Source organism: Halichoerus grypus, chromosome 4 (assembly GCF_964656455.1).
Source record: "Halichoerus grypus chromosome 4, mHalGry1.hap1.1, whole genome shotgun sequence".
Taxonomy (NCBI): domain Eukaryota; kingdom Metazoa; phylum Chordata; class Mammalia; order Carnivora; family Phocidae; genus Halichoerus; species Halichoerus grypus.
In genome coordinates this window covers 124099610-124243788 of record NC_135715.1, presented here as the reverse complement: position 1 = coordinate 124243788, position 144179 = coordinate 124099610, and the positions used below count along the sequence as shown (strand labels likewise).

Genomic DNA, 144179 nt, shown 5'->3' with positions numbered 1-144179 from the left:
TCCAGAGCATCTCACTCTGGATCTTGGTAGGGCCGGAGCTTTTAGCTTGGGCTGCTAGAGGGAGGGTTACGTTGCCCTTCACCTTGAGCGGCGAGCTCTCGGGGCGGAGACGCGGCCTGCACGGGCACAGCGTAGGGCCTTGGAGGGCGACTGCGGCTGCAGGCACGTGCCTGGAGGTCAAGGGGTCCCGAGTTGGGGGGTGATTGTAAGAACGGATGCGGAACCACCGTTGCCCGATGCTGGCAGCCCCTCCTTCCTCATCAAGGGCGTTGCTGCTCAGACTCGGGAAGTAACAAGTGGGACTTTTAAGGCTCAAGGAAGCTGGGGGCAGGGGACGAGGCCAGCAGCCTCGCCAGACCTCCTGACTGGGAGCGGCAAGAAAGCGATGGCAGGTCTCCGGGCTGCTCGGAATTGAAAACAGGTGGCACTGGAGTCCATGCAAACGTTAATGCTGTTATTCATTTAATGTTAAATGTGACTCTGCGAGGCTGAGATTTGATCTAAGTTCTGCCACTGCTCATTTGCACAAGATACAGATCATAAACGAGACTGCAGGTATCTCCCACCATCTAGTATCCCTGAATCCACTTTCTCTGCTTGAATACCTCCAGTGACGAGGCACTTTCCACCTCACCTGGCATCCCATATCTTTTTGGAACAGCTCTCAAACTGGCTTGAAGAAGTCAAATTGCATCTCTCTGATTTCTACCTGTCAGCCTCAGTTCTGCCCACCGAGATGCTGCAGAATAAGTCGGTCATTCCCATTCTTGAAAACACAGAAGTATATTGACAGAACGTAAGAGCGATTACCAGGAATTAAAGAGAACAGGAGGATGTGATTATAAAGGGACAGCACAGGGGAGTTTTTTGAGGGTGATGAAGCTATTCTATATCCTGATTGTGGTGGTTACACAAACACATGTGCTAAAATTCATAGACCTGTACACCCCCCAAAAATATCTTTTGATGTTTATCCACTTGTAAAATAAAATAGTTTTTTAAAAAAATGAGAAGTCGATCATTCTTCAAATGTGGAAAACCGCTGGCTCCATGATTCTGTGGGTTGAACATTCCTTGTAGCTTTAACATTCTGCTCTGGCTCCACACAGCACCATCAGCTCACCCTCTCGATGCATGACAGGTGACTCGGGTCAAAGCCTAGAACCCCAGGAGTAGCCCCGGCCTCACCTAACTCCCCTGCTCAGCCCTATCCTTCTATTACAGGTGAGATGGTTTCCATTTTGACTTCTCAGACACACCATAGTTCTTAAAGTTTGTAGCAAATTGAAATCCTTATGTTGTTTACTTTTTGGTCACAATAATTATAATAAAGATATGGAATGGAATGGAATATTATTTAGTCATTTTTAAAAGAAGACATTTTAATGGCATGAAAAACATAATATAAATGATAAGTGCTAGGTACAGAACTGTAGATATAGTGTGTTCATAATTAGGAAGCAATATTTAAGTATAAAAGATGAGAAGGTGTTCCAAAATGCTTAGCTGTGGGTGGAAGGATATTGGGAAGTTTGTATTTGCTCCTTTATAGTTTTCCAAATTTTTCCAGTTTTATACCATGAAAACATTTTATAATCAGGGGGAAAAAAAGCTTTAACAGAGAATGTTGTCAGATCATCCTGAAGTCTCCATGTTTATTATATTCCAATTCAGCATGTTTAATTTTTTGCAAAATAAAAGATACTGCAGCAGACATCAGAAGACACAAAAATGACATGAGTGGTCCCGGTCCTCAAGGGACATTCTTATGGGAGGCACAAGTATCTGAATGACAATATAGCAAGGAGAAGTAACAAAAGCATGACCTAAATAAAGAGCTTTGGGGGTTCGATGAGGGGCCAAGACGTCCTCAACAGTCTCTCCTGATATTCTTGTCATTTCCACATTACTAACCGGTTTGTTCCGTTTTTACTGATCAGAATTCACTCCGAAGCAGCCATTTCCCTCACCAGTTCCTGTGCCTTCTGAAAGATGGAATTGGCAGGCAGACAAATGAAGTCTTTGGTAGCTCTGCTGTTGCCAGAATGAGACTTGGAACAGATGTCCAAAGACTTGATGTTCCTTTGTCACTCCTGCTCTGAAAATACTGGAATGTGTACAAAGTATTGTTTTGGTTCGGTTTGGTTTAATCCAGCCAGGTGTAGGATACTTTTTAAATGGCGTCATTTTGACTTTGTTTACCCTCTGTCAGATGTTCTACACCTGCCAGATTGCGGATTTGCAAACACCTGTGTTGTTTTCTGACCCCCTCCAACCCCCACGAGATCTTGAAAACTCTTGTATTTATTACTAAGTCTAGGCAGGAATCCCATTATATCTGTTTTGTTACACACTGTGGTTTGACATATGACTGAGACCATGAATATTGTTTCTGGCCCTCTGGCCTCTTATTTTCTTACTTGAGAAATACTGAAGGAACTTCTTTCATTCTTGCTATATAATTTTTTCCCCCAATGTTTAGTTCTTAGAACATTTTCTGTTTCCCTCAACTTTTACTCTTCCAGTGGTCCTTTGGTCTCTTTATTTGGTTTATAAACTTTTAATTTACAAAAGTTCGAAGCAATTTATAGGAAACACAATAAAACACATTTAAAAATCAGTGCTTGGGAGGTTTAACAGTGAAGAGAGAAGCGAGCCCAGAATGTAACTCTGCAAGCCAAAAGGCCTCCACCATCCCTGTAGTCGAAGCTCAATAATTTTGAGTTTCCTAGAAGCCAAGGTGAAAAAGGAGAAAGGTACACATATCTATAACTCTTGTTATTGGGAACAAAGCCTACCAGATCCTCTGGAAGAAGATAGTATCTATTAGCTTTGTATAGAGACTCCTGCAGAAGGCACTGGGCAGTGTCCACCATATTCCTCTGCCAATACAGCGACATTTTCCCCAGGCTGTTTCAGGTAGGGCCTCTCCATGAAAGCCAAGGATAGCATATCGAAGCACCATTCCGTGAAAGTGACTCTGGAAGGCCATAGACTTGTAATAAACGTTCTCAGTTAAGTCTCTTCGCAAATGTTCTTAGGTACTTCATTCCTCCCACCAAGCCCACTGCTCTGATTGAGAAGTTCAGAATATCTTGTAACAGCACAAACATTCCAGATGCTCCTTTCACTTCCACATTCAGCCCCTCAACTGGGAAAAGAAATGCAAGCCACAGGTTGTCCTACCGCTTACTGAGCGCTTCTAGTGATCCCCACCACACTGTCGGGTTTCTTCCCTTTCACCTGAAGCAGCCGCAAGGGGTCCGAGTCGTTGGGCTGTACTCAGTCCTCTGGCAAGTCCTGTGACTTGGGAAGGAGAATCATGGCACTTTCCATTACCTAATACTGCAGCTTTCGGAGGACTCTCAAAAATAATAATGCTTCTCTACTTTTCTGTCAGAAGACCCCTGAGAGCTGAGGAGAGAACATAGGGAACTCCAGGGATGTTGAGGCACAGCCCTGCATGACCCACCATAAACACAAATTTTTTTGTATTTTCTCCTCAATTAGTGGGAATTTTGTGTTCCCCTTATATCATTCCCATTTTCCCCAAAATGGTTGTGCCATCTTACTCATTTATTAATTTTTTTTTTATTTGAAACACAAAAGTTGCAAGTACACTACAAAGAAGCTTTAGCCTGATTTGCATTTAGAGGTCCTGTCTTTAGTTTCGTTCAGTCTGAAGTAGCTCCTCAGTCTCTGTTTGACTTTCATGACTTTGACACAATTGAAGGTTCTAGGCCAGTCATTTTGCAGAGTGTCCTCAGCTTGTAAACCTGTTTGAGGACAATTCCAGGTGGTTGTGCACCTTTGGCAGGAACATCACCAAAGTAGAAGCTGTGTGCTCCTCACTGCATCCCTTTGGGAGGTGCAGGATTTCCATTTGTCTCATTATCAGTGATGTTCCCTTTGATCACTTAATTAAGGTGGTTTCTGCCTGGCATCTCGGCTGTAGAGTTACTCTTTCCCACTTGGCAGTTAATAAGTATTCAGTGGGGAGATGGTTTGGAACCACGTAAATATCCTGGACTTCCTCAAACTTTGAATTTATTCATTTACTTATTTATATGAGTATGGACTCAGGGTTTCCTACTGTGTCCAATGGGTTCTATCAGTTACAATCATTGTTTTGATGCTCAAATTGTCCCTCACTTGGTCAGTGGGAGCCCCTGCATGCCAGCTTCTGTGTTTAAGACATGTCCCCATTATTTTTTAAGCATTTCCTTGCTTTCTGGTACCACGAGATGTCCCATGCTCATCTTGTACCTTCCTTGTCCCAGTTCTGGTTTCAACCAGTTCTCCAAAGAGTCCTGGTTCCTTTTAGTGGAGAATGGTAATTAGAAGGTAAGATCTGGGGACTAGGTGCACTCTGTTATTGATATGCTGCTATTTCCAAGCCCTGTCAGTGAACGGGGTTAGGGAATGTGTACGTGGGTGCAGATGCGCACGTGCATACATTTACATCCGTGTTTTCCACATTATCCATAAATAGTGAAAAACATGTTTATACGTCCATTTCCAATCTGACACCTCTGGGTTTATTTTCCCTTCCCATATTTGTAATTCTCTTCTCTGACAGCAGGAAAGCTGGTTCCTGGTATCCTTGATATGTTTACTCATTTCGTCAATCCCCCTGTGTATAACGAGCCCCCCTCTCTGACCTCATCCTCTTGGTTGTACCAATGTGTCAGCCTTGCTCCCCCATCTCAGGCTCCGTGTGGGAGTCTGGGGGTGGTGAGGAAGTTGGTTCTCCAACTCTGCCCGGAAGAAGACAGGAAATGCATGTCAAGGGTCAGGAGTCACCCTGCCATAATGGGGCAGGTGCTCCCCCAACAGAAGGGGACCTTTTGTGATGCCATAAATTTGCCCCGTGAAGTCTGCTTACCTTTCACTGTTGGGATGGAAAGTGGTTTGAAACAGGGATCTGAAGTGCAGGAATGGTGTGGAAATGGAAATTCCAGAAAGAAGATATAAAGGAAAGACATGAGAGGATGTCAGGAAGAAGAGAAAAAAAGGGAGTAGGAAAGAGAGGCTTAGAAAGGGAGACCGGTAGAAAAACACAGGTATGATAGTTGGAGTGCGGGAGAGAAAAGACGATAATAGAAGCCATTGCCTGATGACACCCTTCCAGAGCCGTCCCCCGAGGGTCTGGTAAACAGACTGGTCTCTCAGCCACCAGCTCTGGTGTGCATTGAATTAAGGGAACAGAGATGTTTCTCCGATGTCAACAGTGAATTGCCATCTCTGAGGCCACAACTCCAACATCCTGCAGAAACTCCCGTGCGGTAGCCTCCTGATACTCGCAGGAATTTTTCCAGCCCTCCCAAGGGAATCTAGTCCAACCTCACAGAGCAGGGCAATACTTCCTTACCATTGACCCATCTCACTACCCATGAGTGAATCCTGAAGTCCGAAATAAGTGCCTTTGTGTCCTGGGGACCAAAAAGAACTACAACCTTTTATGGTCATGGAGAAATAGTGAGTTCGTGGATCCAGACCTCCTCATCTCTTTTTCCTCCCATTGGCTCCACTCTGCAGCATCAGTCAGGGCTGCCAAATGCGTCTGTCTCCTTTCCCTTACCTCCCCTTACACCTCCTCCTGCTGCAATCTGGTGCCCATGGCCAGCTCCCCACTGCACGGTTCCTACCCCCGGGAGCTAGGGACTGCCTTTCCCAAGTCAGACACCCCTCAATCTTTATCCGAATGACTTCTTCGTTGCCTGTGTCCCTGTTGCCAGCCCTGCTCTTCTTGAAATTTCATCCCCTGCTTAAAATCCCTGCACCAGCCTGCCACGTCTGAATGCCTATCTCCCTAAGACCTCATTTCCACCTCCAGCCACACCCTATCTTGATCTTTAAAATCTCAGAAAAGTTCTGTACTCTGCACCTTTGCCCCTTCTTGTCTGACTTCTAGAATATCCTCCTCCACGTGGATAACTCCTATTTATCCTCCAAGATTCAACCCAGGCTCTAATCTTCCTGAGAATAATTAGGCAATAAAGAACAACTTTCTTTTTCACTTTTTCTAAATTATGAAAGAAGCTTTAAAAAGTGCATAAAACACAAACGTACAGCTCAAAGTTTCATTGCAAAATGGGTCCCTGTGACTTCCACCCAAGTTGAGAAATAAAACATGGCCCCCCTCCCTCCACGGTGCTTCTTCACAATCACGAACCCCTCCTTCCACTCAACAAGTAACACTACACACGCAGTAGAGGACTTCCTGCCTTGCTTTTCTTTACAATTCTGTTACCCAAATATGCATCCCCAAAACCCACAGTTGATTTTTTGCCTGTATTTGAACTTTATGTAAATGGCATCGGACATTAAATATTTTGTTGTGTCTTGCTTCTTTCGCTCAATATTATATCTTTCAGATTTCATCCTGTGTTTTTGCATAGCTGTAATATGTCGGTATGGTATGGTTTTCCATTGCATCAACATATCAAAGTGTGTCCATTTTATTTCTAATAGACATGGGAGCTCTTTCCAATTCTTGGCTAGTGCGAATGCGCTATGATGGAAATGCTCATACCCATCACTTGGCACACCTGTGCATGTATTTCTGCAGGGTCTGCGCTCAGGAGGGGAACTGCTGGATCGTGGGGTATGCCTAGCTTCGGTTTTACGAGAGAATGCCAAAATATTTTCAAAGTGGTAATCACAGACCCTAGGATTAGATGAAATAACAAAGAATACCTCTACTTCAGATTTCAAAAAAAGAGACAAAAACAAACAAAAACCAATGTGAAAACCAGTAGTAAGAGCCCCGAGGGTCAAAGGGTGAGTATTGGCAAAGATCAGAAGTCAGGGTGAGGAGCCACAGCTGCGGGGGCCCAGTCTTCACAGGCAGGGGAAGGTGCTGGGGCAAGGGTGTAACTAGTATAAATGGCTTCCCACCGGGAACACTGAGAAGAGCTCCCCTTGTTTCTACTGAGAAGGAACTGGGCTTTGCCAAGCAAGCTACAGTTTGTTGTTAGTGCTCTGTGCCTTGGGTGTTGTTCTAGTGGACACCCACTGCTGTTGTGGGACCCACCAGGCTGCTCCTGGCCGACATCTGCACCCCCCATCTACCCAGTCCCACCAGCTCCCACCCCTCAGCCCCAGTAGTAACCTCCACTCCTGGCCTGACCACAGGGATCATGGGTCTCTCACAGGCTCGGCACCTTGAGCCCACAGAATCCCTGCTAATGTCTAATGTTGCCACCACCTGGGAGGGATGTGGGAGTTCTTCTTCGGACCTTCTACTCCTCATTCACTGACAGAACTTGAGAGGGCAGGGCAGATGATGTGGCACATTAGGACATTATTCTGATGCTGAAGCTGAAGGGGTCCCCGTATGTCCTCCTCTTCGCTGTATGGAGAAGTTGGGACCGTGTCTTCATCTTCTTTGGGTCCTTCCCTTTCCCCAGCCCACTCCCGAGCCTAGTGGAGCCCCTCAATACACAGGGTACCCAACCGGCCACTTACCCAAGCAGCAACTCTATAGCCACTGGGGACAGAGGAGGTACCCTGTCTTAGAACTCTGTATGTACCGTTCTTAGGACTCTGTACTGCCACCTGCCAGAAAATTGTCAGAACAACCATACAGATCGGCAACGTCTGCGGGAATGTGATCCTCCAGAGTTGTTCTCACCGTAACCACCAGTCTGTCTGTCTGATGGATAAGTAAAATTCAATACTTCTACTCAAATCTCATGTTGGCCAATAATCCCAAACTCTTAAAATGGGGTTACCAAGAGGTGCTAACAAGGAACAATTGTCTACAAGAACATTAATTACTCCCTTTGGGTGGGAGATCCACCAAATAGTTCAGATCAGCCAGAAACTGCCCGCAAAAGGGGCTTAATGGATTTTCATGAAACGGCCTGTGATAAATGTGAATTTTGCCATAGCTTAATGATTTTTTCCATGTGGAACTCGAGGGGCTGCCAGTTTGAAGACTAGAGCAGACACAAATCAACGTGTATCCTTCCAGTTGTCCGTGGTGAGGGTCTGGGAGAAGGGGACTGAGGGCGTGTTAACCATGACCCTGAGCCTGTGATAAGGGTCACCGCACAGGGTCAGGCAGGGTGTGTTTGGCTGAGGAGGGTGAACAGGGAGCCCCCCAAAACTATGCATTGGAAGGACTGCTCAGTCCATGGAATCCACCTTTCTCTCATCTGACCGCCCACAGGAGATGTCTTTTTCTAATTCTCACAAGGACAAGTGCTGTGCAAGACATTCAAACTGTTGCCACAAAGCCAAGCCTAGTATCAGTAGTTCTCTGAAACTAGCATCTCGGTGCTACCCCCAAAGCTGAACACGCTGGCTCATCCGACCGTGACTTCTTTCCTTCTATGTTAAATTATTTATAACCCTATAGGTCAATGACATTTCTGTTTTCTAAGCTCAGCACAATGACTTCTTCGTGACCTGGATATTCTCCGTTTGTTCCTCCAACTTGCTCTTTTTAACTCTCTGTGTCCTAGGAGACTGACCTTTGGGGGCAGCATTAAGCAGGCTCCCTGGCTTCCATCTTTGTTTGACCAGTGCCAAGTCCCTGCAGAGAGCTGGTGGGCCGGAGGGAAGATCCTGCGAGGTTTATTGTCCCGGCTTCCTCCCCGTGGGCCACGGGTTGGCACAGTCCCTGTCATGGGTTGAATTGTGTCTCCCCTCCGCCCCCCTCCCCATAATTCATATGTTGAATTATATGTCCCCAGTACCTCAGCATGTGGCTGTATTTGGAGACAGGGCTTTTAAAGAGGTAATTAAGTTAAAATGAGGTCATTGGGTGCGCCCTAATCCCATGCGACTGGTGTCGTCCTAAGAAGAGGAAATTTGAACACAGATATATGCATAAAGGGAAAGCTATGCAAAGACACAGGAAGAAGATGGTCATTTACAAACCAAGAGAGCAGCTTCAGAAGAAACCAACCCTGCCAGCACCTTGAGCTTGGACTTTTAGCCTCTACAACTGTGAGAAAATACATTTCTGTTGTTTCAGCCACCCAGGCCCGCTACTTTGTTAGGGCATTCTGAGCAAACTTATTACAGTCCCTCTGCCAGAATCACAGGTGCAGACCACGCTCCCTCTCCTAGAAAACACTGTTGTCTCCCTAGGCTTGGGTCACTGCTCTGTCCTGGAGCCCAGGCTGCGGGGAAGGAAGTAAGGGCTCCCTGTTCTTGCTGCCCCATCCTGGCTGGTTTCCCTTTGCTACCCACCTTCATTAAACTCCCTTCAATTACCCCATTAGCGTACACCAGGACTTACTCGCAGGAACTTCGACCCATCCACTTGTCTCCCTCACAGTTTGCCTGAGTTGTTGCTAACGTGTAATCCTACCTCGCTGAAACACAGCAGAGCAGTTCACAGGGTCACTGGGTGAGGGTGAGACGGCCCCTCTGCCACCGTACTTGTAAAAAAAAAAAAAAAATCGAAATCGCCTATGGTGACAAGAAGCTGTTGGAATATGCAACCCAGCGGTGAGCCTTGCAAAAAAGAAAGACACCGAGTCTGTGTGCAACCGAGGTAAAGCTGACACTGTACCGGTGAGTAAGAAAGTGGCTGCTTTGAAATATTCATGCTGCGGAGAGAATACTTGGCAAATGGACATTTAGAATTGTTTCCACCATTGTATAAGTTTGTTTCTGAAATCAATGTTTCCTCTGTGAAAACATTCTGGTATGTACACATTTTTAAAACTGGGAAGTGGGATTTTTCTAAATGATTTAAAAATCTTTCAGATGTATCATTTCAGAGAGCTTCAAGCATATCTGTCTATCTAACCTATCATGTATCCATCTATAAAAATGTGCATCAACTAGGTAGGCTCACTTGCCTTCTGACTTTCTCTGGGTCTGGTCAATAAGAAGCACTTTTGATTAGAGTATAAGAGCAGTTGATTGATGCTAAGGAAGATGGAAATTTATTAGTAAACTTTCAACAGAACCTTTGCATTAGCTGGTGTATGTGGCTGAAAACATGAGTCACGATGCAGTAATTGCAGACAACAGGGTGCTTCTTGCATTATCTTTGGAGCACTGTTTTGAGCCATGGAAGTCAGAGCCATGGAAGTCACTAAAACCAAGTATTAAAATAAACTGCACTTAGAATCAGACTCCTGAATCCTTATCGCCAAGCTTTTCAAGTGAGCATATTCAGCTCAGTCACATGTAAATATAAAATGAGCATATGAAACTAATGGCGTAGTAAAAGCAAAAAGTTTTTTTTTTTTATACTGGGGAGAAAATAAAGAACTTAATATTGTTTCATCTTTTAAAATTCTCTCCCTGTGTGTTTTAAACTAACGTATTAGTTCAATAGTACCTGTATATTTGTGAATAAATAATAAATATTGGGAATATCTGCTTGAAATCTTTTACTAATTCCGGTGAACCATCCAAAAAGCTTGGAGACCACTGCGCATTAAAGCATAAGGGGCTGGAAAAAACAAAAACAAAAAAACACACCACCAGACCCAGAATCTTAGAACTTCAGATTCACAATTCTATCTTGTTCGAGCCATTTTAAAGAAAAGGAAGGGGGAAAACAGGAAAAATGTGTGACAGGATAGCCAGCGCCTACAGCTTTCCACATGAGCTAGGACAGTCCGCTCATTTGGTTGAACAGCTACCTCTCAGAGAGTTTTGGAAATATTTGGAATGTGGTGGGAGGCCCAAGGGACCACCCAGCAGTAAAAACCTAAATGAAAGCCTTCCAAAAACAACAGGCAAAATGAGGGTCGGCTCCTCCCCAGCTCCACCTCCTGGCCAGGGCTGGGCGGGAGGGGTTCAGCCATCTTGTCCAACTCTGCTGGCAACTTGTGTGGATTGCTGAGGTCACAGAGGGTATGGGCCTTGGAAATCAAGGTTGTCACAGTGTGTAATGTTTGGAGGTGACAGAAGACACTCTGGTCACGTCAGAGAGAATAGCTGTTTGACTAGACAGGGGAAAATGCCCCTGGTAATCAGCTCAGCATGTCTTCCCTTGAATGCCTTCCAGCAAAACAAGAACCCAGCTCCAGGCAGAGCGCTGGATGATACGCATATTTATCGCCTGGCCTTTCAGGCAGAAGGCAATGAAAACACTTTGGTGGAGTGGAGACATCACTGTGAAATTTTGAAATCAAAGCTGCTTCCAAGCTGTTTTCTGTTATTGTTTTTCAGGATTCCTCACTGATTAAAATTAAAATCTAGTTACAAAATGAGCGACCTGGAGAGACATTCACTTGTCTACATCTCTACAAATCCATCCTGCTGCTTCCAGCTTTTCTCCTTAAAGCAGAGTGAATCCAAATCAACTTCTCAGCACTGAAGGGTGCACCAAAGCAGTTTCATCTCCCTATAGAAGCCTCTAGAGGAAATTATCTGAATGCTTGAAAAATCCAGGCTTCTTTGCAATTATCTAAACGGAGTTGTTGGGTGAGGTTAACAAGACATCCTTTCTGCTATCCACGTTCAGAGTCGTATCCGCGTGAAATAAGTATTGGGGATTTGTTGTTTTGTTCCTAATGTCCATTAAATGGTAGTCCGGTCAGCAATTAACGGGATTTGTAATCTAGGTAAGGTGAGCCTATCTCTGAGTTTTGTTAAACTCCATTATCCAGCCTCCTGCTCAGTTTACAGGGGACCTTCTAAATCTCAAGAATCTCTAGCTGAATGGAAGGACGAACTGCTCTGCCCAAGCCACACTCAGTGGGGCCGACACTGGCAGGCATTGCTGTCATACGGGACGGGGACCTCCAAACTAGGTTTTCCTTCTTTCCGCCCCTGCAAAGAATAAGAAGGCCACATGGTTCCATGTCATTTTTCCATGACAACCTTCCAAACGGATACCTGGGGCATCCAAACCCCCTCCAACTGGGAGGCATTTGCCATTTACTCCATATAGTGCACTCCGGCAAAACCTGAGTTTTCACTGTAAGGAATGAAGCACCCACTTTGATCCATTTGGCTTTTCAAAAAATGAAGGTGACGCCTTGGTTTACCGAGGCTTGCCTACTCTTTAATGCCAACAGATTATTGGGCCGCGTGGCAGGCTTGTCTGTCATGTTTTGTGGCCAGGGCAATTCCCATCTTGGCTGGAGAGCTGAGAGTGGAATTTTAACTATGAATTTCCTTGTGTTGAATAGGCTAAAGTCAAAAGTCCACATTCTGCTTCAGATATGCATGAACAACTTCCAGTGAAGTTACTCATGTATATCTGAGTTTACTTAAAACCCTCCGACACTCAGTCGCTACTAAATAGCATTCCTCTTTAAAAAGAAAAAATCTTTGTAATGTGCATGTGAAAGGGTGCAACAGCATGTGTCAATTAACCAAAAACTCACTCAGTTTGAGGAAATGTTTGACTTTTAGAGGAACAAAGCCATTTGGACAGTCCTGCTCACGTCCATCTCTATACGTACCACCATGGAGCCTCCCTGGGCTTACCCTGGAGGCTCATTTGCCTAGACCCTCCTGGTTTTTAGGGTTAGCTGTGGGAGAGTGCAGCGCATGGGCCTGGATTCAAGAAGCAAGATCAAGTCCCAGCTCTGATAGTAGTTGCACAGACTTGGGCAAGTCAGTCTTTCCCAGTACCTATTCGTCTGTAAACTGTTGACTTTGCAAGGTTATTGTGTGAATTCAATAGATAATGGGTGTTAAATTTGTTTTTTGATTCAAAAGTATTTTGCCTGTTTTATAAGGAAAAAATGTAAACAAACAATCAAAAGCCCAATAATGATCAAGACAGTAGGGAGAAACTTACAGTCAAACAATGGTAGTACAAAGATATGTTGGTATAATTCCTATGGAAGGCAACTGTAATGCATATTGCATCGAGTATTTAAATGCAATATTTAAATGGGTACATAAAATTGTCTTCTTTGATCCAGTAATTCCACATGTGAGAGTTTGTTGTAGGAAATACAAAATTTAATAATAAAGATGATGATCATGAAGGACAACCTCTTTGTGTAAAGATTTTCTTTACAGCATTTCCTGTCATGGAAAATGTGTGGAAACAACCTAAATTTTAAGCAAATAAAGGAATGTTTAAGTACACCATTACAGGCTTTAGATGATGCTTAGATTAAATTCTTACAATTTTAAATGAATAAAAAAATGGATTCAATGGGTAATGGGTATAAGAAAGCCAGAAGTTGCTTTGGACAGAAGGACTATATGAACTTTTGACCCTCTTTGCATTCCTAATACCTTATACATAGATGAAACTCAGGTTATATTAAGTGGATTTTTTTAAGTGCTATACCTTAGCTCCTAATTAACTAATTAACACTCTGCTCAACTAACTTTCCAATTAATCAAAGCTTTACCTTAATTAACCTTGTAAAATAATTTTGAAATATTTTTCCCAGTGGTTACTTCTTATTTTTCCATTCAGTTATCTGTAAGATCATAGATATTCAGGAACTAGTACATTTGGCATTTGGTCAAATAGCAAGAGCTTGGATTTAGCCATTGAGTATCACAAGGCGCAACATCAAAGGAATTTTCCAAAGTTGCTCCCCACATACAGCCCAGCCCATGTCATTTGATCCTCAAGAATGCTGAGCCAAGCAGCCGAGCAGCAGGAGATGAATGTCCATGGCAGGGAAGCCAAAGTATACATTTTCACCAACAGGAGAATGGGTACAAGCCAAACAAGGAACGGATGGCACACTTTAATGGTAGATGGCAGTTTTCAGAGAAAACCTGTCAGTGTATCATAGTGAATTATACATAAGGAGGGGGAAACAATCCATAAAACCTCCTTAATTTACAGAAATAGAATAAAGCATCCAAAATAGGCAACTACGTGGGTATTTGGTTCTCTAACTCACTGGAAGTAACATTTATTGCCAACTTCAGTGGTATTCTTTGTGATAATATTATGAAATACCATTTTGTATTTCTAGCATGTCCTACAGGTCTCTCTGTGGCTCACTGTGAGCAGAGCACCATGCTCAGCACAGAGTGGGGTCGGTCCCCCCAGGAAACAGAAGATAGTCAGTGTTGGGGCAACCCACAGAGGAAATGAATTTTGCAGAGAAGGAATAATTTAGTCCGTTCTTGAATTCCAAATCGAAGTGTTTCCTCACATATGAGTTTACTTAATGAGCAAAAGGAATTAAAAGCCCCTTGAAAGTTCCTTGGTATCATAGAGGTTCAAAATGAAAGGTTGTTTATAAATTTTATAATAATCCACCATACACAAGACACACATTCTTTATAGACAAGGAGATAGCTCAGAGACGTTAGGAATTGTTCTGAGATCAAATATACAGTAAACAGTAGAGTCAGGATTCAGACCCGGTCTCCTGGCTCTCTGTTGCTCTTGCTTCCATACCACTCAAATGCCACATGGCTTGAAAGCTGCCAGATCTCCACATACTACTCATCAGCCATTCAAGAATGATGTGGCACAATGGAAGGTGCTCTGGAGTCAGACTGAGGTTTAAATCCTAACTCTGTCACTTACTAGCGTGTGACCTTGGACAAGTCAACGAATCTCTAAAGCGAGGCCATCAACCCATCGCACAGCGTGGGGGTAAGAATTAAGTGAGATAATGCATCTCCAGTGCTGAGCGGGGGGCCTGGCACACCCCGCAGCTCAGTGAGCAGCATCTATCATTACAAACATATGACCTCCTTGAAGGCGGACCCAAAGCCCTGCACTTTCGGTCTCAGCCTCAGAAGAAGAGTGTGGTCCAAACACTTCATCCTTCTTCACAAAAGCGGTATGGATATCTCTTCTCAGCTGTGCCCAACTGGAACAAATCAAATCCAATCTGGACCGTTTAGTGTTTGGCACCATCATTAATACTAATCTCATCAGTTTTTATTTTCATTTTCTAGTTTATCCAAACAAGCCATTTTTAGAGGCTAGTGACTTTAAGCCAGAGCTGCCAATAAAATAGACTTATCTTGAAAACACCAGGATCCTTTTGAAGGAATGTAAATATAAACAACACACACGATACAGGAAAATTTGATAGGCGTTTGGTCATTGGTTTGGATGCCAGCTCAACTCTAAACTTGCCCGGTACTATTTTGGGGTATTAAAATCTATATGTGCTTCATGTCCCAGCCACCCTGCCATCCATTAGGTTTGAATGTCCTTTATGGAATGAACTTGATCCCCCCCAACCCCCCCACCCCCGCCTTACTTTTTGGTCTCTCTCCAGAGCAGCTAATGCGCTGGCATAGTTCTGCCATTTGTCAGCCAGAAGTCTGGTTACACATTTGCTCGTCAATCTAAACCTAACCTATTCTCATACGAGCACTTGGGGTTTCATGTAAATCAACCAGACATTCTGTCGTTCACCAGCAATATCTCTCCATAGTAGACTACACCAATGTGCCTTCATGAAATATTTCACTATGTTTGTGGAAGAAATATTCAAATGAACGTGCTTTTTCAGGAATGGTGACACCAGAATGTTATAAATCTGTTCATTACCACAACAAGGATAAATGGTATTTCTGCCAAAGACTTGATAACGGGTGCAGTAATGCATCTCAGCACTTTCTGAAATTAAAGGTCTGCCCTGAGAGGTAAGTAGTATAATGCATGACTAACAAATGCAAACCCAAACTTCGGAACTAAAGTTTTCCTTGTCCGTGTAATTGATCGTTTCCGACAGATGCTGCCTTAGGAAGCTCATAACGTTACTTCTATTCTCTGGATATTAACGTCCAGGTGAGGCAGACCCCACGGTTTGTAAAAGGGCGGTTCCTCATTAATTTAGCATGCTTTCTTGTGATTTTTCTTACATTTGAATTCACACACGCTTTTAACAGCTGTACTTCAAAAATCTGCTATGGTTTAAGGGCAGTATTTCATGGAATTATTAGTTCATCATTCAGGAAAATATTTTAACCTTCAGTTGAATAGTGTCTGAAGATACTTCTTTTTAAGTATCTTAAAAAGATACCCTTTTTAAGATACTTGTTTCTGGTTGTAGTGATTAATTGTTAATTCTTTTTAAAAATAGGCAATTTGACTCTGGCCTTCACTAGGTTTTTTGGCATTTTCAAGGGGTCACAAAGGAACTAAAGAACTGGGAATTTAAACAAGAAGAAGAATTATCAGTTCTCATTGACAAGTGCATGACATTGGGCCAGTTAACTTCAGTGTTACTAGATTGTAAAATGATGTTTTAATGTAGACCTGATTCATGAGAACTATGGGAAAAACGAAGAGGGGAAGGCTGCCAGTCTAGGATATTTACAAAAAGCTCATTTTATTCCTACAAGTATCTGAAAATGCCTGGTATCATTACCATTCACTTTGAGCATTGGAAGTATGACTACCAGTGCTGTATAAAAAAAAAAATTCAATATCCGTGAAAAGTTATTCATCCAAAGAATGTGTCCTCTAAAATTAAAGACTCCAGAGTTCTATTGCATTGGCTCTCAACATGCCTAAAATGGACAGAATACAGATTCTGGTCAGAGAGTAATGGTTTCCCTTTACTGTTTTGGATTCTGAACAGGCTCAGCAGATCACAGATAAAGTCTTTTAGCCCTGGGTTTCAAACATAAAGTCACTTGGTCACAATATAAAGATTAGTGTGTACCTAAGTAAAATTCTGTGCCTTGGGGAAATGCAGAAATGCCTTCCTCGTCAGTCTCTTCATTCTTGTACATTCAGAGATAGCTTTTTCCTCTATCTGACTTACTCCCTCTAGTGTTTTCTGGATGAAGTACAGGAACTAAAGCTCCATTTACACACAAAAAACGTTACTGTAATCTCTCAATATTTTCCCCAGTTATCATACACTAAAGCACACTTACCACCAGATGTTGTGATGTGAACACTGAGTGACTGCAAGGATTTTTTATCGGAGAGTCTCAAACTTAGATTCCTGTATTCCAACGTCAGATGCCCAAAGTAGGCATTGACTTCTAATCTGTTAGGGTTACATTCCTTCTCTGCTTTTGAACCCTTATATTCTAATTCACTTTTATTGATATGCAGAAGAGGAAAAGATTCTCTAATGAACTAAGGCACGCAAGCAGGCATTTCTTTGATATATGTTCCAAGAATAGAACGTAACGCTTTAATTCTTCTAAGTTACCCAAGAGGTTCAAGGTGTTTTGCCTCAAGAGAAAAGTGATTAAATTTTTAAATAGCCTTATGGAAACACTGCATATTTTCTGCCACAGAAGCCCTTAGTCAAACCAGGAAGAGTAGCTTCTTGGGAAATGTACTGCTTATGGGCACTTTTTCTTTACAGAGAAGAAAATATACTTCCAAAGCTGTCAGCTGCCGTTGCTGCTACTTTGGAAACCAGCCACAGCTGATGTGAGAGCTAACTATAGGCCAAGGTCATCTGGGGATCTCCCCAGCCTGCTTACAGAGATGGCACCCATGCTTCGTTGGAGCGCACGGGCTTGCCAGTCCAGCCCAGGGAGCTATTTTCAGTTGAAGTTCCCACAAGAAGGCCCTTGATCGTCCTTCATGCTGCTGACAGTCACTTTTATACTTAACCATTCTCAACCACAATCTGCTTGATACACTGGCCTCTTCTCCCCTTTGTAACATCCTACCTGTTTCCAGACCCCCCAGAGGGGGGTCACAGGTGTGACCAATGATAATACTAAAACTGACCTTTACTGATCTTGGTTGAACAACACAAAGCTCACTGATGCACACAGCTCTACTACATCAATCCACCAGCCTCTAATCCCTGCCAGGCCTTGTCCATTCAGATCCTTAGAGATCTCTCCTCTTCCATGTCCACTGTCATTACATTTCATCCACTTTTGCCTAGATTGCTGGAGTAACTTTCCAACCAATCTCCCGCCTCCAATTCACCAACATTCCACCATTGGTTATATTTCAAAATTACAAATCAGAATGCATAACTCTTCTTTTTTTATATAAGATTTTATTTATTTATTTGAGAGAGAGCACATGTGAGAGTGTGCAAGCACGAGCAGGAGGGAAGGAGGGAGAGGGAGAAGCAGACTCCTGCTGAGCAGGAAGCCCGATGATGCGGATCCTGGGACCCTGGGATCAGGACCTGAGCCTAAGGCAGACGATTAACTAACTGAGCCACCCAGCCTCCCCCGGAATGCATAACTCTTCTGTTTAAAACTGTTCCTTGGTTCCCCATCACCTATCAGATAAATCTCATACTTTCTAGACTGGCATTCTGCCTACTTTTCCAGGTTCATCTCTTATCATTCCCTTCATGCCATCTTTCCATCACTCCCTTCATCACATAGATATACCCCCTCCCTCAAATCCGTCGTGCTCTCCCATGTCTTTAGATCTGTCTAGTGATCTTATCTCTTGAGTGATCTTTTATACTTATTCCATCAAGATTCAGTTTGAGCATTATCTTTTTGATGGAGCTTTCCCTGACATTCTTCCAAAGCTCCCCATCCAGCTCACACACATACGTGTGTGCAGTTAGTCCCTCCCTCTATGATGCTCCATAGGCCACTATTGACTCTTAGTTCTTGTGTCACTACACACGCCACACACACACACACACACACACACACACCATAGAAGCACAGATTTTGGACTCTCCCTTACTAGGCTGTGAGGTTCTTAATGTAAGAATCTTATATTATTGATTTTTGTGTGTGTTCCCAAAACTACAGCCATACTTAGATTAAAGCAGTATATACATTTTGTTGTATTAATAAAAATATGAATCTCACAAACAAATCAGCCACATCCAGGAAAGTGTATTTTAATTTAAGTCCTGTCTTTTCCTGTGCCCTTGCTAAACAGAACTTGATTTACCAGGTTGCCAGCTAAGTTGTGGTCTAAGGACCTGTATTTGAACTTCAGGAAAGCTGATGCTTTTGCCAAGAGATGAACTACAAAAATATTGGGGACTAGGAAATTAGGTCAGAGGAAAAGAGTCAGGAGCAAGGATGTGCTGGGGCTGGGGTGTGCTGCCCAATGAGCACAGTCCAATTCTGGAAGACCTTGGAAACAAAGGAGCTGTTAAAATTGAGACAGACACCACGCATGGTTCATACATATTGTATGCCTCTAGGCTGTCGCTTCTCTGACTCACATCCCTCTATACTCTGGTCATCCATGCAAATTCTCAGCTTCGATCTAGGCTTAATCTGGTAACCTTGACTCCAAGATCAATTACCAGCATGGCTCTTGCCTTTCTAGGTGAGTCATTCTGCCCCCACCCCCCACAGAGTTTTCCCCAAGAAAAATACTTCTTCAAGAGACTGCTGAGGTTGAACTAATCTCTGCCTACTTTAAGTGGCATTTGGGAGTCACAGTTTATGACACACAGTCTTCTCTGTACCTCCTGTCACACCAAGTATCAACCCTGCTTAAGCTCTGCTCAAAGCTCAAGCAGATGTTGATCCTCTCTAACTGAAAAATTGACTCCTAGAAAAAAGTATTTTGACCATGAAGCTCTTCTGGCTAGCGTCCATATCGAAACTTCTCTTACTCTTCGTCTTTCAAACTCTCTATTTTTTCATTATCTTATCATTAAAAAAAAAAGTTTACTGAGCCTTTCTTTATGTGCCAGACCTGAGGCATGGGCAGTAAACAAGACAAGAATAGTCCTTCTCCTCAAGAGCTTGAGGTCCGGCTATCTCTCTGTTGTGCCTTGAATCTGACCTATATATAGGAATCTGTCTGTGTGCACTGAATATGCTCACACCTGCCATCTCTCTGGGCCCGTCTGAATTCTTATAATTCATCAAAGTTCCAGTCAAGTCTTCCCACCAATGTCTGGTGTTGTCTCCCTCTTATAGCAGGGTGTATTAAGAACTGGCCAAAGCACCATATCTAAGGATGCTGTGTAGAGAACCAGTGATGATCTTAAGGAAGCCTCTAGTAGCATCTCCAAGGGCTCTGTCATACCTATAATTTGTATCAATTGTAGGTTTTGATATACAAAGAAAGGGCACGCTTACTCCTTGTGTGAATAGCATGGGTGGGTAAGAAAGATCTCCAACCACAGAATCAAGAGGTATTCGTTATCTTTTGCTACATAGCAAACCGCACCAAAACTGAGTGGCTTAAACAACAAGTATTTATTATCTTGTCACAAATGCAGCAGCAGCTTAGCTGGGTGTTTCTGGCTCAGGGTTTCTCATGTAGCTTCAGTCAGGATGTGGGTCAGGGCTGCAGTCATCTGAAGCCTTGACTAGGGTAGAGGATCTGCTTCGAATCTGGCTCAATCACATGGCTGTGGGCAGGAGACTTCGGTTTCTCACCATGTAAGCCTGTCCATAGGCTGCATGAGCATCCTCAAGATGTGGCACAAACTTACCCCAGAAAGAGCAAGCCAAGAAAGGAAGAAAGTTACAGTTTCTTTTAGGACCTAATCTTTAAAGTCACACACCATCACATCCACTATTCTATTTATTAAAAACAAGTCACTAGGTCCACCTCTATTCAAGGAGGGGAATTAGGCTTTACCCCTTGAAGGGAGGAGTATTCAAAAATTTTGTGAATGTATTTTAAAATCATAGAAGCTGCTAAAGAATTTTGAAGATTGGCGCTATGGCCTAAATCTAATTCTCGGGTGTGAAAGACATAATTTTACAACAGTCTGAATGAAAATTCTTATGAGTTTTAGTCAATAAAGGGCCTGCTCCAAAAGTCAATGTGATCCTAGGCCACATGAAAAAACCAGGTGCCATCTGGGGTGAGGAAGTGAGTCATGCCTATTTTACTGTGTTGGAGTCAGACCACAGCAGAGAGCTGTACTCAGTTTGGGGCACCACGTGGAGACACATCCTGGGGCCAAGTGAATGATGCAAGTAGGATGGTCAAGAAATTTGGAATCATGTCCTATAAAAGGTTGTTGAAGGAACAAGAGAAGTTTAAGCCAGAGAATCCTTAGGCATGCTGTGTGTGATCATTATGTTCAAGAATGTGAAGAACTTCCATGTACAGAGATACACTTGTTCTGCTCACCTTGTGCTGTAGCCAGAACCATTGGGTTGAAGTCATAGGAGAGACACTTTGGATCGATGTAAAGAAGGCATTTCTAAGAGTCAAAACTGACCTAAGATGGAAGCGGCTACCTTCAAGGGCTACTGGTATTATCGGAGGCATTAAAACAGTCAGAGGGCTGACTTGGCACATAGGAGGAGTGAACCAGTATGGTGTCCTTGCATAGAGATTCTATGATCTCACAGGCACTTTCCTCATGTCTCTGTGGAGTTACCCTCAGCATGGAGTAAATTGATGGCAATGGGCAGACTCTGTTCTTCAATTGGATTGGAGAGCAAGGCATGATTTTGGTTTTTCAAACAAGGATCACTTATTAGCTCACATTTCTGTGAGTGGGAAATTTGGGCTGGGCTCAGCTGGTTGGTTCTTCTGCCAGTCTCATCTAGGCCAGATGGTTGGTCTAGGATGAGCCTCACTCACATGACTGGTGGTTAACAAGCTGTCGCTGGGGCGTTGAGCTTATTTTTATGGTGCTCTCATGGATCCAGTGAAGCAGGAGCTGGTACTCCGCAATGCACCAATGCTTTTCAAGTCTCTACTTGTATTACGTTTGCTAATATTCAATGATCAAAGCGAGTTACAAGTCAAGCCCAGAGTCAAATAGATTTCTTGATGGAAGGAGTGGCAAAGAGGCCAGCACACAGGCCAGAAAGGTATTTATGACCATTTTGCAATCTACTACAGAGACCTTTTCAGATTTACCTGAATGAAGCCCACATGTCACTTTGGAGATCGCTCTAGCTTTCCTTGAGAATCAAAACTCACCCACTGGTGCATCACTCTGCATAATCCAGACCATGTGAAGGGTGTTCTCTCTGTCATGATGAGCCCAATGACAATATGGAGTAACCATTGCCCAGCAGCCATGTACAAAGAGCTCAGACTATCCCTGTGAGTGGACAAAATGGTGGAAACCTCAGCCTTCAGGGGGAGCCTCCCATGCACTTGGGGGAAACAGAAGGACAAGACAAACTTAAAGAAATCTAAGGGACCAAAATAGCAACATACTCCATGACCTGTGTAGGGAAGAATGGTGTTTTAGAGGAATTTGAAGATATATTCTGGGCCCCCATTTTCACTCAGGAATAAGGCAACATGGCACTTAGTAAGCAGCTGCTCCCTGGTGATAGGCCCCAAGCTCTGCGACTGGACACAGCCCCACCACTTCCGTGTAACATTTCCAGTTGTTTCTTAACTCTGCAGTTGGTTGCCATTTGAATTGGCAACTAACCCTACTGTTGTCTTACAGGAGAGTTGAAGAAGATACCTTTGTCTCTATAAAAAAAATATAAAAACTGAAGATAGACCAACAAGCCTGTGATTTTGTGGAGAAAATAATATTCCTGTTTATTAAATATACAAATAAAACGTATCTGTGTCCAAAAAAATACCTTAAGAAGCTGTCATGAAAACAGCTTCATGCCCTCATTCATTCATGTTGCCCACCTGGCCCCTGTCATCATTTGAATTTTCCACTCTTGATGAACGAATTTTCACCATATTTTCCAAGCTAAGTCTTTAATAACTTGTAAGGTTTTGCTTCTTGCTGCACCCTTGGCTTTGTGTAAGATGAGGTAGGGGGAGTTTTCAACAGATATTTGATTGACCAATTGATAGCATGGAGTCAAGTTTCTGGGAGAAAATAAAGATGAGGGAAAAGGACCTCCTTCTTCATTTAGATAATGTTTTGTCAAACCCAAATGGCCGATTCACATCTAATCATTGTATTTTAAGCAGGGACAGCTGGAGCTTACTGCGTGCCTCCTGCCCAGTCTTTATTCTCTCTATAAAGGCAGGAAACAGAAGGGCTCTGCATACAGCAGTCTCAGACGCTCATCAGAGACAGACCACTGACATGGAATGTCGCAAGGAAAGGCTTGCTGGCCCAGTGTTGGCGTTTGGGACCACAAGCAGGCACACGCTAAGGAGCGTGGTCAGCAGCCCTCTCCCTTCATCTTTTGGGGATGGAGGCTGAGGAACAAGGCTCCCTCAGTTTCCTAACAAATGATCTATTTTGGCAAACTAAGAAAGGGAGGGCTGTCCCACAGTCGGCCAGTGAGTCGTATGCCAAGCTGACGCGATGTTAGTATTTCATGCCACTCATTCTGTCTAACAGAAACTCGCCCTGGCTTTTTTCCATTCCTTTTAGCGAGATTGCGGTTGTAAATCAGCAAGAGTGTCCTGGAGGCTCCTGCTTCAGGTTGGTTGTCGGGAACAGTCTAAGAGGAAGAATCTTCAGAATAATTTAGAATCTGAGTCTAAGAGGGAAGGTCAATTTTGCTATTTAGAACCAGAGCACTGTACCAAACTTGGCTTTGAAGGGATGCTCTAAATGTCAGCCTTGGAATTTGAATTTAGAATATTGAAAAAACACAGTAGTTCATACTTTTACTGCCATGAGACTTAGTTCGAGTTCTCAGCTCTGACCGCCGAACATTCTCTAAATTGGGGAGGCCTCTTTAATAATGATCCCCTTTGGATTGGTAAAATGCTTTTTTACTCATAAGAAGAGTTCCATTTATAGCTCCAAGAGGAACATAGGGTGGGTGTTCTTTTTCCTTTCTTTTTTTTCCCTACTTCTCCCTATTTCCCACACCCTCCAGCCACCGGCAACTACTTTTCTATCCTCTGTTTCTATGAGTTTGACATTTTTTGTTTTTTAAAATGCCACATATGATGGAACTAGAGGGTATATTATGCTAAATGAAATAAGTTAATCAGAGAAAGCCAATTATCATATGATCTCACTCATATGTGGAACTTAAGACACAAAACAGAGGATCATGGGAGAAGAGAGGAGAAAACAAAACAAGACAAAATCAGAGAGGGAGACAAACCATAAGAGACTCTTAATCATAGGAAACAGAGGGTTGCTGGAGGGGAGGGTGATGGACATTGAGGAGGGCACGTGATGCAATGAGCACCAGGTATTATACAAAACTGATGAATCATCACTGATGAATCAGACCTCTACCTCTGAAACGAATAATACATATATGTTAATTAATTGAATTTAAATTAAATAAATAAAATAAAATTCCACATATGAATAATAACCATGCAGTACTTGCCTTTCTCTGTCTGACTTATCTCACTTAGCATAATGCCCATCTGTGTTTTCACCAATAGCAGGATTTTCCTCTTTCTTGTGGCTGAATAGTATTCTTGTGTGTGTTTGTGTGTGTGTGTATACATATATATATCACATCTTCTTTATCCATTCATCTTTCGATAGGTTGTTTCCACATCTCAGCTATTGCGAATAGTGCTGCAATGAACATGAGAGTGCAGATAGCTCTTCAATATCCTATTTTCATATCCTTTGGATAAATACCCAGAAGTGGGAGTGCTGGATCATATGGTAGTTCTAATTTTTATTTTTTCTAGTCCTACCTCTTAATAACAGTGCCAAAGTACTTTGGAAAGTACCTTGAACTTTCTGGACCTTTTTTCTTCATCTCTAAAGTAAGAGACAGGGTTATTCAGAGGAATAAATGAGAAAGAATTTTGTAAAGTATTAAGAAGGCCCAGTTGGAAACCATGGTACAGGATGCTGAATGGCCAAAGTCACTCACCCAGCAGCTGCAGAATCAGGGCGACAGTCTACGCTTCATGACTCAGCACCTAGCCTAGCACCAGGTGACTTGTTAACTGAACTTACATATATTTTCCTCTGACATCAGCCCCTCTGAACGAAGGACTGGATTGATATGAGGCACAAATTAAGTAGAGCATGGAAGGTTGGATCTATCCACTTCCTATTGCCCTGATTGGTCTACCCTGCAACTCCTCCAGATTTATCTAATCCCCAGTAAGTCCCAGACACAAGCAAGACTCAGTAGGCATTCTTTAATGGAAAGAATCTAGAGCAGGACTCTATTATGGCCCCATTATTGGGAAGCGTGAGTGGGAAGGGTGCAAGAGGATTTGGACACAATCCATAGATAGGGCAACAATCCACAGATGTAAAATTCACTGTAACTCCCTGCCTGAAACTCTCTGCTCTGGCCCTGGCCCCATACCCTCAGCAAATCTGCCTCTTCTCTGGGTGCCTATGAATGCTTCCCCCTCAGTAGGGTCACTGTTAAATTTCACCAGGGGCCTGGGGCGCCTGGGTGGCTCAGATGGTTAAGCGTCTGCCTTCGGCTCAGGTCATGATCCCAGGGTCCTGGGATCGAGTCCCGCATTGGGCTCCCTGCTAGGCGGGGAGCCTGCTTCTCCCTCTGCCTCTGCCTCTCTCTCTCTCTCTCTCTCTCTCTCTGACTCTCATGAATAAATAAATAAAACATTTAAAAAAAAAATTTTTGAGGGCGCCTGGGTGGCTCAGTTGGTTAAGCAACTGCCTTCGGCTCAGGTCATGATCCTGGAGTCCCAGGATCAAGTCCTGCATTGGGCTCCCTGCTCGGCAGGGAGTCTGCTTCTCCCTCTGACCCTCCCCCCCCATGCTCTCTCTCATTCTCTCTCAAATAAATAAATTAAATTAAATTAAAAAAAATAAAGTGTTTAAAAAAAAAAAATTTCACCAGGGACACATTTCGCCCCACCATGATTTCGGCTGCACAATAGCTCTAAAGTCTTAAAGAGGACCCCCTATGGACTTAAAGAGGAAGAACACAGACTCTGGGGACAAAAGCCAACCCCCTTTTATAACAGCCTCATTCTCGGCCAGTCCCACGCTACTGTTTTCTATCAGAAGCCACTGGGAAAGAAAGAATCAACTCAAGTAATATTTAACTCTGATCACACTGTTTGCTTTAATTATTAACGTTTGGCAGCCAGAAGAAATAACAGGACTTCATCTAGACACTTAAGAAAGAAAAAGGAACAGCTCATACCCCAGCCTTTATAAGATGTTTGAGCAATCATCTTGGATAGGCACATGCAGTCTTCACACATACCAGCAAACACTGTGAAGTATGATGACTGATTCATTCACTGTGCAAATATTTATTGAACTGGCACAGTTCTAGGTGCTGGCAATACATTGATGAGCAAAACAGATCACAATCCCTGATCTTGTGGAGCTTATATTCTAGTAGGAAGTGGAGGAAGAAAATATTCAACAACAAACATGATAAATAAGGAAATTACATGGTATGTTAGGAGGTAAGAGAGAAAAATATAGCAGGGTAAGAGGAATGGGGAGTGCTGGGGGAAAGAGGGCCCATTTTATATGGGGTGGTCAACGTTGGCCTCATTAACTGGCGACAGTTTAGTAAAGTCTTAGAGGAAGGGAAGGAAGCCAAATAGGTATCTGGAAAGTGGTGCTAGAGACAGACAGAATAGCCGGTGCAAAGGTCCCGTGGTAGGAGCATTGAGTGGAGTGTTGGGAGAGCATCAAGGAGACCAGTATGCCTAGAATGGAGTGAGTAAGGAGGAACATAGAGGAAATGAGGTCATAGAGGAAACAGGGACCAGATCAGTAGGACCCTGTAGACTGATGTATAAGCTTTGTTTTCTTTAGAGAAATGGGGCCATTGGAGCCTTTAGGGTAGAGTGATCTGACTTCGATTTGAAAAGGATCCATTCTGTATGGTTTCATTATATGTTCAGGCAAGGTCACAGAGATAGACCTTTTGCACTGAAAACAACCACTCCCCTTGCTTTTCCTCCAAGATGTTCAGAGTTGGCAGGCTTCCCGGCTAACACATCAGCATTCCCCACTGAACTGAACTCCTCTGTGGCTCCCTCCTGACTCCCTGGCCCTCTGGAAGCAAAGCCCCATCATCTTCATCCCGGCCTCACGTAGAGATGGACAGAGAAATGGAAGGATCTCCTCTTTCCCGGTTGCAGCTTCCCAGTAATTCAGATTCCACCTAGCAAGATCCATTAGAGCTAATTAATGACCGTCCTTTCAGTAGGTGTCTCCTCACTATGATTAATTCTCGGTCAGAGACAGAAAGCTTGTTCCATTATAGTTCTTTTTAAAAAATTATTATTATTCAGGCTTCCAATACTGGCATGAACTGCGGGTGAATTTCTGAAGTCATGTTACTAAGCTGTCACAACTAGTAATAGAAAAATTCAATTTATAAAGAATTAAGAGAGGCAGGAGAGGCATGCTCTTCGGTTTAGAACAAAGGAGATCAATCCTGACACAATGGCAGCATGACATCCGTGGACTTTGAAGATTCCAGGCTTCCTCTTCATTAATTAGAGAGAATCAAGAGTGCTGGTGGTTAATTATTTGCAGAAATTGTGCTCTGCAAAAGCAGATGCCAACTCCCTCCAGCCACCTCCAGCAGCAGCTCGGCATGATAATTAGACCGTGCGTCAGTCCCAGGCGCGGTCTGGGTGGGCAAATACACACTTGGCTGACCACTGCCACCCGCCGTCCCTCAGGCTTAGGCAGGGCCCCCGGAGGCTGGCACCGTTCGGAATGGACAGCCCCGGATGGGTCATGCTTTTAAAATCCACGTCAAGAAACCCAAGATCAAAGTGTGTGTTTGGTGGGGTCAAGGGGTCAAGGGTATTTGCCAACGGGGTCAGTTGGTTGGTACTCTTGTGTTGCCCGCTTTTACTGCTGCTCTTGTGCTAGGGTTAAACAATCAGTTTTCTTTAAAAAACAACAAAAAAGGCAATTTTAGCTTTTAATGTCCTAATTACAAAAGTAACATATATCTTTTGTATCAAATTGAAGCAATGTGGAAGTGTACAAAGTAAAAAAATGCGGGCTCTGCTGTGCCCCCTTCCAATCCCATCCTCCTGAGAACCATGATAGGGTTTGAGACTTTCCTTCCAGACTCTTCCGATGCTTCGGGTTAGAGTCTTTGAATTCTTTTCCGACCCACCGGGAACTGACATCTTAACGCGACCTTTTAGCATCCCTGCTGCTTTTTCTGTACCGTGAGATCTGCCGCTGTCCTGCTTCTGTGCTTCCACAAGACTCCGCGGCAGATTTAACACAGGGCAGCCTCGACTTGGGAGTCTCGCCGTTGGACTTGACCACATGGACTGGCGTAAGGAAGCGCTGGCCCTTCACTGTGTGATCTGCACATTTCTATGCCGGACACAAGAGGTACATCAGACAAGCCCATCTTGGTGTTAGCCATGCATTGGCAACTAAAGCTATCGAGCGCAGTCTTCAATTTGACAACGGATATTGTGGGGTGGGGTAAAGAAGATGCACGCTATAAAAGCCATGAGCACTGCTGAAGTAAACAGATGCCTTTCATCTGCTCATACACCGAGGGGAGGGAAACAGAATGCAGTCCCGCTCTTCCAGAAATAGAACTGTTGCTGCAGTTAGCCCGGGGGCCTCGTGTACCCCAGGTGAGGCAGCAGACAGGGCTGCAGCTCTAACCTGCCCTCCCAGGCATCAGTTTCTTGGGGAACGTATTCAGAGGACTTTAGCTCTAACGCGGAGCAGGGCTGGGGCGGGGAGGGGTCTGATTGGCATTCAGGAAAAGCTGCAGGCAGCAGAACGAGGATGGCTGCCTGGCAGGCCTTTCCCCAAATACCCAGATCGCCCTGGGTGTTTTGACATTTGCTGGCATTAAGACCCTGTGGCCATTTCACAGCCCATTTATTTAAGGTATTTGAAACTCTCTCTGCGGGGCAGCTAAGGTTGTCATATTAGCTTGGCAGACATCAGACCTTCTCTCGAGTTACCAAGTCGTTGTGACCACTTCGAGGTTACCAACTCTAAATAGCAGGAAGCAAGTTTCATCTACATCTTGATTAGAGCATGTATTAAAGTCGTTTGTGATGATCTGTCTACCAGACTCTCTCTCCTACCGGAAAGTGGTCTCCTTGAGGGCATGTGTTTTAAGCGTTTTGGTGCTGCGAGCACCCAGCCGGACCTGGGGTATAGGTTTTTAACTCGGTTTTACTGGGTTTTTATTACATGGTATTTGTTTGGTGGCAGGTTTTCTGTGGTGGTGGTGGTAATTGTTCCCATGGACGTAACTTGACACAAGAGGTGATGGTTAGTTTTCTGTGGCACTTGGTTAGGCTTGGTTAGCACCCAGTTATGCAATCAAACATTAATCTAGGTGTTGCTGTGAAGGTATTCTGGGGGTGTGATTATCATCTACAATCAGTTGACTTTAAATAAAGGCGATTACTCTTAATAATGTGGGTGGGCCTCATCCAGTCACTGAAGGCCCTACGAGCAAAACCTGAGACCTCCGGCAGAGGAAGAAATTCTGACTCAAGGCTGCAGTATCACCTCCTGCCTCCTGAGTTTCCAGGCTGCTGGCTTGCCCTGTGGATTTGGGGTTTGCCAGTCCCCACAAGCGTATAAGCCAGTTCCTTAAAATAAATGTCTATATGTCTCTATCTATATCTAAAATCTCTTATTGGTTCTGTTTCTCTGGAGGACCCCGACAGATACACATCACATACATGAATCCGTGTAAAACACGCCATTCAGTCATTCATTTATTTCTTCAGTTCATTCCACAAATATTTTTTGAGTGCCTACTAAGTGCCCCGCATTGTGCTAAGTGCTAGAAATAATGGTCGAAAAAGTCCCAGATCTTAAAGAAAACTTTGACTTAAGGCAAGTCCAGGGCAGTGCTGTAGGTTTCCTAAAGAAACAAACCCAGCCTAGAATCTGCAGCAACTAGACTCAGACGGTGAGTCACCTGCAGTTGCCTTGGCCTGGGGCAGGGACAGCCAGGCCGAGCACAGAGCCAAGAAGGAATAAAACATTTGTGCCCAGGTGTCCAGAGCACCCGGTTTCATAGTGCCAAGAGAAAAAAAAAAAGAGTGAGAGAGAGGGAGAGAGAGAAAGAAAGAAAGAGAAAGCAAGAAAGCAAGAAAGCAAGAAAGCAAGAAAGCAAGAAAGAAAGCAAGAAAGCAAGAAAGAAAGAAAGAAAAAGAAAGAAAGAAAGAAAGAAGAAAGAAGAAAGGAAGGAAGGAAAACACAAGACAAGACAAAAGCTCGGGGGTGGGGGGAGAAAGAGAGATGATCAGGGTGGTTTTTTTTTGGATACAGGCAACCTTAAGGTTGAAAAGCTTTCTTCCCCCGAAGGTTCGGATCCTCAAGAACTCCCCCACCTGCTGTGATGGGATGACCTCACCATGACCTCACTTCCTTTCCAGGAGCCCTGGGGATTTCTCCTCTGCCCAGAAGCTTCAGGGGAAGGTTGGCTTTGGGTTCTGTCACTGCACCTTGAACACGTTGGCCCAGAAGCAGGGCTGCTGGGCGTAAGCAGGAAGAGCCTTTGCTCTGTGGATTGAGAAGTGGCACATTTTAAACTGGCTTTTAAAGGAATATGCTACCCTGATGTCTCTAAGTCTCGGTTGAAAAAAATGTAAGAGAAAGCAGTGTGAAAAGGGAACAAACCAAAAGATTCAAAGGGAAGGCTGTGGGAGGTTTGTTAACCTCCGTGTAAGCCAGATCCTTCCCTGACCAGGTGTAGGTCTTTCCAGTCCCAGGACTCTCTCCCTGAGTGAGAGCATGACCACGCCTTTCCTCCTCCCCCGAGGACAAAGTAGCAAGGAGAGAAGGCAAGGCTCAGATTAGACATCTTTGCCCCTGTGAGCAGCTCAGGGTTCAGGCAGTACTGGATGAGCCCACAGAAAAGTTTTTTATGAATAAGAAAAAAAACTTTCCTTAAAACATTTGACTGCCATCTGTCATAAGATGGTCTTAATCAGTATACGAATCTACAGTGAATAGGATTTAAAGATTGCCCCCTGGGGTTTGGCAAGGCACAACCGTGTGTGGTGGACCCAGAAGCATTTGGGCTTCCTCTCTGGAGCTCCAGCACCATGCCACGTTGGTTTCCTTTACTTCAGGAAGCTGTGGTTGGGACTTGCCTAATTTAGCTAAGAGGTACCCACAGCTTCAGATCTCTCCCTAAATGGAACTGAATCCCCTCAGGGGTTTTCCGTGAGGAGTTCACTCAGGAGTTGTGGGGCTCTAGAGCTAAGGACATCAGAGCTACCCACCTGGCAACATGTGGTAGAATCTTCCAGGTCCACAGTCATCTTACTCTTGCTCACAAGTGTCTCCTCTATCTTCCTGGTTAGTTATTTACCTAAGAATCTCAACAAACTTAACACTTCCTTGGCTGAAAAATATCCAACTAATTTTGATGAAGTTTCATCAGCCAAGAGTGAAGTCCAGAGCTGTGATGGACAGCCCAGGTGTCCCTGTTCCACAACCTCTTCAGGGACTCATCTGAAGGATGCAATCACCCAGGCGAATCATGCTCCTGACAAATTATTTTTTGCACTAGCCACTTGGGTTGCATTGTCCTTCAGCAGCCTCGGTGCTCAGGATGCAGACCCGCAGAAACTTTCCTTTCAGGCTTGGCTTGATTAATATGGACTCTGCCACCATTACCCTTTGGAGAGAGAAAAATGGTGCTCACTTCATCCTGGTCCTACATTCCATTACAATGCCTATTCGTGTGATTTGGGGTGGAGGAGGATACCTACTGAAGCTTCGAGAGAGACCTGACTCAGTGTTAAGTGGTCCCCTTTCTCAGGGTGCAGATGTACCAGCCTTCCCCTCTTTCTCGCTGAGTCTTTGATTATCCACAATTCTCACTTGTATTGGTGGACAGACGCTTTTATTCTTTTATTTCTGGCCTGACAGGTTTGTTAATAAAAGGAAAGAAAAGCTACCTGGAGGTATGTGTGCCCCTGGTGGGTGCTGTTGCCTTTCTCCAAATAGCCAAGCCTGTTTTCTAAGCTTACCACCCATTCCCAGGAGAGGTCTTTTCCTTAGCCTGTCCCCAGGCTTCTGGAAGGAATTGCTGTGAAGGAGTAGCCATAAGGAAGACTTTCTTTTTTTTTAAGATTTTAGTTATTTATTTTAGAGAGAGAGAAAGAGCACAAGTGGGGTGTAAAGAGGGGCAGAGGGAGAGGGAGAAGCAGACTCCCTGCTGAGCAGGGAGCCCGATGCGGGGCTCGATTCCAGGACCCTGAGATCATGACTGGCAGATGCTTAACCTGAGCCACCCAGGTGCCCTGCCATTAGGAAGACGTAACAAGTGGTTGGGAGAGTGCATTAGGTCCTGGTGCCATTTTTGAGGAGCATTGTGAATAGAAAGGCAGTGGAGAGGTGAATTGCCCATTAACTGGGTGATTGGAGAGGTCAATCATAATTCCTGCTTCATAAGGTTACTGAGAACTTTAAATGAGATAAGGTACATAACATGCTTGATGCATAGTGGGTGCAAAAGGAGTACTGCTTTCCTGCTCTTAGAAAAGTTTCCTATAAACCCACTTTACACGAGGCCCACGTGGCATGCCTCACTAGAGTGGAGTGGCTTCAAGCAGGGTCCCTGGAAACAGGCCCCAGGGCTTGAAGCCCTCATCTGTCCCTTAACAGCTGTGTGGATTCAGTGTGTCTCTTAACTTCTCTGTGTCTTATTTCCCCACCTGTGAAATGGGACTGATGGCAATGGTGCTCTCCTCATAGGAGCTTTTGTGAGAATTATTCTAGAGCAGTGCCAGGTATGCAAGAAGCATAGACGTAGGCTGACTGTTATTGTACTATGTTATTATGCTACTGATTAGTATTCCATTTCTGTACATGCATGAATTACAACACCATCTACAGTTTATTCCTTATCTCACAAATACTCTCGCACACCTGTGTCGTCCAGGATAACATTGCACAATTATGTGCTGCAGAATTCTAACTTTTCAGGGTATTCATAGATGCTTTGTGGAAAAAAATAGTTCCGTAGTTAAAGAAATATGTGATTCTTTGGCTTAATGGTGCTGAACAGGTGTTTTTACTGCAGGACGTCACAGATCATTTGACATGCTGACATAATCCAGGCGGAGGTCTCTCCCCCACGGTCCCTCCCAGACCAGTGTCACCAGGACACACTTTGGGAAGGGTAGGCGTAGGATCGGGTAAAAAATAATTTGGATACAAGTCAAGGAGCCTCTCTAGCTATAAGCCTTGAAGACAGGGACATACGAAATGTGTTGGTAGGGAGAATAGAAGCACCAGAAAAAGCCAGGCTGGGAAGAACTTGGGGGAACCTCCCAGGAAAGACGAAAGTTACATTGCCGTAAGTTAGCAGCCCCCAGACACAAAGCAGACTGCAGCTCAGTCCGAGTAAAACTACAAGTAAGGCGGACAAGAAGGCTTTCTTTCTCCGAGCTCTGAAATCAACGATTTATTGCGCGCATACTCCCCGCGTAGCCGCTGTCCGAGACGCGGCGCGCCCTGCGTGCCCGGAGTGCCGGCGCGCTCACAGATGGAGGGAGGCAGGCAGCGGGAACCGCGCCACGGAAAGACCAGAGCATCAAGAGCTCGAGGGCCAGGGAGGGAAACGTGTGCCAGGCAGGGTGCTGGGGAACAGCCTCAAAAGGGTGTTTTTTGAACCGAGTCTTGAAAATGGCATCTTATGTCAGGTGAAGGTGACAGGAAGGGCATCTCAGGCATAAGGGGCCCCTTGAGCAAAAATGAAACAGTACTGGCTGGGGGCAGGGGAAGAGTACATTTGGTGAGGGGCCTGGGGACAGGGCAGGGACAGTCAAGAGTTCAGCCTGGAGAGTATTGGTCAGACGCCTGTGAGGAGCCTTGAAGGCAATGCCTACATGCTTCATGCATTCATTCTTCGAGAAATATTTAGTGAGCACCTACTACGGGCCCCGCACTGTACTAAATGCTTAGGGATAGGACAGTGATAAAACGCAGCTTCTGTTCTCACAGAGCTTATCGCTACGGATAGACAGAAGCAGTGAACAAGCAAACATATCATAGAGCAGGCAGCAATAATGCAGAATAAAGCAGGGTTGGGGAATAGTCAATGGGGTGCCATTGTAGAGGAGGTGGCCAAGGGTGCTAGAAGGAGATGCCACTTGACCAGGAACCTGACTCAAGTCCTGACTGAGATGAGGGGTCAGCCATGCAAACATGCAGAAGTATGTCCCCAGCAGAGGAAAAAGCACAGAAGTCTGAGGTGGTGGTGTACGTGGAGGCTTTCGGAGCAAGCCTCGGGGTGGCTGGAGTGGACTGTGTGGGATGAGGAGAGAGCGGGGGAAGGAAGTCAGAGAGGCCACGAGAGGCCAGGCTGGGCTGTGCCTTATGGCCACTGTAAGAACTTGGTTCTTTATTCCAGGCATAGTGGGAGCTTGGGCTTTATTTTACTGGCAAAGTCGCGTCGAAGGTTTGGGAGCAAGAGTGCGACAGAACAATATGATGTGAGCTGTTGTTTTAGGTCAGTCGTTTTCCAGTCTGAGGACCACAAAGAAATCTTCCATAGAGGTATCGTATTTCATTCTGGTAAACAAGGGATGGTCGGGCTGAAGTGGGAATGAGGATCCAGAGCCCCAACCGTCGCCTCCTTCTTTCTCTCGCCTTTCCCAGAGACCCCAGGGGACCCTCAGAACTCTTGGTATTAGGGAGGTGACTGGGCCAGGTGTGCAGGATGGTTACAAGCTATGGACACTGCAGGCAGGACAAGAGCTCAAGGCTTCTCCAGTAACCCAGAGGAGAGACCCTGGGGTCTTCGGCTGGGGTCAGGGGGATCGAAATGGAGCAGAGCTGATGAAGCAAATATATGCCTATGCTGTGCACAACCAGTAAGAAAAAGTGTATTTCAAGCCAAAGAGATGACCATCTTTGGGATCTGGGGGGGTGGGGGGGGCTTATTTTCCAGATGGCTGGTCTGCGTGGAGGTGAAGGAAGCTGAACAGTAATTTCTTCCTGTTGGGAGGATAATATCAGATTTGGAATAGATGCCTTTCTTCCTTCTCTCCACATAAGACCCGTATTAGGTATTATCTCGTGGGCTGCATTAACTACTATTCCCCACTCAATCTGCCAGCCTCACTGGCCTCCTCCATCTTCCTTGACCACGTCAGAAGTGCTTCTGCCTCAGGCCCTGAGCACTTGTTCTTTCTACCTTAAGTGCTCCACTTCCCATATCCTTCACTGCCTTGGGTCTTCACTCAAATGCCACCCCCCAGTGAGGGCTTCTGTAGCCACTCCCCCTTCCTGACAATTCCTAGCGCCCGTCCCTGTTTTGTTTTCATCATTCCTCAGCACTTTTAACTATCTAATGAGCTGTATGTTTGACTTTTTAAATATTGTTTATTGTCTCTCTCCTCATCTTCAGGACATAAGCTCTATGCGAGCAGGGACTCCTGCCTCTTTCCTCTCCCCAGGTCCTATGGCAGAGCTTGGCAAAATGGGGGTTTCACAGAGACTTTTGGAGTGAGTAAAGGACTGCTTGCTTGTGTGAGAACTATCGCAGGGCTCAGGAGCAGTCAAATAATTTAGTACAGAGGTTTTGGTACATATATTCTTTAAAGCAGCAAAGCACATTCATTGTGGGCCATGTGGTGATCTATAAATATTTTATTCCTTGATTTGTTAAAAAAACAAAAACATAAGCCAAACAAGATGTATGTTAGTCCACATGAAGATGTGAGACTTCTTTTGACAAATATTTACCCAGAAACTTCCAGTGGCCAGTACATATGTAGGCCCTGGGGTGCAGTGTTTGGGTGAATTTGGTAAAATATTGTGTGCTAGTTGTCTTTTCCAATTTCTTGAAGCAATTCTAAGATGCATAACCTACATCTGCAACTTACTCCCGTGGTGTCATTGTACTTATAGACCACCTCCAATTGACAGATTGCGTTCTTGCAGCTCATTTTTAATTCAGCCGATGGAACTTGGAACACATTGTCTTATAGGACCTGCATGATGAAGGGGAGAGCTTCTCGGGCTGGGCTATTTAAGAATAATGCAATTGACATACCATAAATTCAAGATGAAAAACTGTAGAAAAGAATACTGTTAAATTACTAGTCTCAAACAACAAAATATAAATTGAATTAGAAAAGGTGTTGTTATGTACCTTGGGTGACCATGCTTGAGAAAAGCATTTGAAGATGTTGAAAGAATCTTTGAATTCCTCAAGGGAAGCTGGAAGTCTGGGTTTCAATCTGGTGACCTCATGTTTGGTGTCCCATCCTTGGTCAGTGCCCTCATCCTCCATTCTTCCTCTCTCTGAACTTTTCTTTGGTCTTCGCCATTTCGCCTTCCCCTTTGCAGGCTACATACCCCTTTACCAACCCCCACCTTCTCTCTATATCTTTATTTTCCTTAAAATAAAAAGGAATCACAGGAAAAGAGCCTGTCAAGACCACCTGTTTGGAAGGAGGTGGTTTCTTGTCTAGACACCCATAAAGAAAGGGAAAGTGTTTCCATGTCATTCGGGGATATCAGAATTGTGGCGAATTCAATACTCTTGGAATTATTTGTTTGCTTGTTCTTGCTTATTTGTTTGTTATTTAAATTAATGTTACAAATCATCTTTCTGACTTAGGCTAGGGGATAAGATCAAGGTGAATATGAAGGTTTATACCTCCTTATTCCCCACAGAATATCTAAGGCAAGGTAATAGTATACCGTGTTGCGATGGGTTTTCACTCTTCTTGGAAATGGGAGCTAGAGAATTCTTAGATTCTCACCGCTTCAGTTATAATAGAAAGAAATGTATATGAGGACCAAGAGATACCTGGTCCTGTCATTATCTAGCTGAGTCATGGAGTTCCCCTAGGACTCTGTTTCCTCATCTCTAAAAGGTGGACAATAAATTTGTTCTTCCAATTTCATTTCGTTGACAGGAACAAAGAGCAGAGTAGAAATGAAATTGCTCTTAAGACTTGAAAGACTTGAAAACCCTAAAAGCCATGGTATTATAAATTACCAAAAAGCTAACTCTACAATGTTACCACCATCTGGGTAATTTGAAAAAGTTTCGTCCTCTTACCACAGCCAGGAAAGTCCTGGGTTTTAAGCAAAGGTTGAAATTATTCAGAATCTAATATTTGTTTTGAGCCATTATCAATAACATAAGCAGGCAGCTTAAGTCTTAAGTGCTATAAAATATATTTATAAAAGGAGAGGCCAGAAAGAACAAATGCTGGGTTGTGTGAATGCTAAGTTCATATCTGCATTTTTTCTACTGGCCAAGTTAGGTCATTCACACTTAAAAATTGGGGAGAGGGCACACACATTTCAAGTATGACCCTGATGGAAATCTTTCTATGTCAATTGCAGAATAAAGACCTTTTCTCCCTGTGGGGCCTGACTCAGGTGTCTAGAATGTATACTTGCTCATAAATAGCAGAAGTGTTCAGCATTGTGATTATTTTTCTCCACCTGGGTTGTTTGGGGGTTTCAGTTCACTCTGGGTAAATGATTAGTGTGTAACCTCGTAGAATAAAATCTATGACATGTGCGAGAGACTCACAAGGGATCTTAACCATTGGTGTTATTCCCCTAGCCAACAGAGACTAGTATGGGCACAGCTTCTTCTGCTCTAAGACTTATTACACACCTGGCAGAGTTGTTTCAGCTCATCAAGATTCTTTCTTAGAGGCAGACCTTGGGGGCAGAGAGAGGACATTGTTTGTTGTTTTAAAGGATCAGTGGCTAGAGAATCAGGAACCTGACATTCTTATCCTGAGTGAGTGACAGTGTGACTATGGGTAAGCCACTTGTCCTCTCTCGACCTCAGTATCTCATCTATAAAAGAGAGAGGACTCTTCCGGCTGTACAAATATCAAGAGACAAAGCCAATATTGTAAGCGCTACCTGTCCAGTTTGCCACACATCTCACCAGGTAGGCCTTATCTATAGGTAAATAAAGAGGTAGAAAATGAGGCCAAGTGGGTCAAATAAAGCCCTAAAGCAGATTTTTATAGGCCCTTTATAATAATTGTTAGAAGTTTTTATGTCATTGAAAATCCTTAAAAATCAGAAGACATCACGTAAGAATGTAGATTTCTGGTTGCTCTTGAAAAATCAAAACATCTGGCTGCATTGGGCTCAAATCCAAATATGGCAACAATTAGCTAGAGCTGGGTGTGGCTGTCCCCTTTGGATCGGGCGTGTGAACTTCTGTTTACCACAGTCCCCACCACTCCCTATTGCTACCTACGCCTGGTCTCCTTTATGCTATCCTTCTGACCCCTCTAGGCACTTGAAATTATGATCCTCACTCTAATATCTCTCCCAATCCCAGATGCATTAATTTCCACTTTCCATACCTTTTTCTGAAAGTAGATTTTTTGCAGGAGAGAGAAAGATCCTTAACACCCTGGCATGAAGTAGGTGAGCAGATCATTGTTCTCCAGAGAGGAGCATCTCAGGGTCCTAGTGAGGAAGAAGGAGGGCCGAGAGGCCAGGAAATACCAGTGGAAGGGCAGGGGGTTAGGTACAGCAGCTCTGGACAATAGAAATATCATGCAAGCCATAAATAAGAGCCACTTATGCAACTGAAAAATTTCTAGTAGCCACATTAGAAAGAAGTAAAAAGAAATAGGTGAAATTCTTAACCAAACATACCCCAAATATCTTCATTGTATTGTGTGATCAATTTAAATGTTATTCATGAGATATTTTATGTATTTTCCACACTAAGTCTCTGAAATCCAGTGTGTATTTTATACGTGTAGCACTTCGCCATTCATACTAGCCACATTCCAAGTACTCAACAGCCCCATGTGTCGTGGCTCCCAGAGGGGACATCACAGAGCTAGAGAACCAACTTATCAGTGTTGCCTAGAGCTCTTGCTAGCTACCTAGCCTTCAAAAGGGAACCACATGGATTGAGGGCTCACTATGCATTATATAAAACACAAGTACAATTTGTTTTCTTTTCGTTTGTGTGTCTCACTAAAAAAGATAACTAGAGCAGAGGGTAAATACCATTGAAACGGTATTGAAACTGGTCTCCTACTATTGCATGGACCCGGACTTCATATTTTTTAGCCTCAGTTTTCTCTCTCAAACCTGGTAATAATTGTATTTACTTTAAAAGGTTTTTGTAAAATTTATGAAAATGTTTTACAAACTATAAATAACTATGCAGGTTTAACGAAAAGAAAAATAGCTGTGTTTTCTTGAATCCTAGCCTCTGTTCTAGAAACTTTGCACATGTTGTTTTCATCTTTATATCTTTATGAAGTGATATTATTATGCAGATTTTAAAAAGAGGAAACTGAGGCTTTTAGAAATTAAATACCTTGTGCAAATTCACACAGGTAGTGAGTGGTTACAATTGTGGTAACAATTGTGTTACCACTTCTTTATTTATTTATTTATTTTTTAAAGGTTTTATTTATTTATTTTGATAGAGGGAGACATAGCGAGAACAGGAACACAAGCAGGGGGAGTGGGAGAGGAAGAAGCAGGCTCCCCGAGGAGCAGGGAGCCCGATGCGGGGCTCGATCCCAGGACCCTGGGATCATGACCTGAGCGGAAGGCAGATACTTAACGACTGAGCCACCCAGGGGCCCCAGTGTTACCACTTCTTTAATGAGATGTTTTATCATCGATTTTCCTAGCTCCGGCCTGACTCATGCAAATATAGATAAGAGAGGCTATTTGTCACCAAGTTCCTCCACAACTGCACATAGACTCTGTGAACTGAGGCATTGTTGCCACCAGACAGATGTTGTTTCCATCACAGCAAGTGACACAATTTGTTAGTAGACATTATTTTCAATGTGTTTCCGCCAAACCACCTTCCTGGGTGGATCCCTCCTCCTGCATGCACAACCTAGTCCTTCGCAGTGCGGTACCTTTGTACACACTGTTCCCACTGCCTGGAGTGCTTTGTCCTAATATCTCCCATCCAAGTCATATTTGTCCTTCAAGGATTATTTAGCTGAGGTCAGGATCTTGATGCATCTAGGCTGCATTGTTTCTATGTCTTTGACATCCGAGGACCATTGGCACCTCTCATTTTAGCCTATCTCACACTCCACCATGTTTTGTCATTGAACTTGAACATGAACTTAGTTCCTGTGTGTATTTTTACCCAATTAGGTGAAGGTTCCTGGAAGACAGGGCTCTTGTTTCTAGTGTTCTACACTTTAGCAGTACTTAACACATTTTATTTACTAGCTGCTTGAATGTACTTATTCTGTACAGTCAGGCTGGGTCTATAGTAGGTGTGTAATTTCTGTTGAATGAAACAAGTTTTAGATTTGAAAACCATATGAGAGTAGTTCTTCCAGAGGTAACAAAGCTCTGCCATGATTTCAAGGTTTTTTATTGTCTCATTCTCCTTTCCTCTCTGCCCCATCTCTGTAGACTTTGAATGTGAGTTCCTAAATCTTGCCGTATTTCCATTTTTACATCTGTTTAAGAGTACTTTGATAATGCTACTTCCTACTCACGGTACATATTATTAATATCCTCAAGCAAAAGACTGAATTATCTCACAAAGTATGTGATCAGCATAACATGGAAAGCAATAAAACTGGTCTGGATATAGAAAAACTTTGCTCCAGGTGAAAATGAAAAACTAATTGAAGGCAATGACTCAGTCGTCTGCATTTTTCCTGGTATAACAAAGCAGCACAAAATGTATGGTGGCCACGGATAAGCTCTTAATGCCCTTCCAGGTAATGACTAACTATGTGTGACTAAGACAGAATTAAGAGAAAGTCTCAGACATTGCGGAAAAAAAAGTCCCCATGACTATCTAGTCCTGGACACTCCCCGTTCTGGGAAAGATTATCATGTCCTAGGCTGGAGTGACATCAGTGTTTTTATTTGTCAGTAAGAATCTATAAGAAGCAGTTATTGTCTTTAATTAAAAAGTAAGTACAGTGAGAAAATCGAGAGATCTGAAATTTCCTTGAGCTCCCCCAGGGTCCTTATTTAATACATTTACACTTTTGTGGGGTTTTTCATATTTTTATAGAGATGTGTTTGTGAAATCGGCAAACACTGGGACAGAGTGAATGTTGGCAAAGCAGAATGTTCCTTCCAGGTCTAGGTTTTCAGGTCCTTGGAGGATAGACGGGGTTGGCTGTCTTTGCAAGAATGGGCACTCAGATTTACCTTTAAGTAAAACAAATTAAATTCCAACGTTAAGACTGTTGTCACAAGTCCCCGTGCCCAGCCCAGCTCCTAAACTCTCCTTCTTGCTGCCATGGATATTTTATTGGGTAAACAGAACTATTGGCTACTTCAATGCACTCTACCTGCCTTGGGCTATTTTTAAGTTATCTGACTCTCTAACCTGTGGAATTGGTTATGGTTTGCTCTCAACAGCTGTTTTTGGTTTTTTTTTTTAAATCTGGAACCAGTTGATTCCTCTAGCAGATTTTCTCCATGTTTCTCCTGTCCCTGTACATTCGGGGAGAGGGGCGCCCGGGGTGAGGGAGGGAGGGGGAAGGGAGAGGGGGGTGCTCCTGTCCCTTTCCCCTTCAAACTTAGAATAAATGACCATCCAGATATTTTGACAGCCACCCTAGTTGAGGCCACCCACATCCCAAGCTGGTGAAGGGCTTGGTTCCCTCCCCTGCCAGTTGAGGAATCCTTCTGGAGTCCCATCTTTTCCTCACTCTCCACAGCCGAACAGCCCAAGTCCTGTCAGCTCTGCTTCCGAAGACCCTGAATCTCTCTGCGCTCCGGGGCTCTGACCTAGTCACCTGGTCACCATCCTCTCCCTTCTGTCCTACCACATCAAACTCCTGTCTGATCACCCTGCTACCTCTAGCCCCTCTAAAGTTCATTCCTCCCGCAATAGCCTATATTCTCTCTTTAGAACATAAATCAGATTATATGGCTCCCCTGTTTCAAACTTGAATTGCTTCCCATTCTTCTTAAAGCAAAAACCAAATGTCTGTCCTACCTCGGTGAGCCCTCTACCACCTGGGTCACTCATGGTGACTGACTGACCTCATCTGGCAGTACCCTCCCCTTCCCTGGACATCCTGTATTCTTCCCATCACCAAGGCTCCTAGAACACGCCCTGCCTCCTTGACTGTGCTGTTGCTCTGCCTGGAACCCTCCTTCCTCTGATCTTCATATGGGTGGGGTCTTCTTTGTTCTAATCTCAGCTTCCAGTCACCTCATCAGGGAGACCTTCCTTGGTATCCCTCTCTAAAGGAGTCTCCTTGTCACCCCACCATATCGCCCTCAAGCAATTCTCTGCAGAGCACTTATCACAGTCTGATATTTTCTTATTTATTATTTTAATTAATTTCTTTAGCATTTATCTTTCTCCACTAGGCTATCTCTCTTTTACTCACCCTGTATCTCCAATGTCTAGGGCAGAACCTGCCAAAGAGTAAGTGCTTTTAAATATATTTTGAGTGGATGGCTAGATAAATAATAAATGCCACGGCCCATATCCATTCAGTAATGGAGCATCTATGTACACAAGTTTTAACCTTATATTACAATGACATGGCCAGTTTCAATTTAAGCATAAGCTTTGCCACATTATCACATATGATCCTTGTGGGGAACTCTGAAATTAAAGAAAAGGAATCAAAGGCCCTTGCTGCCAAGAAGCAGTACGTTTCTCTCTGTCTAATGCCAGAAAAAAGGAATATGCATGTTAGGGGCTCAGTGCTTTCCTTGCAGCAGAGCCAGCTAAGCCCAAGCAGAGATCAGACATGTGAGACCAGGACCCACCAATAGTTTCCAAGCGTTTATTTGCCTGGTTGATCTGCATCATCTTGTTTTTCAGCTGAAGGAGTAAGGAAGAGTTGCATGAATGGGGAGGGACACTAAGGGCAAAAGGAGGGTGCCCAGTGGGGCTTGAGCCCTCAGGGGGCAAGGCAAGAACCAGAAGCTGAGCTGCTGTTTGCAGGAAAGAATTTTGGGTCTTTGAGCACAAGCAGAGCAGCTTTGGGACTCAGGGTATAAAACATGGCCCAGGGTGGGGTGAGGGTGTTTTCCCTTTCTCTGCGAGGAATGAAGTGTGCTCGCAGCGTGAGGAGCAACGGCGAGGAGCACAGAGCTCTGGGGATCTCTGCGCATGGGCCAAGTGGGCCAAGAGGCAGCTTTGGGGTGCTGGAAGACAGTGACACTGCAGCACTTCCCTCTGAGCAGTGCCAAAGTCCCAGTGCACCGAATGCATCCCCAGGCCACTGGAGAGTTCTGCACAGTCTCAGTACCCAAAAGCTCACAGAGACCCCAGCCAGCAGCTCAGCACCCCGCGCCAGGTGGGGCTGAGTCAGAGACTTGGGCCCTGTGCAGACATGTTTGCACTCGGGGCAGCAGCAGAGTGGTAGTTTCAAATGACCATCAAACTATGTACCCCCAAGAGCTGCAAACTTTTTTCCTGAGTATACTTGATATATCCTATAGACTTACCCCAAATAAGGAGAGAGACTTTGAGAAAGAGGAGGCATGGAGGGCTAGCATGTGGAGCAATCAGCTAGCAAAATTTGAGTGAAAATATGATCTAATTGGCCCCCACAGGCTGGTGAGGCCTGGCGACATTTGGTTACACCCTTGCCAAGGAGGCTCAGTAAACAGGTTCAGACCTACTCAGTCGGGAGGCAATTAAGTACCAAGGCCAAGGGGGAGCCAAAGGCAACAATAGGCAGAACAATGGCCCTATTGTGGCACCCAGCCCTCTGTGGGCTGCTGGGAGGGTGCTCCAAGCCCACTGGCCACTCTGCTCCTGTGGTTAAATAGGCATAATTAAGTAACATGAGCTAATTATAATGGCTTCCGCCTAAGGGGTTACATGCTGCATAAGTTTACAAAATATGGAAAATAGTTTCCTTCCCTGCAAGGACACTGCCAGTCCAACAGAAAGGTGCCCCAGATCTGTAGCAAAAGGGTTCAATTCAGATTGGGTTTCTAAAGTTCTCTATTTAGGAGTTGAATATAAAACACATGTAATCGTTTTCCAAATCACCAGTGAGAAATTTAGCTTTGTTTATTGGGGGGCAGAGACTGTAACCTATGCATTCTTACATCCTCCAAAGCCTCACTGGGATCTTGCACGCAGTCGGTCCTTAGCATCTGTTGCATGAGAGAATCAACTTGCAGCAAGGAATGAATGTTCTTTTGACTTGGCAGTTCATCTCCAGAAGTGAAACCCTGGGGGGTACCATAGAGGAGGCGCATTCCAAATGACATGGAGAAAATCAGTTCCTTTCCCATTACTATTCCCAGGAAAAAAATAAAACAATTCTGCTTTATAGAGCTGAACTGAAGGTAAAACAAGAAGTTAACAAAACAATTCTACCTTGTGTGGTGGTCTAGATGTCCCCACTCTAGAAAAGATTCACGTGTCTGGTTTCATTCTGCTTGTTGAAAAGCTCTGTGAGTGCACGTGTGCATACAGTCTGGGCGGCGTGTGCAATGATAACAGAATGACAGAGACCATTACAGTCTACGGCCGCAATGGTGAGCACTGTGAATGCCACACTAAGCAACTAGAATGAAGCTCATCAGTGTACAGGATGGAGACTTAAAGGCTGACCTAAAAGCAATGAGGCTTTGTCATCATCGAGCAGCCCGGGAACCTCGGAATAGCCATAAAGAAAGCCCTAGATTGGTGTGGGGTTGAGAATAAGCTGGTCGTTATGCCTAAAAAGAAGATGGTCATGTTCACAGGGTAGGCAGGTGTCTGCTGGAGCAGAGTAAGGAGCTCACAGCTACGCCTCATTTACCCCTTCTTAGACGGCCTCCCTGGGGCCACAAAGTAGGCCATCTAGTCACACTGTCCCATGTGCAATCCAGGCAGCATCACCAACAGCTCTGAGAGTCTGCCTATCTCAGAGCTGACTTCACAAATGAATCTCCCAGGGATTTTCAGGCGAGCTCAGAAGGCCTTCAGATCGCAGCATCTTGGGGCGGGTTTGGTGTACCATAATCATTACTTTGTATCACTACAGCTGTTATGACCAGGAAGGGATTGTATCCTTTAGGAAATGTGTCCGTCCTTAAATGGTAGTCTACCCTTTTAGAGTGTTATGGAAACAGGACTGGATCGCCCGACGGAAGAACCAAGTAGCATTCGGAGATCTTGGAGGATAGGAGGTTTATTTAATGCCGGCGGGCTCAGAGGAGAGTGGTCTCCAAAGGTCTGAGCCCTGAGCACAAACAAAGGGGGCAATTTATATACTTCTACTTCCTCATACTTGGCACTTTTGGTGCGTGTGCGAAGCGGGGCAGGGAGAAGGACCCGGAAGAGCCCTGGGGCAGGGACTAGGACTTTCTCTCTGGCTTGGTGGGCCGTCTTAGGACACAGATTTTCCTTATGAAGAGAATTCAGGCAGCCCCAAGACCCTGACTTCAGTTTCATATGACAGGTTCCCAAGAATACCCTCAATCTCAGATATCCTGTTCCCTAGCCCGGTGAGTACCTCCTGGGCAGCCCTCGGCAGGGCTTAATGTTTGCTGTGGGCGGGGAGTAAGTAACTGTCCTAGTTAGATAGCAAAGCTGAGGTTCTTTCCATCAACGTTGCTCCTGAAATGATGGTGACTCATCTGCCCATCACCCAGAGAGCTGAAAGTGAGTCATCACAGAGGCAAGAGATGGTTAAGCAGAACTCGAGGGCCTGGGTTTAGGAATGAAAGGACCAAGTCAGACATGACAGGAACAAGCCAGAAGTCCTTACCCACTTTCCCAGAGCGGAGCCATGCTAAGCTTTAAATAAATTTAATCCCATTTTTCTTCCACCACTTTTCATTCTTATTTATTGCTACCCGTTGAGCCAGAAGCAGAATGGCCAAAACATTTCCAGTGAAGCTGAATTTTCAGGGTATTTACAGTCCGCCTGGAAGCAGCAGGAAGTGGGATTTATAGATTTGTATTACCAGGCAGGCAATTTCCCAAGCCTCAGCATTTGGACTTGTTTTTAATTAAATAAATGTACAGGCTTAATGGGACTAGATCTCTGGATCCCTGGAGGTCTCCCAATAAATTGAGATAAGATCCTTAACCCAGAGGCATTAGCATCCCCTAGAAAGCCCCGACTGGTGGGCGTTCCAGCGAGTGGGAAGGATGATTACAGAGTGAAGTAAATCCCTGGGAGGTCAGGAAGTTCTTGGCAGGCGTGGAGAGTACCTTACCATCTACTATGAGGCTAAAAGGAAAGGTTCTCGCAGATGAGGAGTTTTTCAGCAATGGAGAGCGAGCAGCAATAAAAAGCATGGCTCGTTCTGCTTGGGCTTAAATTCCAGCTCCTGTTCCTCACTGGCTGACCAAGAGGGGACTTGAATCCTCTAGATGAAGCTTCCCTGCTTTTAGGACAGGGATAATAATAGTACCTCCCTCAAAGGTTGCTATGTGAAAACCTCAAACGGCTACTGATTTAAGAGCCTTATCTGCATACATCAAACCACATAATTCTTCTGCTCAAGACCCTCCAATGGCTCCCATCTCATTGACAGGAGAACCCAAATGCTCTCTGAGGCCTCTGGGTTCTGGCTCCCTGCTGGCTCTCTCAGCTCCACCACCGTCCCCACACTCTCGGTTCCAGTCCCGCTGACAGTTCGTAGTTTCTGGCACACAGAGTAGCCTGACCTGCTCCCTCCTCAAACACTTTGGACCAGTTCCCTCCCCCTGAAATGCCCCTTTTCCCCATGTCAGGCTCCTCCTTTAAGGTCATCTGAAGCGCCATGTCACCTCCTTAGAGAAGACTACACTGGCCCCCCTGGACACAATAGGCCACGGCATTTTCTTTAGTCCTCCCTAAATATTGGGGGAGTGAAGAACAGCAGGATCTCAGCTCCCCCCACAGATCTGCCATCTGTTTCTTGGTGGCTGTCTCCAAAGTCCGTGATGTTCGTAGATGTGAAGAATGGGGCGGGGGAGGGGGGGAAGCATCTGTCTCCCCAGGGGCCCGCTGCTCCATGTCCCTCCCTCCCGAAGCTGCAGAGAGCCTCTCCGGCAGCACCTATCCTTGGGCGGTCCGGGTTTCTGCCAAGGGGGCAGCCACTGCCTGCTCCCGAGGCCTATGGTTCGCAGGGCCCAGAAGGGAACTGGGTGGCCTGCAGAGAGAAGAAGGGCTCCTTTCCCAGCCTTCTGTTCCCTGGCCCAGGGGCAGGTGACTGGCCACGCCTCCCCTCCCTGAAATGTATTTGGCAGTTTTATCTGCTTTGGCCATCTGCCCTGTGACTAGAGTTCAGAGTCCTCAAAACTGGATTCAGAGTAAAGAACACACCAGTCCCTCCACCTTCCTCACTTCGTTCACTCCTCCAGCATTTCCCTCTCCAGAAGGAAAGTAAAAAGCTCTCGTGCATTTCTACGACAGTGTAGACGCCAGAGATGCAAACAGAAATCCGTAGCGGGGTATGCGCATGAGGAAAGGGGCGTGTCCAAGTAGACTAAGAATGCCCATGTGGTGTCTTTACCCAAGATAGAAGACGCCCCTCCCTCATCTCCCAGAAAGTTGTCATAATGAACAGGCAAATCTACAGTGTCAGCCATGTGAGTTGTGCTTACCCAGGTTAACACTTCCTTCCAGTGCCTGGCACACTGTGGGCGTCGGTAAACTTTGGCCCGTTCAATTCATAATGCTCGTCAACATCAGGAGCACAGTGAGCCATCAGGCCCTTCCCACAGTTCTTGGTTGTTTGCAGATGACCCTCCCGGCCTCCCTCTTCTAATCTACAAAATCAGAACAAGGACACTGTGGGTGGCAGAAGGGTCCCGCCTGGCTCCCAGACCACCCCCCCACCATCCAGGTGTCAACCTGGTCCTCTGGCCCAGAGCCAGGTGGCACAGAAGGGAGGCACATGGGGCAGAGGGGCAGGTCGGGGGAGGCCCAGTGCTAAGACTGGCATTTCCTCGTCCTCCAGGCTCTGCTGAAGAGCCAGCAAGGAGTGTTTAGGTCACGCTTCCTGGAAGTGGGCAAGGAGCAGCCAGGCTGAGCTCACCCTCCTCCCATTCCTCCACCTCTCCCTGCAGGAGGCTTCCAGGGCTGGAAGCCAGTGGTCAAGAGGACGGACCCTTTGCACTGTTTTGTCTGCTTTGCTTGAAGAAGGGCATTCCAGCTACGGCACTAAGCAAAACCGCATTACCCCAGCATGGCTTCATTCGTGGAGGACCAAGATTTAAAGTCTGTACTTCCTTCCCAAGCCAACAGGCCAAACCCTGCGGAGCTCCCCGCAGATCCAGTGCCTGTTTGCTCCCACCAGCCCTGCTCCTTCCCCAAGCCACCAGGCTATCCACACCCCGCTGCTCCGTTCTCCCTGCCTGAAGCTGCTGGGAGAAGCTGAGTAGAAAAAACTGTCAACCGAGGGTTGCAAAGTGGTCCTCAGGATGCCAACCCCTGAACTCATGTTGTGGCAGATGTGGGCACCAGCAGTTGGTTGGACCATCTCTCTGGCCCCCATGCCAGCTGTAACACCCACTCCCTGGGCCTTCCACTCTGGACCCAGAGGGTGGGGGGGGGAGTGCAGTCTGCCAAGTGACGGCGTACCCCGAGACACAAAGGAGAGAAGGCCATGAAAGGTTGCAAGATGAGGAGACCCAAAATGAAACAGACAGGAGAGCAGCCATGACCAGGGAGTTAGAAGGGGCTCTGACTCCTGACTTGACTCCAATTGTTACCGGCATGACTTTGGGCAAGTTACCTAATCTCTCTTAACACTAAGCATCAGTTACCTTATTCAGGAAAAGGAAAGAACAGTATCTACTTCAGGGCCCCAGCAGGAGGCAGAAACGACACCAGTTATCTCAACAGAAAGAACTAAATATAAAGAATCGTTGACTGGGTACAAGGCTGTCAACTAGGCAACTGAAAGGGTGGAAAGATACATCGAAGGTATCCCTGAGGTAGCAAATGTGGGAAGTGGGACGGGGAGAGAAAAAGGAAGAACTGGAATGATTAAAACTTAGACACTTAAGGACTGAAGGAGGGCTCCCGCAGGACTAAGACTCAGACCCCTGAGCAGGAGCACTGCTGGGCTGGCACCGGAGGTCTCTGGGTGGGCGTGATGAGGCTGGTTCTGCATGTCGCCAAAAAGAGCAAACTGGATCTGACTATGCTACTGGAATGAGCTCCACTGCCGGGGTGTGGAGGCGTCGCTGGGGAGACACTGCAACAGGAAGCAGACAAGAAGCAGCAGGTCCTGCTCCCACCCCCAGCCTTGCAGCTTCCCTCTATTGGCCCGTTGGCAGAGTCTGACATGAAGCAGCTGCCAAAGCAGAAACGGGGTTTGTAGACTCCCAGCTTCAGCAACACAAAGCTGGGTAGAGATGACCGGGTCTGGAGCTCTGAGACATTAACTTAACAAATGGCCCATTCATGGTTAGGATTAAATGAAAAAAAAAAAAAAATATATATATATATATATATATATATATATATAATGTTTAGCACAGTGCCAGGCACACAGTATGTGCTAAATATCATTATCATTATCATCATCATCATTTTGATGATAAATAAATGGACTTGGCAATTAGATTGACTATTGCCAAGCAGTTCAAATCTAAATTCGGCAGCCTAGCGTTCAAGGTTTCCATTAACTGGTTTTCCCTTTAATGTCCAACTGCTTTGCAGCTGCGAGAACAGATCCAGCCAGGGGTCTGATGCTTTTCTACACAACTACTCCAAGATTTTTGTGGTATTAATCTTGCTTGTGCTTTTTATCCCTGTCCTACTCTCTCTTTTCCAACAAGTTTATGTCCTCCAATTTCTTTAAGAGTTGTATCAAATCTCATCTTCAAAAATAATGCCCTTGAATAACTACTCTTCACTCTTTATCCTGCTCAAAATTCAGAATTACATCTCTATGCTCTTTTTTTATTTTCTGCTTCTGAAATCATTGTAAATTACTGTGGGAAAAGATGTTGGGGATTTTCTACTCCACACACACCACCTCCACTGAATTTAAGTATAAGGAAATTGAAACTTAGGAAAAGAATGAACAGAAAAGTCACTAATTTGCTGAAAGGCTAAATGGGGAGGGGAATTAAGTCTCCTAGCTCTTTGTTACTATTCTTCCCCTACATCAATTTGTCTCTTTTAATTTATATCTATTCCTCCAACTAGATGATAATCTATTTTAGGGTGGGGATGCCTCATTATATTATCTGTTATGCAAGACCCTTGACATATATTATCTCTAATTCTAACAACCTTGCAGGGTAGTAATTATTCTTATTTTACCAATGAGAAGACTAAGCGCTAGGTAAGTCAAGTTATGGGCCCAAATAATCAGCAAATGACAAAACCAAGATTTATTGAATGCCTACTGTGTGTTTGAAATTTTGTTAGTTCTTATTTAAAAGAGATTAAAACACAATTTACTTAAAAAATAAATGTTTCCACTTCAACATAGTTTCTAATAAATCCTAAATGAGTAATATATTCAGGACTATGGAAATTCATGCAGGACAGACATTGGGCCAAGGTATTAGGAAAGAGATTGGACTTGAGCTTGGCAATTAAAGATGCACAGAATATGTATAATCTAAGCAGACACGGTGGGTGGGTGGGTGCAGGCATTTCCAACAAGGATAAGGGCATTGGGAGAAACTGGTAAAAATGGATTTTTGGGAAATTGGGAAAAACTTGTTTTTTAGAAACCCTAGTTTTCATAGGAGAGTCATGTAGTATACATCATAACAATAGATTGGGACAGAGTTATGGAAGGCTTTGAAGGCTGGGTCAAGGTTTTGGGGTTTTATTCTATAGGTTATGGAGAATCACCAAAGATGGTTGACTTTTAAAAGTAGGGTTTTAGCCAGTGTGTAATATGTGGATGATTGAAAAAGGATGGAGAGAGAAAAGATCACTTAAAGAGCACTTAGAGTGGATTAAAGACCTCTTTAATCACCCACTTTTCAACTGAGAAGCCTGGCATGGGGGTGGGCAGGTTTTAGAGGGTGATGGAAATCATATCATCGACTCAAGAATTATTGCTGTTGCTTGTGGAGGGGGGAGGGAGTTGGATAAGTAAAATATAGATTTTTTAAGTTGCTTGTCCAAAAGCAGATAGTCTTGTTTCCATGAAAACATGCATGGAAGTTGAGGGTACAAAAGCTAATCAAATACTTCCTTTAAATGGGGAGAGGGAGAGTCTGTTCCTGGAAAGTTAAAAAGCTTTATACCCCCCAATCCCATCCTCACTTTACATGGTCTTCAATGGTAATGCTTCTAATGTGGTTTTGTTTTATTTTTTTATTTTTTCATTTTGTTCTCTTTTTTCATAAGTAAATTCGCAGTTCAGTAAACATCCATATGGGGCTAAATATGTGCTGCTTTCAACTTAATGACTTCCAAGCTTATAATATTTCTTCTTTTTATGAATATTATCAACAACTTTTTTTTCTATACAATTATTTGAAAAAAATAAAATGAACCAAATTTATTTAACTTAACAAGATACTCAATTTGCCTGAACTTTAATAAACAAAGATGGCACTATTCCTCAAAAGGAAATATGGGCCACCCAGACAGAGCAATGTACAATAGCTTAAATCTAAAATGTTAATTCATCATGGGGCGCCTTGGGTGGCTCAGTTGGTTAAGCGACCGACTCTGGTTTCAGCTCGGGTCATGATCTCAGGGTGATGGGGTCAAGCTCTGTGTTGGGCTTGGAGCTCAGCGAGGCATCTGCTTGAGATTCTCTCCCTCTCCTTATGCACCTTCCCTGGCTCACACACTCTCAATAAAATAAAATAAAATAAAATAAAATAAAATAAAATGTTAATTCATCAACTGGTATATGGAAATTCAAATATGAATCACTACAGGTAGTTTAATGATGTCATACCTACAATGAGAGCTTAAAAAAATATTGATTTAATAAAAGTTGGATTTATGACATATGCATAACTCAGTACATTAATCATTTGAATAATACTTTCTTTAAGAACTTTTTATTTTTAACTCTGGAATCATTGTTGGGGCTCCTTTTTGGCCCTTCTCAAAACTCAGAGTCTTTCTTAACTTTGGGATTCAGAGACGTCTGAAAGTATTGGCCTAAAGAACATCAATGATAGTCAAAACCTAACTCCCAAATACTAGACCTTAGTTTGGAAACTCCAAATCATGCTCATTTTACCTTTCACAGGGCCAACTTGTACATTTAATTGAATTATCCAGGAAAAATTATGTGGCCTACATCTGTATATCTGATGTTTCAATCTCATTTCAGGGATTAAAAAGATGAAGAAAATTTTGGATTTTGGAAGGTCTAGAAAAAGAGTCTTCAGCCTGCATGACTAGTGTCTTTCCTTACCTAGGGGTTCTGAACTTTTTTTGTATGGCATGGGCCCCTTTGGCAGTCTAATGAAGCCTATGGATCCCTTGGCAGAAAAAATGTTTTAAAAGTCCTAAGCTAAAGTATATACGATTAGAAAAAAAGCCAATTAGATTGAAACATGGTTATCAAAACACTGAGAAACGAATTTATATTATAGTAACACATATCCCTCTTTTTTAACACTTTAAATAGCAAGGTCCAGAAGCAGGTCTGAGGACTACTATGATTTGGACACAATGATCATTTTTGACATTATTTTGTGATATCTGCTAGAACGATAAAGTGATATGAAAAATATATGTGATTTCTCCTGGTGAGAGTTAACGGGTACTACTAATACGACAGTGGTTTGTTGTCTACATTTATAATGGAAGGAAATGTTTCATTTTAATCTGGAAATAGTGCAAATTTTTTTCCATTTCAAGGTCACAGACCCTCCCCCTTAAGTTCTGTTAGTAGGTAGACCTCAGGTTAAGAACACGTATATTAAAGGATTGTTTCTGGGGCGCCTTGGTGGCTCAGTCGTTAAGCGTCTGCTTTCGGCTCAGGTCATGATCCCAGGGTCCTGGGATTGAGCCCCACATCGGGCTCCCTGCTCCGCGGGAAGCCTGCTTCTCCCTCTCCCACTCCCACCCCTTGTGTTCCTGTTCTCGCTACCTCTCTCTCTGTCAAATAAATGAATAAAAATCTTAAAAAAAAAAAAAGGATTGTTTCTAAGTAAAACATAAGCTATCAGAGATTATATGGACACCTACTCATGCAGCATGGAGGTGACCCCACTCTCACTCTGGGAAGGTGTCACCTGAGTTTGCTCCCTACTGCAACCAGCACCTAGCATCGTGTGTCACCCAGAGCAGATGTTCAGTGTGCATCTATTGATCTATTGTATGAAGAAGGGTTGGAGAGACGATAGAGAGAGATTGCACTTGGTTCTCAAAAGTCCTGTCTGCCCTAACGTTCTGAGACTCTACGGCTCTGTGACAAATGCAGAAGGAATTTCATTGACGCCAGCTCAGAGGGCTGTGGCTGCCAGGAAGTGACCGCAGGAGACAGTGTGGGGAGGGGTGGAACAGCAATGTAGAGCAGTGGGGGTGAAGCAGAACGGGTATTGAAAACTCAGCAGTGAGCCCTAACTCCATCCCTGAGATAAAGATCCAGATCAGAAAATGGGGCTGCCACATCCAGTGACCACAGAGGGTAACTAAAGGACAGAGAAACAGCTGAGGCTGCTCAGCTGTTTTTTTCTGCTGCATATCTATCAGCAAGGGCAATGGACAGGAGACTCATTCGTCAAGATTCTGGCCCATAATTCTCTTGATGAGGAGATGATTTGTAAGCCTAAACTCTTTTTTGTGTTTCTGACAAAAATCATTAGTGGAAAATGTTGATTGAGGGTGCCCCCCACCCCTACCCCCTAGAAAAGAAAGAAGGCTGAATTCACACAACCTTGTGAAGTTCCTGGCAGGACTAAGGGTTAGAAACTAAGACAACCATAATGTAAAGCAATTGTTAAGGTTAATAATAGTTGTAAACTAGACACAGATGAATGAATTTATTTCAGGTGAGACATTTACTCAACTTACACTTTTGTATCGGGGGCCTCATGTTATACAAAAGAATAATAAAAATGGCTATTATTTTTAAAGTATGCCTACCATGTATCAGGTACCTGATGTAATTCTATAATGCTCACAACAATCCTGTGTGCCTTACTAGCCCCTGCGGTGTGTTAAATGGTGGCTTCCCCGGAAGATATGTCTACCTAGAACCTGTGAATGTGATCTTCTTTGGAAAAGAGTTTTTGCAGAGCAATTAAGGATCATGGGATGAGATCATCCTGCACTATTTGGGTGGGCCTTAAATCAATGACAAGTGTCCTTATAAGAAGAGGGGATGATACAGACAGAGAAGACAGAGGAGAAAGCTGCGTGCAGATGAGGTGTTGGAGAGTGAGTCACTAACTCAAGGAAGGCCAAGGATTCCTGTCAGCCACCGCAAGCTAGGAGAGAGGCATGGAACGGAGTCTCCCTCAGAGCCTCCAGAAGAAGTCAACCCTCTCAACACCTTGATTTCAGACTTCTGGCTTCTTGAACTTCGAGGGAATAAATGTCTGTTGTTTCCAGCTACCTAGTTTCCTCCAGGATCTACTTGAGGCTCTGAGAATCAGGGAACTATTGCTCTACTATTGAAAACTGCCCATGCGACTGTGGCCAGTCACTAACTAGCTAGGACCTGGGTCAGCTATGCTCACCTCTCTGCTGCCTGACCAGACACAGAACTTCAGTAATTCAAGTTGAAATAATCCATTTAGGGTAACAATAATTCAGTATGAAGATTAATCCCATGCCTGGAATCAGATTGCCTGGATTTGAGGCCAACTTTTCCACTTAGTAACTATGAGACCACGGGCAAGTATTTTAACCTATCTCTGGGCCGCATTTTTTTCTTTTGTATAATGGGGAGAACTCAAGTGAAGCCTAAGGAGATATAAGAACAGGTGTAATGTGGTTTCCTGTGTGGGATTCTTGAACAGAAAGAGGACATTAAGTAAAACCTGAGGAAATCTGAATAAAAATATGGACTTTAGATGATAGTGTATCAATATGGGTTTATTTTTGTAACAAATGTACCATAATAATATAAGATGTTACTAATAGGAAATAATAGGGATGCCTGGGCGTGAATCATATAGGAACTCTCTGGACTAATCGATCTAAAACAGTTCTAAAATATAAAATTAAATTAAATACTGTTTTTTAAGTAGGGAGAATATCAGTGCCTTGACTCACAGTGTGAAACAAGATTTAGAACAGTGCCTGGCACATTGTAAGGGCCATGGTTTGCTATTATTGTTTTAGGATTAGTATCAAGACAAAGATAATTGTGTTTTCCGTGTTCCATGAAACAGGCTAAATAATTTCTTTCAAAAGTAAGATGGTGTTATATTGTTAGAGTAAGGTTGTCTGAAAATGTTATTGCAACTCTAGTTTTGTCTCACTTCAAAGCTGGGTGAAGCCAAATCAAGTCACTAAACATTCTCTTACACCTCAGTATTTCTTGGTTTTTAGATTTTCAAACTGATTTCTGACAACCATCCTACTCTCTGCATGTAGTTCAAATGAATGAATAATCCAGCTTGCTTATCTGTGAACAAGAAAAAAAATACTTGTAAATATGGCTTTGAAACATGTCTTCATGTGTTTAAAAAAAATGTTACTGGCTTCCCTGTTTTAAAAACACCTATATCACATTTTACCCTTTTCTTGGAAAATCAAGCAGACCGAATTACAGTGACTCTTCCTTTGCTATGTTGACACCCCACAAAGTAGACAAATTATTCATTTCTTATATATTCATGTAGATTCTCATCTCAATGAAAGAACAACATTTTTATTGTTAAAAAGTGGCATAAAACTGACCACTGTAAGATGTGAGGTTTCTCATGAGAATGATCATGTCAAGAAAGGACGTCCAGATTCAAGCAGACTGTTCCCACCTCATCTGAAGCCACGCATCTGAAGGGTTTGAGACAGTAGGAAGGAAAGCAAGTTTGGAACAAAGTGCTGCACACTTTCTCACCTGAAGCAATGCTTCCTACCCAAAGAAGAAAATGCTGTTGTCTTAAGGGGAGCTACTCTTCTCAACCTTCTGTAAGCAAGACAGGCTGATGGGTCCACAGACGAGAGCTTGAGGATGGAATGCTGTACTAACAAGAAACAAGCAAAGGGTGGATGCAAGTCATAGTGGGGGGTCCTCTGTGTCATAAGGAAGTGTTTCACAGGGAAACCAGACTAGGTCTTTCAGTACAAAAAGTATTTTAAATAACCAAGGTCAAGGCCTGGGTCTGAGTTTAGAGATTTATGAATCATCACTACCCCCAAGTTCTTTATCTGAACATCATCTAAATGGACTTGCTCTTTGGATTTCCCTGGGAAAGAGAATTTTCTCCAGGAAAACCCATCACACCTGGATTTTCTTAAGAAATCTGACTACAATGTTTAAGTTTGATTCTGGGTCTCCTCGACAGCAGCCTAGGTAAAATTTCATAAAACTTTCAGTATCTCTATTCTTTCTTCTAGCACTTCTGAAACTATTATTAACTGGAAATGGATCTAGGAATACTAATAAGTACATGAAGAAAAAAGGCTTTCCCTAAGCAAATAATTTTTTGTTTAATTTTTTTTTAATTGTTAAACAAAGGTAAGCAATTTTCTTCCCTGTGGGGCATCTTAAAGTGTTTAATAGGTTAGTGAGCATTGTGATTTCTGATAGGGGAGATTTGATTCTCTGTATTAACTAAACAATAGGAACATTTCACCATCAGGACAAGGATTAACAGCTCTCTTCAGAACAGACTTTGGGAGATAATACTGATATATTATTATGATCTAAAGTCCATACTTCATTCAGTGCTCTTCCTCCAGTGACACACATAAAAATAAATCATTCTATTGGTTAACATTTAAATCCTGTCTTCCTAATCCTTTACTGCCTAAAGTTTAGACCCTAAGCCATCCCCCAAATTAATTTACACCATGCAGCAAATATCCAGTAATCCACCAAGGTCTCGACTGACACCAGAGCTGACAACTGCCCTTTCCACGCTTTGGGGCGTTGCTCTATTAATGCTCAAGATGTCATAATTTTATCAATTTTATGAGTATTTGCCAAAAAAACCCCACAAAAACTCTCCCAAAATATTGCAACTGACACAAATTTTCTTCTATCTAAAAATTTTCATTACATGTATTTTAGTTGGAATTTTAAAACTTTGAACTCCTTGGTATGAAGAACATTATTCACTACTTAAAAAAATGTTGAAGGGGCGCCTGGGGGGCTCAGTTGTTAAGCATTTGCCTTTGGCTCAGGTCATGATCCCAGGGTCCTGGGACTGAGCAAGCCCCGCATCGGGCTCCCTGCTCAGCGGGAAGCCTGCTTCTCCCTCTCCCACTCCCCCTGCTTGTGTTCCCTCTCTCGCTGTGTCTCTCTCTCTGTCAAATAAATAAATAAAATCTTTAAAAAAAAAAAAATGTTGAAACTACGGTTGAGCCCTCTGCTGCCCTAGGCGTCAGTTAAAACCCTGGCGCACTCTCCTCGGCTACCTGGCCGGGGAAGGGATTATCTGCCAGCACAGCTTCACCCAGAGAAATTCTGAGACAACAGGTTGCAGGACAGACAGGCAGTTTTCACACTTCCTCAAAGTCCCTCACAACTGACAGCTCAATGGAGGCATATTTTGTCTGAAAGTAATCATGTCCAACAATATATAGATTCATTGTTTCATTTAATTTACATGCCAGCTGAATTTGTTTTTTTTTTTTAAGATTTTATTTATTTATTTGAGAGAGAGAGTGAGAGAGAGAGAGAGAGCATGAGCCAGGGGAAGTAGCAGGCAGAGAAGCAAGCTTCCCGCTGAGCAGGGAGCCCGACATGGGACTCCATCCCAGGACCCTGGGATCATGACCTGAGCCGAAGGCAGACGCTTAACAGACTGAGCCACCCAGACGGCCCTCCTTTTCCATTTCTTGAGACATCACCAGGTTAATGACATTTTGAATAGCTTGTTAGAATAATTTATTGGTTAGCCTTTTTAACGATCAGAGGTTTTGATGATGCTCAATCCCTTTCCGTATTTGACTTTGCATAAACTTCCTGGAAGGATTCAGTGAGTGGGCATCAGTGACAACCAGAAAAGTCCATAAAATGGGCGCTGAAAGTAGTAAATCATCTCTGGACCTCCTCAGGGATATTCCGTAAACATGATCTTTGGTGACCATTTCTCCCAGCTTTTTAGAATATAAAAACCTTCTCTACTGTTGCAGTTGCATAAATTACATCTTCAGGGTTAAAAAAAAAAAAAGTCCAGAATCTTTCCACTTTGCAAGATTTTTAAAAAATTAAAATATGCTCATCTTACCATGGCCTAATGAGGAATGTATTTAAAAAAAAAAAATCTGTTAGGGCAGGCTCTTTTGCTATAGAAAAGCACCCCAGTTGTCTAGAGAGGACTGTGCAACCATGGGCATTTTCCAGGATTTCTTTTGCTCCTCAATTGCCAAGTCATGGGGAATTCAAGAGCAGAGATGCCAGCCAATCAGACTTTCACTGAGCTGAAGGAATGTTAACAATCCAAGTATGTAGATAGTCTCACCATGGAGCACTTGCCTGCATAGTTCTGATCCTTCCCATTCTTCCACAGAACACCTTTTGCACAGTTATGATTCCACATGACTCCACAGGTTATTAGAGACAACTAGAACTGACCATGACTCTTACTGTGGGCAGACATTATCTGATATCTCTATGACATGTCTGGAGAAAGCTGCTGATGATGGTGGGGTTATCAAGTAGAGACCTTCATTATTCTTGGAGTCTTCCTTGAGCCCTTGATTTCTCTTCTTCCGTACACGAGACCCATTTGTAAATCCTGTCTATCTTGGAAGTATGTCCAGAATCGTTTAACCACCTCTCACTATGTTCCTTGTCTGAGCTTTCATCATCTCTGGCCTCAACTACTAAAAAAGCTTCTGGTAGGTCTCCCTGCTTCCATCTTTGTCTGCTCAGAGTGATCCTCTCAGAACATAAGCTACACCATGTCCCACAAAACCCCATAAAACTTCCCTTCTCTATCAGATGCAAAGCCAGAGTCCTACCCATGGCCCACGAGCCTCTCCTGATGAGTTCCCCACTGCCCCTTGCCTCTCTGGCTTGTCCCGTATTACCTCCTCATGCTCACCCACTCTGGCCAGCCTAATCTCACCAGCCACCTTGTGTGTTCCCAAATACTGCTGCCCAGGATCTTATACTTGATCTTCTTTCAGAGAGCCATGTGGTTCTCTCCTTCACTTCCCCAGAGTGTTGCCTAATGCCACCTTATCAGAGGCTTCTCTGGCCACCCCACCTCGGTCATTTTCTGACCCTTTACCATTCTTCATGTTTATTAGCATATATCACTGCCTTAGCCTGTATCATTTATCTTTGTTTGTGGGTTTATTGTCCATCTGTCCCAGGAACGTGAGCTCTGTAAGGGAGAGACTTTGTCAGTTTTAATCAATGCTGTATTTCCAGAACAGTGTTTGGAACATAGTAGGACCTTAATAGATAGTTGTTGAATGAGTAAGTGAATGAATGAATAAATAAATCAGAGTCCATTTTTACCAGGAATACCACTGCCCATTGCAGGCCCAGAAGTAAGAGATGGTGCTCATCAGAAAAAATATGTGCTTAAAACCAAGGAATCCTAACCTCTGGTTAGACAGTTTGAATTATCTTTTAAAAAGAAAAGAAAAAAAATACTTAGCAGTTTTGCAAGCTGTGAATGAGCAAATCACTTTGCAATCTGTGGGTTCATATGGACTTCTTGCCATGGCATACCATTCAATTCATAGATGGGAAAACAGGGCACAAAGAGAGTTCTGATTCAAGTTAGAATAAACTCATATTCACCGAGATTTTATGAAAAATCTTGTCTTTGGAATTTTTCCTACAAACTAAAGTGCAGAAGGAGCTCAGTTCTTTTGGCCTTCAAAATCATTTCCAAAACCTGAAGTGAATGAGTTTCTCAAGCAGGCCTCACATACAAGATGTACATCAGACTTGCCAAGTAAGAACTATCCTCCCTTAACTAAGTGTGACTGAGTACTGAACTCCAGAGTTGGGTGGAGAACGACTGCATTGGAAGAGCAGGAGTTAATCCTGAGTCATTTCCTGGCCACAGGACATTCCTGTGACCGCCCTCTCCTGGACCCACTGCCAAGCCAGGCTCCAACAAGCAGCGGTGTCACCTTCCCCCAAAGGGCCAGGCAACAGGCTTTGTTTCATTTGTTTTTAAGTGATTTATACCAGACTTCAATCAGAGAAGGAATACAAAAGGATTATGTGATCCAGGACCACACTTCTGTCTCATTTTTGGTGGTGAATGATCCACAGGATGAACAACAAACGAACCGAAAGGAAGACAGCTGGACACAGGGCTAGAGCTGGAACATGGAGTCTAGAGACTGAGAGGCAGACATGTCTAAAGATTCCTTGGAGAATCTCATTTCTTGCTGACAGCTGCTTGATGATTCTATGGACATCTTTTATCTACCAGGAGACAGTGTGCCTGGTGATGCTAAGCTTGCGTTGGAGGGAGCATTCTGTCTCCAAGGCTCTGCTGTCTGAGCAGCTCTGGGACACTCGGCAGTTTACAGAGCTTCTCATGCCTCGGGCTCCTCATCTGGTAAATGGAAATAAAATAGTCCCTACTTCCTAGGGGTATTATGAGAATGAAATAAGGCAATATTACCAAATGTTTAACAGTGCCCAGCAAATGGGAAGAGCTCAATAACCCTAACTACAGTAAACATGAATCCTGAGTGAAATCAGAGCGGGCTTTGCCATGAACGGGATGAAGGCTCCACCTAGGTCCCACCTTGTACAGGTGTGGGGGAGTAGTTGGGGGCAGTAGGCAGCTCCAAGTGAGGGCAGGAAGCCAGATAACTATCAGAAGCATTTCGGGTCAACTGCCTGCCTAAGGAGATAGCAAGAAGAATGGGACTAGAGTCTCCAAGTCTTCTGTAGTTTGTCATGTTTTTTTTCTTTCCTTCTCACTTTAACTAAATAGACCCTTTCATACCTAATTTATTTCCAATTCTGCATTCCTTTTCATTCTTTTTTTAAAAGATTTATTCATTTATTTTAGAGAGAGAGAGAGAGAGAGAGCAGGGGGAGGGGCAGAGGGAGAGGGAGAGAGAGAATCCTCAAGCAGACTCCCTGCTGAGCACAGATCCTGATACGGGACTCACAACCCTGAGATCACGACCTGAGCAGAAATCAAAAGTTGAACACTTAACCAACTGAGCCATCCAGGCACCCCTGCATTCCTTTTCTTAAAGAGGGCACCCCAAATCATATAATCTTTAAGCCTTTCACAACTGGATTCATCCCAGAATTATATAATTATATCTTCACCATAATCTTGAAAAGTGGATATTATCACTATTTCTCAGACTGGAAAGTGCTCAGAGATCAAGGGCATCCCCAACGAGATACAATAGGACCTGGCAGGGCTGCAATTTGAACCCAGGTCTCTCTACATACAAAATGTAACTTCTTCCCACTACACCCAACTTCCTCCCATCATGAGCATCATGAAGACTTCAAAAAGTGAGCTCCAGATTCAAACCGAACCCATGTTCACAGCAGCATTATTCACAAGAGCCAAAAAGTGGAAACAATTCAAATGGCCACGGACAAATGAGTAGAGAAACAAAATGTGCTTTATCTGCGCAATGGAATATTATTTCTGAAAGAGGAATGAAATTCGAAAGCATGTGGATGAACCTCGAAAACTTTATGTGAAGTGAAATAAGCCACACATAGAAGGCTTTATTGTATGATTCTACTCACAGCGAGTTACCTAGAGTAGTCAAATTCATAGAGATAGAAAGAATGAGTGGTGGTTGGCAGGGGCCAGGGACACAGGAAGTTATTGTTTAATGGGTACAAAGTTTCAGTTTGGGATGATAAAAATTCTGGAGATGGATAGTGGTGAAAGTCACAGAACAATGTGAATGTACTTCATGCCAATGAATTATACACTTAAAAATGGTTACCATGATAAATTTTATGTCATGTATATTTTACCACAATAGAAAAAGTGAACTTCAGACTAGAATGTAAGGCCTAGGCCACGAAAAATTTCTCTAGCATTTAATCCATCTGGGCATTATGCACTAGGATGACAGGAGACTGGTCCATATCCCCTTTAAAAGAATTTTTTTGAAAGCCTTGAAATATGAAGGTATCATATTTCAAGTGGATACAAAGGTATCCACTTACAGATTCTGGGCTTCGCAAATTACACACACCCACAAGTCAGCCGTAGCACGCTGCAGATGACCTTCCGGGCATTGTATCGCATACGCATAGATACATCCGGGTCAGACCCTAAGACAAAGCATCCATTTCCACTGTCTTCTTTCAGCTACTCGCCGTGAAACATTTTCCTAGAAAGACAACTAGAGGTTGACCTGTCACTGGTACTTGAAATAAAGCTGGTAACACAGCAAGACCATCCCCAAAGCTGGCAGTTCTCACTAAGGTCCCCAGGGTTTGAATTGGAGATCAGCGAGGTCTACTCAGGAGTGTTTTGAGGTGCCCTGGGTGTGGCCCAGCTGGGCCCTCAATTGTCATTCTCTGATGCTGAAGAGTGGCTATGTCAGGAGAGACCCAAGCCAATTACAGTGGGTCAGATGGGTTCACATGGCTTCCTGAAGTCAGGGCTCGGCTGAAGACAACCCATTGTTAAATCTCAGAACCAAAGGCTCGGGGAAGGGCAGAGTGCAGAAGTCCTTCCCTGAGCTGTATTACTCCACCTGCCCTCCCCTCCCCCCCACCCCAGCTCAGACTCTCCCGGAGGGAGTCAGAGCCCCCAATGAGCAACCGGGACAGTATAATTCTACCTGTGAGCCTGACCAGCCTGTATAAAAATGATCTCTGTCTTCCAAAGCCGTCAGCAATCTGTTCTTTGCCCTACGGACAGACCATATCTCTACCTTCAAAGGCTGTTCACGTTACAAACATCCTTGAAAAGAGAATCTAGAACAAAGGCAGTCAGTGTCTCTGCTTGCAAGGTATGCAGAAATGTGAGAGATACTTGGAGAACTGTCTTCCAAGAAAGAGGTTCCTTTTTAGCCAGGAGTGTTCTTCAGACGGCAGCTTCCTCCTCCGCCTGACCTCTAGATGTTGGCAGATCCCAGGGCTCAGTTCTCAGAGCTCTTCCTTATCTACACTCCCTTCCTTGGGATCTCATTCAGCCTCTTATCTTTAAATCCATGTTGATGATCCCAAATTTACAGTTTGCACTTCAACACTGCCCCCACTTCCAGACTCAGATAGCAAACTGCCTATGTGGCATCTTCCCTTGGTTATCGTCTAGAAGTCTCGAGCATAACATATGTTTGAGTCTCATCCTTCACATGAAAACTGATCTTTCCCCAGGGTAACCCCTCTTAGGAAAGAGTATTAGACATTCAGTTGCTCAGGCCCCAAATTTCTCTTTCTTCCATATCCACACCAATATTCCATAAGCCTATTCTGTTTTCTTTCTTTCTTTCTTTCTTTCTTTTTTAAAGATCTTATTTATTTATTTGTCAGAGAGAGATGGCGTGAGCGAGCGCACAAGCAGGGGGAGCGGCAGGCAGAGGGAGAAGCAGCTCCCCGCTGAGCAGGGAGCCTGATGCCAGACTCGATCCCAGGACCCTGAGATCATGACCTGAGCCAAAGGCAGACGCTTAACTGACTGAGTCACCCAGGCATCCCAAGCCTATTCTGTTTTCAAATTATAACCAAATTATAAGCATCTGAGCACTGCTATCCTTCTACATCATCACATCCTAGTCTCAACCACCTTGTCTCTGTCCTAAACAACTGCCATAAATTTCTAATCAGCCTCCTACCTTCTAATCTTGCCCCATACATTCTAACTTCCATGGCAGCCAGAGTAATTCTTTTCAAATGTAAATCAAATAATATTATTCTGCTTTCAACCTTCCAATGACATTCCAAACACATTTAGAATAAAATTCAAGGTCAAGACTATGTACACTTTGACCTCTGCCTCTAAATCTGACCTCATATGCTACCCTTCCTCTCCCTTCTTGCTCTCACTGTCTTTGAAAATGCTGAGCATGAGGCTATCTCAGGGCCTTTACACTTTGTTGCCCAAGTCAGTTAGGGCTCTGTCAGTTGTCAATTGAGCAGAGAACCCTTCCTGACTATCCTAAATAAAATAACACACCCTCACTACCCCTCTTTCATTTTACACAGCTTTATCATTTTTCTTCACCTTTATTACTGCCTGATTTTAAGCAGCAGCTTAGAATATATACTTCATGAGTTAAGAACTTGGCTTTGTTCACTGACATATCCTCTGCTTCTAGAACAATACCTGGCACAGAGTAGATGCTCAATAAGTATTTGTTGAATGAATGAATGAATGAATGAATGGAAACAGTTAATATGAGGTACGAGTATGGAGACAATATCAGGGGTACGGATATTTTATGCCTCAATCTTTCTTCTTTAAGCTAAATCGACTGATTTCTTAACAGTATTTTTCTCCCAAAAGGCATATCCTTCAGCTCTTTAATAATTCTGGTTTCTCTCTACAGGATTCTTGCCATGTTCTTTCATGTTCTTGTGTATGATGGAGTTCAAAATTGAACATAGCCTTCTGAGAAGAACCTGAGCAGTCTATAATTAGTTTTTCCTCTCTCCACAGGATTCTCATGCTTGTCTAGAAATACACCTTTAAAAGATAATCTCCCAGGACATACGCCCAGCCACAAAGAAGCCTGTCCAAGGTCAGAGAGTTTAGAGAGTAACAAAGCGGATATTTGATTCTTACCTGTTTGCAGTTTTTACAAATCCCCAAACACTCTCCTGAATACATTGGGAGAAATATGTAATCAACCTCATGAATTTAGCCATAGATTGTATCTATTTTAAATTGGTCACTCTTCCTTTTAACAACTAAATAACTGCTATGTGCCAAGTGGTAAGCTAGAGGCTGGGACAGAGAGAAGAACCCTTGGTCCTGATCCAGAGGAACGCCAAATCCTAGGCACCACCGTGTCTGTTTCCATTGTTGTTGTTGTGAAATTATCTAATCTGGCTCTAATTTCATTTTCATACATTATATTTATTTCCAATATCACTTTTTAATTAAGAATTCTATACTCATGGAAAAAATATATTTTATCCAGTTTGAAAAACAAGGGAGCACAGTGTTTTGCTTTCCCTAGACTGCCTTCTATTTTAATTGTAAAATGATTTTTATTTTTCAGAGTTCCTTTCAATTTTCTGCAAAAGGATTTAACAATGGAATACAAAAATCTCAGGTATCTTCCTTTAGCTCATTTTAAAACCCTCCTTACAGGGTACCTGGGTGGCTCAGTCATTAAGCGTCTGCCTTCGGCTCAGGTCATGATCCCAGGGTCTTGGGTTCGAGCCCTGTATCGGGCTGCCTGCTCAGTGGGAAGCTTGCTTCTCCCTCTCCCTCTCCCCCTGCTTGTGTTCCTTCTCTCGCTGTCTCTCTCTCTGTCAAATAAATAAATAAAATCTTTTAAAAAAAAAAACCCTCCTTACATATAACTTATATGTTTTTGTTTGATTTATCACCTTTACTGTTGCTATTAAATTAAAATTTAGGAACAACTTTAGATTATATTCCCATTGCTCTTTGGACATTTTATTGATCAATATTTCACTAAAGATATTAACTTTCTCTAGGATGCAGAGAGACTAAGAGAACTCACACAAAAATTTCTACTGAATGAATTTCCCCACCTTCTTGGTGATTGTACACCTGCCTTCCTTATAAGGAGAACAAGGAAGTAAATCATGTTGGAGTTGCTTTTAAACACAGCTTTCCTTCTTTACCTGTCCAGGTAGCCTGTTTTCATTTCAGTCTTAATGAAAACTTTTAAATTTACATCTCAAGTTTCTTTCTAAAGCAGTGTAAGTAGTATTTAACATTTTACACCTCCAGAAAGAAAGACTTTAACGATGTTCAGCTTTGGTCTTATAATGTTGAAGGTAATTCATTTTTTAATCTGTCTGCACAGAGAGAACTGAAACGAATGGGGATTGAACTGCTTTGCCTGTTCTTTCTATTTCTAGGAAGGAATGATCACGTACAAGGTAAGACTTAAGCTCTCCGATATATTGCTTTCTTGGTATGCTTGACAAACCTGTCATTTGGTTCAAACTAGATCTGAAGTCATTTTTTATTTGATCTGTTCGATCGCTTGTTGGCCATTGAACGAACGCTTTAACAAATTACAGGCAGAGGCAGGGCTGTTCCCACAGCAAATGCTCTCTGCTTCAGGTAAATAAATACAAAGGTTGCATGGGCATCTTAATGAGGAGAATTAAACAGCTTTATTACATAATAGGGCTCCTTAATACCTTAGTGACAACCATCTTGGTAACTTTTCTAGCTATTCTATTGACAAGGTCTTACACTTAAGAGAAATAATCTCGAGAAAGAACTTACTTTAAAAATTAAAAAAAAATCATTCATTTAAGAGAGACACATTTTTTTGTTTTCTTGAATTAAATTTTTAAGTCTTCATTTTTTTAAATTTTATTTTGTTATGTTGCAAATAATTTTTAAAAATTAAAGTGGGTGATAGTGAATGAGCATAATAAACACAATGAATGGTCCTAAGTTTGTGAATGTTGAGATAGTTTTATATTTTAAGAAAAAAAAGAAGAATGATCACTTTTAGCTAAAAAGACACACATATTCTCCATGTGACAGATGTAAAACGTGAACTTTTTAACGAGTTGCAAACTTTTGAAGAACTGATCTCTGAAGCCTAACATCAACTTTGATGTTGCTTCATTCAAGTATTTTAAGAACTAGACTTCTTTCTCGTAAATGAAAATGACTGCGAGTGTGCTGAATCCCTGTGTCTTGCTGGGTTTAAACACAGGTGGCTGTGCCATGGGAGGGGCAGAGACCTGTGAAGACTGCTTACTCATTGGACCCCAATGTGCCTGGTGTTCTCAGGAGGTAAACAACCTCAGCATGTTTGTAAAAAAACTGCAATTACGGGTTATGTGGCTTCCATCGATGATCGTTCTGATGGCGTCCTGCTTTCTGTGGGGAATAGGAGTGAGACAAATCAGGAAAGGAAAATATAAGCATCAGTAGGCCACCGTGTCATTCACGTGATTACTTCCAAAAACAACTTGCAGAGGTAGCGAATGTCAAAATCATGGTGAAAAATATCTAACTCGGGTTCCTTTATTTAACCTGATTCCTCCTCTTATTTTAAAGGCATTTCTCACTGGTTACGTGTCAAATGCCGAGGCTCTGAGTAATCAGAGATCACAGAGATGATATTTTCTAAAGTTAAATATACATTTGACTTCAATATCATAATTGTGTTCCATCTGGGAACCAGGATCCATTGGGAACCACTGTTAGGTTCTAAGAGAAGTCTGGGGGAAAATTTTGCTGCTCAGACAGTATCCAGTTCTTTTAAAAATTAAGCTTTCATGAGCTTGGTGACTGTACCACACCAATGACAAAGCCCGAAACAGACCTTCCTTATCTGATCAAACTGAAAAGTGCGTGAAAGTTCTATAAGGGGTGGTAGCACAGGTCATGAGGAATCCCAAGTCACTGCCTTCTGTGACCCTGAAGAACAGTCTGCAAATGACTCCTGGTAAGGAAGAGCCGCCTTAACTCTTTCTGGATTTAGAACAGTTCTCTACTGAATCTCATAAAGAGTATCCGAGCACAAATGAAAGCATACAAATGCCAAGGTCAGCAAGAACTGAGTAGCAGGCTCAAAGGGGAATGAGCCTGGGCGCCTGGCTCAGGAGGAGGTGAGAACTGTTAAGACTGAAATTCCAAGCTGACTGTATACCGTGGAGGAAGGCCTCACAGACCCAGAGGACACACCTAGCCAACTCCCCCATTACTGCCTTGAACGGATGGGCCGTACATCAAAGTGCGAAGGAATTATGCTTTTTTTGAGCTCACATATCAAAAGCAGTTTTGAGAATATACCAAGAGGGAAAAACCCGCATATTTTTTTTATGTTGACTCCCTGAAGAAGACAGTATTAGTTTCATGCCAGAGACATAAAACAACAAATCAGTCTAACTATATGCCTACCTGTAGAATTTGTATTTAAATGCATTTTTTAAGCATTCATTTAAGAGAGCTTCTTAAGTTACTACTAATAGCTTTACTTGTGGATGATACTTGTTAGCCAAATCACTGTCAATTTTTTTTAAAGATTTTGTTTATTTATTTGAGAGAGAGAGAGAGAGAGAGCACACACACTAGTGGGGGGGAGGGGCAGAGGGAGAGGGAGAAACAGACTCTCCACTGAGTGGGGAGCCCGCCGCAGGGCTCAATCCCAGGACCCCAAGATCATGACCTGAGCCCAAGGCAGACACTTAACCAACTGAGCCACCCAGACGCCCCACAAATCACCATCAATTTTTAAGGCCAGATTATTCTAAATGCACTCTAACAGTAGAAGTAGTTGAGGCAACTGAAGCAAAAAGTACATTAGGCCTCTGTTTAGAGCAGATTGAAAAAAAAGGTTCTGCAGTTACCACCACCTCTCGTGTGCTGGCCAACACTGTATTTACAGGTGGTAGCAGCCACACTGTGTGGAGAGGCATCCTGAGGCCTTGCCAAGCCACTGCTTGCTCTGGATGATCAGGGGGAGTTACAGTGCTCGCTACGCTTAGTCTAGGGCCTCAAACAGGCACAGCTCTGACTGCCAGATAATCAGTTATATTGTAAAAAATCAATTTCAGGGGAGCCTGGATGGCATCATCTGTCAAATATCTGACTTTTGATTTTGACTCAGGCCATGATCTCCTGGTTATGGGATCGAGCCCCATGTTGGACTCCATGCTCAGCGGGGAGTCTGCTTGAGATTCTCTCTCTTCCCCTCTCCTTCTGCCCCTTCCCCTGCTCATGCTCTCTCTCTCTCTCTCAAATAAATAAATGACTCTTTAAAAAATCAATTTCAGAAGAAATATAACTTTTCTAGTTGGTGAAATAACTAGAGTGGCTTAGAATTCTAAGAGATGAGGAAAAACAATATGAGCATTGGTTTGCGTCTTTTCAAGCATGACAATCAATGAGCCTCAAGCTTGACTTTGCTTAGAGCTACAGCAGTTCTAGAATAGCCTTGGCTATTAGGTAAGACAGGTCAATGTTGTAAGGTTATAATGGCCACATCTCTGCCTGGAAACATTCATCTCACTGTTCCATGTTACCAGGTGGATCAGAAGGGAACTGGGAAACTCCTGAGTCCTACACAGAAAAGCAGTCTTTTATATTCTCTTTTGCTTCCCTTCTGCACCTCCAAATCTTGGAGAAAAGTTCTAAAAGACCTTGAACTGGAACACTTTCAGACACTGAATTTAAAGTCCCCAAGAGGATGACTTTAGTGAAGTAAGGCTGCAATAGAAGGGTAATGATGCATCCACAAATTAAACCACAACAGAGAGCTAGATAGGGAGATGTCACAATATTTTGCCCTTTCAGACCCCACAGGAAATCTCTCTTTGCCACCAGATTTGGTACTAGACACACTGAGAGCTAAGACAGTCCAGGAGCCTACAGGTCAACCCAAACAGACAAATTCATGGGATGATATTAACTCTAGAGCCCAACTGTTTCAAGGAGCTGGTCATGGCACAGAAGAAGCCTCAAAGAAGTGAATATTAAGAACAAAATAGCAACACCAACAAATAAAAGACTGTTAGGTGAATTCAACTGGATATGATTAAAAGGAGAATCCAATTTTACTCAGGCACATGGGAATATGATATACTGAGAATGGCAAGATGCCTAACTAGTAAAATAAGCAAAAAAAAAATTTTTTTTGTCTGATAAACAAATGGAGATTTGTCTTCTTTTTCTCTTTGTCTTTTTTTCTCTTTTTTTAGAATTTTACCCATCCATCTGGAGTTGGAGAAAGGTGTGATACCCCAGCAAATCTTTTAGCTAAAGGATGTCAACTAACTTTCATCGAAAACCCTGTCTCCCAAGTAGAAATACATACAAATAAGCCTCTCAGTGTAGGCAGACAGAAAAATAGTTCTGACATTGTTCAGATTGCGCCTCAAAAGTTGACTCTTAAATTGAGACCAGGTATGTTATGATTTACATGAGCATTGGCTCATGTAAATAAATCTAATGCCACATATGGTAATACCATTATTAAGCTAATATATCTTGTACCATGTTACATATCATTGATTATTATTACTCAGATTTCCCATTCTTAAGGAAATAGAGAATCGCTGGCCTAACACTTTTCTTCATTCACATGGGTCACTTGCACTCCAAATGAGTTACTAAAATAAGCTTATCTAATAGTAAGCATTTGAATTACTCAAATGTTGTTAAGGCTTACCTCACATTTCTTTAAGCATTGTAATGTAGCTTTAAACTCCTCTTTATTTTCTTCTCTTTTGCTAAAACCACATACAAAAAATTCAGCTTATCTTCCATCTAAATGGATGCTAGTTCTCCCAAGGAGATATAAAATATCCTAACTTTTACCTCCTTCAGTAGCTCTAAACTCGCTGCTGAAAGATTTTCATGGGCTCATTCACTTGTAAACTTTACCGGATAGTTTATGAAATCCTAAGTATCTTCAGTAAGTTCTCCCTGAAATGAAATAACCAGGTGGCCCCGTAATTGGCCACTCATGAAGGAGTCTTGATGTATTTTTATGGATTTGCTTTTCTCATGGGGGTTTTTGCAGGCAGTGAACAGACTCTGCAAGTGCAAGTCCGCCAGACGGAGGACTACCCGGTGGACTTGTATTACCTCATGGACCTCTCGGCCTCCATGGATGATGACCTCAACACAATCAAAGAGCTGGGCTCCCTGCTTTCCAAGGAGATGTCTAAATTAACCAGCAACTTTAGACTGGGCTTCGGCTCTTTTGTGGAAAAACCTGTCTCCCCTTTTGTGAAAACAACCCCAGAAGAAATCGCCAACCCTTGCAGGTAAGTAAATGATTCTCTGGCATCTTGGAACACTGATTTTCTGTAGAGAAAGCCCCGCTCTGAGCTGCACTTGGCAGGAGCTTGCTAACTCCTTGGCATTTCGCTCCTGCCAGGTTGGATCTCAGCAGCTCTCTCAGTTGCCTGGGCCCCTTGGAACCAAGATGACCTCATCTCAATACCTGGTTCTAGTCTTGGGTTCTTGCAGCATCCTCACATCTGTCTTCCTGTGTAGCATCTTTCTCAGGATGTGGCAAATTTGGCTTAGTGCTCAGCAGACTAGGAAAGCGCGTCTTTCACTGTAGGTTCCGATGGCCTGTGTCCATCCACAGCCCCTCAGAGACCTTCTAGGCCCAATGACCACCACTTTCTGAGGCTATTGGACAGTAACTCACACTTTCTCAGAGTATCTTTCTCCACTACAATGACTTCTGCCAAAATAACAATTCGTGCAGCTCCCTCTGACATACTTTGGGAAATGGGGATTTCTCTTATTGCTTGGAGAAGGGCTTTGCAGCCTTCACTTCTATCTAATTCAGTAGGAAATTAAGCATTATGGACCCCATTATAATCTGTTATTATCAGCTATTAAAACCATTTGTTATCCAGGTGATGGTCAAGGGCAAGTTGCTTTGTGATGGCTTCCCTATACAGTCAATGACGTGTTCAGAATCAAGTTATTCACTATCCTTCTATTAAAAAGAGCTACTATTTGCTCTGTGCCAAACTCTGTGCTGAAGGTTTCACATACATGACCTCATTCAATCTTTATAATAACAACAGTTCAAAGCAGGTTTTATCATAGCTATACTCAGAGGAAGTAACAGAGGCTCTGCGATATTAGTAATTCTCCCAAGGCCGCACGACTAATCAGTGATCTGTACCAAATCTGGGTTGGTCCCAAACCAAGCCCCTTACTACTATGAATCTAGCATATATGCAATGACTTTCCAAAAGTATATTGACTTTTAATACAAGCATCAATCTCTAAAAGACAAACACCTTTATAATATCATTTAAAAACATTTCAATGTGCTTCCCAACTAGAATCTGACACAGTCAAAATAATTTGACCGTGAAAGGAATTCATCACTGACTGTAACTGTTAGGAACTGTGTTTGGTTGCAAGCATCAGAGATAGTGGCTTAAAAAGGGGGAGTTTTTTTCTTTTTCACATGAATGGAGTCTAGAGAAAGGTAATTCAGGGCTGGTATGGCAGCTCCACGCATCAGGGATCTGGGTCTTTTCTGCTTTCTGCTCTGCCATATTGGTTCTTGGATTTTATCTTCAAGGCCCAAGGAGTTTTCTGGGATGCTACTCATGACTTCTTCATTCCAGGCAGGAAAGAAAGAGGAAGAGAGGGGCGGATCAATAAAGGGCACTATCTTTCTCCCCACCTTTTATTTCGAGGTATAATTGACACGTACCAAGATGCACACATCAGAAATGCTCAGTTTGATGAGTTTTGACAGTGGAATATGCCAATGTAATTACCACCTAAAATGTGATGTAGAGCATTTCCAAAGCTTCCTTGTGCCATTTTATAGTCAGTTCTACTACCCCAGAGGTAACCACTTTCTGATTTCCATAATTTAGATTGGTTTTTGCCTATTCTTGGATTTCATATAAATGAAATAACATAGTATATACCTTTTATTTCTGGCTTCTTTTGTTCAACATAATGTTTCTGAGATTCATCCATAATTTTGTGTTTATCGGCAGTTTCTTCCTTTTTGTTTTAAGTAGTAGTCCACTGTATGTATTTATTATTCTTCATTTATTCATTCTTTCATTGATGGACATTTGGGCCGTTTCCCATTTTTTGGCTATCATGAAAAATGTTGCTATGATCAATCACTTGCCTATAAATCTTTGTGTGTATGTATGTTTTTGTTTCTCTTGGATAGATACCTAGAATTGGAATTACTGAATTGTATAGTAAGTATCATTTTAATTTTTAAAGGAACAATCCAATTGTTTTCCAAAGTAGATGTGCCATTTTACATTTCCATCAGCTATGTGTGAGGATTCCAATCATTCCAAATCCTTGATAACACCTAGTATTGTCAGTCTTTCTAATTTTAGCCATTCTGATAACAGTGTATCTTATTGTAGCTTTAATTTGCATTTCCCTAGTAACAAAAGGTGTTGAGCATTTTTCATGTGTTTTTCTCCCATTCTCATATCTTATTTTGTGAAGTATCTTTTCAAATTTTTTGCCCATTCTTAAAAATTAGATTTTCTTCTTAATATTGTGTTATATGAGTTCCTTGTATATCCTGGATAAAAGTTCTCTGTCAAATATGTGCTTTATAAATATTTCTTTCCAGTTTGTGGGTTGTGTTTTTATTTTTCTAGTAATGCCTTTGGTCAAACAAAAGTTTCTAATTTTGTTGGAGTCTGATTTGTCAATTTTTAATATTATGGTTAGTGTATTTTTTGTCCTAAAAAATCTTTGCCTAACGAAATATCCCAAATGTTCTTCCTATTTTTCTTCTAGAAACTTTATGGTTCAAGCTCTTGCATTTAGATCTATGATCTCAAATTAATTTTTATATTTGGAATGAGGAAAAGGCTTAGATTCGTCTTTTGTTTCCATGCAAATATCCGATTGCTCCAGCACTATTTGTTAAGCAAGATTTTTCTTTCCCCATTGAATTATATTTATGCTTTTGTTAACAAGTAATTGAGAGCATATGTATGAGTGTAATTCTGGACACTTCATTCTGTCCCACCTGATCCGTTGAATACACCCATGTAACCACCAATGCCTTACCATCTTTCTTACTGCAACTTTATAAAAATTCTTGAAATCAGGAGTGTAAATCCTCCAACTTTGTTCCTCTTTTGTTTTGCTATTCTAGATCCTTTGCATTTCCACAGAAATTTTAGAATGAGATTGTTGATTTCTTCAAAAAAATATGCTGAGATTTTGATTAGAATTACATCAAAATCATAGATCAATTGAGGGATAATGGACATCTTTAAAACACTGAATGTTCCAATCATTGCATATGACATATATTTCCATTCATTTAGATCTTGTCTTCTTTCTCTCAGTAATGGTTTGTCATTTTCAGGGTAGATACCCTACACGTCCTTTGTTTGATTTATTCCTAGGCTTTTTTAAAAGGTGTTTTCTACTTGTTTGTTGAAAACATATAGAAATGCAATTGATTTTGCATACTCACATTTCATCCTGCAAACTTGATAAATTTTCCCATTAGTTCTAGTTTGATTTTTTGTAAATTCCTTAGAATTTTGTGTACTTGATCATGTCATTTATGAATAACAACTTCTTCCTCTTCCAATATGTATACCTCTTTGTTCTTTTTCTTGCCTCGTTGCACTGGTTAGGGTCATTTTAAATAGAAGTGGAGAAAGATGTCATTTATGTTGCTTGTGATTTGGGGAGGAAATCTTCAACATTTCACCATTGATTATGTTGTTAGCTAGTGGGTTTTTTGATTCCTTTTATCAGATCAAGGAAGTTCCCTTCTATTCCTTGTTGGGTACAATTTTTTAAAATCATAAATGGACGTTGAATTTTATTTCCTTGATTTAAGGAGTTTTGCCAGAAATTTTCCCCACCTCCTTATACTTGCATCTCATTGGCAGTACTTTGTTACATGGCCCCTTCCAGCTGCAAAGGAAGCATATTGTTACCCCAAATAAAGCCAGGATTCTGTTAGTAAGGAAGAAAAAAAAGAATGGATCTTTCTAGCAGTTCCAACAACACTGAACAAACAGATTTCTAGAGAACAGATTTATGTTGTATATTAAATCTTTTAAAAAGTAAGGTATGATTACTATTATCAATTGTTTGATTCACTTGTCAAGTGAAATAAACTTGGTTCTAACAGCCTCTTAACTGTTTAATATAAAAGTGTTTCTAATGCTCTGGCCTTTTTTGTTTTTTTAAATCAGAGAATGTTGTACCTGTTTAAAATCTGTATTATTTAGATCTTTGGTATGTTAGGTGTCTTTCTCCTGCAATAAGCTTTAGTAGAGAGTCCAGCAGTGTAGTTTCGTTTAGGATTACAAAGTATTACCTCTGTCTCAGAGCGCTTGTTTAAAAATCATTCTTTCTGCCACAGGCCAGATAAAATGTAGTAATATGAAGTACAGTAATGACAATGGGAAACAATGAGGAAGAAATGTTGCCAGAGAAAACAATTAAAATTAACAAACAGATGGCTCAGCTAAGTGGGCAGCCCATCATCTAAGAATAAGACCCTGTATTTAATCAGGTTCCTAGAAAAAAGAAAGAAGTTTGGCTTTTCATAGCTCTGACAGCATTTCATTCATGCATTCTTTTATTCATTCATTCATTCAACAGAAGTTTACTGTGCTCCAACTGTGTACCAAGCATTGTGCTAGGCATGGGGATATCTGGAAGAAAAAGATTTGCACCCAGTCCTCAAAAAGCTGAAATTCTTTGGGGAGCAGGCATGCAGTATAGCATGGTGATTTAAGAGGATGGGCTTTGCAGTCAGCTCTGGATTCGGTTCTGATTCATCTACTCACTTATAACGTTGCCTTAGGTGAACAGTTTCACCCTCAAAGCTTTAGTTTGGAATAACCATACCGATCACACAGAGTGGTCATAAGGATCCAGTGAGGTAATGAAGCATTTGGTCCTGGGCTTGACCGTGAAGTGCTCCATAGATGGTACTTCCTCCCAACACCAACAGAGTGAAGTTAGGGGGAGACCAGAGTATTGTACAAGGTGTGGTGAATGGGGTCCCAAAGGAGGATCACACGTTTGATCTTTTGAAAGGTCAATATTTTCCCATTTTCTAAAGGTGTTTCTTTTATTCTTATTGGCAAAATTCATCGTTAGTTAAAATTATAAGCAACGAGCTCTTTCCTGCAACATTATATTTTTTCCTTGCCCATCACATCCTTATTTCTTCCACTTTCTCTGTCCAGATACTACCTCCCAGACATATACACACCAAGAACTCAAATACCAAACATAAAAGTCAATCCTTTGATCAATCCAAACCTTATAATTATGGAATAAAATGTTCTTTAGTAGGAAGGCAATGAGAGGTAAAAGGAAAGAATGTGGAGTTTTTGAGACGTGGGTTTAAATCATAACCTTGGACAAAAAACTTACTCTGAGTTTGGTCTCTTCACTTATAAATGGGGATAATAATATTCACATCCTAGGGTAATTGTGAAAATTGAGTGAGCTCAGAATATAACAAACAGGTATTAGTTTTCTTCCTCTCATCAACTCTTGGTATCTCTAGTTATTTTAAGCTAGAGTCCTCAGACTTTTAGATGTCAGGACTTTCTTACACTTTTAAAAATTAAGACCCCAAAGAGCTTTAGCTTATGTGGGTTATATTTTCAATATTCAGCATATTAGAAAATAAAACAGAAAATTTTAAAATAATTATTTATTGATTCATTTAATAATTACAATAAGAAACACAATGCACATTACTATAAAAGCACATCTTTATTAAAAATAATTATATTTTTCATAACAAAACAAAAATTAGCAAGAAGAGTGGCACTGTTTTACATTGTTAAAATCTCTTAAAATATTTGGTTTAATAGTATCTTCTTCGTATCTTCTTCTACATTTAGTCTGTTGCAATATTTTGTTTTGGTTGAACTCCATGAAGAAAGTCAAACCTCACATAGATATATAGTTGGAAAAGAGAAAAGCATTTGATATATTTTTACAATGTGTGTGGACATTCTTCTTTGATTCTTCTTTGATACTACATTCAAACTAGACAAGAGGTAAACGTTAGTTTCAAGGGGAATCTGAAACAATATCAATGAACTTTTCATAAAACCATTGGTCTGTCTTGCACTTTTTTTTTTTTAAAAGATTTTATTTATTTGTTTATTTGAGAAAGAGCTCATGAATGAGGGGGAGGGGCAGAAGGGGAGGGAAAAGCAGAGAATCCCAAGCAGACTCTGCTGAGCAAGGAGCCTGGTGCAAGGGCAGATCCCAAGATCCATAAGATCAGATATGAGCCAAAAATCCAAGAGTCAGAATCTTAACTTAACTGACCGAATCACCCAGGTGCCCCTGTCTTGCACTTTGAATGGCTCTTTTACTTATGTATGTGATTTTGTAATATAATGCTTTGGCCATTTGGAAAATATTGTTTCAGTGAATTGTATAGATCTTCCAAGTTTCATGACACAGTATAAAAAAGTTGCATTTGTTAATATCACCATAAATCTCATCAGATAAATCTTAAAGTACTGAGACGCTATTAATCTCATAGGTAGCAGATTAATGTTTTCCAAAACTTTAATTTTCTAGTTACCTCTAATTTTATCATTGGCAACAAATACTGAGGGTTGTTTTCCTTGAACTGACAGGCTTTTTTCATATTTAAGAACATGTCTGCTAAGTACCCAAGTTGGAATAATAGTTTGGCTGTCAAACGTTCTTTCGGGTAAAAACGTTCTATAAAAAAAGGGCCAGTTCAGCTCAAACAATTGCAAATATTTTTTTCCCACTCTAAACATTGTACTTTGGTGTGCTGCAGAAATGCTAGATGCATATTTCCCATGTAGTTACACAGAAATATTTTTTAAATTATTTATTTATTTATTTATTTTTAAGTAAGCTCCATGCCCAAGATGGAGCTCAAACTCATGACCCTGAGATCAAGAGTCACATGCTCTACCAACCGAGCCAGCCAGGTGCCCCAGAAATATACATTTTTTAAAAACCATGTACTCAAGGGTGTAGACTTAATAAAATTAATAACTTTTACTGCTTTATCAAGGATAATCAAATGAAACTAGCAATTTTATTATGATGATAAATACTTGCCAGGAAAATTCCTAAGGACCACTAGCCAGCTGCAAGCCACGGCTTTGATTCCTGCAAAGGCACCAGCAGTTTTACTCACCATTGCTTTTGCAGCATCAGTGCAAATGTCAACACAGTGAAAAAGACAAATAACATCTTTTATTATTATTAGAAAATAGTTTGACCTGAAGGCCTCTCTGAAAATGTCTCAGGGACCTTTGTGGGTCTGTGCACCACACTTTTAAAACATGCTTTTTGGAGTAGCTTTCTTTCTTTATCTTCCTTGGATGTAGAGTCACTAAGAAATTTTATTTCACCATGTAAGAATGCTGAAGTGGCTTACATTTTTAAAGATTTCCTTAGGCTCTTATCTAAGACACAGTGACAAGAATATAGTTTCTCCATTTTCATACTTGTAGATAGGTTGTAATGTGCATTTAAAAGTATTTAGTAGCGGGGCGCCTGGGTGGCTCAGTCGTTAAGCATCTGCCTTCGGCTCAGGTCATGGTCCCAGGGTCCTGGGATTAAGCCCCTCGTCGGGCTCCCTGCTCAGCAGGAAGCCTGCTTCTCCCTCTCCCGCTCCCCCTGCTTGTGTTCCTTCTCTCTCTGTGTCTCTCTGTCAAATAAATAAATAAAATCTTTAAAAAATATATTTAATAACACAAAGGTCAAATTTTCTTCCCCTGTCAAACACTGTGAGAGATTTCTTTTTTAACATCATTTCATATGTGCTATGTTTTGTTTCATGTTTTGTTTGTTTTTTAATATGACACCAACAGTGAGGGACTCATTGTAGTTTTGCAAAAGAGAAAGCAGAACTATGAAATGCTTAGATTTCTTATATGTACACAAACATAAATATATATGAGTGTACAGAATAGTTTCTTATTGTAAAGGTAATACAAGGCCATGTGAGAATGCAGACAAAAAAAGGAAAAAGGAAATTATTTTTAATCCCACTCAAAAAGATGGTGTTAACCATTTGGTATGTATCATTGTAATCTTAATTTATGTATATTTATTTAAAATTCTAACAAAAATATAAATAGTATTTTTGTATATTGAGTTTCATAATTATTCTGCATTTTAAATGCAAATCTATTATTATCTAGGGACTCAAAATCAAATTATTTGGTGATGAGTACCTACTTCCTTCAACTGCTATGCTAAAAAAGTAATAGCCAAATATGAACCTCTGTTAGAGAAAGGACTTTGACCAAAACCAGGGGAGTCTCCACTCAAAATTTCCTGGCATAACCCAAGTCTGACATTCTGCTTTGCTTTAGCTACATGGGTCTCCTAGCACGTGAGTCTGTTTACTGAATTAAACTAACACTTCAGGGGCGCCTGGGTGGCTCAGGCGGTTAAGCGTCTGCCTTGGGCTCAGGTCATGATCCCGGGGTCCTGGGATCGAGCCCTGCATCGGGCTCCCTGCTCAACAGAGAGCCTGCTTCTCCCTCTCCCTCTGCCTGCTTTTCTGCCTACTTGTGCACTCTCTCTGTCAAATAAATAAATAAAATCTTTAAAAAAATAAATAAATAAACTAACATTTCATTCCACTTTCTAAAAGCACAGAGTTCTACTAGATCTATCTAGCAATTCTAACCCACAAAGGTGTAAATTTCTTACAAAAAGACAGGAATGCTAGTTCTTTGGTTTCAGAAGATGCTCAAATGCCATTTTGATACAGTGTGAACAAGCGGCCCAAAATAAAAGATTAAACTAACAATTTCCAAGAATAATTAGATTATAGGGACAGTGGTACACCTCACACAGTTACATACTTTTTATCTCATGTAACTCACAAGAACTTTGTGAAGTAGGTATTATCAGTCTCATTTTATAGATGAGGATACTGAGGCCCAGCAGTGGTAAGTAACTTGCCCAAGAATAGACAACTGTTCAGTCTTCTTATTCTAAATCGAATGCATTTTCTTCCAGCACACAACTACTTTAAATGTTATCAGAGCAATAAGGACAAATGCTAAATCATTGCCATTTAATAGGTAACAATTCGAAAAGAAAATTAAACCTCTTCCTCATATAACTCTTCAAAATACATCTCTAATTGAAGGTTGAAAAACACTTGACTACATAAAAAGTTTTAAGGTATATATCCAAAAACAGCATAAACATAATTAAAAGACAAAGCACAAAGACAAAAGTTTAATATTTTGAAGAGAAAAGGTTCTTAAAATTAAGTTAGAAAATAAAAACCAAGAAAATGAGCAAAGGATGTAAGTTGGCAAGTGGCAAAAGAAGAAATACAAACTGTCAATAAATATGAACAAATTAGCGGTCTTAGTAGCAATAAAATGGAAATTAAAAGTTAAATTAAGATGCCATTTTTAACTAATCACTGGTACATTTTTGTTTTGTTTTGTTTTGTTTTTTTCATGATGTAATTGATACAAACTTTTTGGAAAGGAGTTTGCTTATATGGATTGAAAAGTAACCCAGCAATTTCCCTTGAAAGAATCAGGTCTAAGCAGAGATACAGTCTGCAAAGCTGTAGCAGGAGGATCACTACATTATTTAATTACAGAAAGATTTATGAAATAAATTTTTAGTAATAGATTATCAAACTGTGATACATCTCATAACTATTAAAATGTGTGTTTTATTTTCTTCTTTACACTTTTATATTAACTCAAATTTTCTTTAGTGAATATGTATTCCCTTTAATCAGGAAAAAAAACATAGGATTCTAGAGATGTCATTGGCCAAATCCACGTCTGTCCTCAAGTCTGTGCTAGACTCTGTGTAAAAGTGATTTATGTAAAAAATGACATTAATGTCTAGTAAGCACTTAATCTGAAAAGCTCATTGTGCTGTGTGCTTTGCATATTTTATCTCAATCAGGCCTTACAACAATCCTACTAAGTCGATACTATCTGTGGTCTGCACTTCAGAGCCTCAATGAAAGCTAATGCAAGATATTAAAAATAAGAGAATAAGATTGCCTTCTGAGAATTAAAGTTAAAAATAATGGGTCAGAAAGGAAATACAAGAAGTTCCCTAGAAGCGAGAGGCTGGCTCATGGGCCCACGAAACCAGGCGTCTTGACAGAGCTGAAAGAATGAACAGGACTGTAGGTTTACTCATCATAGGTTAGGGGAATGCCCAAGAAAGAGCAGTTCCAGAGGCAAGTGTGGGCTTCATCCATCCAAAAACCTTAGCCCAGGCTCTTTCAGAGTTTCCAGTCTTGTTGGCTACCAGGGCTTCCCAAATTTTTGTTAGCTGAGAAAGCCGACTACAGGTGAGGGAGGAGGCAGATATGACCAAGAGCATCCATTCTGGAGATGTCTATCTTGGGACATCTCAGACTGCTGGGGTCTTCCAACTCCCCTTGTTCTGAAGCCTGAGGACATTTTGGATTGTGACCTACTTTCCATGAAAGTCTACTGACAGGAAGAAAATAGTTACCTTTGCAGACACCAGCATTTTGGTCCCAGCAGAGCTCCATTTCTCGGTGTGAATGAATCCATAGTCATTCTGATTTGTATAGTTGATTCTCATCATTCATGGAAGTCTTGCTCTACAAGGTCTCCTCAAACACTGACTTAACCAATGCTAAACTATTGCTCCAAGGGGAAACACAGGATTAGGCTCATGTGCGCCTCTGGCCATTTTTTTTTCCCAATTGATCAATACATAACTTTATTTTCTGTTTCTTTCTGTTTAAAGACAACTTAATATATATTGTTGATTCATTAGCATTGCACTCACAGCCAACAACACCGTGTAAGTCATGCCAGAACAAAGCTTATCTAATGCACATATTTTCTCTGTAAGGCCCATAACAGCCTTCTTGCACTTAGGAACACTAGACAACACTTCAGCACTACACTTGAGGGCCATTCTAAACAGTAAAATCACCAACGAAAAGCACAAAAATGAAAAAAATGGCACCAAAAAGACCACGAAAAGGATGCTTGTTTACAGTTTGAGAGCTGAAGCAAGAACACAGAGCCTTATTTCATCTCAGCTGGGAACATGTGAACCAGGTGACTGGAATTTTTTGCCACCCTGTGTGTGTACATGAGTGACTCAGAAAGTACTGAAGGTATTGATTTGGGGGTTAAAAATAAATTTTAATGAGTAGGTGAATTCGCAGATGGAATCTGTGAATACTGAAGACTGACTGCCTGCCTCAGGCAGATGAACTTGGTGAACAGGAACCTCACTCTGAAAGATGCTCCAGCTCTTCGTGTGCACACAAGACAGGCTCCTGAACCTGGAAATCTGTTCTTACAAGAGTCAACCAGCTCTTCCCAGGTGGCATAGCACAACCTCACTGGGGGCTACTCTTTTTTGTCTCTGTACTTCTAAATACAAGTGTTTCTCAAACATTAGAATGCATCAGGAAGATTTGAATGCATCATGGAGCCCACCCCTTACATTTCTAACTCAGTAAGTTTGGAAGAATGTCCCAGATTTTGCATTTATAACAAGTTCCCATGTGATGCTCATGCAGCTGGTCCAGGGATTGTACTTTGAGAACCTCTGCTCTATACCATTATCTCCATTTTGCAAATGAACACCTGAAGCTCAAAAGGGTTGAGTAACTTGTCCAAAGTCTCATCCACAACTACTAACTGGCTTTCAGAATAAGATGTGGCTGAATTCATGATCAGCTTTTTCTGTTCAACTGCAATATCTTTGGGGCAGATCTCATGCTAACATGGCATTTCTCCCATGTGTCAACTGTTTTAAGTGGTAGTTTTATTCCTAGCCAGGTCCACAACAGTCTGTTCAGTCATAGTTGAGTTGGGCTCCAGAACCAAGAGCCCTGCTCTGATTTTTGGGCCCTTGGCAGGCAGGGCAGGGAGTACAGGAAGGAGCAGAGAAGAAAGAAGACGGGTATCTCTTTCAATCTTGCTACAAGATGACTCATACTTGATAACAGCTTAAGCTATCAGAATACAAAGGAATTGTTGTCATCATGGAAACTTAATGGTAGATTTTGGTTGAGAAGCACTAGAAGATAGTGATTATACACACACACACACACACACACATACACACACTCACACACACAGAGGAGTGGGGAGTCTGACCTGATTATCTGTTATCTGAGCTTGAGCCAAAGTAAAACACATAGTAAGTGCCAAGTAGTAGCTAATAAGGTCAATTTGGAAGGGGTGAGAGGGAGATGCTGAAACAAGCTTAACCGGGAGACTCCTAACCAAGTTCCAGAGTCAGGTACTTGAGGAAAATCCATCTTCACTTAAGATGAAGTTGCTAGGCTACTAGGTCCATTCCTTGTGTGTTGTATCATATTTCATCAAGAACATTTTTACATCTTACCTTTGCAGTAGTATTCCATACTTCTGCTTACCTACATTTGGATTCAAGCACATTTTGCCATTGACGAATGATGCTGAAAGATTCAATGAAATTGTGAAGAATCAGAAAATTTCTGCTAATATTGACACACCAGAAGGTGGATTTGATGCAATTATGCAAGCTGCTGTGTGTAAGGTATGCTGAGGGCTAACACAAATTACATCTCTTATTAGCAAATCTACTTTGAAAAGCTTAGTTAACTTTATCTTTCCTTTAATTGCCATATTTCTACATTTCTTAAAACACAAAATTTTCAAAAATTCGTAATTCAGTTATGTGGAAACAGATACTTTTCTATGTCTGATATTTACATAATCTAATAAAATTATAGTAATGTTGGGAAAAATTGGTTAAAACGATAGTCATGTATGATTAATTTTCGAAGATCAAGATTAGATTAGTTTTTTAATTAACCATGGTAAAAATAGAAATCACAGGCAGAAACTAATGAAAAAAGTAAAAATGCCCTGAATCAGTACAAACTTCTACATAAGATTAGATATTTATTGTTTTGAACCCACAAAATAGGTACCAGAAGCTACATTGTCCTTACAACAACACAGGAACACCTCTCCTCCTTGACAATCAGGCATCCAAGGGAATGATTCCCTGGTCTTCAGAAGACAGCTCTTCTTGGAAAATACCAGGAAACAGACAGGGCTGAAAATCCTGGAAGGTTGGGGGTGGGGGGCAAGGTATTAGGGAAGGAAGGAAAAGAATAAGGTGGGATGGCCCTGCCAGGATGAGCTTTTGTCCCACTAGTTCCTGGACTAATTTTCAATTAAAGAGGAGAGCTCTGCTAGGAAGCAGACAACAGACCATCTTAAAAAGCCATATGCTGGAGGTCCTACTTTGATAAGCAATTCTTATCTTTGTATTACGTTTATAATTTTTGGATGGTATCAGTAGAAAGAGAAAAATGTGCCTAATTTTGGGTGATATTTTAATAAAACAGGCATCCTTTAAGTCCATTGTGTATTGCATTCTTACCAGTTTTGCTTCAGCTTGGATTTGAGATAATCTATGACCTCCCTTATTCTCTCTCCTCATTTTTCTGGTAAATTGAAAGCTGGACAGTAAAAATAATTAACTGTGTAAAAGCCAAGATCAACTGGAGAGTGATTCTAGTGGAACTATTTTTTCTGAAGCATAAATCATCTGAAAGTGTTATCCAAGAAAAGGCAACTGCCATAGAATTTCATGTTTTAAATACATTAATAATTATCAACTCACAATAGATGAAAAAGGCCAAAACAGATAGATCAGCAATATAGTTTTTATAATCTGAGCGTGTCCAATCACAATTGATCCACTCTCAATAAATGCCTGCCTCTATCCCATATGACCCAAATGTTTCTTTCTCACTGTAGGAAAAGATTGGTTGGCGGAATGACTCCCTCCATCTCCTGGTCTTTGTGAGTGATGCCGATTCTCATTTTGGAATGGACAGCAAACTGGCAGGCATCGTCGTTCCTAATGATGGGCTCTGTCACTTGGACAACAAGAATGAATACTCCATGTCAACTGTCTTGGTGTGTAACCTGCACTCTACACTGTTTCCAGGGCTGCAAGTAGGCAAATGAAGCAACACTCACTCAATACACAGCAGAATAACCCACATTTGGTGAAAACAGTGCACATTTTCTGCTTTGAGATGAACAAATTGCCCTTAGAGCTTCCCACAGGAATGCAGGTGGGTGATGGGGATATGTAAGAAGTTAAGGTCTACTATGGCTTGAATGATCCCAGAACCTCCTTGATTTTTCAAAGAGCCCAAGGTCAATAAGAAGCAGTGCAGTCAGCTCATTCTGTTTTCAACGACAGCCCCAGAAAGGGGGGCTGAGGCCAAAACAACAATCACCTAGGACTTTCTGTGAATGATGGGTCCCAGAGTCATGGCCCCTAAATAACATCATGCTTTTATGCACCATGGTGCTCCATGGGGAACAGCTGTCAAGTACTGTTTGGCTGGTGTTTATTCACATTTGGCTTATTTTTGTCATTTAAAACATTTTTAAAATGCTGGTAACATTCAAAGGAAAAAAAAAAAAACTCTTGACTTGTGTAAAACAAGGTAAAAATTTCAGAGCTCTTTGACATACATGATCGCATTTGATGCTCCCCAGAACCCTACGTATCTGTTTTCCTTGTATGGACCATGAGGCTGCCATGCTCATGCATGTGTTGTTACCTCTGTCTGGAATGCCCTTCCCTCAGAGGGTGCTGAGAGACTCTTAATTGTCCTTTAAAACCCAACTCAATCATGACTACTCCCAGAGAGCCCTCTTTGCCCTTTGCTGAGCCCCAAAGTGATCATCCCTCCCCTCGCTCTAGTACATGGATCTCTTCTTACCCATCACTATGTGGAAATGTGTTTGCTTATGTTTGTCTGTCTTTCTCTAATATGCATTCCTCGGGACCAGGAGTGGTGTATTTTCTCTATTTTCTGCCAGCACAGTGCCTGGAACACAGTGGGTGTTGACTATGTATGGAATAAAATTTAATTATGAAGCAGCAACTTGGGGAGGTCATATTATCTCCATTTAACACTTGGGAAAATATGGCACAGAGAATTCAAGTGACTTCTTAAAATGACAATGCCATAGAAATGTATGTAAGAGAGAGAAGGAGAGAGAGAGAAAGAGAGAGAGAAGAGAACCAGAATACTAATATCAGATTGGAAAAACTATTCTCTAAAAAAAGAATTCAGTGAGATAACATATATATATGACATATATATACACACACAGTGATGGTAATTAGTTTTAAAAAAAAACAAACAACTAATGGTTCACAAATCACCTGCTATCATTCCTTGACTTAAATTGCTAAACTTCAAGATGAGTGTTTTTCCCCTAAATTTTGACCTGTAGTAGTCCTCATACTTTTGTCATATAAGTTGCCTTTCCATATTACAATATCCATGAGAATAGCCACATTTTGTCTTTTAGCCTTTGAGTGCCAAGAAATGGTGAGACATAGATCTCTTTTTTATTACTTTTTCTTGCAACTATTCAAATGCCCCATTAACAGACATCTTGGAAAAAGCGGGACATAAAAGCAAATGCTACTTCTTGCTTATTATGACCTTCTCATCTAATAAATGTTCAATTCATTGTTGCTCAGTAAGTTGCTGCAAATGCACAGAAGTCATGGGTTATCTCCATGCCTGCCTACAGCACAGTTCCCTGGGTCCTTTGAGTAATTCCTATTCACTCAACACTGGGCTCGGCTCCTGGGGCCAAAAGATAATGGGCATGGTCCCTGGCCTTGAGGAACACACACACAATATACTTGTGTGAATTAAGCCAACTGATCTAGGTCAAATAGAAAATGACACTTGTCCACCTACGAAGGGCTTCATGGTGTGATCCTTGCTACACACCCACAGCAGCTGAAAGTGCAAGAATGTGGAGATAGGAGAGGCCGGCGTTGGGGGAATCCAGGCTTAAAGCTGAAGGATTCTTAGTGTTTGGGCAGTTGAAAAAGCAGGGAACACTGAATATGTCAGACTCTGGAAGATTTGTATTATCTGGATTCTACTGCTGTTTACTAATAAAAATCCAAATTGGATGGCAAGCACATATTACACAGCCAGATATGCGGTTGGGTCATTTACCTGAGTATTTTAGGCAAAACTGTACTTTTCCCTCAACTTGAATCTTGGGCCTAATGAAGACATTAGGCAGAATTACTCCCATCATGCTGAGAATATGTGAACACGTTAGTGTCCAGGAAGGCTTACTTATCAGCGTTCCTCCACTTTGGCTGATTTCACGTTCGACATATTCTTAGTTTCTTTGTCTGCAGGTTTCTCTTTCATTTGAGTTTCCTCTTTGTACATTACCCACATTTGGAGTCAGACAACAGCCAAACGTGCTGCACAGTTATTAACTCTGGAAAGTAGAGGCCCTGTTCAAACTTGACGGTTTATGCCTTCTTTATTTTTTTTTTAAAGATTTTATTTATTTATTTGACAGAGAGAGAGATAGTGAGAGCAGGAACACAAGCAGAGGGAGTGGGAGAGGGAGAAGCAGGCTTCCCGCGGAGCAGGGAGCCCGATGTGGGGCTCGATCCCAGGACCCTGGGATCATCACCTGAGCCAAAGGCAGACGCTTAACGACTGAGCCACCCAGGCGCCCCTGCCTTCTTTATTTTTTAAAGGACTCATATCACTTGGGAATGAATGTGTCAATGAAAAAAAGGTACAATGTGTTTTCAGGTGTCCTGTAAAAATATTGCAGGATCCCGTAAAACTGATTACTGACATCAAAAAGTCAGTAAGACCAAACGCAAAACTGGTGCAGGAATGTCTCAGATCAGATGGACACAGGAACTGCAGTGTATCATTCCTCAGCAGGCTGTCCTTTCCTCAGCCCTCAGCCCGCCTCATCCAATTCCAGTAGGAGTTTCCGAGCTACCTGAGTCCCCTCAGTCACATCTGTCATCAAGTATCCGCTCCTCCCCTGACTCTAACATTCTCTACATCTTGAGTCTGCTGCCAAGTGGCACTTAGAAGAACTGTGTCTCTACCCTTGAAAATATGACACACTATAAGTTTTTAAATAAATTCCAAGTGCTCTCCTTAGGAGTGACAGGCCAGAATATGCTACACTACCACGCACTGACTCTTAGGAATTAATTGGATTTACAAGATTTAGGCAACAATTATTAAACCAATTAAGTGACTAATGATAATTGTGTATTTTTCTACTTAGAACCAAACTGACATGCCAAACTCAGTATGATATCTTTGAAAGAAATACTCCTTTCTTTATTTTACATACTTGTGTTAAGATGATACTTAAAATCTTTATGTCAATTTTAGGAATATCCAACAATTGGACAACTCATTGATAAACTGGTGCAAAATAACGTGCTATTAATCTTTGCCGTAACCCAAGAACAAGTTCATTTATATGAGGTAAGCAAACACAGTTCGGGGAATTCCTTCGGGGAGATTACTCGACATGAAACTTTAACATGAACTCTGAGGGTTTAACGCATGGAATGCCATTAGAAAATCGTGAACACGTGACAAATATACTGGACACTTGGTCAAGTGGATTCAGTTGCTGTTTGCAATTTGAATTACAAACCCAGGGGTGCGATGGAGAGTGGGAGACAGTATGGTAGAGCAAGGAAGAATGAATTCAAGAACGAAATGGTAAGTTGTAAGAGCACCAATGAATGGAGGAGAACCTACCTAACAGAAATCAGTCTGTCTTCCTTTGAACTGTTTCATCTGACAAGGAGGGGGTTAACAGAGGATGGGAGAAGAAGTGACTTGAAACTTTCAGGCATCTACAAATCAGATGAATCGAAAATATATAAATAGAGACACAATTTCAACCATTAAGAAGTAAGACGTTGAAAGAAAAAACTTGTTAAATTGGGCCAAAATCTATTTTCTCCCTCCTAGTAGCTGGATTTGCAGTTCAAGTTTTTGGATGGAAACACCAGACGCAGAAAGGGAACTGTTTCATTAGATGCGCTAATGTTCATAAACCACTGCCTAAACTGTAAAATGCATATGCAAACACAAAAGGTTTCCATGGTTTCATTCTAGCCTATGAAAACAATATATCAGAATACCATGAATCAAAGAAGTAGCAAATGATTTATTCCTAGAGGGTGATTTCACAGAGAAGTGAGGAATCTCCAGCCCGGCCCCGAGAAAATAGGTGTACATTAAATTGTCTGTGCTTCTATGCAGAAGCTTCATGTACTCCTAAGTTCAGAGTCTGATCTCCTCTTCCTTTGAAAGGACCTCTTACTTTACAGGGCTCGGGAAACTCTGAGATTATTTCACAGAAGGCTTTGATTAAATGCCACTCACTGCGAAGGACAGTACAGCCCAAGAACTTGCATCAGGTTCTGTAGAAAGGATCCAGGAGGAGATCCTATCTTGCATTTTTAATGAGAGGAGGGTATTGTACTCCAGGTGAGATTGCCTTCTGCTGAAAACCAAAAAAGTCCTTTGCAATCAAGCTGCATACTCAAGGCCTTTGTTCTACTCAGAGACCATGTGGGTTCACCTGATCTGGGCTTTTTTTTTTTTAAGGCTCTTTAGTATGTGATACTTGTTTTCAGTGGTTTTAAGTAGTAGAGTTGCGGTAAAGATTTAAAAAAAAAAAAAACACCCCAAATACAATAGTGAGCCTATTCTGCCTTTGATCTTTAAGGCTAGAGTGAAAGGACCCTGGGGGTCACAACACCTCCTCCACAGCCGGTTCTTGTTTAGAAGGGGGAGGAGGGTTGCAGAGAACTTTTCTTAAAAGGGGAGTCTGGGAAATACGATTGATGATCATGAACATAGTCGTCCATAACTCACTTCGGTAATAGTCTTTAAGACTCACAATTCATTTACACGCCTCCTCAAAACTGCTATTAAAAAGGCAGAAGAAAATGAAAAATAACCACGTGGCAAAACAGAATCTGTTGGATTTAAGTTCGTTGCGCTGACGGTTCCCCTGTTGCAAAGGAAATGATCATTTCCAAGGAAAACACCAGATTAGAGCCTGCCTCTAATGTAACAGCAGGGCATTTATTTTGCCTGCCTACTAATCTCATTATGAGGCGAATTTATGTTCTGTCATGATCTGTGGTCTTTACCATCCAGGCTCCACTAAATTCAAAGGGACATTGTCAGGGAGCCACGCAGCCGACCAGGGCAGCCGCCCACTCTATGACTCTGATGCTTTCTTTCATCATTTTATCTCTATTCTGATGGACTCCTCATTCCATCTGCATTAGTGGAGGCAGGAGGCGGCAGCCTGTCTAAAAATAATGACAGCGACATTGCGCTTCCCTGAAGGCTTCACACAGCATGAAAATGCTGATGTCTTGTTTTATTGATAATGAAAACTGAAAATAAACCAATAATGGCTTATGTTGCCTTTCCATTTAAATCTCTTAGAAGGAGCCCTATGTGAGCAGGAGCCCTATACAACCTGATGTTTGGATAGCTGTGATAGAAGGAACATAACTACTAAAGAATCACTGAGAAATAAAACCAGTGATAAGATAAATAAAGCAACTAAGTGGTTGGATCTATGGAAATTCCAGAAGCCAATTTGCTTGCTCCAGTTCTGTGTTAAGCATAGTCATGTGCATACACTCCAGGCAGGGGATGGCTCAGATTCAATGGCGGCCCCTCTTGCAGTAAATACGATTTATGTTGCCCATTCATGGAACGCAGGAAAAAGGATTGGTTTTGGTTTGGGGTTTTTTTGGGGTTTTTTTTTTGTTTTTGTAACTTTGGTAAGATGCTCTGGACTGTCCAAATACATAGTGTTGCTGTACTTTGTGGTATCAAAGAAGAACAAACAGTGGAAAGGATGAAGTAAGCAGTTTTGCTGTCAGTTCAATATGACTGCAGTGTGCACCCCAATCTCCAGCAAACAGATGATTTTGAACAAACTTACTATTATGAATAGATGCCTGTTTGTCCAATTACAGGGTTCAAAAGATAATGGCAGATAACAGACTGAGCAGTAGGTAGTACATTACAGTCTAGTGCTAAACGCCATTTTGAATCAGGATTCAATTACCCAAGCTTAAAAAAAAATTTTATCTCCTCTGTTGCTTTCAAATGTTTACTGTTAATTTACATTAAGATAGTATCAGGCTACTAAAGCCCAATTGTCTAATTTGACTAGTCTTTTCTTCCTAGTGAGATATTGAGATAAAAAGCAATTAAATTAGCGTTCTTAACTACATTGCCAAATCATATTATTAATCACCTGGGATTAGTTGCAAGACTTTGAAATATTCTAATCTTTCAAAATGTCTACATTTGGCTGGAAAAGATGAGTTTTGTGAACTTGATAAGGATAATTATTATATAACCTAGTATTTACAATGTAATGTTGAAACATTAGAAAGTAAACAAGACATTGGTAATGGACCCTCCCAGTTTAGTCGCTAACATCTATCACTGCTAATTGATGTCCTATGGTTATTAGGACAGAATGATGTATCTAAAGCATAGGGACAGGGGACCCATGCAGGTTTTAATACCACCAAAGGGCCCTTCTGTCTGGAGGTGAAACGCCCTCAATGATCGCCCCTTTGAAGATCTTTCTGTTTAGCTCATCTTTCTGTGTAGGCTATTTCTTGATACCAGTAGATTTTCATCTTTAGTCAAATTGGGTCAAAGTTTCTAAATAGTATTTTGGAGTTTAATGTGACAAACACATGTCAAAGTTGAGGGAGCCCATGTATAAGAGCAGGAGAGGTGTGCATGACCCATTGCTACAATCATCTGCAGCCCTGGCTGTCCCCTCCTCCATCCTTTCCACCTTGGACCCAGATGGCACCAGAGGAAAGGAACTCTCTGCTATCACCCTTGGGACCAACCTCTTGGATAAGCTCAAGTGCCTTCTTACTAGGCCATAAAAGGAAAACCCCTGAGCAAGTACCCCCATCTGATGATCACTGTTGTCTAAGAACAAGCATAAAGAGTAGCCACAACATGCTTTGAGCCTGATGTTTTTGCGTGGCTTGTGAATATTATCTATGATATGCAAGTTTCAATTCTTCAAGAATCAATAACCCAGTTTTTATTTCACCCCTTCTTTCCTTTTTTGCTCATCTTTTAAGCTTTTCACTGCAGCATGAGAGTTGAAAGGAAGCAGAGAATTAGAGAGGGAGATAAAACAAAAATTGGCCCCTTTTATTGTCTGTTAGCCTGTTCTATTATTGTTTTGTTTTATAATGTTCGCTATTGGAAAAGATCAAAACAATTTTGCTCTGATGAAAATCCCTTTTTCTCTGGCTTCAATTTTGACAAAATAAAAGGACTGGGCCAGATGACCTCCAGCTTTAGTAGTCAGTGACTCTAAACCTGGAGGAGGGAAATCACCATGAATTCCAATGATCTACACACAAAGTTCAGCTAGCCAAAATATAGCTAATTTTAGGGCATGGACAAAAAAGTTGTTCTTTATCCTATGAACCCCATCCTGTAATGAAGTATTCCAAATTTATGCTTTTAGTGAATATAAAATCTTCTAGGAATAAAAAGAGAACTTCTGGATTATGAGAAATGTCCACAAGAGTTAACAAATTACCCTTAATTCAAATGTAATGGAAAAGGATTTTGATTTCTCTTTAATTGATGGTACCGGGGATAAAGACTGAGGAGAGCCAACTTATGCTTTCCTCATTAATAAAAACAGCTTGTAGAGAAGGAGGATTTGGAAATAAAACTCATGTCCTCAGATTATCAGGGCAAAATTGTTAGAAGCATTTTCCAGACTAATTAATAAATCACAACTGTGAAAAGTCACCCGTAGTTACCCTGAGTTTACACATAGTACTTTTCCTCTAAAGAACTCAAAGACTCATAAACACAGGTAAAAAAATAAAAGAGATACAGATTTAAAGTAGGGTTTTAATGAGATGCTCTATTAGATCAACCCTTGGACAAATATAAAATGGGATTTTTTTTTTAAGTTTTACTTATTTAAGTTATCTCTATACCCAATGTGGGGCTCAAACTCAGGACCCTAAGATCAAGAGTCTCATGCTCTTCCAACTGAGTCAGCCAGGTGCCTCCCAGAATGGAATTTTAATACAAAGCCTAATTGTTTCAAGATTTGCACAACACCCAGAATGTCTAGCATTTCATTAGAACCAGTATGCTACTGACTGAAGCCATTCATTCATTCATTCATTCATACATCAAACATTTCATGAGAACCTCCCTTGGACTGGGCCGTGGTTTGTGACAACAAAAGAGGATAGAGTGACTGCCTTAAGAAGTCTCACAGAGCATTAACAGACTTGTAGACCAATAATTTGCCTCAAGAACAGATGAGGGCATTTTAGACACTGTGTTCTGGACAGACATCCCAAGGCAGAGTTTTGCTGAGGGGTCAGAGTTTTCATATCTGTCAATGTTTTTACTTTTTTCTACTCAGCATCTTTGTTAGAAGGGGCAGAAAATTAATTGCCTATCATAAAACTAGCTTTGATGCTAACAGTATGATAACGTTGGACTAAGCCCTTCACTTTATAGCAGTGGAAACTGAGAGCCAAAGATGTTATGCAGCTATGACTATGAGAATAATAGGGAAGGTTTGCGGAGGGCTTATTAGGTGGCAGCTTGGGGTTAAGTATTTTAACTCGTTTTATCATTTAATCTCCATGTTATGGACCCAAAAAAAACCCAAATAAAATAAAAAATAAAAATTGAACCAAATAAAATAAATTAAAATGAAATAAATAACGAAAGAACTCAAACTAAAGCAAGTTGCCTGTGAGAGCCAGGATTAGAACCAAGGCACTTTGAGTCTACAGCCTCCATCACTGAGTTGAGTTGCACTGGAACCTTGGCTACTGTCGTGAAAGAGCATGCCAATTCCTAACTACTACACAACCAAAGAAGCAGCCTTGTAAACACAGTAGCCAACTTTGAAAGTCAATGAGCAGTAAAAGCACAAAGCCTAAGGGTAGAGCAGAGCAGCCTCACAGCTGAAGAGATGAATACATAGAATTCTTAAAAATGGCAGAGTCCTTCAAAACCAGTGCACACTTCATCTCGGGTCCTTGACTGTTGCTGTTAATTTAGATGAATAGAGCAATTTTACAGTGTGTGGACTTGAAAAAAGAGAGACATTTGGACTCTGCCTTATGGACTGTTTAAGTTCTGAGTGGTAAGAACAGGCCACACAGCTAGGGCGCATCATGCCATTGACCAACAAACACATCCTCAACAGCTACTGTCTATGGTACTCACCATCTACAGTTCCAGCCAAAGGAGAAAAAGGGGACACATGGTTTAACAGAGACTATAGGGTTTGTTATGCTGATGCAATTCAAACACACAGAAAAATAGAGTCATATAATGACACCCACATGCCTACTACCCACCTGTCTCAAATCTTAACATTTTGCCACCATATTTGCGTCAGATTTTTTAAAGAAATAGGACATTCCAGATACAGTTGCCTGCTGTCTACTTGTACAATACTAACCCTACCCCCCTCTTTTCTTCCACAGAAGTAACCAATGCCCTGAACTTAGTGTTTATCATGCCCATGTTTGTTTTTTGTACCATTAAAAAATATATAGATCCATAAATAATTACATAATTTTGGCTTACAACTTTAATTTCATGCTGTACCTATTATTTCTGCAATGTTATGTTTTGGGGGGCTGGGTTATGATGGTAAAATAACATAAAATTTACCATTTTAACCACGTTTAAATATATAGGTCTGTGGCATTCAGTGCATTCACAGTGTGGTGCTCAATGTTATGTTTTTGAGGCTTATCCATAGAGATATGTGTACCTCTAGTGTACTCTGTTCCCCTGCCACACACAGTCCATCGAGTGAATGCACTGCAGTGTGCTCATTCTGCAGTTGACAACATCAGATCGTTTCCAGTTGTGCAGCATGACAAAGGTTGGTGCCATGCACATCCTTGCACACGTGTTCTCTATTGACGATCCATGGCTAGAACTCAAGTCCTTGGCTCACAGGAAATGGCATCTTCAAGTCTCCTAGGTGTGTCCAAACTGCTTTCCAAAGTGGCTGTGTCAGTTATTCTCTTACGAACGCTGTGAGAGTGTGGCCAAAACCAGAAAACAAAAAAACACCACGCACTTGCAATTACTTTTTTTCTGACGACAAAATTAATCCATGTTATTTGCCCAAAAAAGAGCAGGGGGGAGGTGGATACAGAAAAGCACAAAGAAGAAAATGAAGATCACTCATAAACTCACTACGCAGACACAGCTAACCATTCCTGACATTTTAAAATAAGTCTTCTCTTTCTTTTGCATGCATTTACATAGTTTAACATAATTGGCATCATACTGTACATATTAAGTATATTCAGATTTTTTGAATGAGTTTATACATTTACAGTCTTCTAAAGGCATGAAAATTAAACTGCATTTAGTTATATGTCAAACAATCACTTTTGCTGACAAGAATCACATTAGATGAAATCAAGGTCATTCTACAGTATTCCAAATCTGTGGTTGCCATATTTATAGGGTACCTGCTTTAAAATAAAAACAAACTTGCTCCCAGGGGTCTGGGTGGCTCAGTCGGTTAAGCCTCCAGCCTCCAACTCTTGGTTTTGGCTCAGGTCATGATCTCGTGGTCGTGGAATGGAGCCCTGCATTGGGCTCCAGCGCTCAGCAGAGTCTCCTTCAGATTCTTTCTCCCGCTCCCTCTCCCTCCCCTTCTGCCCCTCCCCTCTCTGAGGGCACTCTCTCTTTCTCAAATAAATAAATAAATAAATAAATAAATAAATAAATAAATAAATAAAATCTTTAAAAAAAAACTTGTTCTCCTCCCACCAGCAGCCCCAGAACATCCACAATTACTATATTTTTGCATTAACTACCAGGTTACTTTTTTACATATTCAAATGATACTTAGTTACTTTTTTATACGTTCATGTAATAACCTTAATAGGACTAACAAATTATTTCTAGTATCCTTTTTCTAATCCCTGAAAGTGCCCTTGTGATGAGGACTCCAACATCTGTGAACAAACTGTTTCTTCAAAGGCACCTCTCTCTACCACAAAGTGCTCAAAGCTGTGTAATTGCTCCACTGTATGCTTTCTCAGAACCTCACAGAATTCAGGGATTCTTATTTAACTCTGTTACCCATTTATCCCCTGAAGGCTTTCCTAAGGTAACAGTTGGCCACTCTGTCCATGCCTGTGAGGCTGGCCCAAATTACAGTAGTGATGCTTAAAGGAAGCTCACCTTGGCTCGGATCACCATACAGGAGTTCAACTACAACCAAGCATTCTTCACATGGCATAGCCTTTTACAGAATACATAGGGCATCAAGGTGCAAGGGACAAGTTAAACTGACAGCCCCTAGGCATAGAAAAGCTTGGGAGTATTATGTATTTTAATTTTATGCCTAACGACCTAAAAGAGCCAAAAATACGCTACAAGGGGTAGCTATTAATTATAACATAGTTCAATATTTTGTTCCCCTGATGGTATTGAATCTTCAAAAAGTAGACAGGAAATTGTCAAAGGAGAACATTTTGTTGAGCTTGAACTGTTTGGGCACACTTTATTCACTTATTCAGAAATTCACATACATTTTCTATAGGGTTGCCAGATTTAGCACATAAAAATACAGGATATTCAATTTGAATTTCAGATAAACAAAAATAATTTTTTTAGTATTAGTATGTTCCATGCAATATTTGGGACACACTTACACTAAAAATTTTGGAAATATTACTAAAAATGGAAAAGAATAGTGTGTAACAATGGAAAAAATTAAAGAGGAGAGTGTGAGACTTACTTCTATAGGATCTTCAGGGAAGACTCCTTTTAAGAGGTGATTATAGAGCAGCAACCCAAAGACTGAGTTTTCAAGAGGAGAAGGCATGTGCAAAGGCCCTGAGGCAGCAAAGGACTCGGTGTTCAATGTGTTTGAGAAATTGAAAAAAGGCTAGTCAGCCTGATGTGAGCTAGGATAGAAGAGGATGGAGTGGAAAAGGTAGGCTAAAACTAGATACCTCAGTCTTGAAGGCCTAGGGAAGTAAGCATGGTGTTATTCCATGGGCATCATGCATTCCAAAACATCACTTTTTTTCTTGACTAAAGAATAGATGTCACAGGTATCTGACAGACTGAGGACCCCTTATGAATTATGAGTGTACAGGTTTTTTTAAGATTTTATTTATTTATTTTTTATTTATTTGAGAGAGAGAGAGTGAGAGAGCAAGAGAGAGCATGAATGCAGGGAGGAGCAGAGGGGGAGGGAGAAAGAATCTGAAACAGACTCCTCACTGAGCGCAGAGCCCAACGCAGGGCTCAATCTCATGACCCCAAGATCATGACCTGAGTCAAAACCAAGAGTCAGAGGCTTAACCCACTGAGCCACCCAGATACCTGTGGGCGCATAGGTTTAAAAACAAAGCAACTTTATTTTCCAGATTGTCACAGCCCTCCCTGGAAGCATCCATTTGGCAACAAGAAGGGCGTAGACAGACTATTCTATACTGTACATTCTTAAACTTTAGTGCTCATTAAAATCACCTGGGAAGCTTTCTAAAAATTCCAATGCCCAGGCCACACCCTGATCTGATTAATTCACTATCTCTAAGGCTGAGACCCAGGCATCAGTGTTGTTTTTTTGTTTTGCTTTGTTTTTTTTTTTTTTTAAGCTCCTCTGGTGCCTCGAATCACTCAGGGAGCTTATTAAAACACCAACTCTGATTCAGGTATAGGATGGGATCTGAGGTTTTACGTTTCTTTTTTTTTTTTAAGTTGAGTTATAATTGACATATAATATTACATTAGTTTCAGTTGTACAGCATAATGATTCAATATTTGTATACAATGCAAAATGATCACCATGATAAATTTAGTTAATATCCATCACCATACATACTTTCAAAAATTTTTTCTTGTGATGAGAACTTTCAAGATTTACTGTCTTAGCACCTTTCAAATATGCAATACAGTATTATTAACCATAGTTGCCATGCTGTACATTATATCCCCATGATGTATTTATTTTATAACTAGAAGTTTTACTTTTTGACTCCCCTTACCCATTTCATCTCCCCACCATCCCCTCTCTCCTCTGGAAACTATCAGTGAGTTCTCTGTATCTCTGAGCTTAGCATTCTTATTTGTTGTTTTATTTTTATTTGATTGAATCATATGGTATTTGTCTTTCTCTGCCAGACTTATTTTTCTTAGCTTTTACTTAGCATAATGCCTTCAAGGTCTATCCATATTGCTGCAAAAGCAAGAGTCCTTTCTTTTTTATGACCAAGTAATATTCCACTGTGTGTGTGTGTGTGTGTGTGTGTGTGTGTGTGTGTGTGTGTGTACCACATCTTCTTTATCTATTCATCTATGGGTGGGCACTTAGGTTATTTCCATATCTTGGTTATTATAAATAATCCTGTAGTAAACATGGAGATGCATATATCTTTTTGAGTTAGTGTTTTCATTTTCTTTGAATAAACACTCAGAAGTGGAATTGCTGGAGTATATGGTAGAAATAAACCCACACACATATAGTCAATTAATCTATCACAAAGGAGGCAAAAATATACAATAGGGAAGGTCTCTTCAAGAAAGGATGTTGGGAAAACTGGACAGCCACATGAAGAAGGAGGAAACTAGGCTACTGTCTTCCACTACACACAAAAATTAACTCATAATGGATTCAAGACTTAAATGTAAGACATGAAGCCATAAAACTCCTGGAAGAAAACATAGGTGGTAAGCTCCCTGATGTTGGTCTTGGCAGTGATTTTTTGGATCTGACTCCAAAAGCAAAGGCCACAAACAAAAGCAAAATTGAACAAGTGGAACTACATCAAACTAAAAAGCTTCTGCACAAAAAAAGGAATTGATCGACAAAATGAAAAGGCAACCTACTGAACGAGAGAAAATATTTGCAAATCATATAACCAATAAGGGATTAATATCCAAAATACAGAGACAATTCATACAAGTCAATAGCAAAACAAAAAACCCTAAACAATCCAATTTTTAAAAAATGGCCAGAGGGCCTGAGTAGACTTTTTTCCAAAGAAGACAGGCAGAGGGCCAACAGGCACATGAAAAGATGCTCAGCATCACTCATCATCAGAAAAAAGCAAATCAAAACCACAGTGAGATATCACCTGACACCTGTTAAATGGCTATCATCGAAAAGACAAGAAGTAACAAGTGTTGGTGAGGATATGGAGAAAAGGGAACCCTCCCACACTGTTGGTGGAAATGTAAATTGATTCAGCCACTATGGAAAACCACATGGAGAGTCCTCAAAAAATTAAAAATGGATTTTTCCCTTTCTCACAATTTTCCAGACGCTACTGCTGCTACTCATCCCCCCACCACACTTGCAGTAGCAAGGGCTGATACCGCCTTAGCAGTCCTGGTGTATATACCCCTGTTTTCTCTTTGCTGGTCCCCTTCCTCGTGCTCCTACTCGTCATCTTTCGAAATTTTATTACCTGCCGTTTGGTCTGCAAAGCACATAAGTTGCTACTGAACCCAACATCGCTTCCCATTTTAAAAGAGCTTTCTAAAGCTTTGGGACTTGCATTTGCCAACAAAGGTCTTCAATTCCTCTCAGAAAGCCGGGTAATCTTATTAAGGGAAGATCTGAAGTCTCCTCAGCAACAAATAGTCAGTGTAGTCTCTTTGTTCTCTAAGTCTCCGTTCTCCAGTGCCTCTGTGTGCATTTGTTTGTCTCAGAGTGGTCATGCATGGTGGGTCCATTCGTCTTCCCTTATCACTCTGTCACTGCCGCCGAGCACTCGTTCAGCTGTGCGCTATAGCTCCTTGGCTGACAAGATAATTACATTCCAGGGCAGCCTGGGAGAAAGACAGGGAGCGCTCAAAAGTTCCGAAGCCGACTACCTAGTCGTTGCTGGTGCAGACTTCAAGATCAAGCACCTGATCTAATTAGCACACTCCCTTTGCTGCCTGCCTGACTGTGGAATGCTGACAATTGAAAGCCTGAAGGCAAAGCAGATATCATGCAACCCAGAGACAGACATTCATGCTACCTTGTGCCAGAAACAATTACATATTCTTTTTGGAATCTTGGGTGTCCTAGTAACACAGTCAAGCCTGGGGGTAAACTTTTGCATAATACTGGGAGTCCTGCATTTACTGATAATGAACATGAGAACCAGCAGAATAAAATCCCACAAGAATGAAAGACCTCACGGGAAGAAAGCCTTCTGATTGCCTTCAGAAGAAGGACTTATTTCAGCAAAGCCAGGCCGCCCCTAGCTCTGGAAGAAGCACACCACTCAACAAAAGCAAGGCATCACCAGCAAAGAGCTGTTTTCCTTTGACCAGATAAATAGCACAATACAGTCCCCCAGGACAAAAAAAAATTTTTGCTTCTATGCTTTTGCCACTTGGTACGTTTCTTTCAAGATGTAGCCTTTCCATTTGAAAGTGATTATAGCCACAATCCTTTTTCTTCCTTTCTTTTTGCTTCAGGTAAGAAAATATTCTATATACTCTAAACCACTATATATAAATACAAGGCATTATTATCTTAACTTTCTAATGAGCCTCACCCTTGATGGCAGTTGGGATTTGTGCCAGTTCCTTGCACGGCCCAGCAAGGGCCTGGGGGAGCAGAGTGAGCACTAGCTTTGGAGTCAAGACCTGTTTCCACCACTTATTAACTCTGTGACCATGCAAGGTACTCACTTCTTCAACTAAAACTAAGGGTTTAAGGGTTAAACAAATTGAAAGAACTCTAGCAGAGTGTAGGGGGTTGAATTGTATCCCCACAAAAGATATGTTAAAGTCCTAACCCTTGGTGCCTCAGAATATGGCGTTGTTTGGAAATAGGGCCTTGCAGATATAATTAGTTAAGATGAGGTCATACTTGAGCAGGGTAGATCCTTAATCCAACATGACTGGTGTGCTTTTAAGAAGAGACCCAGAGATGGAGACACAGAAAAGAGAACACTATGTGAAGATGGAGGTAAAGACTTGAGTGCTGCATCTCCATGCCCAGGACCACCAAGGACTGCGAGCAACCGCCAGAAGCTAGGAAGAGGTGAGGACAGAATCTCCTCTACAGGTTTCGGAGGGAGCGTGCCCGGTTGACACCTTGATCTCAGCCTTCTGGCCTCCAGAACTGTGAGACAACAAATTTCTGTTGGGTTAAGCCACCCCCAGCAGCCCTGCGGAACTAAGACATTCAGTTAACTTAGGTTTACTCGTAACATCTCTCAGGCTCACCGATGCCATCACCAGACCTGAACAGCCATTGCCAGGCACTTACCATCAATGGCCTGGCTAAGCAAACTGGTTCTAGAGCAGAGCAGAGCAGAACAGATGAATACAGCTCTTTCTAGGCCAGATGACCTCGGGCAAGCAAACTAAATTCTCTAGGCCTCAGTATCTTGGCAGTAAAACAGAGATAATAATGGTACCTGAACAAAAGAGCTTGTGGGACGAATGAAAGAGATGGTACTGTCAGGTACCACAAATATTAGCTCTAGTTTGTTTTTCCCAGATGATGGTGGGCTACAGGTGAGTTCTGGGCACCTTTAGGCCTGTCTACATTGTGGGCTCATTGCACCAGAACAAAGAACTATCTGGAACTAAGGACCTAAAGAGCAAAGTGGTCCCCTCCCATGCATTCCTGTCACTTCCCCAAGGCTGTCCCAATAACTAAGATGCTCCAGGAGCCTTGGGTTCCTGAGGATGCAGGTGTCAAAAGGCAGGAGGTGCATGGGGAGACCAGGAGGCTTGTGAGGACCTCTCCATCCCATTGTGAGGCCCCCTGAATTCGTGAATGCAGCTCATGAGGACCTGGTCCTGAGACCAGCTCCTGAGGATGGGGAGAGATACAGAAAAAGCAGGCTATGCTGTGAGTGCTGAGGAGTTTGCCAGTGGATAGCTCCCCTGGGTCCATCCCCAGGTAGAAGGGATCCAGGGAAGAACTGATTACTCCTTGTGGCCAAACACCTGAAAGATCTAAGACCCTTTAAGAATCATCTGTACTTTCTCTAATTTAGGTGACATCTTGATTACCAGAAGCACCCTCTTGACAACAAGAATAAATGTCTCTCTACACACTTGTTTGTCTCAGAGCAGTCACACATCGTGGGTTCAGCTCTGTAGTGCGATCATACCTAGGAGTGGGACGGCGGAGCCATCGGCCATGCCCATGTTCAACATTGGCAGCTACTGCCAGTTCTCCAAAGTAGTCGTCCCAGTGTAGACGCCCCCTGCAAGTACTTGAGAACATCGTCAGTTCTTTCACAGTTTAGCCATTCTAGCGGGTGCACACTGGCACCTCATTGTGGCTTTAATTTCTATTTGTCTAATGATTAATGATGCTGAACACTTTTGCCATACTCTTTTGCAACTTGAATATCCATTTTTTTTTCCAGATGTCTTTTCCTTGTCGATATGTAGGAGTTGTTTAGATATTCTGGTGCCAAATCAGATGCATGTATTACAGATATTTTCTCCCACTCAAGGGCTCCTCTTCACTTTCTTAAAGGCATCTTTTCAAAACAGAAATCCCTACTTTTAAGTCCTATTTATCAATCCTTTCCTTTATATAAATAGTGCTTTTGTGTCCTACTTAAGCCCTTCTTGTTATCCTTAGGGCAATGAAGTTATCTCCCCTGACTTCTATAGTAATAAAAGTCAGAACAGTGTTTAGTCTTTTAAGGGAGGGTAATGACTGGGAAGCAGTACAAGGGAAGATTTCAGGGAGCTGATTATGCTCTATTTTTTGATCTTGGTGTGATTACACTTGCTTGTTTACTTTTTAAATATTCATTGAACTGTATACTTATTACTTGTATGCCCTGCATGTGTGTTATACTGCCATTAAAGAAAGAAAAGAGAGAAAATGGACAAATAGGAGCGACTATTAAAGATATACAAGGTAATGACGACACATATGTATATATATGGTGAGATATTAGAGCAAATATTTGTGGACATATTATATAACATCATAGGTTCTCAATCTATACAAGCCAAACTTTGACTAATGTATTTTAGCAAACAAAAAACATTTAGTAATACAGTTGAAGACCAGAAATACTGATGTTGATTAATAATATAATATTGAAAATAAATGGTCCCTCCATATTAATGAAGCTTCACAGAAAGAGTTAAGCAAGCATAGAGCCTAAAGAGAAGCAGTAGGTTGGTTTTACAAATTCTTTGTTAAAATGCTCCTAGCAGATATATGGCAAGTCAACCTCTCAGGCCTCTGATGAGGGGCAGGAGTAGCCTGGTCTGTATAAAATGGTGGCTACTGAGTCTCAGGTGGTGAAGAGTCTTTGAGACCACAGCAGAAATGTCACAACAGTAGGACAGAAGGATCCAGGAGAGTTACCATCTAAGGCAGAAACCCAGTCAAGATGTCCAGCAAGGATACAGTTAATACTGAACCATGTCGCAGAGCCTAAACCTGGAGATGAGTGAACCCAACAGGAAGTGCCGTCAAAGCAAGAATGCAGGTTACGTCGGGAACGTCCCTTCTAGCGCCAAAAGCAGCCAGATATCTGCCACGGTCCTTAGTCTGAGTCACTCTGAAGGAAAAGCCAACCGGTAGTCTGTGCGTGGATAGCTGAGGTGGCAGGTGCCTCTGCAGGTCCCTCTGCCCTCAACCAAGCCGGAGGAGACACCTGACAGCTGGTTCTAACAGCCAGACACCAAGAGGCCCTGACCTTGGAGACATTCCCTGAGAGGAGCCCAGAGCGCAGGTGTGAATTCAGGCACTTTCCTCTCTAGCCTTTGTTGCTTGCCAACTAAATGACCCCCTGTCCTCTTCTTATCCTCCTTCCTTAACAAGCAGGAAATATCTAAGGAGGAAATGCGAACTGTTGGACAAATAAGAAATCTGTTTTGAGATGGGAGCATAGTGAGGAAATAAATAGGTTTTGATGAAGGAAGTTAAGAAAACTAAGGCAATCAAAAAAGGCCGACTTTGCAAACATGAGTGAGAAAAGCAACCGCGGGAACTCCTGGGTGGCATGGTGGCAGGAGAGGGAGAAAAATCCATAATTAGGATAATCCATGGGCAGGTAACAGGGAATTCAAGCCCAAGAAATTCAAGCCCAAGGAGTTGGCATTTCTAATCAGCTCATGAAACATTGTGTTTTTAGAGTTCACCATTTCTAATATCCAAGAGTTATCTTTTACAGTCGCGGTGCTATAATTTATCACATCCAGGCATGCAAAATCATCCTTTTTCTAACATTAAACATGTTTAATCAGGACAATTTATAATAGCACTTTAGGGCTTTAATGAAAGAAAGGCATTTGACACATGATATTTACAGTAATCATAATACTACAAGACTTAAAGCATAATTTTTTACAGTGTTAGATCAGGAAGCCAAATTGTCCATGTTTTTAGTTAATTATTTGCAATGCTTTGGGGAGAAATCAGCATCCAGAAATTAATTAATAGTTTTCCTCTACACAATTGTCAGAGTTATCACAGGGTACTGCTCCTAGCTGCCAACTCCTTTATACCCTCGCTCTAGCAGCAATGAGCAAAGGCGATTAATGTTAAACCACTTGTCCTGATAGCCAAATGCCAAATGTTATACCACATGCAGGATCATAATTATGCTCTAGGAAGTAGATGGATTTGTCTGTGTTAACCAAGAATTAACCCAAAATTCAGAGGCCACTTGAACTAGTGCTCATGGAAAGTATCCCTTATACCTTGGCCTTGGAGAAACCAGGACATTTTTCAAGGCTAGCAGTTTCATGCAAAGCTAAGAGCCATGAAATTCTTCTTCAAAAAGATCCAAACCTTTCTTCATCAAGCTTTAAAGTTTGCCTTTGCCTTCTCCTTTGGGACCAGTCAAATTTACATACATTCCAGCTCCACTTGAGTGAGATTCAAGTTCCTATTTAAGTATTCGCTGTTAACCACAGGTCTCATGCTTCACGGCCCTTTTGACATGTGTTTATTTGAAAAGGTAAGTCAATGAACCGGTGCCTTCCTCATATTTGACACGTTCTACCTGACTCAGGGAAACAGAGTGGGGCCCACCTTCCATAGGCGGTGATGTGGGTCACCAGGTAATGGGAGGAATGCTACTTGGATTACTGTCCATGACCCCTTCAAAAATCAAATGCAGTGTCAAGGCAGAGTGACAACTGACACTTGTAAGAGTTCAGATTTCCATCAACTTCAAACTTACACACTGAAATAAGTGGAATATTACAAAACCCACCAATTAAAAGCAGCACCCATTTTTCCATATGAGAGTTGTAGAAACCTTGGACTTACCCCAGGTACCCACCTCTAGCAAGTGCCCGGGACCTCCTAGAACATGTTGGTGTTCTAATGTCACCCTGACTTCACTTGTTCCTCTCCTTGGCTCCCCTTGACCTGATCTATTTATCTAGTATCACGATTATAATCAATAATTACTATTAATTCTAACTTAGTTTTGTATATCTCCTAAGCTACTTAAATCTTCTTGGGAATAAGACAGAATATCATTATGTTTGAACCAGAGGAGGTACCCTAAATCCTTCACTCAAAACTTATTTCTCTTTCTACATGTCAGTTTAATAAATTCAGTCATCTGATTTCACGACACACAGCAACTCAGAAGACCACAGCTGACAAAAAAGAGTGATGGTCTCTTCTTGACGTAGCAGAGCATACTAAGCCAGCTTAATAGGTGTTGAATGCAACAATAAATGAATGAATGAGAAAATTGGTAGATGAGTGATACCTTACAGCTTAACAAGGAGAAGATAGAAACTATTTAAAAACAAATAAAAGAAGCAAAAGCATAGCAGTTGGGGTCCACTTGGTATGAATGTGACCTACCCATGGATTTTAGAAGTCTTTGATGATTATAGAGCTATAGTTAATATTGATAAGTATGACTGTTTCTTCAAGAAAACAATCCAAGTATGCTTGGGAATCTTTATTTAAGAAGACAGAGTATTACCGTACACTTAAGAAAACTTTTCATTTCAAAATAAGTTTTAAAACATAAAACTTAAGGGAGGGGTAATTTTCAGCAGTCTGGAAAATTCCCTTCTTTGCAATGCCTCATTCCCTGGTCATGCTTCATACCTGGAGTGCTGCTGAACTAACGTGAGTTCTCTGCAGGTGGGAATGACATCTCGGAAAAGGAGATAAGGGGAGAATGCAGATGGTTTAGAGATAGGTTCTGACTGACTCCATCGTGATGAGTGGAAATCAATTCTAATCAACCCCAGCACCATGGTGACATCCCTAAACGAGTGCTCATTACCACTAGGAAAGGGGGTTAATGGCAAGCATCCAAATAACTCACTCCTTTTCTCCACCAAGCGATTGACAATTGAGACCCCTGGGCTGAATGACTTGCAGAGCAACCTGATGGCAGAGAGGGGCCAGTGTGGGACCTGGGTTTCCGTAACCATTACAAAAAAGAGAAGATAGCTCCTGGTAGTATGCTCAGAATTTTCTGGGCAAAGGATGCTCTGCAAATGGAAGACGGTATATAAGTGCTATTATTATTATTTGAGACTTGACTCCAGTTGTGATATAAATCACAGCTCTAGACTAAGGCAACCACACATACTTGAGGTCCCCAGTGGCAACTCGGACCAGTCCACTTCCCACTTGGGCACAGGAAGGAGCCCCAGGCAGGGCCACGGTTTCAGGAGAAACACTGGTTTATTACCAGGATCCTGTTTCCCCCAGCCAGTTAAATAGAGGTGATCTCAACCAGCAGGCTGAAACCCACACTTAACTTTTCTTGATTACAGGGAGCAGATTGACTTATTCTTTTTTGTTTACAGAATTATGCAAAACTCATTCCTGGAGCTACAGTAGGGCTACTTCAGAAGGACTCTGGAAACATTCTCCAGCTGATCATCTCGGCTTATGAAGTATGATATTTTACAGTTGGCTTCTTGGTGTTTTTTTTTGCATTTCGGTGGTATTCAAAAACTAAGATGTGTTTTAGGCAGTTAAATGCACTAGGATTTGTTAGTGGAGAGAGTACTTATCCAAAGAAAATCTCTCTGCACTAATGCAGCCAAAATATCAATTTTGTTCTCCTTATTTGCAGATATTCTTCCTGAAAGGTGAGGCCCAAGGTAGAAAAATCATAACCTGATCATAAAGTTTAAGTTATTTTTATAATAATAACCAATAGCAAAATTTTAATTCTATTGAACAGGCTCCATGAGGCTTACAATTAAGCTCCCCTCTTCTCTGCCTGAAAAAAAATTAAGTTTAAAATACCAGTGAGTAACAGAAGGGGCGCCTGGGTGGCTCAGTTGTTAAGCATCTGCCTTCAGCTCAGGTCATGACCCCAGGGTCCTGGGATCGAGCCCCGCATCGGGCTCCCTGTTCTGCGGGAAGCCTCCTTCTCCCTCTCCCACTCCCCCTGCTTGTGTTCCCTCTCTCACTGTGTCTCTCTCTGTCAAATAAATAAATAAATCTTAAAAAAATAAAATAAAATAAAATACCAGTGAGTAACAGAACTATGTGGAAAACTAACTCCACAGGCTTAATAAGATTACCTCATAACTCAAAGAGAAAAAAGACACCCAAGCATATCAGGAGTACCTCTTTGTAGATTCTCTGCTTTTGAGAACCAAGGAATTTTTCATTTTTATGGATATATACATATATAGAGAGACATATATACATATATATATATACACATAGACATAATTTTTTTTTGCCTTGAGTTTGTAAATTAGTACCAGAGGACAGCATTCCTCCCTTAAAATAAAATACATAGCTATAGGGTTGCTATGTTCTCTTGCTTTGTCCCCATTTCATAACTTAATCAATGGTAGATGGCCAGTTACCAATTCTTTTTTTATTTTGTTTTCTAAGTTCCATTTTCCTTTTTTGCCTTAACTTACAAAGAAAAAATACACACACGCAGGCATATGCACACACACAAAGATGAAAATGAAGCTCTAAATTAGGACAGAAATGAAAAAAGTAAATTTTTATAAAGTGGTAAAGCCCTAATAGTTATTCTAAGCAGCAGTTACATAATGACAAATAAATAAAATTCTAATTTTGGATGTTTTAAAATTACAAATAAATGACTTATATGCACTATATGCCAATACCAAGCATATACTGAGCCAGTGGTCCTTAACTAAACGACATTTCAGAATCTTCTGGGAAGCTTTTAAAAATAGGTGTATCCAGATTCCTCTCAGACATCTTAGGAGAACTTTAAGGGAAGGAAGAGCCACACATTTTGAAAAAATACTCCCCAGTGATTTTGACAACACCCCACCAGTTTTGAAACTCATTTTAAGGGGGAAAAACAAGGTGTTTCTTCTCATATACATTTCCTCAGGGAATAAAATAACAGATGTGTCCATTAAAACTATAGGATGAGGGGTTTTTTGAACTTATATCCTCAGAAACTTCAGTTTTCTTAGCTCACATCAAAAATTAACTACCACATTAGCTCATGCTTGAAATTCTTCCAGACAGGAAAGCTTGTCAACAAAATACTATAAAAACCATCCTCCCTCTTATGCGGTAATTAAAGTTTTAATGTGTAGAATCAGATAAAATCACACAGCAATCCTCCACTGCATTAGAACACACTCAATTTTCTTTAACCCAGCGCTCTCAGAAACCTTGGCCACTAACATCTTCAAAGGAATTCAGCAAATTAGAAAACTGTAAACGTCAAAAACATTTCTCCCTCTTGTTTGACCAGCCCCTTCCATGCTCCTGCTTACTCCATCAGGATTTCTGTCTCACTTTGCGGTCCCAAATCACCCACATAACTTACAGGGCGGTAGAATCAAGGCATCAAACATTTGAAGTGAATCTCATGTCCTTATTTTACTGTCCAAAAATATAAAGAAGTATCTATTATGCTTATACTATATAATCTTGCTCTGGAGTTATTATTATAATGTCATGATTCACTGAAGGAAGTGTGTAATAGATCTTGGCACTAGTTCAAATTATTTTTCTATTCAGTTATTTTTAAATGTATCCTAAAAGGACTTTAAAACTATGGGGATCCAGGGGCACCTGGGGGGCTCAATCAGTTAAGTGACCAACTCTTGATCTCAGCTCAAGTCATGATCTTGGGGTTGTGAGATCAAGTCCCACGTCTGGCTCCACGCCGGGTGAGGAGGCTGCTTGGGATTCTCTCTCTCTCTCCCTCTGCCCCACCCCTCTATAAAATAAAATAGGGGCACCTGGGTGGCTCAGTTGGTTAAGCGACTGCCTTCGGCTCAGGTCATGATCCCGGGGTCCTGGGATGGAGCCCCACATCGGTCTCTCTGCTCCTCCAGGAACCTGCTTCTCCTTCTCCCTTTGCCTGCCGTTCCCTCTGCTTGTGCTCTCTCTCTCTCTCTCGATCTGTCAAATAAATAAATAAAATCTTTTAAAAAATTAAAAATAATAAAAAAATTAAACATAAAATAAAAAATAAAATATGGGGATCCATTGACTGGGTTTCTTTCTAGTCCATAAAAAGAAAAGAAAAAGAAAAGATTGAGAGAAAATACTTCTGACTAACTTCTAGTGGGGCAGAGGTAGACAATTTGTGTTTATAATTATGACACTGAACTTCAGTTCAGTGTCATATCAACATAAAAACCCTTAAATACCAGATGTGTATTCGTTTGACAATCATTCGCTAATTTTCTTTCTTCCTTAAACATGTAATAAAAGCTACTGAAATATCAGTGCTCCCAAGGATACGCTCCCCTATTAGTATTTAAGCTCCAGAAGGGAAGTGACATGGTTTGTTTTGTTTTGCCAGGTTCATAGTAGATGCTCAGTAAATGATGAAATATACAAATAAACGTTTATGCTCTTTCTTTGGGAAATTTACATTAAAATATTCCTGGCAAAATCTACAATATGATATTCCAATTATATCAATGTTGAGATGTCCCTTATTTTGGTCAGATTATGTCACCCACTCTTCCGAATTTCAAATCTACAGGCTTGCGGGTCATATCCCTCATTTCTCCTTTTACTCCTGACTCACCGAGCCACCGTCTCTAATATTACACCTGCTTCACCTCCTGATGATTTCAGTTTCAGTGTACATATATTCCTTCCTGTACCCTGGCCTCTGTTTCTTGAACTCTGCTTCTAAAATGATCTTGTCCCCCTCTTTTGTCATACCTTAAACTTTGTCATTGCTAATAGACTCCTCTATAATCTCAGCTTCATGCAACCCATTCCCCACTCACCACTTCCTTCATTTTCAGCTCACTCCTGCTAGTTCCCCTAGTATTTCTTCCAACCCATCAGGATCTCCAATTAGTTGACCCTACCCTCTCTCTCTCTCTCTCTTTTTTTTATTCAAGTGACTCTACCTTCTCTTTTCAGTTTCTTTTCAGTTCTTTTTCAGTTCAGTTCTCCACTGAGGTTGCTTGGCCAATCATGGTCCTGGTTAATCCCAACTGTCCATTCACCCTGCACAGCTGAACAGGAAGGGGAAAAACATACAATTGTGCTAACCAGTCTCACTTTAAATTCATCATCATGAACCTCAGGAGGACCCTCAATGCTGCCCAACAACCATGCTATATATACTTCTCTAGGAGACATCAAAGTGCAGATGTCTAGGAGTCAGTTGATATGTTAGTTGGCAATTTAGGAAGGTAACCTGAACTCTCCTAAACATAATTCACCAATAGTTTTCTCCTTCTCAAGGGTAATCCCATCCTTCATGTTGCTAGGGCCAAAAAGCTTAAAATGATCTTTGACTCTCCTCTTTCTCTTATCCTGAACATTTAATCCATCAGAAAATCTTGCTGGCTCTATCTTCAAAATTATTTAGAATTTAACCCAGAACCACTGCCTTCATCCTGATCGGAGCCACCACCTTCTCTCACCTGAACGATTGCAAACGCCTCCTAAATGCTATTTCTCATTTCCACCTTTGGTTTCCTACATTCTGTTTTCAAAAAAAACAAAAACAAAAAAAACCTAGAATTTTCCTTTAAAAATATTAAGTAAGCTCGTAACACTCTTCTATAGATAACCCTAATTGTTTTCTCATTTTACATAGAGTAAATGCCACATTCTTTAAAACCACCTACTAGGACCCTACCAGATTTGTTCTCCTCCACCCCATTACCTCTGTGACTTCACCTCCTATTACTCCATCAGAGAGTTGATCCAGTACAGCAACTCTGGCCTCCTTGCTATTCTGTTTCCAGAGCAAGCCAGACATACTCCTGCCTCAGGACCTTTGCACTGACTGTACCCCTTTCCTGGAACACTCTTTTGACAGATATCTACATGCTATCTGATTCCTCACTTCCTTGAAATGTCACCTTCTTACTGAATCTTACTCTAACTACTTTTTTAAAAATTGCAGAGTACACCCCCTACACACACTCTCTTAATCTTCATTATCCCACCCTAATGTTTTGCATAGCACTTATCACCTTCTAGCATGCTACATAATTTTCTTATGTGTTATGTTGTTTCCTCTCTGACTTCCCACACTGGAATATAAACTACAAAAGTTCAGCTATTTTAGTGGGTTTTGCTTCCCAAGCCCCTAGAACAGTGTCTGGCACATCATGGACAGTCAATAAATATTTTCTGGATGAATAAACTTATAATGTAACTAGTTGAAATGAAACAGATTTAAAGAGTAAATTTTAATACATGATAGAAATAATCTTTGTGACTGAGAAATGACACCCCATTCGCTGATGAAGACCGTATTGTGAAAAATCAGCCTTATGTCCATCTTCTGAAGGAGTGACTATATGGGGCAAATATAAAAGTAGGGAAGAAGAATGACTTAGAATTTACAGTCAGCAACTTAGAATTTGGAGGAAGACAGGGTCATCTTACTAGGCAGTTGGCAAAATTATACTTAAGGAAAATTTGAGGCTGAATATGCTTTTAAAATTCCAGGAGTATAGGGACTCAAATCTTCTTAGATGAGCTGAAGTATTACTTAACTCATAATGTTTTACAATTTATTTTTATTCTGTTTTATTGTTTTTATTTTTCATAGTTTTGTTTTGTCCTCCAAATGTAGACTTTTATTTTGCAAAAGAAAGAGGAACAGAGGAAGTCTACATGATAACACTAGATTTCCCCATAACAAATAGCTCTTTCTTCCTCCTTCCCTGACATTCTTCCCCCCTGGAAAACTTTGTCCTTATCTCCACTCTGTCATAACCTATATATTTCACATCTAGTCTTCCTCTCTTCAATCTACGTCATCACATTTACCAATGGGGTCCCGATCCTTGTACCTCAGGCTGGGGTGAATACAACATCCCAGCTTTCTTGACTCCAGTCTCCCTGCCCCCTCCCCTGTAAGTCTGACAGACATTAAGTCTGTCCTGCACAGATCTCCCAGACAACTTCCCTGCAGCTATATTTTCAGCGGATTGGTCCCCTGCTTTAAAGCTATAAGGAATATTTCCCACAGGTCTTAAGTCATCTCTCTAAACCTCAAGTCTCTTTGCTGTCTGGTATCTCCCAGGACAGCAGGAGTCTGGGCTGGGTCTGAGTCCCATTTGTCCCCATCTATACACTCCTGGCACCGAGCTTTCTCTCTCCTGGTCCCCTCCCCTGAGACACCATTGTCATCCTGTCCACACATCCACATCCAACATAGCCATTAAGGACTTCTAATACTTCAGCCTTCACTGACCACTCTTTTCTGAACTGTCCCAAACCTGCAACTATATGACACGATTTTTTTTAAACTTAATGGTACTTTGATTGACTTGCATGTTAACCGCTTTACTTGGTTCCATCTTGGGTTGTTTTTTTTTTTTCCCCAGCAAAATGATAATCATGTTGAGGGCAGAAATCCCATCTTACACTCATTCCCCAGACCTGACTCTACATTAAATGTACAATAGGTACATAATAAATTCCAATATTGATTTCGAGGAACAATTTCTCCCACATTTAACATCTCTAAAATTGGGATATGTTTTGTGATTAATGGTGTCTTATAAATGCTGGGTAAAAGTCACAACGTAGTATTCATTGCCTGCAAAAATATAAAATCGGCCCTAACTGTGTATGTTGTTGTCACCTCGATTTATTAAGTACACTATTGGTGTGATAGGTGTTGAGTGTAATTGCCATTTTTAAATATTTTCTTAAAGTTTGCACTATGATTTGATATTGAAATGAAAAATTGTTGTATATGCAGCAATGTACCAAAACAGAGTATAAATTTGATATCAATGAAGCAAATACTCATTGTTGAAGGAATGATTGTGATTCGGTGTTCCTCGCAAAGTAACAACCAGCTGCTTTATGGGGCCTAAGAAATGATGATACTTACAAGTAAAGGAAGCTGTTGTTATGTTGTGTTACCGAGACACAAGCAAAAAAATGCCTTTTAGATGCCAAGCAATGCTACTCAGGGCTGGAGAATTTGCCACATCCCTCAGAACGGATAAGATAATTTTCAAAGCCATGATAGACTAATAGGATTGATTCATATGTTGCACAGAATGATCATGAGATATTTTGTCATAATGTCATTGTCATAAAATAATGGTGTGTTTTATAATTGATAGCCTCTTAGACTCAATAAAAGGTGACGCGTATATGTGCACGTATGTGCGCGTGCATGGGTGTGCGAGCGTGTACGGGTGTGTGTGCGCGCGCATGTGTGTGCGAGCGTGTACGGGTGTGTGTGCGCACGCATGTGTGTGTCTTGCTGGCTTTCTTGCTTGATTGATGGTATGGTGAATTACTTTTAGACCCAATTTCATTTTATTCTTTTGTAGTTTAATGAACAGGATTCACAGCTTCTTCTGGTTGTATTTTTTGGTTGAGATTTTAACTCTTTCTGTCCTAACTAAAGGAACTGCGGTCGGAGGTGGAACTGGAAGTGTTAGGAGACACAGAAGGACTCAACCTATCTTTCACGGCTACCTGTAACAATGGGGCCCCCCTCCCACACCAGAAGAAATGCTCTCACATGAAGGTGGGAGACACAGTAAGTATAGGGTCAACAGATTGTCTGAAAAAATATTCAGGTAAGTCAGAAGTTCCCTTGTTGCATTGAAGCTGGATTTTTCCTTTCAAGAATTTCAACAGCGGTTTTCAAAAATTCCCTAATAAGCGCTTTTGGCAAAGCTGATCCCCGTGCACCTTGGTGTCCTGTTATGCATTTCGGTGGATGGAAGAAGATAATTAGTATTTTCTTTTCCAGGCTTCATTTAACGTGACTGTGAGTATACCAAACTGTGAGAGAAGAAGCAGGCACATTACCATAAAGCCTGTGGGGCTGGGGGACGCCCTAGAAATACTTGTCCGTCCGGAATGCAGCTGTGCCTGTCAGAAAGAGGTGCAAGTGAACAGCTCCAAATGCCACAACGGGAACGGTTCCTTCCAGTGTGGGGTGTGTGCCTGCAACCCCGGCCACATGGGTCCTCGCTGCGAGTGTGGCGAGGACACACTGAGCACGGACTCCTGCAAGGAGGCCCCGGATCACCCCTCGTGCAGCGGGAGAGGCGACTGCTACTGCGGGCAGTGCACCTGCCACTTGTCTCCCTATGGAGACATTTACGGGCCTTACTGCCAGTGCGACAACTTCTCCTGCGTGAGGCACAAAGGGTTGCTCTGCGGAGGTAGGCGCCGTCTAAACCCACCGCACACCGCAACTGGGCGAGCATCAGGAAGGGGCTTTGCATCCTTTGCACCTTCCCCAGTTTTCTGGGCAGAGTAGGCGCTCCATACATAGTTGCTGATCGAGGGAGCGGGTTAGTCTCTAGAGCTAAGGTAACTGGTCTTCGCTGGCATTTTCTCTGGCTCTTACATTCTCTTGGGGTGAGATCTCTGCCAATTCAACTCACATCTCTCTTGTTATTTCCCTCAGAGTTCAGTAGGCAAGAAATGGAAATGCCTTCTCTTTGGTTATTACCCAGACTCCACAAAATTGCATGTAATCTGAACTCCATTATCTTCCAGACTTTTCTCAATCAGGCTCTTGGGTATCCTACCCAACTCTTAAATGCCTATTACTTTGGGAAAATAAAAAGCTAGGCTGCTTAAGGAGCATATTGCCAAGGACAAGGGACTCAGAAATACTAAATGAACTTTCAGGGCCTTCATTCATTCCACAGATATTTATTAAACACCTATTATGTGACAGATACTAGGTTAGGCACCGGGTATAAAGATGAATAAGGACATATGAAGGCTATGGAAAGGATAAAAATGAAACGTTGCCTGGAATTTTTTTAAGATCGAGAACATGTTTAAATAGCAGAAAAATATATGTTTTAAAATCCTTTGCATATGGAGAATCACTGTAGTTTAAGAATATATTGCATATACTTTGACTATTATAAAAATCATTCTGATCTATATCCATATAGTTAAGTATAATCTATCTGCATAAGAATTGCAAATGTGTTCATGTTCTTTAAAATGACATAAATTTGTGTTACAACAGGAATATTAACTAACAGCTGAATTTAAGCTCCCAATGTCTCCCCTTTTCAGTATGTGAGCAGGCAGCTTTTCAAAACAGAAAGCCATTATCTTTAAAGAAAACTAAGAAAGTTATGTTTTCAAACCACAGTGTCAGGAACATATAAAAGAGGCTGGTTTTCAGGAAAAAAAAGGCCTGAGAAGAGAAGCCTCAAAGAACTCCGAGCTCTTTGAAAACCCTGTGATGCCCTTAGAAGCGTACCTCCATTTCATTTCTTTGCTGCGGCTCTTGCTACCAACATGTTCCTCCGAGGCTGCCTTCTTTCTTCTCCCCAGAGAATGAAAAATTTAGGGTCTGTCCAGATTGAGACACATTTCTCCCCGCTTTCATTCGGAGGTCTATTTCCTTATTTAATGGGTGTGTTTCCAAACCCACATCAGTTCTCTTCTCATAAGATGTAGGCAGGACACAGCCCGAAGCCAGAGGCTGTCCCGGCGTCTTGTAAAGACTATGCTCGGCAGATTCCCAGATTGCATCTCTAAGAAAAATCTTTTAATAAAATATGTGCTCTAAACATTTGAAATCACCTTTCCAAAAAAATTCTACCTGTAATCTAATACAACAGGATAGCAGTCTCACCCCCACCTATATTTCACTCTTTAAATCTCAGATCACAGAAGTCTGGAGCAGTGTAATTGCCGACCTGTGCTGAGCAACACAGTTCTTCCAGTTTGTGGATGGTCTTTCACTTTACTTGGTGCCATGCATGCAAACGGAAAAGCACTCAGAAAGAGTTGACTTGATCTGTGCATTGTAGTTGGGAAGGTCTGACAATAGGGCCTCTCTTTGTATCAGATACAAGGATCGCTAGAGACATTCTATTTAGAAAACACAATTATTTCCTTAGCTGGACTCAGAAAACTTCCCTAATGCCAATTTCCTTCATATTTGAGGATACTTTACAATTCTCAATCTATTAGTGTTTCTCAAAATCTATTTTGTTTGTAGTAACATCGCAAAGGATGTCACTGTATTATTAGTAACTTTCTCTTTAAAAATGTATAATAGGGGCACCTGGGTGGCTAGGTCACTTAAACTTCTGACTCTTGATCTCAGCTCAGGTCTTGATCTCAGGATCATGAGTTCAAGCCCCGAGCTGGGCTCCACACTGGGCGTAGAACCTACTCAAAAAAAAAAAAAAAAAAATTTTAAAAATGGGATAATAAAGGTACTATTATTCGAATTCAACAAATAGTTATGGAGTACCTACTATGTGCCTGACATCCTGCTTAGTGCAGGGATAAAAACTGTGCCTGACCTTGTGGACAGACACTCTGTTGTTTGCAGCAGAGGCCAGAATATGCTCCAGCTCCCCTTCTCATGCAGATCTCACTTCTTTGACAACAAATTCACTCTGCAATGTGCCACTCCTCTGAAGGCCTATTACCACAACGTTCTTTTTCATGTACCTTCTTTCATCCATCTTTAAGTACTCACAGATATAGGGCTCCATTGATTTATTCCCTTGCCCAAATTCCATTAGTCTTTTATATTTTGATTCTAAGAAATGGGAAACTAACAGGCAAATGGCATTACAGAAAATACTTCCTGCCATTATGCACTTAGAGTTATCAGTCAATGGCATTCCAGAAAGACCTATCCCTCTGAAAAGAGCCTGACAATTTTGTCTTGATCTTTGGTCATCATCTTGCTTCTACATGAAGCCATTGTGAATGTTTTGTTGTTGCTTTTGTGGTTGTGGTTATATGAACAGGTACTTTATAATTGGTTGCTTGTGGATATCAATTAGCAGTGATATGGTGGATGGTTCTGGAAAGCCCACAGAAAGAAGGGTTTCTAACTTCTGACAGGAGCTCTTAATTTCTGCCAACTAATTCTTACATGCAGTGATACACTTGGGCATTCTCGAAGGAAATGCACATTTCATTTGACAATATTTATAGATCACATTAATTTTCTGGAATAAACTTTAATATAGAAATCTATCCCTATCACGAGAATACGTTTCCCTTTTTTGCTGAGGAAGAAACAAAAAGCAATTGTATTTTAGAGGATAACTTAAGACGAGCTATGTCTGCTGCAAGTTTCCATGCGCCGCCTCCTTCAAGCTCCTCTGCCCTAGGTTTCCGCAGCTGTGCTCTCATTGCTCTCCTACTTCAGTTCCCTGGTAAGATCCTTCTCTCTGATCACATTTTTTAAAGATTTATTTATTTGAGAGAGAAAGAACATGAGCAGGGGGAGAGGGAGAGGGAGAAGCAGGCTCCCTGCTGAGCAGGGAGCCCCATGTGGGGCTCCATCGCAGGACCCTGGGATCATGACCTGAGCCGAAGGCAGATGTTTGAACAACTGAGCCACCCAGTGCCCCTCTCAGATCACCTTTTAAATGCTGATGATCTTCAGGGCTTCTCTCAGTCTATCTGTTTTCTCTACATGACCCAATCCACAACAGCTTTACCTGCCATCTATCTCTGATGGGTCCAAACCTCAAACCTCTCTGCCTCTTTTTCCATATGTATACATACGTGTGTCTGTGTGTGTGTGTATTATAATTGGTATTATATATATATATATAATACCAATTATATATATATAATTGGTATATATATATATATACACATATATGCACCTGCTACAATGTCCCATGGGTCCCTCAGAACTCAACAGAGCCAAAAATGAACTCATCATCTTCCCTACCCAAAGCTGCTCTTCTTCCTCTGCTTGAGAACAATCTATTCGTTCAATAATTAAGCCCTGTGCCAGGCACTGGGGAAAAGTCAGCGAGCATGAGATGTCAGCTTCCATTCCGGGTCACTAAAAAGCTACACCATCCACTCAGCAGCCCAGTCTGGTCACCTGGGGAAGATCTTATCCCTCTCTCTCTTCCCTGCCCCACTCCACCATGGCAGCAATGGCACTCATGCCCTGAGTATTCATCCCCTCAACTGTACCCTCTTTCCTCCCCATTCCCACTCGCACTGTTCAGGACCTCAGGTCTTCTTTCCTCATTTGCTGCACAAAACCTCCTAACCAGTTTTCCTGTCTCTAGTTTGACCCTCTCTACTGAGGCCAGGATATTTCTAGACACATAGCTATTTGTTCAGGTCTCTACTTAAAATTCCATAACTTTCAGGATAACAGTTCTTTCTTTAGCCCATAAAGCTTTTCATGATGTGATTTCTGACTTTCCGTTGACCTTTCCAACACCCACCCCCCGCCATCCTGCCCTCCTGCCACAGCTCATATGCACCTTTGGCTCTATCTGTATGAAACTACTGTGGGTATTAAGCAGGTCACATGATTACAGACTTCTGTCATTTACCTATGCTTTTTTTCTCGGCTTAAAATGCATGTAACCCTCTTCTGTCTTCTATCTGTAGCATCCAAATTCAGCTCAAGCATCACCTCTTTTGGAAACATCCCCAAATCTCTGATCTAATTTGAAAACTCTCCCTCTGTGTGCATAACACTTATCCCATTGTACTATATTTACTTGCCTGTCTCCTACTCTAAACGATAAGCTCAGTGACCTTATTTAATTTTGTATCTTCATGCCTAATGCAATCTTCAGCACATGATATATGCTCAATTAAAGTTTCTTAAATAAATGAATTTGTTGAGCACTCACTATATGCCTGTAGGACATTTAATTGGTGAATGCAAAACTAGAAGAGTTACACATGATCTCATCTGACCACAACTGCTGTAAGATTTTATTCCCTCTATCTGATAGATGAGGCTTTTATGATCACTCGGCTTGAATGATGTAGAGGTGAGGCATTATCCAGGTCTGTGCTGCATCTCTATCTTATGGCACCTTAATTAAAAGCAAAAAAAAAAAAAAAAAAAATTGTAAAAACAATTTAAATACACACACACATACACATAATCACACACGCACACCCCAAGTTGCTATTATAGGCTTCTAGATTATCTCATTTCTTCTGGCTATAAGTTTTTTTTGTGATATAACATCAGGTAATCAGATTGGTCTTCAGTTAAGAGACCAGATCAATAAATATACACACTTAGCAAAACTCGTTCCATAAAATATATCTACACTCACCGCTCCCCCTACTCCCCACACACTCATTTTTTTCTCATTTTTCTTCAGTCTTTCTGATGGTGTTTAAAGGCAAAGGGAAAAAATGCTCCCCCCCGCCAAGTAGCCGTGGCCCTGATCATCGCCGGGCGTTTGTTTTGCAGATAACGGCGTGTGTGACTGTGGCGAATGCGTGTGCAGGCCCGGCTGGGCGGGCGAGTACTGTAATTGCACCACCAGCACGGACTCCTGCGTCTCCGAGGACGGGGTGCTCTGCAGCGGGCGAGGGGACTGCATCTGTGGCAAGTGTGTTTGCACGAATCCCGGAGCCTCTGGACCGACCTGTGAACGTTGCCCTACCTGTGGTGATCCCTGTAACTCTAAACGGTAATGTCTCAACTTCCCTCCTGTTGCTTTTGGTGGGTTTGTTCTCTGAGCATCCACCCAAAAACACAGACCCACCAGGCCCCTGTGATCATCAGCCTGGAACGTCAGTGTCTCATTTGCCTCTCTCTTTGTCCTGATTATCCGGGACCACAAAGTCACATTTCTGCTAGAGACAAGCCTGGGGAAGCTGAGCTGATGTCCCACACTGATAACATCAGATGGCCTTTCACTTACAATACCAGCCACACAGAAGGAATGCCCTGGAGGTAGACGGATGACACCCACATTCAGTGCCTTTTCAGGGGAAACAGACAAGCTTCTTCCTTATCTAGAAGTGTATAGCCTCACCTTGCTGATTCATTCCCCTCTATAGACCCATGGAGGCAAAAAGGCAGAAAAAGGATCGTGGCTTTCCATTTCTTCCCTCTTCTTTACCACTCATGCTCTTTGGCACCTCTCTTTGGTTGTCATTCTACACAGCTATTGTGTGTTGTGTTTTCTTTTATACCATATGAACAACAACAACAAAACACTTTTTTTGTTTTACAGTGAACCACTATTTCTTTGGTTGGTAGCTAATTTCTTAATGGAAGTGGGGGCAACATTTCTAGGTCAAGTGAGGCAAATCTCCAAATGGGCTGTGTGATGACATTGCAGTATATAATGTATTACGCAGCGAACATGCTTAAGCAGTTCGTAGTTTCATTAACTCTATACCCAACATGGTGACATTTGCATTTCCAGTGTAAACAAAGTAAGAAAATCAATATTCACTCAGTGGTTCCTCACCATTCAGGTGTCAAAACTTCTCTGTCACTGTGCCTGGACATACGCCAAGAGAAGTATGGGGACATGGTTAGACTTACTTGAATGGAATTAAATGTAAAATGTCCTTTCAGGATGTTTCTTCCATTATTTATCTATTCAATCTTCTCTATAAACATGATTCAATTTAAAATGTGGCTTATAAAATATGAAGTTAACAGTCAAGGTAGTTTGAATTTGAGGAATCAGGTAATCTCCTTGGTGTTTATCTTAGCTTTGAGATGAATCCATTCTTCCATTTATTCATTCATACATTCATTTATCAAATAGATACTAAGTACCTACTGTTCACCAGAAATCCTGTTAGGCCAAAGGCATATAGTGATGACTGAAACAGTTACAGTTCCTGCCGTCACAGGTGCTAAGAATCTAGTGGGAAAAACAGACATTATTTAAAGTAATTATAATGATATCTGAGCTGACAGCTACAATAAGGGATAGAGAGGGTGCCGTGGACCCGGACGGCAGGGCTATGACACTAGCTTGGGCAGACATCAATGAGATGCACGGAGGGGTAGAGGTTTTAAGGGTTTCCGCAGTGTCCAGGAGTCCCCTGCAAAACCACTCTAAGTAAATATATAACCTAGATAAATTCAATATACTTGCAATGCAAAGGCAATTTCCAGCCAAGACTTCTATCCCCACTCCCACATAGATTGCGGCTCCTCAGCCCTTCCTACAAAGGAACACAGAGGCTTCCACGGCAAGAGAACTGACCGGTAAGGGTCAGGGAAGGCTTGCCTAGGGCAGGGCACTTTCGGCTGAGATTGGCGGAAGCCTGGGGGCGGAGCATGGGGGGGTGCGCAGAATGTTTCCAGCACTTAAAAGAGTATACATTTGCGTGGCCTGGGGAAGAGAGGCAGGATGATACGTAAGAAAATTTTGCTGTTTGGGGTTACTCCAAACAGAATCTGGTTGTAAAGTGATTTTCAGCACAAGATTAATTCAGAGTCTGAGTTTTACTTTGCTGCGTAGACATCACTAGAGAAGCTTAATTCCCTGGCTATGTTTTTGGAAATACACTTTTCTGTAAGTAGCAATCGTTTATTAAAAACCCTGCATGAATGAGGATCAAAGCTGTAACCTCAGCTTTTGAAAATACCCCTATAAGGTTTAGACTCATTCAAAATAGTTACAGACAAGTGAATCTTTAAAATAGTCATTCATGACATGTATGAAATCTTAGAATTCTTGTTAAAATACAGACCATTTCTGTTAAGAAATTCAAACTTTGGTCACTGATCATATTTTAGGAGCATACACCTTTCTCATGAGAATGTAAAATGAACCAAAAAATTAAATCAAATACCAAAATAAGTGTGTCTTACTCTTGGGGTTATTTTGTTTGTTATTTAACCCATCAGAAGCAATCATTATAAATAAATGAGGATAGTAGCTATTATCAAGCCTGGCTCACAAAACACTGATTACTAAGGGGAATCAGAATAAAGCAATTTCCTCTTGAACATCACACAAATATCTTTCTGAAAGTAACAAAAGGCAACGTCCTCTATGAGACACTCTTATAGCACGAATCATAGTAACCGCATTACAGCAGTATCCCAGCTGCCTATCTGTTTTCCACCAACATGAACTGATAAACTCTACTGAATAATGTTCACAGGAGCTGCATTGAATGCCACCTGTCTGCAGATGGCCAGGCCCAAGAAGAATGTGTTGACAAATGCAAACTAGCTGGGGCGACCATCAGTGAAGCAGAAGGTTAGACTGGTCTTAAATTGCTTTCTTTTCCTTTATATTGTTCTTGAGAGGCAGAAACTCTGTGAAGGGCTTTTCAATGGTTCGACCTCATTTGAACCAGGGCACTAGTTCAACATTAGTTTTTTTGTTTTTGTTTTTTAATTTTATTATGTTATGTTAGTAACCATACAGTACATCATTGGTTTTTGATGTGGTGATCCATGATCCATTGTTTTCGTATAACACCCAGTGCTCCATGCAGTACATGCCCTCCTTAATACCCATCACCGGGCTAACCAATCCCCCCTCCCCCCTCTCCTCTAAAACCCTGTTTGTTTCTCAGAGTCCATAGTCAACATTAGTTTTTAAGAGTAAATGCATCCCATAAGACTAAAAACGTGATGGTTTGGGATACAAGCAATTTAAAGTCATAGCTATTCTATTTGACTTCGGCTCTGTTGGCAAGCTCACCTTTGCTTAACAAATGCAATTGTAGAGAAATCCAGAATGCTATTTTTTAATTAGAAATTAAAATTTTTTTTTAATTTTATTTATTTATTTGTCGGAAAGTGAGAGAGAGAGAGAGAGCACAAGCAGGGGGAGCAGCAGGCAGAGGGAGAAGCAGGCTCCCCGCTGAGCAAGGAGCCCAATGTGGGGCTTGATCCAGGACCCTGGGATCACGACCTGAGCAGAAGGCAGATGCTTAACCGAATGAGCCACCCAGGCATCCCAAGAAGAAAATTTTAAAAATAGCTAAATGTTAACCCCTAAAACTGAAATCATCCTCTATCATTCTATTGCCTTATCTCAAGATAGGACAAGGTGAAGTGTAAGAGGGTTTCCAGAGAGCAGGCCTGAGACACCAGGCAGTTTCTGGTTAGTGGCCATTTTCCCTCCACTCCTTTACGTGTGCTTTTACTCCCAACTTTCCAAACACGGGTGTTACATGACCACCCTTAATTCCCTGTTGCTCACCCCCCAAATACAAGAAGGGCCTGTGACCTTTAACTGCTAAGCAAACTCGGCTCTTGCTTTCTTTCACCGTCATTTTAAAATTTAATGACTTAAACTTGGATTCTTTTTAATGGCAAAATATCATCTCAAATATTTAAATCGGTTGTATTTTGGCTGGGAAGCCCACTTAAAAAATAATTTGTGAAGAAGATGACTAGCTCCTCCTCAAGGGACAATCTAGGGGGATTTGTTCTTCCAGCGTCCCAAACTCTGCATTCTCAGGCAGCTCCGGTGGACCTGCTGCTCTACACGCATTAGAGAAGGGACCAAGACGTATCTCAGGCAAAGTGCAATAATCAAGACAATGTATGACACTCTAGGATATGTGTCTTGAAGAGACAGAAATAGAATAGAGAAATTAATCCATTTCCAAAGTGGAATAAGTTAGTGGCATTTATATTGTTTTGAAAATCATGTACATTGTTTCAAAATTGAGATTTCTGACAGTGCACAGTTGAATAACCCCATATGGAGGAACATGATTAGTGCTCATAAGACCCCTCAGTTGTGCCTTTCTGGTGACTAAAGATAAGATATGCCAAATAACGATAAATTGGACAAGATGGTGTGTACCTTACACTAATACTGAAAGTAGGATGCGGTAAAATCACTGAGGAAAGTAGCATTTGTGGACTGGCCACATTAGTAACTAGCTCAAAGTCAGTGCATATCCTCGGGCTTCATTTCACGGCAAACAGTTGAGATATTTACCAAGTGTTTCTAAGAAATGCCTAAAAATTGCAGAAAATGTCCTGCAAATGACTAGAACTCCATTCACAGGCAGCATGGGAAAGTAATGTGCTGAGGGGGAAAAAGAGTAAACCTTGGAAACATGGTAAGTCCTGAACAGAGAGTTACTATAGTTAAATACATAGTTTTCTAAGTAGATTATCATTAATGCTTGGATTTGAGAGGAATAATAGGTCTCAAGGGGCATTCAAAATATTTGCATATATTTTTTTAACATTTTATTTATTCATTTGAGACACGGAGATACAGAGAAAGAGAGAGCATGAGCAGGGGGAGAGGCAGAGGGAGAGGGAGAAGCAGGCTTCCCGCGGAGCAGGGAGCCCGATATGGGGCTCTGTCTCAGGACTCCTGGATCATGACCTGAGCCGAAGGCAGACCCTTAACTGACTGAGCCATCCAGACGCCCCTTGCATTATTCTTTTTGTGTAACTGGGTAAATTATCTTTAAACAGGGGAATACAACTATTTCTAACTGAGAAACTGAAAATAATAACTGGATTCCTAATACCATTTAAAGCACTAACCTTGTTGAATTTGAGAGAAAAAATATATTTGTCAGCCTATGAATTAAAAAGTCACTTTCCAATGAGGATTTTTATAAGTTCTATTTCAAGTTACTCACCCAGTTATGACATTGATCACATCACCTTGAAATTATCACCACATATTTGCTCTTGCATAGGGGCTTTTATCAGCTCATCCTTCCCCCAACAAGGACATGGACAGTAAAGTAAAATAGCATAACTTTATAATCCAAAGACATTATTCCTCAACTGCTGTGGAGACTTGCGTGAGCATCTCTAAAGATATGTGGTTTAACTTCACTCATTCCATTTTGCTGAAAGTCACTTTTTAATTTACCCCAACACTCATGTACTCAGAGCATTGTTGCTCAAAGTGTGTTCCATGGAACACTAGTTCTGAAAGTGCTGGATGGTCATATCAGTTTGGGAAATGGGAAGCTAAGCTTTTTGTTTATTTCACAGGACTCCTGAAAAATTATGCACATTACATTAAATGTGCGTTGTGAATTTTCAGGAGAGCCAAAAGGAAGAATTAGAGTAAGGAAGGATTCCCGAACTTACTTGACCACAGAACCCTTTCTTTTCCTTGGGAAACTGTTCCCCTGAGAACTCCTGACTCGTCCCCAGAGCACAGATCTTTAAATGCATAGTTGTCTTAATTCAGTGGTGCATGCACATAGTTTATATTTCTGTATCCTTCCTGGACCTTCCTGGATGCTGGCCTCCTCACCGCCCCGCCTTCCCACATTTCTTCCTTTTCTAAGTATAATTTCATGGACTGCCTGAGATCTTATTTTCATCGTATTATTCTAGGGCAGCACTGCTGGCACTCATAAAGGAGGGTAAAAAAGAAAGGTCCATTCCTTAATGAACAACAAAAGAAAACCTTAGCGGCTCATTATGCAAATCTCCAGCCCAAGCTGGACCCTTTCATTGCACATTCAATAATACCATTTTAATACCCAAACAAGACAAAACTGGCTAAATCTAGAGTCCTAACAGTCATGGAAAGGAGTGGTGAAGTAATTAAAGCTAGAAGGGAGTCATGACTCAAAGGTCATATTAACAGTTTCATGAAAACTTAAATAATCCTGGTGAAGTAAATTAAGCCTCTCTGTACTTCAGTGTAGCTATTTAAAAGAAAATAAAAAAGCAGGATTAATATTATTGAAAGGAGTGTTATAAGCTATTTGTGTACTTTCTACCTGAGAATAAAATGTTCCTGTAAGTAAGCTTGAGAGGAACAGAGTGGGTGTGCATTGTCATGGCCGGGGGGGGGGGGGGGGGTGCGGGGGGGGGGGAGGGATGGGGGGGTGGAATCTCTCCAACAAGAAAAGGTATTATTCTCCAAGACTTCATGAATCCTAGTTAATTGGAGCAGTGTGGTAGGAGGACATGTGGTAAAGACCATCTAAAAAATGACCAAAGTATGAGTTATATATGCAGTCTTATTGCATGACATAACACATGAAATAACACAAATATCACTAATCAACTGTTGCCCAGAGGTTCCTGGATGTCATAATCTGATCACCTTATTAAAAATACTGTTAAACAACTCACTAAAATACAAGCTCCTGTGCATACCACTGCCCTCTCAAATCGGATACCCAGGAGGGTCCCTGGAATCTTTATTGGAAAAAAAATCCCAGGTGATTTAGATGATCATAAACATTTCGGAATGACCAGATGAGAATGATTTAGAATTAGATTTCCTAATAGTCCTAGGTAAATAGATGCTTCTAATGGATTCAAAAGCAATTTCTTCACTTAAATCTATCATCTGAAATCCTATCCAAAATGTGAAGTGTTTTACTAGTCCCTTTTTTCATAGATAGTACAGACATCCTTCTCACAGACCCTGACATGAGGTTTTTATCTTATAAATTAAATGCAAAAAAAAAAAAAAATTAACATTTTCCTTTCTGTGGCTAGGGCATTGTTGAACAAAAAATAGCATATTATTTACTTTTTCTTTGTTAGAATCAAAGGAGCACATATAGATTCTGTTTTATTAAAACTTTTATTTTTAAGCTAATGAGAAAAGTTATAGGTCTAGCAAGAGTATGTCCAAGATTATCTAGGACAGTCCCAGTTTCAATATTCTGACCCACTGTGTCATAATACACTAATATTGGATCATACGTCAAAATTTTAGGTTAAAAGCAAATAGTTGTTCTAGTTATAGGTTTCTGAAAAACAATTTGGTTTCCAGAAAAAGTGTAACTTAGTATCATTACAAAGTCTCCAACTTAGAAGATAGGAGAATTTTAAGCAAGTTTGTTTTGTTTTGTTTTTTAATTTGGACAATGCTACATAATTCTGGCGTAGGTAGCAGGCCGCTAAAAATTCTGATAAATACTATTAACATCTCAGATTGACCATTTTACTATATTTTCAATTCCTGTAGTGACATTCACTTTCTGTCTCTTGAATAAGCTCAATAAGAAAACATTTCTATTTGAAAAGGATCTGAGGAAAACTGGATTATGTTTGTTTGTTTTCTAATTAACAAAGGGGCTATACTGAATGGTAGGCCAACTGTCAACGGGGTTCCTTTTAATCTGGGGTTTACTTTCATCCTCCTAGTCCCTGAGTACATAATACTTCAATGTCCATTTCCTGATATTAATTGATATTTACTGTTGTGACAATACATGGCCAGCAATCTTGACTGTGGGAAAGGCCCCCTTAGAAGTACCAGTATCAGTTTGGGCTGTGTAGTCTTTTTCTGAAATGTAATCTAGGCTTCCTCCCAGATGCTCTCAGCCAAGAGGAACATACAGCCCCCTCATTACCACAATCAGGGCCCTTCTATTCCCCAAACAACTAGGCATACCTGCCTTCAAGTACTTTCACTCTATTGAAATCCTGCCCCCCATCAGTTTCATAAGTGCATTTGATGGTCAGTCCTGATTGACCACACCTGGAACTGTTCTTCTGGAACATGAGAAGAAACTAAAACTTCAGGTGGTGGGAAAAATCCTATGTCTTTTCTATTCCTATTCTGCAGTGTTGAAAATTCCTATTTGCATATTAAAACTCAATATCACCTTGCTTTAAAAATAATCTCATTTGGAATCTCATTTAATCTAATGAATGACTCCTTTATCTGCAGATTTTTCAAAGGATAGTTCTGTTCCCTGTTCTCTGCAAGGAGAAAATGAATGTCTTATTACATTCCTAATAACTACAGATAATGAAGGGAAAAGCATCGTTCACAGCATCAGTGAGAAAGGTGGGTGGCATGCCTTCCATTGTCAATGGTAAGTGATACTACATGGGAGAGGAGGAAACAACCAGAAAGATACTTGGGGTAGCTAGCTTTCCAGGAAAGACATTTCCAGAGTTTTGATAGAGTGCTTCTACATTCCCAGTGATTGAAATATACCTGTTGAAAGGTTTGATGTGTTCCAATGTCTCTTCCTTAACCCGCATAACAAGATATATTTGTACCAAACATTATCACCTCAAAAGCTGGCTGATGGTTTATACAAAGATGGACTGATTAAATCCAATATAAGCAGAAGGTATATCTTTAGGAAAGGCTAGCAGTGGGGAGCATAACAGTCTAAAAGAATGAGATTTGCATCAAGCAAACCTTGGCTCAAATCCTGCTTCTGCCACTTAATAGCTGCTTGACATTCTGGAAGATACTTGCCTCTGAGTCTCTATTTCCTCATCTGTAAAATGGGAAAAATAATAGTACCTTCTTCTAAGGGTTGACCCAGGGATTAAATAGAATAATGCATATAAAACATGTGCCAGTTCATAACCTACAGTAATGGGTCATTGAGTCAAAAAAGACACGAAGCAGCAGGTGAGGAAGGAAGTGATCTATACATACAAAGAGTCCATTGCTTCCGTGGGTTTTCATCCATACCAACTCATGGAGTTTGCTTGGGACTTGGGAAGCTCTCAAATAAAAATCTCATCTTTAGCGAAGGAGGGAGAGAAATTTATATTAGGTAGGAAAGAAAATAGTGGAAAAGGTACTTTTATTGAGAAGTTTTAAATTTTAGTGTCAGACTCACCTGGGGAGCTTGTTAAAATGCCTGCATCCTGTGCATCCTTTTTTTTTTTTTTTAAGATTTTATTTATTTGACAGAGAGAGACACAGCGAGAGAGGGAACAGAAGCAGGGCGAGTGGGAGAGGGAGAAGCAGGCTTCCCGCCAAGCAGGGAGCCCGATGCGGGGCTTGATGCAGGGCTCAATCCCAGGACCCTGGGACCATGACCTGAGCCGAAGGCAGACTCTTAACTACTGAGCCACCCAGGCGCCCCCTGCATCCTGTGCATCCTGTGCATCCTGAGTCAGCAGGTGTGATGTGTGACCCAGGACTCTGCATTTTTTTTATTTGAGGGAGAGAGAGAGAGAGAGGGAGAGCAAGCCCGAGTGGGGCAAGGAGGGAGGAGCAGAGGGGCAAGGAGGGAGGAGCAGGGGCAAGCAGAGCTGAGCAGGAAGCCTGCTGGATCCCAGGACCCCGAGATCAGGACCTGAGCCGAAGGCAGACACTTAACTGACTGGGCCACCCAGGCGCCCCAAGGACTCTGCATTTTACTACTACTCTGCAACAGATAGCTTCAAGACCTCCCTGGCTGTGTTCTTAGATATTCACAGGTGCCTCTTTTCTGTCTTCAATTAATGATGTGTTCCTAAATCTTTCTGGCAGAAATGACAGCTGCATTAAATCAGATCTCTCCAGACGCTGTCAGCAACCTCCTCCTCCTCCCGCAAAAAGCTTGGAGCCTGGTTCTGCCCCAGACAATAGCAGCAAGGGCAGGCTAACAGGGAGATGTGTTTTGTTGTGTGTGCTTGCTTATCAGTGTGCCAACAAAATATTAAGTTCTGAATTTAAAGCCAAGAATATCAAACTGCCATCACTAAAGAGTGTAAAAACCAAAGCAATACCAAAGTAACCAAAAAGTAAGTGCACGACATTATAAACCAACCAAGAAAATATTATTAGAAAAATACCACATATTTTAATATTGATTCCATTGGAAAAATGAGTTCCAAACAACAAAAATGAACTTCCAGAACTGTTCTTAATTCAGGGGCTTTTGCATCTGGTTGGTTTTACTTTTTTTATTTTTATTTTTTATTTTTATTTTTGTGTGTGCGTGAGAGAGAGAAACATGCTTTTAGCTGATAAGGGCATCCTTGTTACTGAACTATTGGTTGTTTTTTGTTTGTATGTTTTGATGCTTCCACACAATCTGAGTGGCACATAAACAGGCCATCCTTCTGAAAGCACTCAGACTCCCTGATGACTTTTTATTAGGGCTTTTTATTCTCCCTGTGCTTTTGTAGTAGGGAAAAGTGAGGGGAAAATTACCTTCCTGAGGAGTCAGCTGACAGCTACAAGGATGCTTCTCCCTGGCAAATACTCCTGTTCCTAGGTAGGCCCCAAGCTTCAAGGGGCCCTGAAGATAGAGCCTGTCCTGGAATCTGTAGGCCCTTCTCAGAGCGCTAAGACCAGAGAATCCCAGGGCAGCCCTTCAGACGCCAGGATAGGAAGGAGGAAGTGAAGGCTAAGGATTTCCACGGTCCTACCAACCAATTTCAAAAGAAACCAAGTGAACAGTCACCATCAGGGTGTGTGTGGTTGTAGGGAGAGCTTTGCTCGTCTTTTTTCTTACACCTGGAACAGTTTTCAGAGGAGAAGAGCCACATTAGTTAGAGCCAGAGTCAAGGAATGACAGTTGGGAGGTTTCCTGGCAGGGAGGTAGGTGTGGATATTATACCACAGGTCCCAAAGTGGAGGTGCCAGGCCCTTGAAGTCTTGAGGATAGAAAAGGAGGAAGAGTATAGTTGTTGTAATAATAATAATAGTAGTAGTAGTAGTAGTAGTAGCTCCCATTTATTGAGCCCTTACTAATGCCATATGCCAGGTATCATTCTATATGTTTGACATGCATTAATTCTTTTAGCACCCTCCATATAACAACCACGTAGAGCCAGTATTGCTATTATTTCCATTTTACAGATAAGGAAATTGAGGCAAAAAGAAGTTACAAACTGTGTTAGTTGTGGCAGTAATTAAGTACCACTGCGGGCCGGGGAAACCTGGCCGGCGGGCTTGTAGCCTGTGCTTTTAACCACTGCACTACACTGCCTCCCACTGGCTGTGGGATCATAATAAATACCTGGCTCCCGGAAGCATGTTCGGTCAGCGGCAATAGACATGTTATTATGCAAACCACATATGTCATTTTCAATTTTCTAGTAAGCCCACTAAAAAGTAAAAATCTGGTGAAATGGATTTTAGTAATGTTTTATTCAATCCCTTCTATCCAAAATATTGTTATTTAGCATGTGATCAATAGAGAAATTATTGAGATGCTTCGTTTTTTACCATACTAAGTCTTCACAGTCAATATGTATTTTATACTTACCACACAAGCTAATTCGGAAAAGTCACATTTCTGCGCTCCGTAGCCGCCCGTGACAGAGCTGGCAGATTGGCAGCTCGGGGCCTCAGGACCTGAGAACTAGCTGACACTGGCCAGGACTCGACAGGCAACATGACAATGGCCCTCTTCTCCCACCTAGAAATATGTCTTCAGTCTGAGCATCTCAGGAAATACTAAAGAGAGTATAAACAGTAGACATTTCTATTGTGTAATACCTGCTCTGGTACTTGGGCCAAAATCTTTTCTTGAGGACTGTAGACTATCTTAACGTATAATGTATTCTCAATGTATAAATGTATAATGACTCTAAGTTCCAAAAAAATTATCTCTGCTGGGCCATGCCTGCCTGTTCCTCCTTTATTTATTCTCTATGGGAGAGCCCTCCTAATTCACATTCTGGCTGCAGGGTCTTAGCAGGCTTCATTTTGCTTTCCGCAAGAACATGCTATGCCCCACCCCAGACATTTTGTAGTCAAGGATGTAGCCAGTATATATTCTCACTGACACACGCCTGCTACTTTTTTTGCAGGACTGTTGCTAACCTCTTAGAAGCAGCCATGGTTCATTTGTTATGCTGGAAACAGTCGTTAGATCTTCATACTACAGTAACTACTTCATTAGCTTCTTTACTTATTTCTGCATAATCTCCTTACATGGCTTTTTTAATCCAAAGAACAAAAGTGTGTGAGGCCAGCCATCATGCTGTTGTGGGGTCATTAGTCCTGCTCAAATTCAGATCAGTTATAGATCCTCACCTTGAAAGCAGCATGACTAGTCCTGTGTATATAACTCTCCTTATTAAATATCTAAAAGCAATAAGAGTTAGGATAAACTAACCATGATTCATTTCCTCCCCAGATACCACAGATTTGCCTCACTTCTTGCATAAGGAGGCAGATATTTAATGATAATTTTTATGTGGGATTTTTTTTCTCATGAAAGAAAGGGGAGAGCTTAATTATAATGTTTCATTAAGAAATGTATCATCTCCCAGGCATATTGCAAGATTTATTAGTCATTCTGCTGTCAGTGAGGGAAGGCACTGTATAATTGTGAAATTATATTAATATCATCAATAGAGTCAAAATAACATTTCATAGAATGTTCAAGTTGAAAGGACTATACAGAACATCTAGTTTCCCAAACTTCCCTGAAGATAAGAATCCCTTGGGATACTGTTAATAATAAAAAAATCCGTGGCTCCATCTAAGACCCACTGAAGCAGAATCTCTGGGGAAGGATCTAGGAAGCTGTGAGTTTAATAAGCATGAGCACCTGAGCTCAGTCTTATCCTCAGGGAAGTTAAGGGAATGCTGAAGTCCCACATCTTTGTTTGATGGTTGAGGATCCTGGGGCTCAGAGAGATCATGGGACCTATTGTATATCAGACAGCTACTATGTATCAGATGGGAATTGAACCCACCGCTCCTGACCCCAGTCCAGGAACTTTCCAGGACACCAGGGCACTGCATTAATGTTAAAATAAAACTAAAAGCCATCATTGTCTTCTGTCTATAAAAAAAAAAAAAAAGCAGCAAGTAGTAAACTTCTTAGGATGGTAGGTTTTATATAAGTTTGAATATAATCTCCAAGCAGTTCATGTTTCAAGGAAATCCATTAAAAAGTAATATCGTGTGTGTGAATGAGCACACATACACACATTTCATTTCTATTCTATCATGTACCCAGAAGAGACCATTTTTAGTCATTAAACTGCAGTCTTTTTCATGGTCCTTTCTATATTCCATGTGTATTAATCCTCATTCTTGGATTCTAACTCTTTTTGAGTCAGCCATTCAAGTATACATCCATTTGCCTTAAATAACCAAACTCTAACTTTTGTTCTCCTTTGTAGGAATAGGGCTATCCTTCAACAAGTAACTCATTTTTGTAATGCAGCAAAATAAAACATGTTACTATTTTCCTTCTACTGGAAAAAAAATAAGGTTGGAAAATTTAATGAGAAATATTTTCTCTACATCACAAGATTAATTATACCATCTTTTTTTTTTTTAAGTTAAGTTTTTAAGGCTCCATGCTGGGAGCCCCAGGGCTTGAACTCACGACCCTGAGATCAAGACCTGAACTAAGACCCAGAGCCAGACACTCAACCAACTGAGCCATCCAGACACCCCAATTGTACCATCTTCTTAATATAATTTTCTTTGTTTCCACAGACTGCCCAAAGCCCCCAAACATTCCCATGATTATGTTGGGGGTTTCACTGGCTATTCTTCTCATTGGGATCGTCCTACTGTGCATTTGGAAGCTGCTGGTGTCATTTCATGATCGTAAAGAAGTTGCCAAATTTGAAGCAGAACGGTCGAAGGCCAAGTGGCAAACGGTATGTAAACCCTTAGGGGCTATTCCTTGTCCAGGGGAGAAAGTGACTTGTGGAAGAGATAGATGTCAGCTTTCTTCTGCTCTATAATAGAGAATGAGAATGTCATGTTCTTTCCCTACCCCTCTCACTATGTCCCTAACAGCTATGATTTATTTTCTGCTTTGAGGACAAAGGAACCATTATCTGGAACCTAGATAGTGCTCAGAGCATGCATTTGTCTCTCAGTGTAGTGGGGATTTGTCCCACTCTGAAGAGTCTCATGAAACTCCTTATATAGCTGCTTAGGGACATCAAGGAAATACATTTAATCTTCATCACCAGGAGGATCATTCAGGCCCCATTTGATAAAGCATAGCTGCTGTATCTAAACACAACCATAAATCGGTTGTATTATAGCCGATGGAATAAGGTTCATGAGTAGTATGGCAGTTCGTGCCAATTTTCATAGAAATACTCATTACTTATAATAGATTACAATGCCAAGTCGAGAAGACTTTAAATGCCATCTAGTTAGTTCTTCTGAATAACAAATTTTAAACAGCTACCTGAAAAATACCTAAAAAGTGTCAACCTTTAAATATGTGTACTCAATAGATATAATTTATGTGTCTCCTCTTCACAGTAGACAAACACAAAACAGGACTCCAATTTTCTGTGTTTCTTTTCCACAGGACAGATAATTACATTTCTAGAGGGCCATAGAAACAATTTCATGGTTTTAATTTCATCTTTCTATCTCTAATGGTGTGCCCAGCTCTCTAATAGCAATTATCTTACATTGCTGATTCTAAAAAGGGTGATTTCACTGGAGAAAATACAGAAAAACACCATGTTCCTTTGGGTTCATCTGCCCAAATAAATTGATGTTAACACTTTTTTCTCTAAGTATATAGTGATATCTCCAATTCTTAAAGCAAATGGAATTTCTGTTTTGGATAAGTTTATCTTGATGAGGAATGTCTATACCTTGTGCAGTTATTTTGAAGTAACCCTAACATATGATGCAGGACAATGGACAATGAAAATTTTCATCTACCTCATCTTCCTTTTAAAAATGCCTTTAGACGCAATAAGGAAATTCAATGCATGGATCTTGTTTTGATTCTGATGTGAACAGTCCAACTGTAAAAATACGTTTCTTGGACAACTGGAAGAAGGATAATATAGACTGGATATTAGAATGATAGCAAGGAATTATGATTAATTTGATTAGGTAAGATAATGGCATGATGACTTTGCTAGAAAAAATCCATATTTTGGAGTGAAAGGAAGTGAAGATTAGGTTTGCTTTGAAAAAATTCAGGCAAAAGAGAGGAGGATAGTGAAGCGAGTGTGGCAAAATCTTGATAATTGTTGAATCTGGGTGATGGGTCTTACAGAGGTTTGTTATACAGCTTTCCTCTTATGTATGTATGAATTTTTCATAATTAAATAAAACCCTTTAGGAAAGTAAATTTGGATTTGCAATGAAGATATAATATACCCATACCTAACAAGGTCAAATGTAACCTGATAGGTTAGTTTGGTGACTTAGAACATAGTATTATGAGGCTAAAGCGTTGGGTCAGTTAACTTCACCAGATCCCCTGGCCTAGATGTTTTTAACTCTCACCAGCTGCCAAGCAAATGCCTGGCAATAGTCAATAAGGACAATCAGGCAAAAGAATATGGTTAAGTTGGCACAAAGAATCACGTGGCAGCAGTTGGTTGAACAATGCCAGTCCTGTGAAGTAGTCTGAATAATCCCATTTTCAGTGTAAGGAAACTGAGGCTCAGAGAGGTTAAGAGACTTCCCAAACAATTGGTCCATGGTGGAGCTGAAAACCTAACTGCAGCCTCTTCCAAGCATAGCCTTGACCCTCCTAGAAATAATAAGCAGGTGTTCTGCAAACAAGTACTTGGGCAATGATATGATGTGTATCTACTAACCAGCACATTTTAATGTTCTCATACAAAAGCATGAATACTGACAAATGATTAATATCTTTAAAATAACATTTTAATTAACAGTTAAATTCCCCAAAACATGCATTGTTTTCCCTCAGGATGTAGAACATGACTGAAATTCAAATGCCGAATTTTACTGTTTCTTCATGTAAAATGGAACAAAAATACACATTAAACAGATAAAATCATAAATGAAAAATATTATTGCCTTGTTAAATTGAGTTTCCTTGAATAATAAATATTTGATGTTCTTGACTAGATAATAACTGGGCAATAATTATTCACTTGGATGCAAAAGAGGTTTAATTCAAATAATTCAATTCAAATTTCACTAATATATACTATTGAAAAAAAAATGTTAGTGCATCCATTTTTGGGGTCCTCAATTTGATTCCATTTTTTATCTAAAAACCTATTTCTTCTTGAAGAACTGAATTTGACTGGTCTTCACACCCCAGGGGACCTCCAGAGTTGGTAGGGGTAGTTGGGTCTACTGACCCATAGACCTCCATTGGACTCCAAAGGTGACAGAGCTCAGGACAAGAAAGAGCTTTGTTTCTTGCCTCTTGAAACATTTCATCATAGCCATAAAGAAAGGTTACCTTTTATTATGCTTTTAAAAATAACCTCCCCATCCATATTCTTTATGAAAACACAAAGGAAAGATATTTAAATTCATCTTTGATTAGACATTTTTTTCTAGGATGACAAGTCATTAACTAGAGGCAAAAAATGTTCAGTCTGACATTTCTTACAGTCATGGATTGATTTTGTACTGTGCTAAGCAAATCAGGTCTGCATTTGGCAGTTAGGCAATCATTAAGAGAACTGTGGGTCATGACAGAGAGCTTTCTTATTACCACTTTTTCAAGCTCCAAAAATGTGCCATTGCATTTACAGAATCTACAGCCTAAATTAGCACCCCTGGACTCCTGGGGAAATCAGGCTGGTCACCTCAGATCAGTGGGGGAAACTGAAACTTGTCTAAATAGTGAAAGAGCTCAGACTCATCTGAAATGGAGATCCAAGCCTGTGTCTCAGCTGGAAATCCTCTGTAGAGAAGTTGCCCCCCCACCACATAGCCCTAGAGGAGGCAGAACTAGACATTGCCACACTTTTTCCTGCCAACAAAACCTGCTTTGAGCTTAGTCTCCTGAGTTTTGATCATCAGCTGAGGGCAGGAAACACAACTGCCTCCCAGCAATATATACTTGCTCTTTCTCCACCCTTAAAGTCCCACCTTACCCTCCTACTATGGTCTGCTTCATCCATCACCCGCTATTAGCATGCCCAGGCCCTACAACTAGCTTTGCAAGAGATGCCCCCAAATATTATAGACCTGAATAAAGTTGCTTCAAAATACGGAATGAAAACTGCACAATCAAAATTAATATTCAACTAAATGTCTACAAAATAACATCATGTCAATTGCAACTTAAGTCACCTCCTTTATAGTGCATATAAATTATACTTAGTGTAGAACGTGGGTGCATTTTAATATGCTTATTTACATATTATTTGAGAGAGAGAGAGAGACAGCATGAGGAGAGGGGCAGAGCGGGGAGAGAATCCCAAGCGGACTCTGTGCTGAGCATAGAGCCCTGAGATCTTGACCTGAGCTGAAACCAGGAGTTGGACACTCAACTGACTGAGCCACCTAGATGCCCCACATTTTAATGTTTGACATGATATGGGATGGGGCCCACAAAAGTGTTCCTGGTCCTATGAAGATCTAAGCTGGCCCTGCTCACAGCCCGTTCACTCTTTCAGGGTATTTTTTTCTCTCCGTAAGGCTCCCTCTTCCTTCAGGACAATGCTTCACTCGTCATCCCCAGCCTGCACTTATTTTTGCCATTTTTCCTCTTCAATTGAGTCCTTTATTTTTTCTGTAACCAACTTAAATTTAATAGCTTGTAGTCTTTTTTTTTTTGAACTTTATAGAATTCATACATGATTTTTGTTTCCAAATGAGACTCCACCTGCATCTAAGACCACATCAGTTTGCCCTTCACTCTCCAAATTCCAAGTTCTTATGGCAGCAGGACTAAATAAGGACTGGAGGGTCCTCAGAATTATCCAGGTTGACTTCAGGAGTAGAAGCAGTATGGTGACTTGGCCTTCACTCATCACCCACCACCAAGGAGTCTCTTTTCTGTTTGCCCTCATTACTGAGATAGCATCTCTCTCTGAAGGCACATGAACAAAGGTAACAGGTTACTCAGTCAGAGGTCAGGCCACTGGCTCTGGGCAACATAGAACAGGCACCGGTGTGATTCTTCCTCACGGTAAAGACACTGCGGCAAATCCACGAGTGACAAGTGGGGAGATGCCCAGGTTTTTCAATTTCATTCAGTTCTTTCAAGAACTGAAAGACATGTACTGGGAAAGCAAATACAATTGTAGTTTTGAAATCTATGTCTAGAACTTGCTGCCATCTCTACAATTCATGAGATAAGGAGACCAATACAAGATTTAGTAATTTGGAAGGTACCTGGTGGTACCTAGACTTCATACACAAGGAGAAGTGGGCTTAGAAATGATGGGTTAGCCTGGTGATGGGTATTAAAGAGGGCACGTTCTGCATGGAGCACTGGGTGTTATACACAAACAATGAATCATGGAACACTACATCAAAAACGAATGAGGTAATGTATGGTGATTAACATAACATAAAAAAAAAAAAAGAAATGTTGAATGTGAAAGCTCCGGGGGAAAGTATCTTTCTAACCCCCTCCAAAACTTAAAGAAAAGGAAATTCCAGATGTGAAGAAGAGGTATAAATAAGAACTAATAAGAAGAGGCAGCATTTACTGAGCACTCAGTATATGCCGGGGTCTGTGCTAAAGAGTATGTTATTTCATGGATGAGGTAGGCACTTTGGTAATGCCTCCTGTGGGTGAGGACACCATGATTTGGAATTGTTTAAGTAGGTCATGTGGTGGGACTGGGTTTGAACCCAGGCTGTCTGACATCAGCGCCTGTGTGGTCAACCTTGGAAAGTGGAAGAGAAGAAACTGCTCTTTACCCAGACATCTTGAGCCTGCCTGGAGCAATTCAACCAAAGGAGAGATATTGGAGGATCAAGCTTGTTGTTTCTTTAAACACCTACAGAGACTTGGTCCTGCTTGTCCTGGTGATGGCTCCTAGAAACACATCTACAGCCTGAGGAGCACAGCTGAATTATCCAGACAATGGCACAAATCCTCTCCACTGCCCCAAGGGCAAAGCCACCTTGCCCAACCCACCTTGGGACCTGTACATCTTCCTGAGCCCTGTGGCCCACACACTAGTGCCTCGTGACTCTGTGCTCCACACACTGCTATTCTCTAGTAAGCGAATGCCACCACATTCTTTTACCATCTAGAGCAGTGTTCACTGTCCTAGGGATCTTTCCTTGCTTCTCCCAAGCAGCTAGGTGTTTCTCCTGAATTTTGATCTCATTTTAGCAAGATTATCGGTGCCCTTGTGTGATGCCTCCCACCAGCAACACATCTCTTAAAGGCAGATACTATGTCATTCATCTTTGTTTGCTTCTACAAGTTCACTTTTCCCGTTTTTTATGTTTTTTACTTTATATTTCATTTTGGGGCCACCTATCGGTTCATTCTATTCATTCGGTAAATACTGAGTGCCTGCTGTTGGCTAGGCACTTCTTTCAGCTCTGGTAAAACTGCAGTGAACAAAACAGCCAAAGTCTTGTTTTCTATCCATCAATTAGTGTGTTTCCAAACAGGGTAAGATTTTTATGATACATATAAGGGACTGGTTCTACATACTAAAAAATTAAATGGACATGTATAAATTTTAAAATGCTAAGAGTATGATTAATCAAAATTATTCAAATGGCTTCCAAGCTTGAGCCTGACTCTCTTCTAGTTTGTTATGGACAATGAAATTATGTAAATATATTAAAACCATGTTATAATAGATACATACTTTCATTCAAACTTTTTTTTTTTTTTTTTTTTAGGGAACCAATCCACTCTACAGAGGCTCCACCAGTACCTTTAAAAATGTAACCTATAAACACAGGGAAAAACAAAAGATGGACCTTTCCACAGATGGATAGAACTACTTCATGCATGAAAAGAGTCTGCTTCACTGATATGAAATGTTAATGCACTATTTAATTTTTCTTTTTTTGTTGCTTCAAAACGAGGTGGGTTTAAGATAATAATAGGTCATCTGGAGATCAGTCACTGTCTGTATAAGGTTAGAGACTGTGTTGGCAGGTTCAAAATAATCAGGAAGAGAAGTATCTTTAGCAAAGGGGTGACTTTGGGGATCATTGAGGAATACTAACTCTGTCGTATTAATGCCTCAAAAAATCATCAAAATGACACATGAGGGCCTGATTTGCATTTGAAAAATGTTTGAAATTAGAATCTCATTTGTTGCAGGAATATAGCTACCTGAAGTCTTTGTCTCAGCAAAATCACAAAGTCCATATGCTCACATTAAATAATCACACTTGTGAATTAATTCTAAACTTTTAGTAAATCTGCCCTTTCCTAAAGGTGGATTCTTTTAAAAATCTAGAATAAATGAGATACTGACTTTTACTTCAACTGAGACAATGCAGTTCTTCTAAAGATGTCCCAAATGTAGTAAGTGTTAATAATTTCTGTGGATTTGCATGTACCTAAAAGTCAGGTACACAAATAAGTATTTTATAAGAATAAGAAGTAATTTCTAAATTAGAAAGTTAAAAAAATAAATTAGAAAGTTACCAGTAAAAACGAAATATCTAGTCTATTATTTAGATTATTTTTAATTACCTGAAGAAGAAATTTCTACACTCAGTTTCCCTCCTGACCCTGAGTTTTCAAACCACTACTTCTCCCATATTTCTCAATCCATTTTACTTAGTTTCATAGTCATCTAAACCCTGGAAATATCATATGAAAGTTTTAATTTCTTGTTAAAAATTACTTTAAATGGTTAGATAGTTTAATCAAAAAAAGCTCCAATAATGCAAAAGGAACATGGGTTAAACAGAATAACATTTTAAATGGCTTTAAAGCAAACACATCAAGAGTACAGTCTCTCATGAGTAATAGGCTTTCTATCTATATGTTTCCATTTTTATAACCTAACTTGCACATTTCATGTGCAACATGGCGAATATGCATTCGTGTATTTACTTTAAAAAGTAAGATTTTACTTGCAAACTACATGTGGATAATTAAGGATCCATAGGTTGATTGAGGAGTTGGACTCTGTAGAATATTATTTCCTATTAGTACGGCTTCACGGAGCACTGTCCTCTTATTTGATAAGGAAGCTAAGCCTCAGAGAGTGAGTAGAAGAACTGGTCCAGCATCTAATCTTCCAGCTCCAAGCTATTTCTTCTCTCCACAGTATGAGACTAAGTCTTTTGTCCATTAAATGATGGAAAGATTTGGTTGGTTAAGTGATAACTATCATTTGTTTGAAAATGTCCCGAGACGAAAATAGCAATTAAACTACTGGAGCAGAGATGAGGTCTTGTACTTTGGTGCAGTGTTTATTACCTTTGAGTAAATTGTAGTGTGAAACATTTTACTAGGTGAATAGTTCATTATGTAATGGAGGTTTCAAATGCATCCATTGAGTTGGCACAGGTAATCTATGATAAGTTTCTTCAATTCTACCGTATAGATCTGTACACATTTGATCACTTGGAGACTTATTTCTTTTCTTATTTCTAAGTAACTCAGGTAAATCAGACACTTGGGGAATACACAGCTATACTAAAAGAATTACTAAATAATCACATTGGACACCTGAATGGCAGAGGTACCCCCTGTGTTCCTGACTGAAGCCCAGGGTCTGGGGAAAATCTACAGCAACAAGGAAGTTGCGTTGGTGATGACACAACAGTAGTATTCACCTCTACACGTGATATTTCTTATTATTACTAGAATGGGATTCTAGAAAATATGAATTTCCTTTGTGTATATATTGGGGAAGATAGAGAAGAATCTGCTATTTCTCTAATACTGTTTTGACCCAAGGCTGGACCTTGAAAAGGCCAAAACATTAACAGTAGTACTTCTGTTCACTGAAGAGTTATATTACATGAAGATAAATGGGTTTTTTGTAAGTTGTTTTACTGTATTTTGTGTTGACATAAATAAACATGGTAATTTAAACAATGAACCTTAGATGGATGATAATTCCTTTTATTTACTTGGTACCAAACCCTCTTCTTGGATTTCCGGATCCCTGTGTGACCTGCTCTGACCAGCTTGCTGGTCTCATTCTGGGGCCAAGAAGAACAGAAAGAGGCAGCCACCAAAGGCAGGAGACAGCAGGGAACCAGCTGCAGTTTGCTGAATGGTTACAATACCCACATCATGAGGTTTTTTTAAAAGACGCTCGGACATTACCCTACATTTTGTAAAATCAGGATTAGTGTTATGGGCTGAATCGTGGTCCCTATTCTAAAACTTGTGTACTGAAGTCCTAACCCCCGGTACCTCAGAATATGATTGCATTAGGAGATAAGGTCTTTTAAAAGGTAATTAAGTTAAAATGAGGTCATTAGGTTGGGTCCTCATCCAATATGATTGGTGTCTTTTTTTTTTTTTAAGATTTTATTTTTATTTGAGACAGAGAGAGAGAGAGTACAAGCAGAGGGAGCAGCAGGCAGAGGGAGAAGCAGGCTCCCTGCTGAGCAGATTCCCGATGTGGGGCTCAGTCCCAAGACCCTGTGATCATGACGTGAGCCGAAGGCAGATGCTTAACGACTGAGCCACCCAGGTGTCCCAGTGATTGGTGTCTTTATAAGAAGAGGAGATTAGGACACAGATGTGCGCAAAGGGACAACCATGTGATGACACAGGGAGAGGAAGCCCATCTACAAACCAAAGAGAAAGACCTTGGAAGCAACCAACCCTGCCAACACCTTCCTCTGGGCCTTCTGGCCTCCGGAATTGTGAGAAAATACATTTCTGTTGTTTGAGCCCTCCACTCTGTGATACTTTTGTTATGGCAGCCCTAGCAAACCAATATAGTTAGGGAGCGCTACTTTTCTGGGCATCCATTTGGTAGATTCCATGGTGCTATGCTCATTTTCCCAAAATGAAGCAGAGAGAAACCAGTGCTTACAAAAGGAGCCAACTTAGAAGAAGTCCTTTTCTTAGAAGGGCTCTTTCCTTACAAAAGGGCAGGGAAAGTCAAGTCGAAAGTAGTTATACTCTGAAACAAACTGTTGTAGACAAAAGCTGGATATCTGGAAATCCAGAAACTGTTCCCATTTTGAATAGCACTGAGAAAAAAAATCACTTTTTGCCTTAGGTTTTCATTTACAACATGCTGGCACTGCTTGTCTCTTCCAGCACCTATAACATAGTAGATGCCCACTAAATTCATTCAGTCAGTATTATTGAGTGCCTAGTAAATGCCAGACATTGTTCTTATGATTATGGATACAGAAATGAACAAAATAAGCAGTTCCTGTGCTCTGTAGTGGGGAGAAGACAGGAAACAAAAGAATATACAATATCAGGGTATGCATATCCCAGATCCACTTGTCCCCACCTGTCCCCCAGGTCTAAGCTGGTAGTCACTCCAGCACCAACTCACAGTTCCCTTAATAGTAAAGCCCATCTTCAACCTAAATCCCCAACTTCTAGTCACAGCAACTCCTGTGCCCAAGTCCAGAGTGCCTGTTGGATCTAGGTAATAAAATAGAAGTTTTAAAAGAAGACTGCAAGGCTAAGTTGCTCTGAACAGTAAGGCACAGAGCCCGGAAAAGGAGAGGAAAGAAACAAAAAGTTTACTTGACTGGGCTTGGGGGAAAGCCAGGAAAGACTGGAAAGTTGGGAAGTGGGAAGAAAAAGTCTTTGGGGTAGCCTCTATGTATGGGTGATGTTGAGAATGAGATATATGGGGCTGGGGTTGATCGGCTGTTCATTTGTACTCATTCTTGTGAGCCTGCTGTTCCCCTGAGTAAGGCAGCCTGTGGGGTTTCCCAGCGGGAAGACCCAGCTCCGTGGGGGTTTCAGCTGAGAGTCCACAATATTTTAATCTGGTTCAGGTTTCCCCTTTAAGACTCTTCAACACCAGAAACCATCATGCCCCGAAACACCCTGTTAAACCCCCCGAATGGCAAAGGGCAGCCTCCAAAGCAACCCAGGGTCTTCCGATTTGCTCTCTCTTCACCTCTCCACACACAGTCCTTTAGGTACTTCCAGTACTAGAGAAGCTATCCCACCAATACATTCTTTAACCATAGGAGAAAGCTGACCTCTCAAAAGAGTAAATTTATTTAAGTGTTTGTGATTTGTAACAATTCCTTTTATGGAAATCTAAATGGGAAAAAAAATTCCTTATTCAGAGGGAATGAGAAACAGGGATTGAATGAAATGTGATAAATAGAAATTCTCCCTTCTGTTAAATTTTATTATATGCAGCAGACTCAAGTCAACACAACTGAAAAGCAAAGAAACTTAAGTTCAGGACGTCACAGTGGCTCTTTTAAAGGTCAGTTGGCCTTGGCTGCTCTAGTACTGAATGAGTGAGGTTCTGGATGAGGCTTCTGCAGCCAGGGGGTTGGGCAGCAGCCAGCTAGTTCCACAGCTTGAGCCAAGGCATTAATTCCTATGGTTTGTGGACCACAGCAGGGTTAAATGCTGCCTCCCTGTGTCTTGGAGATATCCAAATGTGAATCAAAACTTCATCCTCTGTTCTCTCCCATTTGGCTGCACAACCAGCAGAGGGAGAGCAACAGGGGTACCCCAGGGGTTCTCGTCCTGTAAACCTGTCCCAGAGGTAGGCCCTGGGAGAGACACTGGGCACTAGAAGGCACAGATGGGACCCAAACCTGCTCTTCGGTGTCATTAACCACTTCAAGGCTTTACAAATCTCATGGAAGTTCAAGTTCAGTGTGAAATTTCAATCTGACCTTTGCAATTTCTAGGTGTGTGTTTTATGAGGAAACTTACTGCACAAATTGTTTTGTTTTTTCAGCTTGAAATGTATTTGCATTCATGGTTTTTGTATAGCAGCCAATCCTGCTTCAGGTCAACATCTAAAGAGGATGCATTATGAAACTCCAGTGTTTGTCAATAACTGGGGAGAAAATTACTAGGTTAATTTTTTCATCCAGTTGGCTTTGCTATACATAGTATGGATGTGTGTGTGTGTGTGTGTGTTATTAAAAAAAACTTGCTGTTAAACAATTTTTATCTGTATATCTCACTATATATATATATATATATATATATATATATATAGTACATATATAAATACAAACACACATATTACTTTCTTATTTTAACAGGTAGATCTTACTAGATTTATTTGTATCTATTACTTATTATTTATTTACATCTATTACTATTTAATAGATGTATCTATTGTTTCTTATTTTCATAGATGTGTCTTACTATCATTAAATAGCTTACTTTGCTAATAAAAATTGGTAACACCTACTGTTCCAAGTGCTATATATATGCTTATATATATATGCTATATATAACTTATTCAGATGGTATGGTATTATTAGTACTTCCTATTTTATAGATGAAGAAATTGAGGCACAGAGATCATAAATAGTATACACACTGCATTGGGATCATAAAAATTAAAATAAGTAGACCATCTGTCACATGTATTTTGCCTAGTTTCAGTGTATTAAATGTCTATCTCATTGATTTCAAGAAATGTGTCAGACTTTAGAAACTTTTTTTTACTAAGAAGATGGAATTGGAAAAGAAAAAAAATAAAAGAAGATTAAAAACACTGAGCAAAATAAAACATATGAATTTGTCATAGAGGCAAAAAAGAAAATGTACAATATT

At 41.4% G+C, this 144179-nt stretch overlaps 1 protein-coding gene across 1 annotated transcript; it reads left to right on the top strand.

Annotated features, from left to right (window-relative positions):
• Nucleotides 1-65287: 65287 nt before the first annotated feature.
• Nucleotides 65288-140361, top strand: ITGB6 (integrin subunit beta 6). Its single transcript, XM_036071001.2, has 16 exons — nucleotides 65288-65357; nucleotides 65465-65540; nucleotides 66338-66417; nucleotides 69330-69534; nucleotides 70154-70400; nucleotides 82509-82674; nucleotides 83910-84071; nucleotides 87368-87463; nucleotides 105830-105919; nucleotides 112849-112983; nucleotides 113200-113617; nucleotides 118648-118870; nucleotides 121320-121417; nucleotides 126803-126922; nucleotides 132278-132444; nucleotides 138362-140361. The coding sequence occupies exons 2-16, from the start codon at nucleotides 65480-65482 to the stop codon at nucleotides 138458-138460; spliced, it is 2367 nt and encodes a 788-aa protein (XP_035926894.2). The 5' UTR covers nucleotides 65288-65357; nucleotides 65465-65479; the 3' UTR covers nucleotides 138461-140361.
• The last annotated feature ends 3818 nt before the right edge of the window (nucleotides 140362-144179 follow it).

Excerpts from the sequence above, each read along its gene's own strand:
- ITGB6 (XM_036071001.2), top strand. The coding sequence starts at position 65,480 with ATGGGGATTGAACTGCTTTGCCTGTTCTTTCTATTTCTAGGAAGGAAT. Across the intron at positions 69,535-70,153 it reads GACTCTTAAATTGAGACCAG|GCAGTGAACAGACTCTGCAA; the intron begins GTATGTTATGAT and ends GGGTTTTTGCAG. Across the intron at positions 112,984-113,199 it reads ACATGAAGGTGGGAGACACA|GCTTCATTTAACGTGACTGT; the intron begins GTAAGTATAGGG and ends TTTCTTTTCCAG.